The sequence below is a fragment of the Lissotriton vulgaris genome, chromosome 4_2, assembly GCF_964263255.1.
Source record: "Lissotriton vulgaris chromosome 4_2, aLisVul1.2, whole genome shotgun sequence".
NCBI classification, from domain to species: Eukaryota; Metazoa; Chordata; class Amphibia; order Caudata; family Salamandridae; genus Lissotriton; species Lissotriton vulgaris.
In genome coordinates, this window is record NC_141692.1 from 14,204,596 (window position 1) to 14,348,774 (window position 144,179).

The window sequence follows — 144,179 nt, forward strand, 5'->3', positions numbered from 1 at the left end:
TCTTTTCCAAGAGCTAGGGACCCTCCCCTCCCTCAGGGAGGCATTGAGGATGGGGTTGACCAGCGGGTTCACCACCGTCGCCATCCCGGCCAAGAATTTGGCAGGGCAGGGGTCAAGTGGCGAGCCAGATTTAGGATTGGCCAGCAGCAACCTGGACGCGTCGCTGGAAACAGTTGGAAAGTCAGACAACACGGCCACAGGCGTGCACGGTGGTCCGCATCCCGCCCCGGGGGCGCCGCTTCCCTCCTCCGGCCTCTCCGCGAAGGAGGCCTGAATCGCCTTGATCTTGTTGGTAAAAAAGCTAGCGAGATCTCATGCCCACATGCATCCGACGATACTGGCGGGGGTGAGTGGGAGCTGGGGTCGTGAACTCCTTCACGATGGTGAAGATCTCCTTACAGGAGTTAGCAGATGCCTCAATCCTCCTAGCCAGGTATTCCTTTTTCGCTCCCAGGATGTCCCGGTGGTAGGCCTTCACAGCCGCCCTATAGGCAAGTTTGGCCTCCCCGTCATACAGAAGGCGCCAAGCCCGCTCAGCCACCTTACATTGGCTGTGAGCCACACGCAGCGCCTCCGTGAACCACGGCGCAGATTGCCGTATCGCCGTGGACCGGGGGGCTGCCCTAGGGGCAAGATCGTTCAGCCTGTCAGTCAGCCACAGCTGCAGAGCCTCGGTGTCTCTATCCACATCACCCGAAAGGTGGCATGGGTGGTCCACAAGTGCCTGCTCCAACATATCGGGCGTCACTCTATGCAACGCTCTCGAGGCTGGTCTAGGCAGCATAGGGGCACTATTGTCCAGCCGCCCGTTCTCCAGCACAGAGAATCTGATCAGCCTATGATCCGTCCAGAGCACCGGCAAGGTATCGACCTCAGCAAGCGGGACTGACAAAAACACCTGATCCAGGGTATGCCCTTTCTCATGTGTTGGACCTGACACATACGGTACAAGGCCCAGCGGAGATGTGATGTCCATCAGCTAAGTAGCGTCCGGGTCGTCCGTCACGTCGAGGTGGAGATTAAAGTCACCTGTGTAGACAGCGCCAACTCAGAGATAACTGTCTGCAGGTCCTCCAAGAAGGAACCCACAGAGCCTGGCAGCCTGTATACCAGCAGCCCCTTCAGAACTTGGCTCGGGGACAGTCTAAGCGTAAAGGCAAGCGACTCTGAGCTCCCAATGGAGTTCAGGGGAAGCACTGAGCAGGAAGCGCTCTTCTTCACCACTACCGCAACTCCCCCTCCCCTTCCCATGTAGCTTAAAAGAGAAGATAGATACAGGCTCCCAGAACCAAAACATTGTGTGAAAACAGAGAGAGTGCCTCAAGGACGTAACTCCCGAGGGGGTTCCTGGTTAGCAATGCCCAGCATACCCACTTCTCATCATCGTTCACTCTCTCTGTACGTGGTGTAAAAAAATAACCAACAAATGACAACAACCTAGTGTAGATAATAACAGTGGTATGTAAAGAAGATAGCCAATACAAAAATGCACCTGTGTAAATAGAATACCAGTGCACATATGACCCCAATACAAACAAAATGTGTGAATATATATAAAGTGTAACCAAAAATAGGTTTAAAAAGTTTATGGTAAGGGTTGCTAGCTCTCAATCTTTTATTCTGGTGATGCAAGCCTTCCAAAGTAAAAATGGTCAGGTTCAGTTGTATTTAACAAAAAGACCACCACATCGTTTCCATTGATAAAGGTAGAGTAGAAGCGGGGTGATGTTATTCAAGGTACACGCAATGCAGTAAATGACCTGGTGTGATCCTATTGGCCATTGAAATAAAAGTATAGCCACGATTACAAACCGCGTCCTCCACGTCGCATGACGCAATGCGCCAGCGGCGACTGCAGCGGCTATTTTGAGTCAGGTAAAGTTTTATCTAATACAATGACCACCACATCATTTCCATCAATAAAACAAATTGCTGTTACCAAAATGAAATAAAAGGGGGGTTGAAGTTAATAAAAATACCAGGAGTTTTATAGATGACCTGTTGTGACACCGTGGGCCCATTACAATCTGTATATAACCTCCAAATTGGGTCACAGGGGTTTATGGCACAAACATAAAACTCTCGCCCGAATCCTTAACAACACTGCAAAATCAGAGAGTGCTCAGTTAAATCAAGAATAGGATCTATACCAAAATCATGTATCCTATATAATGAGCTGTTGTGGAAAAGGAATGTGGTAGATGTAATTACCTCCTACTCACTTTATTCCACTTGATGTTTTCGTTCAGCCCTACCTGATCAGCTCTTTCTGAAAAAATCCACTTCGCCTCTTTGGATGCCAGGATGAGATCTAGATTGTGCGTGTCACCCACTACTTTCTCTAGAACAGTCCATGACATATCTTTTTGGTCATGTCCCTTCTCAAGAAAGTGTTGTACTGAACGAGTGGTCAACTTTTTAGCTCTTATTGTGCTCAACTGCTCTTGTATACAGATCTTAACTTTGCGGGAGGTCAGGCCAATGTAGTGTAACCCACAACTGCAAGTCAGTCTGTAAATCACATATGATGTATTAAAGTTGCTGAAGCGGTTAAGGAACCATGTCCTCCCACTCTGTAGAACAACATTTTTGGTAGCTGTGGTGGAACTGCAGACAGAGCAACTGCTGTATGGATAATGTCCATTAGGACAACGAGTGTGAACCAACTTGTCCCGTAGGTTAGAAGCTCTTTTAAAAGCCAACCTAGGTGTCGGCATCTTGCTCGTTGGGGTGTCTAAGATGGACCAGTGCTTTCTGATAATTTGTCTCATCTTAGTGGACAATGGGTCAAAGGTGGTAACCACTGGAAGACAGACCTGTTTCTCTTTGACATTCCTTTCCAACAACGCCTCCCGTGGGGTGTTTATAGCCCTCTTTCTTGCGTGTTTTATAACCTTTGCCGGGAACGCTCTGTTCTGGAGTTTGATGGCAAGCTCCTTCAATTGACTTATGAAGGTCTCAGTAGTGGAACAGTTATGTTGATATCTCAAGAACTGCCCCACTGGGAGGTTGTCCCTGAGTGCTCGAGGATGGAAAGATCGATAATGGAGGAGGGAGTTCCTATCAGTGCTCTTGTGATGTACACTAGTGATCAGTTTGTGGTCAGACACAGTGATGTCCACATCAAGATATACTGCAGACCTGTTGCTGATGGTCCTAGTGAACCTCAGACTGGTATCCGCTTGATTGAGCCACTGCAAGAATAATTGAAGTTGGTCCTCTGCACCTGTCCAGATGCAGAGGACGTCATCGATATATATTTTCCATACTGCAATATTGGCTACGTATGGGTTAGATGGATGGTATACCACATTCTCCTCGAACTGGCCCACATATATGCAGGCCAGGTTGGGGGCAAATGTAGCCCCCATTGAGGTTCCAGATGTCTGCAGGTATAGCTGGCCTTGATATTCAAAGAAATTCCTAGTGAGGGCCAACTCTATACATTGGAAGACAAACGTTTGCGGTGTGTCATAAATCCATTCCATATCCCCTAGGGCCCTCGCTGCTGCAACCAGCGTGGCATCCTGGGGGATACTGATATACAACGACTCAATATCGATGGTGACAAGTTTTTGAGTCTCAGGGTCAAAAACGATATCAATGATGATGTTTAAGATATCGGTCATGTCCTGTACATATGATTTTTGGTTGATTACTGCTTCCCTCAAAAAAAAGTCGGAAAACTGGATAGGGGTTCGAATACAGATTGTATCCCGAGACGATGGGGCGACCGGGGGGAGGACGTTGGGGTTTGTGGATTTTGGGCAGTATGTAAAAAGCCTGTACCCGAGGTTAGTATTGATGATGAAGTCAGCTTATTTAGGGGTGATCCACATTTTGGTTACTGCATCAGCCACCATGTGTTTGATCGTATCTAAAAGTTCGGGGGTAGGGTCACACGTGAGAGGATGGTAATTGGCGCTGACCCCTAGCAGTTTCAATATTTCTGCTTCGTAGTCCGCGGTGTTAAGCACCACCACCACCCCGCCCTTATCGGCTGGCTTAATCGTAATAGCGGTGTTCTGCTGTAGGCATTTCACCGCTGACCATTCATCCCTACTCATATTCTGCCCCTGGTGGTATACCTGGCTCTCTTCCAGCACTTCTATTTCTTGCAAAATGCCTAGTTCAAATCCTGCGACTTCGGGACCCAGTAGGGAGTTAGGAGGACAGAAAGTGGAGGGACGATGTTGATTGGTATAAAAAAGGGATAAGGGTGACTTATCTTTATCAGAAAATAATTTGTGCACTTTAATCTTATGCATCATTTCAGATATCTCCGTCCTACACAGGAAGGCATCATGTTTGGGAGTTGGGACAAAGCCCAACCCTTGTTAAATACCCTGCGCTCAATGAGGGACAATTCATATGATGACAAATTAACAACTATGTCATTGCAGTCTGGTGCTGGAGGTTCACTTATAAGCCCTAATTCTGAAATGATCTGCCCCTGCTCCGTGTGACCCGGGGTGAGTGCGTCTGCCATGTCGATTGCCCTCTGCCCCTGCCTTGACCCCGTTGGGTCTGCGCACCGCCTCCGCGGGCGCCTCTCGGCGTTTGCCCTAGAAAAGCTCTCAATAGAACCCCCAAATCCTTGTCAGATCTGTTCTCTGGAACGAAATTCACCCTGTTACTGGTGGATGCAGGATATGTCTCTTTGGCCTCACTGCTGGTGTTGTCAAAGCGCCAATTGTTAGGTGTGTGCCTATTACCTCCTTGTCCCCCTCTCTGAAATTGTTGACCCTGTCTCTGAAAGTTTGACCCACGTGGTGAAATCAATGGTTGGTCATAGTACTCATCTTCAGTGTATGGAAATGCCCAAGTATGTGTAAAGCGATCTAAATTATTTTTAAGGCCTTTGATCTTCTGATTGACCATGTAGGTCTTGTAATCTAACTTGGCCTCATTGTGAAGCTACTTTGCCATCAGGGCCTCCTTTTCGGGAGTCAGCGTCTTCCAGGGCCTTGCCTATATTAAACTCAAAGGGCACATGCTCCCCCTTGCCCACTCGACTTGTTCTGACAAGTGATTTGTATAAGGCCTTGAAGAGGGGGAGAGGTGTGGTGTAACTGACAGGGTGGATGACTCCGGACCGCGGGGCTCAAAGTTCGTTCCCTAGCACTGGAGGCAGCTCAGCTCATTATCACATGATTCTGGTCAATCGCTCACTTAATCTCCCTGATGGCCCCTAGCACTATGAGACCCCTACAGGTGATTAATTTGTGCTTTACAAATACCAAGATATAGGTAGTAGTCTATAAAGTAATTTGATTGGCTCAGGTAATATCTACACATCTGATACTAGTAGTGTACAGAGTGCTTATGATTATGTCATTGGTTCTTACAATAAACACAAGTAAATCAATCAATGTTATGTTGAGGTCATAATCCAATCATTCTACCATTTTATAGCTATCAAAAACCCTCTGGGAAAACTGATCAATTAATCTGTGTTGAGTAGTGCTGAGCATTGAAAATTTGACACTTTGACAAACAAAATAGTGAGCCATTATTTCAATAAAATGTTATCTGGAGATATCTGCTCAATGTATTGTGTTTGAAGTTTGTCAAGCTAGCTCTAACTTTATCAATGACCTGTTAACATCTTCAAAGATTAGTCCAATACCTTTTAAGAAACATAAATTCATCAAATACGCTTGTTTGAGTGCATGTTCTGACCTTCACCTCACAATAACATTTTTAGTTGAGACATGAATGAGATTATGAAGCTTTGGAACAAAACAATCCTTAATAGGAGTAATTTCTAGCACAATGCTTGGGAGGACTTGTGTAACTTTCTTTCATATGGTTTCAAAAACTACACAAGTGCTTCACCTGAGCAGTGTGGAATTTCCAGCTGCAGCACAGGGCTGTGCATTGCAGTGTCAAATCTTGGGAGGTAATCACCTTTAACAATTTTTGATTATTTTTTATCTTAGAATATGTATTTAATTAATGTAATAAATTATTCTACATAAGAAAATCTGAAGAGGAAATAGAATATATGAAATGTACCATATAAATGTGATAAAAGCCTCTTCTTAGGTATCAGAATTACGGTGGTAGAATTCCAATTTGCACATTTAAATAAAACTGAATCTGCAGCATAAATTGCAGGAGCCACAACAATCAGTAGAATGGAGAGGAGGTATTTCCTGCACAAAATAATAACCAAGAAAAGATATCCAGAGTGAGGTATTTTCTGGGTTGGTGAAATACCTCTTATTCCTGGTTATGGCCCTGGTAGTGTGGTGACATATACTGATGCAGTGTTGAGCAGCCCAAATTCCTCCTGTTTGCTTCTTTTGGCATTTTTCTTGCAAAATTGTCAGAGGCGCAATATTTAAATACTCCACCCGTGATAAATATCTCTAAGGAGAAATTGTATTAATCATAGTTATGATTCCTGCCGATGTGTACATGTGTTTGTTTGATTGGAATTGAGCCCTGCACTTATAATTATGGCCTCCGTACGAGTTTACTTTTGTTCAATAAATCTGCCTCACATCATGTCATACAGTTTATTTTAATGCACTTCTCAGGGATGATGTCAGCAACCAGAGAACTGCACCCAGTCACAATCAAAGGGTTCAGCCACATACTGTGTACAGAGATCAGGTATCATGCACCCCCCTCCCCCCTTCTGAGACACTATAAAATGCATGCCCTGAGCATGAGATGCGCAGAAGACCTAGGCAAGTGATCCAGGTCACATAATCATTAACCCTACCCCATGAGGGCCATCCTTGTAGCAGTGGCCATTGTCCAAGCACTGATAAGTGGAGGTAAGATGAGCATGCCCTTTTACAGTCTTAATTATTTTGAGTTCACTTAAATGTGCACATAGATAACAAGAAAGAAATGATCAGGACAGAGCTTACTTTTCTCGAGGAATTAGCTGTAAGATTAAATGTCCCCAGCCGACTCCATCTACTATCATATGACTGCCCTTTCCCCTTTCTTCCTGTTGTTACCTGTATGTTCCATTGTTTATCTTAGTTTTATTCAACTTGTAATTCCAAGGGAATCCCCACCCACAAACTGAATATCTGGAGCTGTTGTAGGCACACCCCCTATGGTTTGCTCTAGGTTGGCTATATGTTGAATTATTTGCAGTAACTTGAATTAAATTGAAAAACCTCTGTAAATTCTTACATCTGGCACCAGAAGACTGCCGTAAATCTGTAGTCCATGCCACTGAAGACATGACTGTTTACCAATAACTACGTCTGTTTCCAGCTTTTAAATCACCCTGCATGTGCTGCTTGAGCGCCGGGACACCTCTGTCGTTGAAGTAGCTGTTTGCGCTTTATAAACCTGAGTATTATTATTATTATTATTATCATTTAGAGGGTGCCTAACTTTACCTGGCACCTGTCTGAGGCTCTGCTTGGCTGGACCTTGTAAGTGTTTGAGTCCTGTACCCTGAGACATGTCTCCCTGTGACAATGCAGTCAATTATGGTTTCAAACATTGAAACAGGTGCAGGATTGAGGGTAATCACTTTCAGAGCACTGTTGTCACAGTTTCTATAAGTTGATCACCAAAATATATTTTCCTGAAAGTGTGGAGAAGCAAGTGGCTAGTTCAACCATGTTGTATAGGCCGTCTATGCTTGCAGTGTCAAGACACAGGTGGAAACAAATGTTTCTCAGTCTTCTTTCACAGTCCTCTCTCAGGCAGTTATTCATTCTTAACTTCTTCCTCCTTGTCAGGTGATTTGGTGCTGGGATTGTGTCAGGTTTGAAGTGGTAGAACCATTCAGCCGTTGCTTATAATACAGAATGAAGAACTATAATTGTCCAGTGCTTCCTCCAGGAAGTTAAGTCAATGTGACCCAACTTCTAAGGATTTCCTGGGATAGAATCTATCCTATTGTCTCATTAAGCCAAGTGGAGAAATTATAAAAAAAAATTCCTGTGTTGGATTCCTCATAACAAACCTCCTTGTTATGATGGCTGTTACTGTCATGAAAAAGGGAACAAAATCTGTACCAACACGTCTAATGTGTTCCTTGACTTAAACTCCACCAAACATGAGACTTGTGTCCCACTCCCAACTCAAGTTCATAGTGTAAAAAAAAGGTTATTCAAAGGGAGATGCAATATGGAGGCCCTGAGTTTAGCGTCTTTATCTTTGTGTGCTATTACTTGAAAACCAGATAAGCTAAGAATGTGAAATCTTTATAGCTGCATAATAATTGAGCTCTGGCTTTTATGTTTGAAAAAGACTTTCAACCTATAGGGAAACACAATCTTGTTTGCTCAACCCATTCCATAGAGGATTACATGTGTACTGCAATTTGATTTTTTTATAGAACTTCTAACCAAAAGTTAGCAATTTAGGGCCACATTCATTAAGCTAAGGAATAGTGATTAAATAATAGCTACCAGTAAAATGCCTGATGCATGTGCCCCTTAAAGTCTTAATGAAGATATTATGTTGAAAACAGTTTAGCCATCCTTTCTACTGAACGCACACTCATCTAAAAGCAAGTTTCATTTAGGTGTAAATGAGGAACGTTTTAACTTCACTCCAGTAGTTTACCTAGGAAATTGACAGGTATGATCACATTAGCTTTATTTAGTTTATTTTTTAAGCCCAACATTTATGACTAAGGCATGGTCAGCAAGTTTGAATCACAGAAAAGGTCAGAAGTTCCTTTAGTAAAAAATGGGGGAACCCAACTATAGAAAATGTGCTTTTGCTGAGTGGTCTCTCTAGATTATTCACATATCAAGGATACCTATTTTTCTGCTATTATGACTATGTGGACTGTGCATCAATGCCACAATGTGTCTTCTGTCTTAAAACTGTGATGCAAAATGGCTTGATATCATTGACCCTATAGTAAGTAAGTTGACCCATAAAGAGCACCATTGCCATTGAACTTAAATGTCATATGTAGGTTGCAGTATTTATTACATGACATGACACTAATTTTCAATTCATGAAGCTTTATTTGGTACAAAAGAATTGACCATAAAAGCACATATAAAAAGTACATGTACATAAATCATTGAGGTTTAAAAATAGGTTTCAATACAATACAGACCAATATGCTAATCTATCATGCTTTTACGTACACTGATAGATTTGATTAAAAACGTGGCAGTGTAAAAACAGATATCAGCAGATTTCATGTTAAAAATGAGACTCATTGCCTCATCCTCTGTACGTACCCCATATTTAACAAATAAAGGCTTAAGGTACAAAATTCGATAGTTCAGGTACAATTTGCATATAAGTAAAAAGTGCAGGGTGCTCTGTTTTGATATACCATCACACTGACATGGTTCTTTAGGATGTTGCTTTATGTTAGGCCAAAACACCAACTCATGAACAATTCTGAACCTAAGTCTGGTTAGGACGAACTTATGCGAAGACCTCGTTACTAGCACAAGGTACGGTGGAAAGCCTTCAGTGAGGGAGTATTTACACATCATATAATTGTCCTCCGACACAGTTTTTCTTTCCTTCAACCATTTCCATCGTTACTTCTGCATTTAAATCTACAGCACTTTGTTATGTGTAACATCTTTCATCTATGTCTAACCATCGACATTGTGTACAGGAAGGGTAGCTCTCCAGTATAAAATCCCTGCAAGACATCACACACTGCTTTGCACTATGGTGCAAGTGAGTGTGCATGGCACTAGGTAGCCAGAAGTGCTCCAGCACAGGCAGAGAGGTAAATAGCACAATAGCTATGTAGATATTGTGCTGGTCTGCTCTCTGCCTTTCGATGCAACACAGATCATCCGCTTTCGTTGCTGCTCTGTTTTGTCAAGTCAAGTCAAGTCAAATGATTTGTATAACGCGCTACATACCCAGAGGGTCTCAAGGCGCTTGAAGAAGGGTGGGGAATTACTTGTCGAATATCCAGGTTTTAAGTTGCTTTCTGAATGTTAGGTGGTTCTGAGTGAGGCGAAGGTGAGTGGGAAGTGAGTTCCAGGTTTTAGCTGCCAGGTAGGAGAAGGATCTGCCTCCCATGGTGGTTTTGTTGATGCTAGGTACAGTTGCAAGGGCTTGGTTGGAGGATCGTAGCTGGCGGGAGGGGGTGTAGAAGGAAAGTCGTGAGTTGAGGCATTCGGGTCCAAGTTCGTAGAGTGCTTTGTGTGCGTGGGTTAGGAGGCGGAAAGTAATCCTCTTGTTAACGGGGAGCCAGTGGAGGTTTTTCAGGTGTCCAGAGATGTGGTCTTTACGCGGGATGTTTAGTATGAGTCTGGCTGAGGCGTTCTGGATGCGTTGGAGTTTTGCGGTGGTACCGGCGTATAGGGTGTTTCCGTAGTCCAGGCGGCTCGTGACCAGTGCGTGGGTGACCGTTTTTCTAGTTTCGATGGGGATCCAGCGAAATGTTTTTTTGAGCATGCGAAGAATATTGAAGAAAGATGATGAGACAGCGTTGACTTGTCTGTTCATAGAGAGTGAGGAGTCCAGGATGACACCTAAGTTCCGTGCGTGGTCCGTCGGGATGGGTGCTTTTCCAAGGGCCTCTGGCCACCAAGAGTCATCACAGGCGGAGGGGGAGGTACCTAGGATAAGGACTTCTGTTTTGTCTGAGTTCAGTTTTAGACGGCTGTGCTTCATCCACTCGGCTACTTCTTTCATTCCTTCATGTAGGTTGGTTTTGGCGGTGTTAGGGTCTTTGGTGAGTGATAGTATCAGTTGAGTGTCATCAGCGTAGGAGATGATGTTGAGGTTGTGTTGGCGTGCGATGGCCGCGAGGGGGCTCATGTATACGTTGAAGAGGGTGGGGCTGAGTGAGGATCCTTGTGGCATGCCGCAGATGACTTCGGTAGCTTCTGATTTGAATGGTGGAAGGCGGACTCTCTGAGTTCTTCCGGCAAGGAACGAGGTGACCCATTCCAGTGCTTTTCCTTGGATTCCGATGTTTCTGAGGCGTTGTATTAAGGTGCTATGACAAACTGTGTCAAAGGCTGCGGAGAGGTTGAGGAGGATGAGGGCGACTGTGTCTCCGTTGTCTAGCAGAGTTCGAATGTCGTCTGTTGCTGCGATTAGTGCGGTCGCAGTGTTGTGTTTGGCTCGGAAGCCGGACTGTGAGGAGTCGAGGGATTTGTTGGTTTCGAGGAAGGCGGCAAGCTGGTTGTTGACAGCTTTCTCGATGACTTTGGCCGGGAATGGAAGGAGCGAGATGGGGCGGTAGTTTTTGAGTTCGGTGGGGTCAGCTGTGGGTTTCTTCAAAAGGGCGCTGAGTTCGGCATGTTTCCAGCTTTCCGGGAAGGTGGCGGAGTTGAGGGAGCAGTTGATGACGTCTCGGAGGTGCGGTGCTATAATGAAGTCTGCTTTGTTAAAGATGTGGTGAGGGCATGGGTCTGTGGGGGATCCTGAGTGGATGAGAGTTCATCAGGCGGATGGTGTCCTCAGTGGAGATTGGGTTCCAGTCATTGAGGATGTTCAAGGGGGGTGGGGGTCCTGCAGAGGGTTGGGTGGGTTGGTCTTCGGGTCGGTTGTCGAAGCTGTTGTGGATGTCTGCGATCTTGTTGTGGAATAATGAGGCTAGGGAGTTGCAGAGGGCTTGAGAGGGCGTGATGTCGTTGGAGTTGGCTGAGGGGTTGGTAAATTCCTTGACGATGTTGAATAATTCCTTGCTGTTGTAGGCATTGTTATCTAGTCGGTCCTTGAAAGCGGCTTTCTTGGCGTTCCGGATCAGTTGGTGGTGTATACGGGTGGCGTTTTTGAAGGCGTCCTTGGTGCTGGTGTTTGGGTCTTTTTTTCAGGCCTTCTCAAGGGAGCGACAGAGTTTCTTAGCTTTCTTAAGATCATCGTTGAACCAGGAGGTCTTCTTGCTGCCTAGTTTTATTTGACGTCTTTTCAACGGTGCTAGGATGTCGGCGCTGTTGGATAGCCATTGGGTGAGGTTAATGGCTGCTTGGTCGGGGTTTGAGGAGATGAAGAGATCTGGTCAATGGTGATTTTGTTCCAGTTTCTTCGCAGAGTGGGTTGAGGATGGTTGTTGGTTGTGGTCTTATTGTAGGTAAAGTGAACGCAGCTGTGGTCCGTCCAAAGGAGAGCTGTGGTGTGGCTGAAGGAGACATGTTTGCTGGAGGGGAAGATAGGGTCGAGTGTGTGGCCTGCGGTGTGGGTGGGGGTAGTGACAAGTTGTTTGAGTCCGAGGTTGCCGAGATTGTCCAGAAGGGTGGTGGCGTTGCGGTTTTTGTTCTTTTCCAGGTGAAAGTTGAGGTCTCCCAAAAGAATGTAATCCTCGGAGGGGAGGGCGTGTGGGGTGATAAAGTCTGTGATGTCCTCACTGAATTGTGCACGGGGTTCTGGTGGCCTGTAAAGGAGGGTGCCTCTGAGTGTGGTCTTGGGGTCGATGTGGATCTGGAAGTGAAGGTGTTCAGCGTTAGCGAGATTGATGTCTGAGCTGGTTGAGATGCGGATGGATTTCTTATGGACGATAGCGATGCCTCCTCCTGTTTGGTCGGTACGGTCCTTACGGATGATCTTGTAGCCTTCCGGGATGGCAATGGTGATGTCTGGGGCTGATGTGGCGTTCATCCATGTTTCTGTTAGGAAGGCGACGTCTGGAGAGATGGTGTCAAGTAGATACCAGAGGTCGATGGCGTGCCTGTGGACCGAGCGGGTGTTGAGCAGGATGCATTTTAGGTGGTTTGTGTCAGAGAACTGTTTTGTGTCCGAGGGTGAAGAGTTGGTCTTGGTGCGGTCGAACTTGCAGGATTTGCAAGAGAAGGGTCCATGGATGTGTCCAGGAGCGGCTTGGATGCAGTTGGAGAGACGGCCGGGGTTAAGGGCTAAGAGGGTGGAGGCGTCGTATGTGATGCGGGTGGGGTGGGTGGGACGGGGGCCAGGGGGTCTGGCGCAGGGCGCGGGCTTGGTGCGGACGGGCGTAGACGGGCTTACCTTTGGCGCACCTTCGGCGCGGCCGCAGCGCGTGGACGCTGCGCGTTGGGGCATCTGTCATAAATGGATGGTGGGGGGGGCGGAGCGTGGGAGGGGCGGCTGGGAGGCGGGAGCGAGCTGGAGGAAGGGCCAGTGACCACAAACAAAATGGCAGCAACAACAACAAACGCTGCTTGAGGCACAGGCAGTGGGAGTAATGGGGCGCTAGGAGGGCTATGTCTGGTCAGGATCATGCAGCAATTGAAGCAGAATAGAAGCGCAGGGTCAGAGCGCTGTGAAAGTATGCTAGTAACATACAACACGCACACCGCCAGATAAATGCTCAGTAGTGCGCGCTAGCGCTACGAGATAACAATCAGAGGTCAAGCGCTGTGATAGTAATGAGGAATGTGCAGTAAAGCGCTATTATGTAAATATCCAATGCCGAGTAAGCGCTACAAGACCACGGGTAATAGGAGAGGAGTCAAAGAAAAGTCCACAAGTGCGCGCAAGTGAAATAAAATGCTAATCAGAGTTGGGCGCTACGATGTTAATAGGGAGTATGCAGACAAGCGCTACGTTCTGAATATCCAAATCAAAGTAAATTCAGGCGCTACGATACCACCAATATCCGGAGAGGAGGAGGCGAGGGGAGCGACCGTTCGTGTCCAGTTCGTGTTCGTGTTCGTGTTCGTGTCTGCCCCTCTATATTTAATTAAATCTTCTTATCTCTGTTTGCCCTTTTCTATATTTGCTGTCCTTCTCTGTCTACCCATGTCTGTGTTTATGGTATTCTCTTTCCGTCACAGTCTGTTACAATACTATTGTACCTCAACTTTTGCCCATCTCTCCCCAATTGCTGTTTTTTTATTTTTCTTTACTTGTCTACTCCTCAAACAGCAAGAATTATCTGCTACATTTTTATGTTTTTCATTATATTTTGCACAATTGATGACCAGGTGCCATATCACACAAATGCCTCTGGGGTGCAAAAAGAGTTTGTGCCCATTGTGTGTGCTCCTGGGCCCTTTGGTATTACAGAAGGGGCCTCGGACGCAAATGAGGGAATGTCTCTGCCTCTGTGCCTGTCAACACAGGCACAGAGGCAGAGACATTCCCTCATTTGTATCAGAGATGTCAGAGGCAGAAAAGCAGTCCGGAGGTGCACTAAAACGTTGCACACTGTCAGTGCGTCTCAGGCGGGTGCAGTCCCTCACTTCACCTACCTGCAAGGGGATTAATAATCTTCCTTAAAAGTGCCGGCAGGCAGCCACCTGCACTGTGAAACATGGAGCAGCTTCAAATCAGATGCTCGGATTTTCATATGAATGTGCAGCCCCCAATATAACTTGATTTTGCTGCTGCCCTGGGGCCAGGGCATTCATCCTAATACAGCACATTTTCCTTGTTAGCACCCAGTGTACCTTTTTAAGGTGTGCCTGTCGCAAGCAAGGACAATTCACCATATGTATGATACAGCCACAGAGGTTTCTTGGCTTCTCCCTATTCCTAAATCATTTTAATGCAAATAGTGGATGGGCCCCACTCTAAGGTTAACACATCTATACTTGTTTTTTACATGCATTTCTCCCTCTTTGAAATGAAAGTACAATTATACTCAGATCTCTAGAATTCATTTCTTTGTCCAGCAGATTGTCTACTTTGTGAGCATTGTCTTTCCACCGGCACCAGCCAATGCTCTGGTATCTACAAGCAATGCTCTCCTGACGTCACTCACTGCATCAAAGGACTGGAGAACAACACATTGGGTGAGTGCCACATGCCACATATCTGTAACCTGACTGGATCATCAACATGCTGGCCAGTGCTTAATTTGTACCATGCCCAAAGATATTTCTTAAGAGGCTATTGCAGCTTGCACCACTGGTCACTTCTGACAGCGCTGCGAGATACAAGTATCAACAACACCTACATACCATTACAGTCCTAAAAGTACAACAATTTAGAGCCAAAGCTGTAGGAAGCTTTGCTTGTGTGCTTTTTTAAAATATAGAGTGACAGAGCAACCATGTGATGGGTTGTCATAATATACATGTGCCTCTGATATGAAAAATGTGCGGGTGCCAAGCACCCTTCAAATTGGCTTCCATTACATCCACATGGCAGCAATATGTGGTTTCTTAATGTGTGCTTTCTGGTATAAATTCCTCAATCTTGCCAGCAGCAGTTCTCTTGCTTGCAGGTTTTCAAAGTACTCATTTTTAAACAGTCTCTGGCAGAAAATATTGGAGATTAGAAGTGTGTTAAAAGTATTAAAGGCATGAGAGTGACACCAGTGACAGAATTCCATTAAGTAAGCATTGTTGAGGGAGGTGTGAGATGTGACAGCCCATTCAAAAATGTGCAGGAGGGATTTTTCCCCACCATAAAATTGACATTTGCTAACAAATATTCTATAAGTTACTTTGACACACCAAACCCTTGCTTTTTCATGGGGCAGTGGTTTCATCCATACTACTCTGCTCTGCTCTGAAACTCACACTATGCATTTGTTCCAACAGGGACTGATGTTATTCTAACGGCGTTCAAGGACTGTCTGGATCCTTCCCAAAAATTAACCTGTGGAAGAAAGTCCTCCGGTAAAAACTCAGTTTCTTCTTTAAGAATTAGAAGAACTTGCTGCGACTCTGACTTCTGCAATGGAGGAGATATACTAGGTATGTACGTTCATGACTCTGACATCCGTTACACAGATAACATGCATAATACATTCAGTTGGTGACTCTGACATAAGAAACTGAGGATATTTGCAGGGTCAATCAATCAATCCGTCATGTGTTAAGCGCACTACATACCCGCGAGGGTCTCAAGGTGCTGGGGGGAGGTGGGGGCCGCTACTGATCGAACAGCCAGGTCTTTAGTGTCCTCCTGAAGGTCAGCAGGTCTCGGTTCTATCATAGGCTCAGTGGGAGGGTGTTTTATGTCTTTGCGGCGAGGTGGGAGAAGGATCTCCTGCCGGTGGATCTTAGGATGCGCTGGACGGTGGCAAGTGAGAGACGGCGGAGCGTAGCTGGCGGTTGGGGGTGTAGAAGGAGAGCCGTCTGTTGAGGTAGGCTGGGCCGGTCTTGTGGAGTGCCTTGTGTGCGCGGATGAGGAGCTTGAAGGATATCCTCTTGTTGATGGGAGCCAGTGCAGGAGATATACAAGGTATGTACGTTAATGACTGACATCCGTTACACAGATAATATGCATAATACATTCAGTTGGTGACTCTGACATAAGAAACTGAGGATCAGTCGTGCTTAGGCGTTTGGGATAGGTAGTAGTCGATTGATGAGCTTGGTCAGGGCTCCCGCGTAGAGGGAGTTTCCGTAGTTGAGTCTGCTGCTGGCGAGTCATCCCAGGCTGACGAGTTGGAGCCTAGGATGAGGACCTCCTCCTTGTTCGAGTTCAGCTTCGGATGGCTGATCTTCATCCAGTCGGCGACGGCCTTCAGTCCTTCATGGGGTTTATTTTGGTGGTGATGGGGTCCTTGGTGAGAGAGAGGATCAGTTGAGTGTCGTCAGCGTAGGAGATTACGTTGATGTTGTGCTGTCAGGCAACGTGTGCAAGCGGGGCCATGTAAATGTTGAACAGTGTTGGGCCGAGGGAGGATCCTTGGGGTACGCCGCAGTTGATCTCGGAGGCTTCCGAATGGAACAGGGGGAGGCAGACGCTCTGGGTTCTGCCGGAGAGGAAGGAGGTGGCCCATTCCAGAGCCCTTTCTCTGATCCCTGCGGCGTGGAGGCGTGCTTGTAGTGTGCGGTTGCAGACGGTGTGGAAGGTGGTGGAGAAGTATAGGAGGATGAGTGCTGCAGTCTCCCCGTTGTCTAGCAGGGTCCTGATGTCGTCGGTGGCGGTGATGAGGGCGGTCTCAATGCTGTGGTTGCTGCAGAACCCTGACTGTGAAGGGTCCAGGGTTCTGTTCTCTTCCAGGTATCGGGTTAGCTGTATGGTAACGATTTTCTCGATGACCTTGGCCGTAAAGGGGAGTAGAGAGATGGGTGGGAAGTTCTTGAGGTCTCTTGGGTCTGCCTTGGGTTTTTGATTAGGGCGTTGATCTCTGCGTGTTTCCAGCTCTCTGGGAAGGTCGCGTCTCAAGGGAGAGATTGATGACATTGCGTAGGTGGTGTGCGATGGAGCTGCTTGCTTTATTGAAGATGTGGTACGAATTGGGTCTGGAGTGGATTGTGCTCATGGTCTTGATTGTGTCATCGACGCTCACACTGGTCCAGGCTAGCAAGGGGATGTGGTTGATGGTGTGTGGAGGGTCTATTGTGTTGCTGTCTGTTGGGGCTGTCTGGGTGTTGAATACACAGGGTAAATACAGTCTGTGATTCCTACGTCTCGAACTGAGGAATAGTGGACAGTACTTGCAGTCAGTGACACCAACATCTTTAACAGAGAGTAGCTATAGGGTACGTATAGTTTGTGACTCTGACATTTGTAACCGAGGGGATGCCTGCATTAGCTACTCACTAAGAGACAGATATAATTTAAGGCTCTGTGCACTGCCCACAGGTTAACATATGAATCTGGTTCTCATGTACAACAACATCTTATCACTCCATATACTGCCTCAGGAGCACTAAGATCTAACGATCTGGCCTTCCTTGCCGTCCCCAAAATCAAGAGATCGAGGGGAGGAGGATGCTCATTTGCTTACCAAATTATGGAATACTCTTCCTGTACAGCTCAGTTATAATAACATTCTGTCACGTTTTAGAAAGCAATTTAAATGCATCTTTTTTAGATACACCTCAAGTCTCATTCTTTGGACACATATGTCATTTATTCTCTTGACAGCACCAGGAAGCTTGATTCTGGCAGATGTTTTTGTTTTATAAAAAGTTTTAACACTACATGATGTAACATCAAATACAAACAGAGGTGAAGTGCAGGGTACATGCAGTCTGTGACTCCACAATCTGTGACAGTGGAAATGTACAGGATACTTACAGTTTGTGACTCCAACATCTGTAACAGATGGGATGTTAAGGGTATGTTCTGTCTGGGACTGTTATACTTAAGAGGGGGGTGTGCATGGTACATGCAGCTTATGGCAGGCATCTGTAACTAAGGGGATGTGCAGGATGCATATAATGTGTGACTATGACATTTACAACTGAGGAGATGTGCAAGAAAAATACTATGTGTGACTGTGACATCTGTGACACTGGGGATATAGTATGTACGTATAGTGTGTGGCTTCAATTTTTATAATGGATGGGATGTGCAATGTTTGTATACTTTGAGTTCCTGACTAATGTAACTGAGAGGCTGTGGACCATATTTGCATGAGCTGTCTGTAAGTCATGGAGCTTGTGTAATACATGGAGCTTGATTTAGCTAGTGTCATGACTTCTCGCAAATATTCTTCCTTACTCTACATCACTCTTCCTTGCCCCAGCTCTTAACGCCAAGAGCATACATACCTCTGACGGTTGCATAGCACAACACGGAGGCCACTAATATACATCTTCATATAGATTGACTTCACAAACTCAGCAACCAATGTTTTGTCAAGGTAATCATGTAATGGGAATTAAACATGCCTCCTCAAATAATTCTCATTGGTATCAAATATGTTCTCACAGGTATGGAACAGAGACACAGATTTTAAACATCTAGGGCCAGATGTAGGTAATCCCAGATTACCGATTCTTAAATACTGAATCATACCGATTCGGTATTTAAGAACAGGCAAATGGGATGTAGGTAATTTTTCCCCCAAAATTACTGAATCTGTAAGTTTTGTAATTACCAAATCAGTATTTACCGATTCGGTAATTGACACTCATTCCTATGGGCCTCCAGGCCCATAGGAATGAATGTCAATTACCGAATCGGTAAATACCTATTCGGTAAATGGGGCAAACATTGAAGGGTGGCAGGGTGTCACTTTGACACCCTGTTGCACCCCTCAAATGTGTATGGGTGCACATGTTGCAGACATACATGCCTTAAGTGCAACATGGCACTGTTTGAAAAGCAACAAAAATGCTTTTTCTAACGTTTTCATTATTTACCACCAACTTCTAGTTGGTGGTAAATAACGAATCCTAAAATGGGAAAAGCACTCATTTGAGTGCTCCCTACATTTCAGATCCGGTAATTTACCGAATTCTTAAATACCGATTCAGTAAATTACTGAGTCTGAAATGAAGCCACCTACTTATGAAAATTCTAAGTCCGGTCGGTAATGGCTGAAATTCGGTAATTTCGGCCGTTACTGACCGGAATTACGCTACCTACATCTGGCCCTTAGAGTTTTCTTTAGGTGAGTCAGACATCACGTGTTTTCACAGCTCTTCCATGTTCCCTAATAAAAGTAAACATTGAGGGAGGGTACTGGTTTCCATATTAAATTCATGTAGGAAGGTCTCTTAGTAGGAAGCAGGAAACAGAAATAAAGTAAGCTGGTCAACAACTTGGCTAAGGAGGAAAGGAGATGCAAGCTTCAGCTCTAATCCCCAGCAATGATCATTGGACCAGTTATTTCAGTCCTCCAAAGAATCCTTTTAGATATGGAGCTGTAACTACTCATCAATAGGTGCGTCGGGTGCTGACATGCGTCCAGTCAGCCACCTCATACTGCCCCTCACTTCTGGTCAAACTGTTCTTCATTTCATTTTGTTGTGTTATTGATAACACAACATGGTTCAGCCTTATTGGCATTTCCAGGATCCTGATTATATGAGGAGGAGGGAGAAGCTGTTTCACAATCCATCTAATGAATTTTGTTTAGGAATATCTCAGTGTGTGAGCAGATGTCTTGACTGCGAATGTATGGGGGGATTCCTACTAGGTACAATTCATTTTATGGAGTGGGTGTACCTTGGAAACCCCAGTGACTGCAGTATTTCAGCATAAATGGGCCTGTCAGGGCACTCAGCAGTGCCTTCCTTAGTCTAATGAGGAGTGACACAGAGCAGCAGGGGCTGGATCCCAAACCGTCTCCTAAGGTTTAATAATATTAAATACAGTACTAGTAGAAACTGGGAACAGCTTGATATGTGTCTTCTATGGGTATCTTCTGCCCTGCATGTTTCCTGATTTGAATCCTGATGGTGCAATGAGCTAGGGACTCACCTCTGAGTATACCCTTCCACGCTTATGGTGGACAAAAATGATTCAGAAAAGGGGGGTGGTGATGAACAGAGTGTCTGAATTAAGCAGACCACTCTTACCCCGTCCAAAGATCAGGGCTTGATCCATCACCGTTTTTCAGCTCACTGCACATCCCAGCTCAGAACTTGGCTATATGCAAATTAGTCTGACCCTGGCCCAGTGCATCATGGGAACAGGGCAGACCAAACTACCAAGCCAATTCTTATACTGGTAAGGAAACAAGCTACCGGGGACCGGTTTCTGGCATTTCAGCCGTCTTCGGCCCAGCTTGCTTGAATCCTGATGGTGCAATGAGCTAGGGACTCACATCTGAGTATACCCTTCCACGCTTATGGTGGACACAAATGATTCAGAAAAGGGGGGTGGTGATGAACAGAGTGTCTGAATTAAGCAGACCACTCTTACCCAGTCCAAAGATCAGGGCTTGATCCATCACCGTTTTTCAGCTCACTGCACCATCCCAGCTTAGAACTTGGCTATATGCAAATTAGTCTGACTCTGGCCCAGTGCATCATGGGAACAGGGCAGACCAAACTACAAAGCCAATTCTTATACTGGGAAGGAAACAAGCTACCGGGGACCGGTTTCTGGCATTTGAGCCGTCTTCGGCCCGGCTTGCTTGAATCCTGATGGTGCAATGAGCTAGGGACTCACATCTGAGTATACCCTTCCACGCTTATGGTGGACAAAAATGATTCAGAAAAGGGGGGTGGTGATGAACAGAGTGTCTGAATTAAGCAGACCACTCTTACCCAGTCCAAAGATCAGGGCTTGATCCATCACCGTTTTTCAGCTCACTGCACCATCCCAGCTTAGAACTTGGCTATATGCAAATTAGTCTGACCCTGGCCCAGTGCATCATGGGAACAGGGCAGACCAAACTACCAAGCCAATTCTTATACTGGGAAGGAAACAAGCTACCGGGGACCGGTTTCTGGCATTTCAGCCGTCTTCGGCCCGGCTTGCTTGAATCCTGATGGTGCAATGAGCTAGGGACTCACATCTGAGTATACCCTTCCACGCTTATGGTGGACAAAAATGATTCAGAAAAGGGGGGTGGTGATGAACAGAGTGTCTGAATTAAGCAGACCACTCTTACCCAGTCCAAAGATCAGGGCTTGATCCATCACCGTTTTTCAGCTCACTGCACCATCCCAGCTCAGAACTTGGCTATATGCAAATTAGTCTGACCCTGGCCCAGTGCATCATGGGAACAGGGCAGACCAAACTACCAAGCCAATTCTTATACTGGGAAGGAAACAAGGTACCGATGACCGGTTTCTGGCATTTCAGCCGTCTTCGGCCCGGCTTGCTTGAATCCTGATGGTGCAATGAGCTAGGGACTCACATCTGAGTATACCCTTCCACGCTTATGGTGGACAAAAATGATTCAGAAAAGGGGGGTGGTGATGAACAGAGTGTCTGAATTAAGCAGACCACTCTTACCCAGTCCAAAGATCAGGGCTTGATCCATCACCGTTTTTCAGCTCACTGCACCATCCCAGCTTAGAACTTGGCTATATGCAAATTAGTCTGACCCTGGCCCAGTGCATCATGGGAACAGGGCAGACCAAACTACCAAGCCAATTCTTATACAGGGAAGGAAACAAGCTACCGGGGACCGGTTTCTGGCATTTCAGCCATCTTCGGCCCGGCTTGCTTGAATACTGATGGTGCAATGAGCTAGGGACTCACATCTGAGTATACCCTTCCACGCTTATGGTGGACAAAAATGATTCAGAAAAGGGGGGTGGTGATGAACAGAGTGTCTGAATTAAGCAGACCACTCTTACCCAGTCCAAAGATCAGGGCTTGATCCATCACCATTTTTCAGCTCACTGCACCATCCCAGCTCAGAACTTGACTATATGCAAATTAGTCTGACCCTGGCCCAGTGCATCATGGGAACAGGGCAGACCAAACTACCAAGCCAATTCTTATACTGGGAAGGAAACAAGCTACCGGGGACCAGTTTCTGGCATTTCAGCCGTCTTCGGCCCGGCTTGCTTGAATCCTGATGGTGCAATGAGCTAGGGACTCACATCTGAGTATACCCTTCCACGCTTATGGTGGACAAAAATGATTCAGAAAAGGGGGGTGGTGATGAACAGAGTGTCTGAATTAAGCAGACCACTCTTACCCAGTCCAAAGATCAGGGCTTGATCCATCACCGTTTTTCAGCTCACTGCACCATCCCAGCTCAGAACTTGGCTATATGCAAATTAGTCTGACCCTGGCCCAGTGCATCATGGGAACAGGGCAGACCAAACTACCAAGCCAATTCTTATACTGGGAAGGAAACAAGCTACCGGGGACCGGTTTCTGGCATTTCAGCCGTCTTCGGCCCGGCTTGCTTGAATCCTGATGGTGCAATGAGCTAGGGACTCACATCTGAGTATACCCTTCCACGCTTATGGTGGACAAAAATGATTCAGAAAAGGGGGGTGGTGATGAACAGAGGGTCTGAATTAAGCAGACCACTCTTACCCAGTCCAAAGATCAGGGCTTGATCCATCACCGTTTTTCAGCTCACTGCACCATCCCAGCTCAGAACTTGGCTATATGCAAATTAGTCTGACCCTGGGCCAGTGCATCATGGGAACAGGGCAGACCAAACTACCAAGCCAATTCTTATACTGGGAAGGAAACAAGCTACCGGGGACCGGTTTCTGGCATTTCAGCCGTCTTCGGCCCGGCTTGCTTGAATCCTGATGGTGCAATGAGCTAGGGACTCACATCTGAGTATACCCTTCCACGCTTATGGTGGACAAAAATGATTCAGAAAAGGGGGGTGGTGATGAACAGAGTGTCTGAATTAAGCAGACCACTCTTACCCAGTCCAAAGATCAGGGCTTGATCCATCACCGTTTTTCAGCTCACTGCACCATCCCAGCTCAGAACTTGGCTAAATGCAAATTAGTCTGACCCTGGCCCAGTGCATCATGGGAACAGGGCAGACCAAACTACCAAGCCAATTCTTATACTGGGAAGGAAACAAGCTACCGGGGACCGGTTTCTGGCATTTCAGCCGTCTTCGGCCCGGCTTGCTTGAATCCTGATGGTGCAATGAGCTAGGGACTCACATCTGAGTATACCCTTCCACGCTTATGGTGGACAAAAATGATTCAGAAAAGGGGGGTGGTGATGAACAGAGTGTCTGAATTAAGCAGACCACTCTTACCCAGTCCAAAGATCAGGGCTTGATCCATCACCGTTTTTCAGCTCACTGCACCATCCCAGCTCAGAACTTGGCTATATGCAAATTAGTCTGACCCTGGCCCAGTGCATCATGGGAACAGGGCAGACCAAACTACCAAGCCAATTCTTATACTGGGAAGGAAACAAGCTACCGGGGACCGGTTTCTGGCATTTCAGCCGTCTTCGGCCCGGCTTGCTTGAATCCTGATGGTGCAATGAGCTAGGGACTCACATCTGAGTATACCCTTCCACGCTTATGGTGGACAAAAATGATTCAGAAAAGGGGGGTGGTGATGAACAGAGTGTCTGAATTAAGCAGACCACTCTTACCCAGTCCAAAGATCAGGGCTTGATCCATCACCGTTTTTCAGCTCACTGCACCATCCCAGCTTAGAACTTGGCTATATGCAAATTAGTCTGACCCTGGCCCAGTGCATCATGGGAACAGGGCAGACCAAACTACCAAGCCAATTCTTATACTGGGAAGGAAACAAGCTACCGGGGACCGGTTTCTGGCATTTGAGCCGTCTTCGGCCCGGCTTGCTTGAATCCTGATGGTGCAATGAGCTAGGGACTCACATCTGAGTATACCCTTCCACGCTTATGGTGGACAAAAATGATTCAGAAAAGGGGGGTGGTGATGAACAGAGTGTCTGAATTAAGCAGACCACTCTTACCCAGTCCAAAGATCAGGGCTTGATCCATCACCGTTTTTCAGCTCACTGCACCATCCCAGCTCAGAACTTGACTATATGCAAATTAGTCTGACCCTGGCCCAGTGCATCATGGGAACAGGGCAGACCAAACTACCAAGCCAATTCTTATACTGGGAAGGAAACAAGGTACCGGGGACCGGTTTCTGGCATTTCAGGCGTCTTCGGCCCGGCTTGCTTGAATCCTGATGGTGCAATGAGCTAGGGACTCACATCTGAGTATACCCTTCCACGCTTATGGTGGACAAAAATGATTCAGAAAAGGGGGGTGGTGATGAACAGAGTGTCTGAATTAAGCAGACCACTCTTACCCAGTCCAAAGATCAGGGCTTGATCCATCACCGTTTTTCAGCTCACTGCACCATCCCAGCTTAGAACTTGGCTATATGCAAATTAGTCTGACCCTGGCCCAGTGCATCATGGGAACAGGGCAGACCAAACTACCAAGCCAATTCTTATACAGGGAAGGAAACAAGCTACCGGGGACCGGTTTCTGGCATTTCAGCCGTCTTCGGCCCGGCTTGCTTGAATCCTGATGGTGCAATGAGCTAGGGACTCACATCTGAGTATACCCTTCCACGCTTATGGTGGACAAAAATGATTCAGAAAAGGGGGGTGGTGATGAACAGAGGGTCTGAATTAAGCAGACCACTCTTACCCAGTCCAAAGATCAGGGCTTGATCCATCACAGTTTTTCAGCTCACTGCACCATCCCAGCTCAGAACTTGGCTATATGCAAATTAGTCTGACCCTGGCCCAGTGCATCATGGGAACAGGGCAGACCAAACTACCAAGCCAATTCTTATACTGGGAAGGAAACAAGCTACCGGGGACCGGTTTCTGGCATTTCAGACGTCTTCGGCCCGGCTTGCTTGAATCCTGATGGTGCAATGAGCTAGGGACTCACATCTGAGTATACCCTTCCACGCTTATGGTGGACAAAAATGATTCAGAAAAGGGGGGTGGTGATGAACAGAGTGTCTGAATTAAGCAGACCACTCTTACCCAGTCCAAAGATCAGGGCTTGATCCATCACCGTTTTTCAGCTCACTGCACCATCCCAGCTCAGAACTTGGCTATATGCAAATTAGTCTGACCCTGGCCCAGTGCATCATGGGAACAGGGCAGACCAAACTACCAAGCCAATTCTTATACTGGGAAGGAAACAAGGTACCGGGGACCGTTTTCTGGCATTTCAGCCGTCTTCGGCCCGGCTTGCTTGAATCCTGATGGTGCAATGAGCTAGGGACTCACATCTGAGTATACCCTTCCACGCTTATGGTGGACAAAAATGATTCAGAAAAGGGGGGTGGTGATGAACAGAGTGTCTGAATTAAGCAGACCACTCTTACCCAGTCCAAAGATCAGGGCTTGATCCATCACCGTTTTTCAGCTCACTGCACCAGCCCAGCTTAGAACTTGGCTATATGCAAATTAGTCTGACCCTGGCCCAGTGCATCATGGGAACAGGGCAGACCAAACTACCAAGCCAATTCTTATACAGGGAAGGAAACAAGCTACCGGGGACCGGTTTCTGGCATTTCAGCCATCTTCGGCCCGGCTTGCTTGAATACTGATGGTGCAATGAGCTAGGGACTCACATCTGAGTATACCCTTCCACGCTTATGGTGGACAAAAATGATTCAGAAAAGGGGGGTGGTGATGAACAGAGTGTCTGAATTAAGCAGACCACTCTTACCCAGTCCAAAGATCAGGGCTTGATCCATCACCATTTTTCAGCTCACTGCACCATCCCAGCTCAGAACTTGACTATATGCAAATTAGTCTGACCCTGGCCCAGTGCATCATGGGAACAGGGCAGACCAAACTACCAAGCCAATTCTTATACTGGGAAGGAAACAAGCTACCGGGGACCGGTTTCTGGCATTTCAGCCGTCTTCGGCCCGGCTTGCTTGAAACCTGATGGTGCAATGAGCTAGGGACTCACATCTGAGTATACCCTTCCACGCTTATGGTGGACAAAAATGATTCAGAAAAGGGGGGTGGTGATGAACAGAGTGTCTGAATTAAGCAGACCACTCTTACCCAGTCCAAAGATCAGGGCTTGATCCATCACCGTTTTTCAGCTCACTGCACCATCCCAGCTCAGAACTTGGCTATATGCAAATTAGTCTGACCCTGGCCCAGTGCATCATGGGAACAGGGCAGACCAAACTACCAAGCCAATTCTTATACTGGGAAGGAAACAAGCTACCGGGGACCGGTTTCTGGCATTTCAGCCGTCTTCAGCCCGGCTTGCTTGAATCCTGATGGTGCAATGAGCTAGGGACTCACATCTGAGTATACCCTTCCACGCTTATGGTGGACAAAAATGATTCAGAAAAGGGGGGTGGTGATGAACAGAGTGTCTGAATTAAGCAGACCACTCTTACCCAGTCCAAAGATCAGGGCTTGATCCATCACCGTTTTTCAGCTCACTGCACCATCCCAGCTCAGAACTTGGCTATATGCAAATTAGTCTGACCCTGGCCCAGTGCATCATGGGAACAGGGCAGACCAAACTACCAAGCCAATTCTTATACTGGGAAGGAAACAAGCTACCGGGGACCGGTTTCTGGCATTTCAGCCGTCTTCGGCCCGGCTTGCTTGAATCCTGATGGTGCAATGAGCTAGGGACTCACATCTGAGTATACCCTTCCACGCTTATGGTGGACAAAAATGATTCAGAAAAGGGGGGTGGTGATGAACAGAGTGTCTGAATTAAGCAGACCACTCTTACCCAGTCCAAAGATCAGGGCTTGATCCATCACCGTTTTTCAGCTCACGCCACCATCCCAGCTCAGAACTTGGCTATATGCAAATTAGTCTGACCCTGGCCCAGTGCATCATGGGAACAGGGCAGACCAAACTACCAAGCCAATTCTTATACTGGGAAGGAAACAAGGTACCGGGGACCAGTTTCTGGCATTTCAGCCGTCTTCGGCCCGGCTTGCTTGAAACCTGATGGTGCAATGAGCTAGGGACTCACATCTGAGTATACCCTTCCACGCTTATGGTGGACAAAAATGATTCAGAAAAGGGGGGTGGTGATGAACAGAGTGTCTGAATTAAGCAGACCACTCTTACCCAGTCCAAAGATCAGGGCTTGATCCATCACCGTTTTTCAGCTCACTGCACCATCCCAGCTCAGAACTTGGCTATATGCAAATTAGTCTGACCCTGGGCCAGTGCATCATGGGAACAGGGCAGACCAAACTACCAAGCCAATTCTTATACTGGGAAGGAAACAAGCTACCGGGGACCGGTTTCTGGCATTTCAGCCGTCTTCGGCCCGGCTTGCTTGAATCCTGATGGTGCAATGAGCTAGGGACTCACATCTGAGTACACCCTTCCACGCTTATGGTGGACAAAAATGATTCAGAAAAGGGGGGTGGTGATGAACAGAGTGTCTGAATTAAGCAGACCACTCTTACCCAGTCCAAAGATCAGGGCTTGATCCATCACCGTTTTTCAGCTCACTGCACCATCCCAGCTCAGAACTTGGCTATATGCAAATTAGTCTGACCCTGGCCCAGTGCATCATGGGAACAGGGCAGACCAAACTACCAAGCCAATTCTTATACTGGGAAGGAAACAAGCTACCGGGGACCGGTTTCTGGCATTTCAGCCGTCTTCGGCCCGGCTTGCTTGAATCCTGATGGTGCAATGAGCTAGGGACTCACATCTGAGTATACCCTTCCACGCTTATGGTGGACAAAAATGATTCAGAAAAGGGGGGTGGTGATGAACAGAGTGTCTGAATTAAGCAGACCACTCTTACCCAGTCCAAAGATCAGGGCTTGATCCATCACCGTTTTTCAGCTCACTGCACCATCCCAGCTCAGAACTTGGCTATATGCAAATTAGTCTGACCCTGGCCCAGTGCATCATGGGAACAGGGCAGACCAAACTACCAAGCCAATTCTTATACTGGGAAGGAAACAAGCTACCGGGGACCAGTTTCTGGCATTTCAGCCGTCTTCGGCCCGGCTTGCTTGAATCCTGATGGTGCAATGAGCTAGGGACTCACATCTGAGTATACCCTTCCACGCTTATGGTGGACAAAAATGATTCAGAAAAGGGGGGTGGTGATGAACAGAGTGTCTGAATTAAGCAGACCACTCTTACCCAGTCCAAAGATCAGGGCTTGATCCATCACCGTTTTTCAGCTCACTGCACCATCCCAGCTTAGAACTTGGCTATATGCAAATTAGTCTGACCCTGGCCCAGTGCATCATGGGAACAGGGCAGACCAAACTACCAAGCCAATTCTTATACTGGGAAGGAAACAAGCTACCGGGGACCGGTTTCTGGCATTTGAGCCGTCTTCGGCCCGGCTTGCTTGAATCCTGATGGTGCAATGAGCTAGGGACTCACATCTGAGTATACCCTTCCACGCTTATGGTGGACAAAAATGATTCAGAAAAGGGGGGTGGTGATGAACAGAGTGTCTGAATTAGGCAGACCACTCTTACCCAGTCCAAAGATCAGGGCTTGATCCATCACCGTTTTTCAGCTCACTGCACCATCCCAGCTCAGAACTTGACTATATGCAAATTAGTCTGACCCTGGCCCAGTGCATCATGGGAACAGGGCAGACCAAACTACCAAGCCAATTCTTATACTGGGAAGGAAACAAGGTACCGGGGACCGGTTTCTGGCATTTCAGGCGTCTTCGGCCTGGCTTGCTTGAATCCTGATGGTGCAATGAGCTAGGGACTCACATCTGAGTATACCCTTCCACGCTTATGGTGGACAAAAATGATTCAGAAAAGGGGGGTGGTGATGAACAGAGTGTCTGAATTAAGCAGACCACTCTTACCCAGTCCAAAGATCAGGGCTTGATCCATCACCGTTTTTCAGCTCACTGCACCATCCCAGCTTAGAACTTGGCTATATGCAAATTAGTCTGACCCTGGCCCAGTGCATCATGGGAACAGGGCAGACCAAACTACCAAGCCAATTCTTATACAGGGAAGGAAACAAGCTACCGGGGACCGGTTTCTGGCATTTCAGCCATCTTCGGCCCGGCTTGCTTGAATACTGATGGTGCAATGTGCTAGGGACTCACATCTGAGTATACCCTTCCACGCTTATGGTGGACAAAAATGATTCAGAAAAGGGGGGTGGTGATGAACAGAGTGTCTGAATTAAGCAGACCACTCTTACCCAGTCCAAAGATCAGGGCTTGATCCATCACCATTTTTCAGCTCACTGCACCATCCCAGCTCAGAACTTGGCTATATGCAAATTAGTCTGACCCTGGCCCAGTGCATCATGGGAACAGGGCAGACCAAACTACCAAGCCAATTCTTATACTGGGAAGGAAACAAGGTACCGGGGACCGTTTTCTGGCATTTCAGCCGTCTTCGGCCCGGCTTGCTTGAATCTGATGGTGCAATGAGCTAGGGACTCACATCTGAGTATACCCTTCCACGCTTATGGTGGACAAAAATGATTCAGAAAAGGGGGGTGGTGATGAACAGAGTGTCTGAATTAAGCAGACCACTCTTACCCAGTCCAAAGATCAGGGCTTGATCCATCACCGTTTTTCAGCTCACTGCACCAGCCCAGCTTAGAACTTGGCTATATGCAAATTAGTCTGACCCTGGCCCAGTGCATCATGGGAACAGGGCAGACCAAACTACCAAGCCAATTCTTATACAGGGAAGGAAACAAGCTACCGGGGACCGGTTTCTGGCATTTCAGCCATCTTCGGCCCGGCTTGCTTGAATACTGATGGTGCAATGAGCTAGGGACTCACATCTGAGTATACCCTTCCACGCTTATGGTGGACAAAAATGATTCAGAAAAGGGGGGTGGTGATGAACAGAGTGTCTGAATTAAGCAGACCACTCTTACCCAGTCCAAAGATCAGGGCTTGATCCATCACCATTTTTCAGCTCACTGCACCATCCCAGCTCAGAACTTGACTATATGCAAATTAGTCTGACCCTGGCCCAGTGCATCATGGGAACAGGGCAGACCAAACTACCAAGCCAATTCTTATACTGGGAAGGAAAAAAGCTACCGGGGACCGGTTTCTGGCATTTCAGCCGTCTTCGGCCCGGCTTGCTTGAATCCTGATGGTGCAATGAGCTAGGGACTCACATCTGAGTATACCCTTCCACGCTTATGGTGGACAAAAATGATTCATAAAAGGGGGGTGGTGATGAACAGAGTGTCTGAATTAAGCAGACCACTCTTACCCAGTCCAAAGATCAGGGCTTGATCCATCACCGTTTTTCAGCTCACTGCACCATCCCAGCTCATAACTTGGCTATATGCAAATTAGTCTGACCCTGGCCCAGTGCATCATGGGAACAGGGCAGACCAAACTACCAAGCCAATTCTTATACTGGGAAGGAAACAAGCTACCGGGGACCGGTTTCTGGCATTTCAGCCGTCTTCGGCCCGGCTTGCTTGAATCCTGATGGTGCAATGAGCTAGGGACTCACATCTGAGTATACCCTTCCACGCTTATGGTGGACAAAAATGATTCAGAAAAGGGGGGTGGTGATGAACAGAGTGTCTGAATTAAGCAGACCACTCTTACCCAGTCCAAAGATCAGGGCTTGATCCATCACCGTTTTTCAGCTCACTGCACCATCCCAGCTCAGAACTTGGCTATATGCAAATTAGTCTGACCCTGGCCCAGTGCATCATGGGAACAGGGCAGACCAAACTACCAAGCCAATTCTTATACTGGGAAGGAAACAAGGTACCGGGGACCGGTTTCTGGCATTTCAGCAGTCTTCGGCCCGGCTTGCTTGAAACCTGATGGTGCAATGAGCTAGGGACTCACATCTGAGTATACCCTTCCACGCTTATGGTGGACAAAAATGATTCAGAAAAGGGGGGTGGTGATGAACAGAGTGTCTGAATTAAGCAGACCACTCTTACCCAGTCCAAAGATCAGGGCTTGATCCATCACCGTTTTTCAGCTCACTGCACCATCCCAGCTCAGAACTTGGCTATATGCAAATTAGTCTGACCCTGGCCCAGTGCATCATGGGAACAGGGCAGACCAAACTACCAAGCCAATTCTTATACTGGGAAGGAAACAAGGTACCGGGGACCGGTTTCTGGCATTTCAGCCGTCTTCGGCCCGGCTTGCTTGAAACCTGATGGTGCAATGAGCTAGGGACTCACATCTGAGTATACCCTTCCACGCTTATGGTGGACAAAAATGATTCAGAAAAGGGGGGTGGTGATGAACAGAGTGTCTGAATTAAGCAGACCACTCTTACCCAGTCCAAAGATCAGGGCTTGATCCATCACCGTTTTTCAGCTCACTGCACCATCCCAGCTCAGAACTTGGCTATATGCAAATTAGTCTGACCCTGGGCCAGTGCATCATGGGAACAGGGCAGACCAAACTACCAAGCCAATTCTTATACTGGGAAGGAAACAAGCTACCAGGGACCGGTTTCTGGCATTTCAGCCGTCTTCGGCCCGGCTTGCTTGAATCCTGATGGTGCAATGAGCTAGGGACTCACATCTGAGTATACCCTTCCACGCTTATGGTGGACAAAAATGATTCAGAAAAGGGGGGTGGTGATGAACAGAGTGTCTGAATTAAGCAGACCACTCTTACCCAGTCCAAAGATCAGGGCTTGATCCATCACCGTTTTTCAGCTCACTGCACCATCCCAGCTCAGAACTTGGCTATATGCAAATTAGTCTGACCCTGGCCCAGTGCATCATGGGAACAGGGCAGACCAAACTACCAAGCCAATTCTTATACTGGGAAGGAAACAAGCTACCGGGGACCAGTTTCTGGCATTTCAGCCGTCTTCGGCCCGGCTTGCTTGAATCCTGATGGTGCAATGAGCTAGGGACTCACATCTGAGTATACCCTTCCACGCTTATGGTGGACAAAAATGATTCAGAAAAGGGGGGTGGTGATGAACAGAGTGTCTGAATTAAGCAGACCACTCTTACCCAGTCCAAAGATCAGGGCTTGATCCATCACCGTTTTTCAGCTCACTGCACCATCCCAGCTCAGAACTTGGCTATATGCAAATTAGTCTGACCCTGGCCCAGTGCATCATGGGAACAGGGCAGACCAAACTACCAAGCCAATTCTTATACTGGGAAGGAAACAAGCTACCGGGGACCGGTTTCTGGCATTTCAGCCGTCTTCGGCCCGGCTTGCTTGAATCCTGATGGTGCAATGAGCTAGGGACTCACATCTGAGTATACCCTTCCACGCTTATGGTGGACAAAAATGATTCAGAAAAGGGGGGTGGTGATGAACAGAGTGTCTGAATTAAGCAGACCACTCTTACCCAGTCCAAAGATCAGGGCTTGATCCATCACCGTTTTTCAGCTCACTGCACCATCCCAGCTTAGAACTTGGCTATATGCAAATTAGTCTGACCCTGGCCCAGTGCATCATGGGAACAGGGCAGACCAAACTACCAAGCCAATTCTTATACTGGGAAGGAAACAAGCTACCGGGGACCGGTTTCTGGCATTTCAGCCGTCTTCGGCCCGGCTTGCTTGAATCCTGATGGTGCAATGAGCTAGGGACTCACATCTGAGTATACCCTTCCACGCTTATGGTGGACAAAAATGATTCAGAAAAGGGGGGTGGTGATGAACAGAGTGTCTGAATTAAGCAGACCACTCTTACCCAGTCCAAAGATCAGGGCTTGATCCATCACCGTTTTTCAGCTCACTGCACCATCCCAGCTCAGAACTTGGCTATATGCAAATTAGTCTGACCCTGGCCCAGTGCATCATGGGAACAGGGCAGACCAAACTACCAAGCCAATTCTTATACTGGTAAGGAAACAAGCTACCGGGGACCGGTTTCTGGCATTTCAGCCGTCTTCGGCCCAGCTTGCTTGAATCCTGATGGTGCAATGAGCTAGGGACTCACATCTGAGTATACCCTTCCACGCTTATGGTGGACACAAATGATTCAGAAAAGGGGGGTGGTGATGAACAGAGTGTCTGAATTAAGCAGACCACTCTTACCCAGTCCAAAGATCAGGGCTTGATCCATCACCGTTTTTCAGCTCACTGCACCATCCCAGCTTAGAACTTGGCTATATGCAAATTAGTCTGACTCTGGCCCAGTGCATCATGGGAACAGGGCAGACCAAACTACAAAGCCAATTCTTATACTGGGAAGGAAACAAGCTACCGGGGACCGGTTTCTGGCATTTGAGCCGTCTTCGGCCCGGCTTGCTTGAATCCTGATGGTGCAATGAGCTAGGGACTCACATCTGAGTATACCCTTCCACGCTTATGGTGGACAAAAATGATTCAGAAAAGGGGGGTGGTGATGAACAGAGTGTCTGAATTAAGCAGACCACTCTTACCCAGTCCAAAGATCAGGGCTTGATCCATCACCGTTTTTCAGCTCACTGCACCATCCCAGCTTAGAACTTGGCTATATGCAAATTAGTCTGACCCTGGCCCAGTGCATCATGGGAACAGGGCAGACCAAACTACCAAGCCAATTCTTATACAGGGAAGGAAACAAGCTACCGGGGACCGGTTTCTGGCATTTCAGCCATCTTCGGCCCGGCTTGCTTGAATACTGATGGTGCAATGTGCTAGGGACTCACATCTGAGTATACCCTTCCACGCTTATGGTGGACAAAAATGATTCAGAAAAGGGGGGTGGTGATGAACAGAGTGTCTGAATTAAGCAGACCACTCTTACCCAGTCCAAAGATCAGGGCTTGATCCATCACCATTTTTCAGCTCACTGCACCATCCCAGCTCAGAACTTGACTATATGCAAATTAGTCTGACCCTGGCCCAGTGCATCATGGGAACAGGGCAGACCAAACTACCAAGCCAATTCTTATACTGGGAAGGAAACAAGCTACCGGGGACCGGTTTCTGGCATTTCAGCCGTCTTCGGCCCGGCTTGCTTGAATCCTGATGGTGCAATGAGCTAGGGACTCACATCTGAGTATACCCTTCCACGCTTATGGTGGACAAAAATGATTCAGAAAAGGGGGGTGGTGATGAACAGAGTGTCTGAATTAAGCAGACCACTCTTACCCAGTCCAAAGATCAGGGCTTGATCCATCACCGTTTTTCAGCTCACTGCACCATCCCAGCTCAGAACTTGGCTATATGCAAATTAGTCTGACTCTGGCCCAGTGCATCAAGGGAACAGGGCTGACCAAACTACCAAGCCAATTCTTATACTGGGAAGGAAACAAGCTACCGGGGACCGGTTTCTGGCATTTCAGCCGTCTTCGGCCCGGCTTGCTTGAATCCTGATGGTGCAATGAGCTAGGGACTCACATCTGAGTATACCCTTCCACGCTTATGGTGGACAAAAATGATTCAGAAAAGGGGGGTGGTGATGAACAGAGTGTCTGAATTAAGCAGACCACTCTTACCCAGTCCAAAGATCAGGGCTTGATCCATCACCGTTTTTCAGCTCACTGCACCATCCCAGCTCAGAACTTGGCTATATGCAAATTAGTCTGACCCTGGCCCAGTGCATCATGGGAACAGGGCAGACCAAACTACCAAGCCAATTCTTATACTGGGAAGGAAACAAGGTACCGGTGACCGGTTTCTGGCATTTCAGCCGTCTTCGGCCCGGCTTGCTTGAATCCTGATGGTGCAATGAGCTAGGGACTCACATCTGAGTATACCCTTCCACGCTTATGGTGGACAAAAATGATTCAGAAAAGGGGGGTGGTGATGAACAGAGTGTCTGAATTAAGCAGACCACTCTAACCCAGTCCAAAGATCAGGGCTTGATCCATCACCGTTTTTCAGCTCACTGCACCATCCCAGCTTAGAACTTGGCTATATGCAAATTAGTCTGACCCTGGCCCAGTGCATCATGGGAACAGGGCAGACCAAACTACCAAGCCAATTCTTATACAGGGAAGGAAACAAGCTACCGGGGACCGGTTTCTGGCATTTCAGCCATCTTCGGCCCGGCTTGCTTGAATACTGATGGTGCAATGAGCTAGGGACTCACATCTGAGTATACCCTTCCACGCTTATGGTGGACAAAAATGATTCAGAAAAGGGGGGTGGTGATGAACAGAGTGTCTGAATTAAGCAGACCACTCTTACCCAGTCCAAAGATCAGGGCTTGATCCATCACCATTTTTCAGCTCACTGCACCATCCCAGCTCAGAACTTGACTATATGCAAATTAGTCTGACCCTGGCCCAGTGCATCATGGGAACAGGGCAGACCAAACTACCAAGCCAATTCTTATACTGGGAAGGAAACAAGCTACCGGGGACCAGTTTCTGGCATTTCAGCCGTCTTCGGCCCGGCTTGCTTGAATCCTGATGGTGCAATGAGCTAGGGACTCACATCTGAGTATACCCTTCCACGCTTATGGTGGACAAAAATGATTCAGAAAAGGGGGGTGGTGATGAACAGAGTGTCTGAATTAAGCAGACCACTCTTACCCAGTCCAAAGATCAGGGCTTGATCCATCACCGTTTTTCAGCTCACTGCACCATCCCAGCTCAGAACTTGGCTATATGCAAATTAGTCTGACCCTGGCCCAGTGCATCATGGGAACAGGGCAGACCAAACTACCAAGCCAATTCTTATACTGGGAAGGAAACAAGCTACCGGGGACCGGTTTCTGGCATTTCAGCCGTCTTCGGCCCGGCTTGCTTGAATCCTGATGGTGCAATGAGCTAGGGACTCACATCTGAGTATACCCTTCCACGCTTATGGTGGACAAAAATGATTCAGAAAAGGGGGGTGGTGATGAACAGAGGGTCTGAATTAAGCAGACCACTCTTACCCAGTCCAAAGATCAGGGCTTGATCCATCACCGTTTTTCAGCTCACTGCACCATCCCAGCTCAGAACTTGGCTATATGCAAATTAGTCTGACCCTGGCCCAGTGCATCATGGGAACAGGGCAGACCAAACTACCAAGCCAATTCTTATACTGGGAAGGAAACAAGGTACCGGGGACCGGTTTCTGGCATTTCAGCCGTCTACGGCCCGGCTTGCTTGAAACCTGATGGTGCAATGAGCTAGGGACTCACATCTGAGTATACCCTTCCACGCTTATGGTGGACAAAAATGATTCAGAAAAGGGGGGTGGTGATGAACAGAGTGTCTGAATTAAGCAGACCACTCTTACCCAGTCCAAAGATCAGGGCTTGATCCATCACCGTTTTTCAGCTCACTGCACCATCCCAGCTCAGAACTTGGCTATATGCAAATTAGTCTGACCCTGGGCCAGTGCATCATGGGAACAGGGCAGACCAAACTACCAAGCCAATTCTTATACTGGGAAGGAAACAAGCTACCGGGGACCGGTTTCTGGCATTTCAGCCGTCTTCGGCCCGGCTTGCTTGAATCCTGATGGTGCAATGAGCTAGGGACTCACATCTGAGTATACCCTTCCACGCTTATGGTGGACAAAAATGATTCAGAAAAGGGGGGTGGTGATGAACAGAGTGTCTGAATTAAGCAGACCTCTCTTACCCAGTCCAAAGATCAGGGCTTGATCCATCACCGTTTTTCAGCTCACTGCACCATCCCAGCTTAGAACTTGGCTATATGCAAATTAGTCTGACCCTGGCCCAGTGCATCATGGGAACAGGGCAGACTAAACTACCAAGCCAATTCTTATACTGGGAAGGAAACAAGCTACCGTGGACCGGTTTCTGGCATTTCAGCCATCTTCGGCCCGGCTTGCTTGAATACTGATGGTGCAATGAGCTAGGGACTCACATCTGAGTATACCCTTCCACGCTTATGGTGGACAAAAATGATTCAGAAAAGGGGGGTGGTGATGAACAGAGTGTCTGAATTAAGCAGACCACTCTTACCCAGTCAAAAATCAGGGCTTGATCCATCACCGTTTTTCAGCTCACTGCACCATCCCAGCTCAGAACTTGGCTATATGCAAATTAGTCTGACCCTGGCCCAGTGCATCATGGGAACAGGGCAGACCAAACTACCAAGCCAATTCTTATACTGGGAAGGAAACAAGCTACCGGGGACCGGTTTCTGGCATTTCAGCCGTCTTCGGCCCGGCTTGCTTGAATCCTGATGGTGCAATGAGCTAGGGACTCACATCTGAGTATACCCTTCCACGCTTATGGTGGACAAAAATGATTCAGAAAATGGGGGTGGTGATGAACAGAGTGTCTGAATTAAGCAGACCACTCTTACCCAGTCCAAAGATCAGGGCTTGATCCATCACCGTTTTTCAGCTCACTGCACCATCCCAGCTCAGAACTTGGCTATATGCAAATTAGTCTGACCCTGGCCCAGTGTATCATGGGAACAGGGCAGACCAAACTACCAAGCCAATTCTTATACTGGGAAGTAAACAAGCTACCGGGGACCGGTTTCTGGCATTTCAGCCGTCTTCGGCCCGGCTTGCTTGAATCCTGATGGTGCAATGAGCTAGGGACTCACATCTGAGTATACCCTTCCACGCTTATGGTGGACAAAAATGATTCAGAAAAGGGGGGTGGTGATGAACAGAGTGTCTGAATTAAGCAGACCACTCTTACCCAGTCCAAAGATCAGGGCTTGATCCATCACCGTTTTTCAGCTCACTGCACCATCCCAGCTTAGAACTTGGCTATATGCACATTAGTCTGACCCTGGCCCAGTGCATCATGGGAACAGGGCAGACCAAACTACCAAGCCAATTCTTATACTGGGAAGGAAACAAGCTACCGGGGACCGGTTTCTGGCATTTGAGCCGTCTTCGGCCCGGCTTGCTTGAATCCTGATGGTGCAATGAGCTAGGGACTCACATCTGAGTATACCCTTCCACGCTTATGGTGGACAAAAATGATTCAGAAAAGGGGGGTGGTGATGAACAGAGTGTCTGAATTAAGCAGACCACTCTTACCCAGTCCAAAGATCAGGGCTTGATCCATCACCATTTTTCAGCTCACTGCACCATCCCAGCTCAGAACTTGACTATATGCAAATTAGTCTGACCCTGGCCCAGTGCATCATGGGAACAGGGCAGACCAAACTACCAAGCCAATTCTTATACTGGGAAGGAAACAAGCTACCGGGGACCGGTTTCTGGCATTTCAGCCATCTTCGGCCCGGCTTGCTTGAATCCTGATGGTGCAATGAGCTAGGGACTCACATCTGAGTATACCCTTCCACGCTTATGGTGGACAAAAATGATTCAGAAAAGGGGGGTGGTGATGAACAGAGTGTCTGAATTAAGCAGACCACTCCTACCCAGTCCAAAGATCAGGGCTTGATCCATCACCGTTTTTCAGCTCACTGCACCATCCCAGCTCAGAACTTGGCTATATGCAAATTAGTCTGACCCTGGCCCAGTGCATCATGGGAACAGGGCAGACCAAACTACCAAGCCAATTCTTATACTGGGAAGGAAACAAGCTACCGGGGACCGGTTTCTGGCATTTCAGCCGTCTTCGGCCCGGCTTGCTTGAATCCTGATGGTGCAATGAGCTAGGGACTCACATCTGAGTATACCCTTCCACACTTATGGTGGACAAAAATGATTCAGAAAAGGGGGGTGGTGATGAACAGAGTGTCTGAATTAAGCAGACCACTCTTACCCAGTCCAAAGATCGGGGCTTGATCCATCACCATTTTTCAGCTCACTGCACCATCCCAGCTCAGAACTTGACTATATGCAAATTAGTCTGACCCTGGCCCAGTGCATCATGGGAACAGGGCAGACCAAACTACCAAGCCAATTCTTATACTGGGAAGGAAACAAGCTACCGGGGACCAGTTTCTGGCATTTCAGCCGTCTTCGGCCCGGCTTGCTTGAATCCTGATGGTGCAATGAGCTAGGGACTCACATCTGAGTATACCCTTCCACGCTTATGGTGGACAAAAATGATTCAGAAAAGGGGGGTGGTGATGAACAGAGTGTCTGAATTAAGCAGACCACTCTTACCCAGTCCAAAGATCAGGGCTTGATCCATCACCGTTTTTCAGCTCACTGCACCATCCCAGCTCAGAACTTGGCTATATGCAAATTAGTCTGACCCTGGCCCAGTGCATCATGGGAACAGGGCAGACCAAACTACCAAGCCAATTCTTATACTGGGAAGGAAACAAGCTACCGGGGACCGGTTTCTGGCATTTCAGCCGTCTTCGGCCCGGCTTGCTTGAATCCTGATGGTGCAATGAGCTAGGGACTCACATCTGAGTATACCCTTCCACGCTTATGGTGGACAAAAATGATTCAGAAAAGGGGGGTGGTGATGAACAGAGGGTCTGAATTAAGCAGACCACTCTTACCCAGTCCAAAGATCAGGGCTTGATCCATCACCGTTTTTCAGCTCACTGCACCATCCCAGCTCAGAACTTGGCTATATGCAAATTAGTCTGACCCTGGCCCAGTGCATCATGGGAACAGGGCAGACCAAACTACCAAGCCAATTCTTATACTGGGAAGGAAACAAGGTACCGGGGACCGGTTTCTGGCATTTCAGCCGTCTACGGCCCGGCTTGCTTGAATCCTGATGGTGCAATGAGCTAGGGACTCACATCTGAGTATACCCTTCCACGCTTATGGTGGACAAAAATGATTCAGAAAAGGGGGGTGGTGATGAACAGAGTGTCTGAATTAAGCAGACCACTCTTACCCAGTCCAAAGATCAGGGCTTGATCCATCACCGTTTTTCAGCTCACTGCACCATCCCAGCTCAGAACTTGGCTATATGCAAATTAGTCTGACCCTGGGCCAGTGCATCATGGGAACAGGGCAGACCAAACTACCAAGCCAATTCTTATACTGGGAAGGAAACAAGCTACCGGGGACCGGTTTCTGGCATTTCAGCCGTCTTCGGCCCGGCTTGCTTGAATCCTGATGGTGCAATGAGCTAGGGACTCACATCTGAGTATACCCTTCCACGCTTATGGTGGACAAAAATGATTCAGAAAAGGGGGGTGGTGATGAACAGAGTGTCTGAATTAAGCAGACCTCTCTTACCCAGTCCAAAGATCAGGGCTTGATCCATCACCGTTTTTCAGCTCACTGCACCATCCCAGCTTAGAACTTGGCTATATGCAAATTAGTCTGACCCTGGCCCAGTGCATCATGGGAACAGGGCAGACTAAACTACCAAGCCAATTCTTATACTGGGAAGGAAACAAGCTACCGGGGACCGGTTTCTGGCATTTCAGCCATCTTCGGCCCGGCTTGCTTGAATACTGATGGTGCAATGAGCTAGGGACTCACATCTGAGTATACCCTTCCACGCTTATGGTGGACAAAAATGATTCAGAAAAGGGGGGTGGTGATGAACAGAGTGTCTGAATTAAGCAGACCACTCTTACCCAGTCCAAAGATCAGGGCTTGATCCATCACCATTTTTCAGCTCATTGCACCATCCCAGCTCAGAACTTGACTATATGCAAATTAGTCTGACCCTGGCCCAGTGCATCATGGGAACAGGGCAGACCAAACTACCAAGCCAATTCTTATACTGGGAAGGAAACAAGCTACCGGGGACCGGTTTCTGGCATTTCAGCCGTCTTCGGCCCAGCTTGCTTGAATCCTGATGGTGCAATGAGCTAGGGACTCACATCTGAGTATACCCTTCCACGCTTATGGTGGACAAAAATGATTCAGAAAATGGGGGTGGTGATGAACAGAGTGTCTGAATTAAGCAGACCACTCTTACCCAGTCCAAAGATCAGGGCTTGATCCATCACCGTTTTTCAGCTCACTGCACCTTCCCAGCTCGGAACTTGGCTATATGCAAATTAGTCTGACCCTGGCCCAGTGCATCATGGGAACAGGGCAGACCAAACTACCAAGCCAATTCTTATACTGGGAAGGAAACAAGTTACCGGGGACCGGTTTCTGGCATTTCAGCCGTCTTCGGCCCGGCTTGCTTGAATCCTGATGGTGCAATGAGCTAGGGACTCACATCTGAGTATACCCTTCCACGCTTATGGTGGACAAAAATGATTCAGAAAAGGGGGGTGGTGATGAACAGAGTGTCTGAATTAAGCAGACCACTCTTACCCAGTCCAAAGATCAGGGCTTGATCCATCACCGTTTTTCAGCTCACTGCACCATCCCAGCTTAGAACTTGGCTATATGCACATTAGTCTGACCCTGGCCCAGTGCATCATGGGAACAGGGCAGACCAAACTACCAAGCCAATTTTTATACTGGGAAGGAAACAAGCTACCGGGGACCGGTTTCTGGCATTTCAGCCGACTTCGGCCCGGCTTGCTTGAATCCTGATGGTGCAATGAGCTAGGGACTCACATCTGAGTATACCCTTCCACGCTTATGGTGGACAAAAATGATTCAGAAAAGGGGGGTGGTGATGAACAGAGTGTCTGAATTAAGCAGACCACTCTTACCCAGTCCAAAGATCAGGGCTTGATCCATCACCGTTTTTCAGCTCACTGCACCATCCCAGCTCAGAACTTGGCTATATGCAAATTAGTCTGACCCTGGCCCAGTGCATCATGGGAACAGGGCAGACCAAACTACCAAGCCAATTCTTATACTGGAAAGGAAACAAGGTACCGGGGACCGGTTTCTGGCCTTTCAGCCGTCTTCGGCCCGGCTTGCTTGAATCCTGATGGTGCAATGAGCTAGGGACTCACATCTGAGTATACCCTTCCACGCTTATGGTGGACAAAAATGATTCAGAAAAGGGGGGTGGTGATGAACAGAGTGTCTGAATTAAGCAGACCCCTCTTACCCAGTCCAAAGATCAGGGCTTGATCCTTCACCGTTTTTCAGCTCACTGCACCATCCCAGCTCAGAACTTGGCTATATGCAAATTAGTCTGACCCTGGCCCAGTGCATCATGGGAACAGGGCAGACCAAACTACCAAGCCAATTCTTATACTGGGAAGGAAACAAGCTACCGGGGACCGGTTTCTGGCATTTCAGCCGTCTTCGGCCCGGCTTGCTTGAATCCTGATTGTGCAATGAGCTAGGGACTCACATCTGAGTATACCCTTCCACGCTTATGGTGGACAAAAATGATTCAGAAAAGGGGGGTGGTGATGAACAGAGTGTTTGAATTAAGCAGACCACTCTTACCCAGTCCAAAGATCAGGGCTTGATCCATCACCGTTTTTCAGCTCACTGCACCATCCCAGCTCAGAACTTGGCTATATGCAAATTAGTCTGACCCTGGCCCAGTGCATCATGGGAACAGGGCAGACCAAACTACCAAGCCAATTCTTATACTGGGAAGGAAACAAGCTACCGGGGACCGGTTTCTGGCATTTCAGCCGTCTTCGGCCCGGCTTGCTTGAATCCTGATGGTGCAATGAGCTAGGGACTCACATCTGAGTATACCCTTCCACGCTTATGGTGGACAAAAATGATTCAGAAAAGGGGGGTGGTGATGAACAGAGTGTCTGAATTAAGCAGACCACTCTTACCCAGTCCAAAGATCAGGGCTTGATCCATCACCGTTTTTCAGCTCACTGCACCATCCCAGCTCAGAACTTGGCTATATGCAAATTAGTCTGACCCTGGCCCAGTGCATCATGGGAACAGGGCAGACCAAACTACCAAGCCAATTCTTATACTGGAAGGAAATCAGCTACCGGGGACCGGTTTCTGGCATTTCAGCCGTCTTCCGCCCGGCTTGCTTGAATCCTGATGGTGCAATGAGCTAGGGACTCACATCTGAGTATACCCTTCCACGCTTATGGTTGACAAAAATGATTCAGAAAAGGGGGGTGGTGATGAACAGAGTGTCTGAATTAAGCAGACCACTCTTACCCAGTCCAAAGATCAGGGCTTGATCCATCACCGTTTTTCAGCTCACTGCACCATACCAGCTCAGAACTTGGCCATATGCAAATTAGTCTGACCCTGGCCCAGTGCATCATGGGAACAGGGCAGACCAAACTACCAAGCCAATTCTTATACTGGGAAGGAAACAAGCTACCGGGGACCGGTTTCTGGCATTTCAGCCGTCTTCGGCCCGGCTTGCTTGAATCCTAATGGTGCAATGAGCTAGGGACTCACATCTGAGTATACCCTTCCACGCTTGTGGTGGACAAAAATGATTCAGAAAAGGGGGGTGTGATGAACAGAGTGTCTGAATTAAGCAGACCACTCTTACCCAGTCCAAAGATCAGGGCTTGATCCATCACCGTTTTTCAGCTCACTGCACCATCCCAGCTCAGAACTTGGCTATATGCAAATTAGTCTGACCCTGGCCCAGTGCATCATGGGAACAGGGCAGACCAAACTACCAAGCCAATTCTTATACTGGGAAGGAAACAAGCTACCGGGGACCGGTTTCTGGCATTTCAGCCGTCTTCGGCCCGGCTTGCTTGAATCCTAATGGTGCAATGAGCTAGGGACTCACATCTGAGTATACCCTTCCACGCTTGTGGTGGACAAAAATGATTCAGAAAAGGGGGGTGTGATGAACAGAGTGTCTGAATTAAGCAGATTACTCTTACCCAGTCCAAAGATCAGGGCTTGATCCATCACCGTTTTTCAGCTCACTGCACCATCCCAGCTCAGAACTTGGCTATATGCAAATTAGTCTGACCCTGGCCCAGTGCATCATGGGAACAGGGCAGACCAAACTACCAAGCCAATTCTTATACTGGGAAGGAAACAAGCTACCGGGGACCGGTTTCTGGCATTTCAGCCGTCTTCGGCCCGGCTTGCTTGAATCCTGATGGTGCAATGAGCTAGGGACTCACATCTGAGTATACCCTTCCACGCTTATGGTGGACAAAAATGATTCAGAAAAGGGGGGTGGTGATGAACAGAGTTTCTGAATTAAGCAGACCACTCTTACCCAGTCCAAAGATCAGGGCTTGATCCATCACCGTTTTTCAGCTCACTGCACCATACCAGCTCAGAACTTGGCCATATGCAAATTAGTCTGACCCTGGCCCAGTGCATCATGGGAACAGGGCAGACCAAACTACCAAGCCAATTCTTATACTGGGAAGGAAACAAGCTACCGGGGACCGGTTTCTGGCATTTCAGCCGTCTTCGGCCCGGCTTGCTTGAATCCTAATGGTGCAATGAGCTAGGGACTCACATCTGAGTATACCCTTCCACGCTTGTGGTGGACAAAAATGATTCAGAAAAGGGGGGTGTGATGAACAGAGTGTCTGAATTAAGCAGACCACTCTTACCCAGTCCAAAGATCAGGGCTTGATCCATCACCGTTTTTCAGCTCACTGCACCATCCCAGCTCAGAACTTGGCTATATGCAAATTAGTCTGACCCTGGCCCAGTGCATCATGGGAACAGGGCAGACCAAACTACCAAGCCAATTCTTATACTGGGAAGGAAACAAGCTACCGGGGACCGGTTTCTGGCATTTCAGCCGTCTTCGGCCCGGCTTGCTTGAATCCTAATGGTGCAATGAGCTAGGGACTCACATCTGAGTATACCCTTCCACCCTTGTGGTGGACAAAAATGATTCAGAAAAGGGGGGTGTGATGAACAGAGTGTCTGAATTAAGCAGATTACTCTTACCCAGTCCAAAGATCAGGGCTTGATCCATCACCGTTTTTCAGCTCACTGCACCATCCCAGCTCAGAACTTGGCTATATGCAAATTAGTCTGACCCTGGCCCAGTGCATCATGGGAACAGGGCAGACCAAACTACCAAGCCAATTCTTATACTGGGAAGGAAACAAGCTACCGGGGACCGGTTTCTGGCATTTCAGCCGTCTTCGGCCCGGCTTGCTTGAATCCTGATGGTGCAATGAGCTAGGGACTCACATCTGAGTATACCCTTCCACGCTTATGGTGGACAAAAATGATTCAGAAAAGGGGGGTGGTGATGAACAGAGTTTCTGAATTAAGCAGACCACTCTTACCCAGTCCAAAGATCAGGGCTTGATCCATCACCGTTTTTCAGCTCACTGCACCATCCCAGCTCAGAACTTGGCTATATGCAAATTAGTCTGACCCTGGCCCAGTGCTTCATGGGAACAGGGCAGACCAAACTACAAGCCAATTCTTATACTGGGAAGGAAAGAAGCTACCGGGGACCGGTTTCTGGCATTTCAGCCGGCTTGCTTGAATCCTGATGGTGCAATGAGCTAGGGACTCACATCTGAGTATACCCTTCCGCGCTTATGGTGGACAAAAATGATTCAGAAAAGGGGGGTGGTGATGAACAGAGTGTCTGAATTAAGCAGACCACTCTTACCCAGTCCAAAGATCAGGGCTTGATCCATCACCGTTTTTCAGCTCACTGCACCATCCCAGCTCAGAACTTGGCTATATGCAAATTAGTCTGACCCTGGCCCAGTGCATCATGGGAACAGGGCAGACCAAACTACCAAGCCAATTCTTATACTGGGAAGGAAACAAGCTACCGGGGACCGGTTTCTGGCATTTCAGCCATCTTCGGCCCGGCTTGCTTGAATACTGATGGTGCAATGAGCTAGGGACTCACATCTGAGTATACCCTTCCACGCTTATGGTGGACAAAAATGATTCAGAAAAGGGGGGTGGTGATGAACAGAGTGTTTGAATTAAGCAGACCACTCTTACCCAGTCCAAAGATCAGGGCTTGATCCATCACCATTTTTCAGCTCACTGCACCATCCCAGCTCAGAACTTGACTATATGCAAATTAGTCTGACCCTGGCCCAGTGCATCATGGGAACAGGGCAGACCAAACTACCAAGCCAATTCTTATACTGGGAAGGAAACAAGCTACCGGGGACCGGTTTCTGGCATTTCAGCCGTCTTCGGCCCGGCTTGCTTGAATCCTGATGGTGCAATGAGCTAGGGACTCACATCTGAGTATACCCTTCCACGCTTATGGTGGACAAAAATGATTCAGAAAAGGGGGGTGGTGATGAACAGAGTGTCTGAATTAAGCAGACCACTCTTACCCAGTCCAAAGATCAGGGCTTGATCCATCACCGTTTTTCAGCTCACTGCACCATCCCAGCTCAGAACTTGGCTATATGCAAATTAGTCTGACCCTGGCCCAGTGCATCATGGGAACAGGGCAGACCAAACTACCAAGCCAATTCTTATACTGGGAAGGAAACAAGTAACCGGGGACCGGTTTCTGGCATTTCAGCCGTCTTCGACCCTGCTTGCTTGAATCCTGATGGTGCAATGAGCTAGGGACTCACACCTGAGTATACCCTTCCACGCTTATGGTGGACAAAAATGATTCAGAAAAGGGGGGTGGTGATGAACAGAGTGTCTGAATTAAGCAGACCACTCTTACCCAGTCCAAAGATCAGGGCTTGATCCATCACCGTTTTTCAGCTCACTGCACCATCCCAGCTCAGAACTTGGCTATATGCAAATTAGTCTGACCCTGGCCCAGTGCATCATGGGAACAGGGCAGACCAAACTACCAAGCCAATTCTTATACTGGGAAGGAAACAAGGTACCGGGGACCGGTTTCTGGCATTTAAACCGTCTTCGGCCCGGCTTGCTTGAATCCTGATGGTGCAATGAGCTAGGGACTCACATCTGAGTATACCCTTCCACGCTTATGGTGGACAAAAATGATTCAGAAAAGGGGGGTGGTGATGAACAGAGTGTCTGAATTAAGCAGACCACTCTTACCCAGTCCAAAGATCAGGGCTTGATCCTTCACCGTTTTTCAGCTCACTGCACCATCCCAGCTCAGAACTTGGCTATATGCAAATTAGTCTGACCCTGGCCCAGTGCATCATGGGAACAGGGCAGACCAAACTACCAAGCCAATTCTTATACTGGGAAGGAAACAAGCTACCGGGGACCGGTTTCTGGCATTTCAGCCATCTTCGGCCCGGCTTGCTTGAATACTGATGGTGCAATGAGCTAGGGACTCACATCTGAGTATACCCTTCCACGCTTATGGTGGACAAAAATGATTCAGAAAAGGGGGGTGGTGATGAACAGAGTGTTTGAATTAAGCAGACCACTCTTACCCAGTCCAAAGATCAGGGCTTGATCCATCACCATTTTTCAGCTCACTGCACCATCCCAGCTCAGAACTTGACTATATGCAAATTAGTCTGACCCTGGCCCAGTGCATCATGGGAACAGGGCAGACCAAACTACCAAGCCAATTCTTATACTGGGAAGGAAACAAGCTACCGGGGACCGGTTTCTGGCATTTCAGCCGTCTTCGGCCCGGCTTGCTTGAATCCTGATGGTGCAATGAGCTAGGGACTCACATCTGAGTATACCCTTCCACGCTTATGGTGGACAAAAATGATTCAGAAAAGGGGGGTGGTGATGAACAGAGTGTCTGAATTAAGCAGACCACTCTTACCCAGTCCAAAGATCAGGGCTTGATCCATCACCGTTTTTCAGCTCACTGCACCATCCCAGCTCAGAACTTGGCTATATGCAAATTAGTCTGACCCTGGCCCAGTGCATCATGGGAACAGGGCAGACCAAACTACCAAGCCAATTCTTATACTGGGAAGGAAACAAGTAACCGGGGACCGGTTTCTGGCATTTCAGCCGTCTTCGACCCTGCTTGCTTGAATCCTGATGGTGCAATGAGCTAGGGACTCACACCTGAGTATACCCTTCCACGCTTATGGTGGACAAAAATGATTCAGAAAAGGGGGGTGGTGATGAACAGAGTGTCTGAATTAAGCAGACCACTCTTACCCAGTCCAAAGATCAGGGCTTGATCCATCACCGTTTTTCAGCTCACTGCACCATCCCAGCTCAGAACTTGGCTATATGCAAATTAGTCTGACCCTGGCCCAGTGCATCATGGGAACAGGGCAGACCAAACTACCAAGCCAATTCTTATACTGGGAAGGAAACAAGGTACCGGGGACCGGTTTCTGGCATTTAAACCGTCTTCGGCCCGGCTTGCTTGAATCCTGATGGTGCAATGAGCTAGGGACTCACATCTGAGTATACCCTTCCACGCTTATGGTGGACAAAAATGATTCAGAAAAGGGGGGTGGTGATGAACAGAGTGTCTGAATTAAGCAGACCACTCTTACCCAGTCCAAAGATCAGGGCTTGATCCTTCACCGTTTTTCAGCTCACTGCACCATCCCAGCTCAGAACTTGGCTATATGCAAATTAGTCTGACCCTGGCCCAGTGCATCATGGGAACAGGGCAGACCAAACTACCAAGCCAATTCTTATACTGGGAAGGAAACAAGCTACCGGGGACCGGTTTCTGGCATTTCAGCCGTCTTCGGCCCGGCTTGCTTGAATCCTGATGGTGCAATGAGCTAGGGACTCACATCTGAGTATACCCTTCCACGCTTATGGTGGACAAAAATGATTCAGAAAAGGGGGGTGGTGATGAACAGAGTGTCTGAATTAAGCAGACCACTCTTACCCAGTCCAAAGATCAGGGCTTGATCCATCACCGTTTTTCAGCTCACTGCACCATCCCAGCTCAGAACTTGGCTATATGCAAATTAGTCTGACCCTGGCCCAGTGCATCATGGGAACAGGGCAGACCAAACTACCAAGCCAATTCTTATACTGGGAAGGAAACAAGCTACCGGGGACCGGTTTCTGGCATTTCAGCCGTCTTGGGCCCGGCTTGCTTGAATCCTGATGGTGCAATGAGCTAGGGACTCACATCTGAGTATACCCTTCCACGCTTATGGTGGACAAAAATGATTCAGAAAAGGGGGGTGGTGATGAACAGAGTGTCTGAATTAAGCAGACCACTCTTACCCAGTCCAAAGATCAGGGCTTGATCCTTCACCGTTTTTCAGCTCACTGCACCATCCCAGCTCAGAACTTGGCTATATGCAAATTAGTCTGACCCTGGCCCAGTGCATCATGGGAACAGGGCAGACCAAACTACCAAGCCAATTCTTATACTGGGAAGGAAACAAGCTACCGGGGACCGGTTTCTGGCATTTCAGCCGTCTTCGGCCCGGCTTGCTTGAATCCTGATGGTGCACCGAGCTAGGGACTCACATCTGAGTATACCCTTCCACGCTTATGGTGGACAAAAATGATTCAGAAAAGGGGGGTGGTGATGAACAGAGTGTCTGAATTAAGCAGACGACTCTTACCCAGTCCAAAGATCAGGGCTTGATCCATCACCGTTTTTCAGCTCACTGCACCATCCCAGCTCAGAACTTGGCTATATGCAAATTAGTCTGACCCTGGCCCAGTGCATCATGGGAACAGGGCAGACCAAACTACCAAGCCAATTCTTATACTGGGAAGGAAACAAGCTACCGGGGACCGGTTTCTGGCATTTCAGCCGTCTTCGGCCCGGCTTGCTTGAATCCTGATGGTGCAATGAGCTAGGGACTCACATCTGAGTATACCCTTCCACGCTTATGGTGGACAAAAATGATTCAGAAAAGGGGGGTGGTGATGAACAGAGTGTCTGAATTAAGCAGACCTCTCTTACCCAGTCCAAAGATCAGGGCTTGATCCATCACCGTTTTTCAGCTCACTGCACCATCCCAGCTTAGAACTTGGCTATATGCAAATTAGTCTGACCCTGGCCCAGTGCATCATGGGAACAGGGCAGACTAAACTACCAAGCCAATTCTTATACTGGGAAGGAAACAAGCTACCGGGGACCGGTTTCTGGCATTTCAGCCATCTTCGGCCCGGCTTGCTTGAATACTGATGGTGCAATGAGCTAGGGACTCACATCTGAGTATACCCTTCCACGCTTATGGTGGACAAAAATGATTCAGAAAAGGGGGGTGGTGATGAACAGAGTGTCTGAATTAAGCAGACCACTCTTACCCAGTCCAAAGATCAGGGCTTGATCCATCACCGTTTTTCAGCTCACTGCACCATCCCAGCTCAGAACTTGGCTATATGCAAATTAGTCTGACCCTGGCCCAGTGCATCATGGGAACAGGGCAGACCAAACTACCAAGCCAATTCTTATACTGGGAAGGAAACAAGCTACCGGGGACCGGTTTCTGGCATTTCAGCCGTCTTCGGCCCGGCTTGCTTGAATCCTGATGGTGCAATGAGCTAGGGACTCACATCTGAGTATACCCTTCCACGCTTATGGTGGACAAAAATGATTCAGAAAAGGGGGGTGGTGATGAACAGAGTGTCTGAATTAAGCAGACCACTCTTACCCAGTCCAAAGATCAGGGCTTGATCCTTCACCGTTTTTCAGCTCACTGCACCATCCCAGCTCAGAACTTGGCTATATGCAAATTAGTCTGACCCTGGCCCAGTGCATCATGGGAACAGGGCAGACCAAACTACCAAGCCAATTCTTATACTGGGAAGGAAACAAGCTACCGGGGACCGGTTTCTGGCATTTCAGCCGTCTTCGGCCCGGCTTGCTTGAATCCTGATGGTGCACCGAGCTAGGGACTCACATCTGAGTATACCCTTCCACGCTTATGGTGGACAAAAATGATTCAGAAAAGGGGGGTGGTGATGAACAGAGTGTCTGAATTAAGCAGACGACTCTTACCCAGTCCAAAGATCAGGGCTTGATCCATCACCGTTTTTCAGCTCACTGCACCATCCCAGCTCAGAACTTGGCTATATGCAAATTAGTCTGACCCTGGCCCAGTGCATCATGGGAACAGGGCAGACCAAACTACCAAGCCAATTCTTATACTGGGAAGGAAACAAGCTACCGGGGACCGGTTTCTGGCATTTCAGCCGTCTTCGGCCCGGCTTGCTTGAATCCTGATGGTGCAATGAGCTAGGGACTCACATCTGAGTATACCCTTCCACGCTTATGGTGGACAAAAATGATTCAGAAAAGGGGGGTGGTGATGAACAGAGTGTCTGAATTAAGCAGACCTCTCTTACCCAGTCCAAAGATCAGGGCTTGATCCATCACCGTTTTTCAGCTCACTGCACCATCCCAGCTTAGAACTTGGCTATATGCAAATTAGTCTGACCCTGGCCCAGTGCATCATGGGAACAGGGCAGACTAAACTACCAAGCCAATTCTTATACTGGGAAGGAAACAAGCTACCGGGGACCGGTTTCTGGCATTTCAGCCATCTTCGGCCCGGCTTGCTTGAATACTGATGGTGCAATGAGCTAGGGACTCACATCTGAGTATACCCTTCCACGCTTATGGTGGACAAAAATGATTCAGAAAAGGGGGGTGGTGATGAACAGAGTGTCTGAATTAAGCAGACCACTCTTACCCAGTCCAAAGATCAGGGCTTGATCCATCACCATTTTTCAGCTCATTGCACCATCCCAGCTCAGAACTTGACTATATGCAAATTAGTCTGACCCTGGCCCAGTGCATCATGGGAACAGGGCAGACCAAACTACCAAGCCAATTCTTATACTGGGAAGGAAACAAGCTACCGGGGACCGGTTTCTGGCATTTCAGCCGTCTTCGGCCCAGCTTGCTTGAATCCTGATGGTGCAATGAGCTAGGGACTCACATCTGAGTATACCCTTCCACGCTTATGGTGGACAAAAATGATTCAGAAAAGGGGGGTGGTGATGAACAGAGTGTCTGAATTAAGCAGACCACTCTTACCCAGTCCAAAGATCAGGGCTTGATCCATCACCGTTTTTCAGCTCACTGCACCATCCCAGCTCGGAACTTGGCTATATGCAAATTAGTCTGACCCTGGCCCAGTGCATCATGGGAACAGGGCAGACCAAACTACCAAGCCAATTCTTATACTGGGAAGGAAACAAGTTACCGGGGACCGGTTTCTGGCATTTCAGCCGTCTTCGGCCCGGCTTGCTTGAATCCTGATGGTGCAATGAGCTAGGGACTCACATCTGAGTATACCCTTCCACGCTTATGGTGGACAAAAATGATTCAGAAAAGGGGGGTGGTGATGAACAGAGTGTCTGAATTAAGCAGACCACTCTTACCCAGTCCAAAGATCAGGGCTTGATCCATCACCGTTTTTCAGCTCACTGCACCATCCCAGCTCAGAACTTGGCTATATGCAAATTAGTCTGACCCTGGCCCAGTGCAACATGGGAACAGGGCAGACCAAACTACCAAGCCAATTCTTATACTGGGAAGGAAACAAGCTACCGGGGACCGGTTTCTGGCATTTCAGCCGACTTCGGCCCGGCTTGCTTGAATCCTGATGGTGCAATGAGCTAGGGACTCACATCTGAGTATACCCTTCCACGCTTATGGTGGACAAAAATGATTCAGAAAAGGGGGGTGGTGATGAACAGAGTGTCTGAATTAAGCAGACCACTCTTACCCAGTCCAAAGATCAGGACTTGATCCATCACCGTTTTTCAGCTCACTGCACCATCCCAGCTCAGAACTTGGCTATATGCAAATTAGTCTGACCCTGGCCCAGTGCATCATGGGAACAGGGCAGACCAAACTACCAAGCCAATTCTTATACTGGAAAGGAAACAAGGTACCGGGGACCGGTTTCTGGCCTTTCAGCCGTCTTCGGCCCGGCTTGCTTGAATCCTGATGGTGCAATGAGCTAGGGACTCACATCTGAGTATACCCTTCCACGCTTATGGTGGACAAAAAGGATTCAGAAAAGGGGGGTGGTGATGAACAGAGTGTCTGAATTAAGCAGACCCCTCTTACCCAGTCCAAAGATCAGGGCTTGATCCTTCACCGTTTTTCAGCTCACTGCACCATCCCAGCTCAGAACTTGGCTATATGCAAATTAGTCTGACCCTGGCCCAGTGCATCATGGGAACAGGGCAGACCAAACTACCAAGCCAATTCTTATACTGGGAAGGAAACAAGCTACCGGGGACCGGTTTCTGGCATTTCAGCCGTCTTCGGCCCGGCTTGCTTGAATCCTGATTGTGCAATGAGCTAGGGACTCACATCTGAGTATACCCTTCCACGCTTATGGTGGACAAAAATGATTCAGAAAAGGGGGGTGGTGATGAACAGAGTGTTTGAATTAAGCAGACCACTCTTACCCAGTCCAAAGATCAGGGCTTGATCCATCACCGTTTTTCAGCTCACTGCACCATCCCAGCTCAGAACTTGGCTATATGCAAATTAGTCTGACCCTGGCCCAGTGCATCATGGGAACAGGGCAGACCAAACTACCAAGCCAATTCTTATACTGGGAAGGAAACAAGCTACCGGGGACCGGTTTCTGGCATTTCAGCCGTCTTCGGCCCGGCTTGCTTGAATCCTGATGGTGCAATGAGCTAGGGACTCACATCTGAGTATACCCTTCCACGCTTATGGTGGACAAAAATGATTCAGAAAAGGGGGGTGGTGATGAACAGAGTGTCTGAATTAAGCAGACCACTCTTACCCAGTCCAAAGATCAGGGCTTGATCCATCACCGTTTTTCAGCTCACTGCACCATCCCAGCTCAGAACTTGGCTATATGCAAATTAGTCTGACCCTGGCCCAGTGCATCATGGGAACAGGGCAGACCAAACTACCAAGCCAATTCTTATACTGGAAGGAAATCAGCTACCGGGGACCGGTTTCTGGCATTTCAGCCGTCTTCCGCCCGGCTTGCTTGAATCCTGATGGTGCAATGAGCTAGGGACTCACATCTGAGTATACCCTTCCACGCTTATGGTTGACAAAAATGATTCAGAAAAGGGGGGTGGTGATGAACAGAGTGTCTGAATTAAGCAGACCACTCTTACCCAGTCCAAAGATCAGGGCTTGATCCATCACCGTTTTTCAGCTCACTGCACCATACCAGCTCCGAACTTGGCCATATGCAAATTAGTCTGACCCTGGCCCAGTGCATCATGGGAACAGGGCAGACCAAACTACCAAGCCAATTCTTATACTGGGAAGGAAACAAGCTACCGGGGACCAGTTTCTGGCATTTCAGCCGTCTTCGGCCCGGCTTGCTTGAATCCTAATGGTGCAATGAGCTAGGGACTCACATCTGAGTATACCCTTCCACGCTTGTGGTGGACAAAAATGATTCAGAAAAGGGGGGTGTGATGAACAGAGTGTCTGAATTAAGCAGACCACTCTTACCCAGTCCAAAGATCAGGGCTTGATCCATCACCGTTTTTCAGCTCACTGCACCATCCCAGCTCAGAACTTGGCTATATGCAAATTAGTCTGACCCTGGCCCAGTGCATCATGGGAACAGGGCAGACCAAACTACCAAGCCAATTCTTATACTGGGAAGGAAACAAGCTACCGGGGACCGGTTTCTGGCATTTCAGCCGTCTTCGGCCCGGCTTGCTTGAATCCTAATGGTGCAATGAGCTAGGGACTCACATCTGAGTATACCCTTCCACGCTTGTGGTGGACAAAAATGATTCAGAAAAGGGGGGTGTGATGAACAGAGTGTCTGAATTAAGCAGACCACTCTTACCCAGTCCAAAGATCAGGGCTTGATCCATCACCGTTTTTCAGCTCACTGCACCATCCCAGCTCAGAACTTGGCTATATGCAAATTAGTCTGACCCTGGCCCAGTGCATCATGGGAACAGGGCAGACCAAACTACCAAGCCAATTCTTATACTGGGAAGGAAACAAGCTACCGGGGACCGGTTTCTGGCATTTCAGCCGTCTTCGGCCCGGCTTGCTTGAATCCTGATGGTGCAATGAGCTAGGGACTCACATCTGAGTATACCCTTCCACGCTTATGGTGGACAAAAATGATTCAGAAAAGGGGGGTGGTGATGAACAGAGTTTCTGAATTAAGCAGACCACTCTTACCCAGTCCAAAGATCAGGGCTTGATCCATCACCGTTTTTCAGCTCACTGCACCATCCCAGCTCAGAACTTGGCTATATGCAAATTAGTCTGACCCTGGCCCAGTGCTTCATGGGAACAGGGCAGACCAAACTACAAGCCAATTCTTATACTGGGAAGGAAAGAAGCTACCGGGGACCGGTTTCTGGCATTTCAGCCGGCTTGCTTGAATCCTGATGGTGCAATGAGCTAGGGACTCACATCTGAGTATACCCTTCCACGCTTATGGTGGACAAAAATGATTCAGAAAAGGGGGGTGGTGATGAACAGAGTGTCTGAATTAAGCAGACCACTCTTACCCAGTCCAAAGATCAGGGCTTGATCCATCACCGTTTTTCAGCTCACTGCACCATCCCAGCTCAGAACTTGGCTATATGCAAATTAGTCTGACCCTGGCCCAGTGCATCATGGGAACAGGGCAGACCAAACTACCAAGCCAATTCTTATACTGGGAAGGAAACAAGCTACCGGGGACCGGTTTCTGGCATTTCAGCCATCTTCGGCCCGGCTTGCTTGAATACTGATGGTGCAATGAGCTAGGGACTCACATCTGAGTATACCCTTCCACGCTTATGGTGGACAAAAATGATTCAGAAAAGGGGGGTGGTGATGAACAGAGTGTTTGAATTAAGCAGACCACTCTTACCCAGTCCCAAGATCAGGGCTTGATCCATCACCATTTTTCAGCTCACTGCACCATCCCAGCTCAGAACTTGACTATATGCAAATTAGTCTGACCCTGGCCCAGTGCATCATGGGAACAGGGCAGACCAAACTACCAAGCCAATTCTTATACTGGGAAGGAAACAAGCTACCGGGGACCGGTTTCTGGCATTTCAGCCGTCTTCGGCCCGGCTTGCTTGAATCCTGATGGTGCAATGAGCTAGGGACTCACATCTGAGTATACCCTTCCACGCTTATGGTGGACAAAAATGATTCAGAAAAGGGGGGTGGTGATGAACAGAGTGTCTGAATTAAGCAGACCACTCTTACCCAGTCCAAAGATCAGGGCTTGATCCATCACCGTTTTTCAGCTCACTGCACCATCCCAGCTCAGAACTTGGCTATATGCAAATTAGTCTGACCCTGGCCCAGTGCATCATGGGAACAGGGCAGACCAAACTACCAAGCCAATTCTTATACTGGGAAGGAAACAAGCTACCGGGGACCGGTTTCTGGCATTTCAGCCGTCTTCGGCCCGGCTTGCTTGAATCCTGATGGTGCAATGAGCTAGGGACTCACATCTGAGTATACCCTTCCACACTTATGGTGGACAAAAATGATTCAGAAAAGGGGGGTGGTGATGAACAGAGTGTCTGAATTAAGCAGACCACTCTTACTCAGTCCAAAGATCAGGGCTTGATCCATCACCGTTTTTCAGCTCACTGCATCATCCCAGCTCAGAACTTGGCTATATGCAAATTAGTCTGACCCTGGCCCAGTGCATCATGGGAACAGGGCAGACCAAACTACCAAGCCAATTCTTATACTGGGAAGGAAACAAGCTACCGGGGACCGGTTTCTGGCATTTCAGCCGTCTTCGACCCGGCTTGCTTGAATCCTGATGGTGCAATGAGCTAGGGACTCACATCTGAGTATACCCTTCCACGCTTATGGTGGACAAAAATGATTCAGAAAAGGGGGGTGGTGATGAACAGAGTGTCTGAATTAAGCAGACCACTCTTACCCAGTCCAAAGATCAGGGCTTGATCCATCACCGTTTTTCAGCTCACTGCACCATCCCAGCTCAGAACTTGGCTATATGCAAATTAGTCTGACCCTGGCCCAGTGCATCATGGGAACAGGGCAGACCAAACTACCAAGCCAATTCTTATACTGGGAAGGAAACAAGGTACCGGGGACCGGTTTCTGGCATTTCAACCGTCTTCGGCCCGGCTTGCTTGAATCCTGATGGTGCAATGAGCTAGGGACTCACATCTGAGTATACCCTTCCACGCTTATGGTGGACAAAAATGATTCAGAAAAGGGGGGTGGTGATGAACAGAGTGTCTGAATTAAGCAGACCACTCTTACCCAGTCCAAAGATCAGGGCTTGATCCTTCACCGTTTTTCAGCTCACTGCACCATCCCAGCTCAGAACTTGGCTATATGCAAATTAGTCTGACCCTGGCCCAGTGCATCATGGGAACAGGGCAGACCAAACTACCAAGCCAATTCTTATACTGGGAAGGAAACAAGCTACCGGGGACCGGTTTCTGGCATTTCAGCCGTCTTCGGCCCGGCTTGCTTGAATCCTGATGGTGCAATGAGCTAGGGACTCACATCTGAGTATACCCTTCCACGCTTATGGTGGACAAAAATGATTCAGAAAAGGGGGGTGGTGATGAACAGAGTGTCTGAATTAAGCAGACCACTCTTACCCAGTCCAAAGATCAGGGCTTGATCCATCACCGTTTTTCAGCTCACTGCACCATCCCAGCTCAGAACTTGGCTATATGCAAATTAGTCTGACCCTGGCCCAGTGCATCATGGGAACAGGGCAGACCAAACTACCAAGCCAATTCTTATACTGGGAAGGAAACAAGCTACCGGGGACCGGTTTCTGGCAATTTAGCCGTCTTCGGCCCGGCTTGCTTGAATCCTGATGGTGCAATGAGCTAGGGACTCACATCTGAGTATACCCTTCCACGCTTATGGTGGACAAAAATGACTCAGAAAAGGGGGGTGGTGATGAACAGAGTGTCTGAATTAAGCAGACCACTCTTACCCAGTCCAAAGATCAGGGCTTGATCCTTCACCGTTTTTCAGCTCACTGCACCATCCCAGCTCAGAACTTGGCTATATGCAAATTAGTCTGACCCTGGCCCAGTGCATCATGGGAACAGGGCAGACCAAACTACCAAGCCAATTCTTATACTGGGAAGGAAACAAGCTACCGGGGACCGGTTTCTGGCATTTCAGCCGTCTTCGGCCCGGCTTGCTTGAATCCTGATGGTGCAATGAGCTAGGGACTCACATCTGAGTATACCCTTCCACGCTTATGGTGGACAAAAATGATTCAGAAAAGGGGGGTGGTGATGAACAGAGTGTCTGAATTAAGCAGACGACTCTTACCCAGTCCAAAGATCAGGGCTTGATCCATCACCGTTTTTCAGCTCACTGCACCATCCCAGCTCAGAACTTGGCTATATGCAAATTAGTCTGACCCTGGCCCAGTGCATCATGGGAACAGGGCAGACCAAACTACCAAGCCAATTCTTATACTGGGAAGGAAACAAGCTACCGGGGACCGGTTTCTGGCATTTCAGCCGTCTTCGGCCCGGCTTGCTTGAATCCTGATGGTGCAATGAGCTAGGGACTCACATCTGAGTATACCCTTCCACGCTTATGGTGGACAAAAATGATTCAGAAAAGGGGGGTGGTGATGAACAGAGTGTCTGAATTAAGCAGACCACTCTTACCCAGTCCAAAGATCAGGGCTTGATCCATCACCGTTTTTCAGCTCACTGCACCATCCCAGCTTAGAACTTGGCTATATGCAAATTAGTCTGACCCTGGCCCAGTGCATCATGGGAACAGGGCAGACCAAACTACCAAGCCAATTCTTATACTGGGAAGGAAACAAGCTACCGGGGACCGGTTTCTGGCATTTCAGCCATCTTCGGCCCGGCTTGCTTGAATACTGATGGTGCAATGAGCTAGGGACTCACATCTGAGTATACCCTTCCACGCTTATGGTGGACAAAAATGATTCAGAAAAGGGGGGTGGTGATGAACAGAGTGTCTGAATTAAGCAGACCACTCTTACCCAGTCCAAAGATCAGGGCTTGATCCATCACCGTTTTTCAGCTCACTGCACCATCCCAGCTCAGAACTTGGCTATATGCAAATTAGTCTGACCCTGGCCCAGTGCATCATGGGAACAGGGCAGACCAAACAACCAAGCCAATTCTTATACTGGAAAGGAAACAAGGTACCGGGGACCGGTTTCTGGCATTTCAGCCGTCTTCGGCCCGGCTTGCTTGAATCCTGATGGTGCAATGAGCTAGGGACTCACATCTGAGTATACCCTTCCACGCTTATGGTGGACAAAAATGATTCAGAAAAGGGGGGTGGTGATGAACAGAGTGTCTGAATTAAGCAGACCACTCTTACCCAGTCCAAAGATCAGGGCTTGATCCTTCACCGTTTTTCAGCTCACTGCACCATCCCAGCTCAGAACTTGGCTATATGCAAATTAGTCTGACCCTGGCCCAGTGCATCATGGGGACAGGGCAGACCAAACTACCAAGCCAATTCTTATACTGGGAAGGAAACAAGCTACCGGGGACCAGTTTCTGGCATTTCAGCCGTCTTCCGCCCGGCTTGCTTGAATCCTGATGGTGCAATGAGCTAGGGACTCACATCTGAGTATACCCTTCCACGCTTATGGTGGACAAAAATGATTCAGAAAAGGGGGGTGGTGATGAACAGAGTGTCTGAATTAAGCAGACGACTCTTACCCAGTCCAAAGATCAGGGCTTGATCCATCACCGTTTTTCAGCTCACTGCACCATCCCAGCTCAGAACTTGGCTATATGCAAATTAGTCTGACCCTGGCCCAGTGCATCATGGGAACAGGGCAGACCAAACTACCAAGCCAATTCTTATACTGGGAAGGAAACAAGCTACCGGGGACCGGTTTCTGGCATTTCAGCAGTCTTCGGCCCGACTTGCTTGAATCCTGATGGTGCAATGAGCTAGGGACTCACATCTGAGTATACCCTTCCACGCTTATGGTGGACAAAAATGATTCAGAAAAGGGGGGTGGTGATGAACAGAGTGTCTGAATTAAGCAGACCACTCTTACCCAGTCCAAAGATCAGGGCTTGATCCATCACCGTTTTTCAGCTCACTGCACCATCCCAGCTTAGAACTTGGCTATATGCAAATTAGTCTGACCCTGGCCCAGTGCATCATGGGAACAGGGCAGACCAAACTACCAAGCCAATTCTTATACAGGGAAGGAAACAAGCTACCGGGGACCGGTTTCTGGCATTTCAGCCATCTTCGGCCCGGCTTGCTTGAATACTGATGGTGCAATGAGCTAGGGACTCACATCTGAGTATACCCTTCCACGCTTATGGTGGACAAAAATGATTCAGAAAAGGGGGGTGGTGATGAACAGAGTGTCTGAATTAAGCAGACCACTCTTACCCAGTCCAAAGATCAGGGCTTGATCCATCACCATTTTTCAGCTCACTGCACCATCCCAGCTCAGAACTTGACTATATGCAAATTAGTCTGACCCTGGCCCAGTGCATCATGGGAACAGGGCAGACCAAACTACCAAGCCAATTCTTATACTGGGAAGGAAACAAGCTACCGGGGACCGGTTTCTGGCATTTCAGCCGTCTTCGGCCCGGCTTGCTTGAATCCTGATGGTGCAATGAGCTAGGGACTCACATCTGAGTATACCCTTCCACACTTATGGTGGACAAAAATGATTCAGAAAAGGGGGGTGGTGATGAACAGAGTGTCTGAATTAAGCAGACCACTCTTACTCAGTCCAAAGATCAGGGCTTGATCCATCACCGTTTTTCAGCTCACTGCATCATCCCAGCTCAGAACTTGGCTATATGCAAATTAGTCTGACCCTGGCCCAGTGCATCATGGGAACAGGGCAGACCAAACTACCAAGCCAATTCTTATACTGGGAAGGAAACAAGCTACCGGGGACCGGTTTCTGGCATTTCAGCCGTCTTCGACCCGGCTTGCTTGAATCCTGATGGTGCAATGAGCTAGGGACTCACATCTGAGTATACCCTTCCACGCTTATGGTGGACAAAAATGATTCAGAAAAGGGGGGTGGTGATGAACAGAGTGTCTGAATTAAGCAGACCACTCTTACCCAGTCCAAAGATCAGGGCTTGATCCATCACCGTTTTTCAGCTCACTGCACCATCCCAGCTCAGAACTTGGCTATATGCAAATTAGTCTGACCCTGGCCCAGTGCATCATGGGAACAGGGCAGACCAAACTACCAAGCCAATTCTTATACTGGGAAGGAAACAAGGTACCGGGGACCGGTTTCTGGCATTTCAACGGTCTTCGGCCCGGCTTGCTTGAATCCTGATGGTGCAATGAGCTAGGGACTCACATCTGAGTATACCCTTCCACGCTTATGGTGGACAAAAATGATTCAGAAAAGGGGGGTGGTGATGAACAGAGTGTCTGAATTAAGCAGACCACTCTTACCCAGTCCAAAGATCAGGGCTTGATCCTTCACCGTTTTTCAGCTCACTGCACCATCCCAGCTCAGAACTTGGCTATATGCAAATTAGTCTGACCCTGGCCCAGTGCATCATGAGAACAGGGCAGACCAAACTACCAAGCCAATTCTTATACTGGGAAGGAAACAAGCTACCGGGGACCGGTTTCTGGCATTTCAGCCGTCTTCGGCCCGGCTTGTTTGAATCCTGATGGTGCAATGAGCTAGGGACTCACATCTGAGTATACCCTTCCACGCTTATGGTGGACAAAAATGATTCAGAAAAGGGGGGTGGTGATGAACAGAGTGTCTGAATTAAGCAGACCACTCTTACCCAGTCCAAAGATCAGGGCTTGATCCATCACCGTTTTTCAGCTCACTGCACCATCCCAGCTCAGAACTTGGCTATATGCAAATTAGTCTGACCCTGGCCCAGTGCATCATGGGAACAGGGCAGACCAAACTACCAAGCCAATTCTTATACTGGGAAGGAAACAAGCTACCGGGGACCGGTTTCTGGCATTTCAGCCGTCTTCGGCCCGGCTTGCTTGAATCCTGATGGTGCAATGAGCTAGGGACTCACATCTGAGTATACCCTTCCACGCTTATGGTGGACAAAAATGATTCAGAAAAGGGGGGTGGTGATGAACAGAGTGTCTGAATTAAGCAGACGACTCTTACCCAGTCCAAAGATCAGGGCTTGATCCATCACCGTTTTTCAGCTCACTGCACCATCCCAGCTCAGAACTTGGCTATATGCAAATTAGTCTGACCCTGGCCCAGTGCATCATGGGAACAGGGCAGACCAAACTACCAAGCCAATTCTTATACTGGGAAGGAAACAAGCTACCGGGGACCGGTTTCTGGCATTTCAGCAGTCTTCGGCCCGACTTGCTTGAATCCTGATGGTGCAATGAGCTAGGGACTCACATCTGAGTATACCCTTCCACGCTTATGGTGGACAAAAATGATTCAGAAAAGGGGGGTGGTGATGAACAGAGTGTCTGAATTAAGCAGACCACTCTTACCCAGTCCAAAGATCAGGGCTTGATCCATCACCGTTTTTCAGCTCACTGCACCATCCCAGCTTAGAACTTGGCTATATGCAAATTAGTCTGACCCTGGCCCAGTGCATCATGGGAACAGGGCAGACCAAACTACCAAGCCAATTCTTATACAGGGAAGGAAACAAGCTACCGGGGACCGGTTTCTGGCATTTCAGCCATCTTCGGCCCGGCTTGCTTGAATACTGATGGTGCAATGAGCTAGGGACTCACATCTGAGTATACCCTTCCACGCTTATGGTGGACAAAAATGATTCAGAAAAGGGGGGTGGTGATGAACAGAGTGTCTGAATTAAGCAGACCACTCTTACCCAGTCCAAAGATCAGGGCTTGATCCATCACCATTTTTCAGCTCACTGCACCATCCCAGCTCAGAACTTGACTATATGCAAATTAGTCTGACCCTGGCCCAGTGCATCATGGGAACAGGGCAGACCAAACTACCAAGCCAATTCTTATACTGGGAAGGAAACAAGCTACCGGGGACCGGTTTCTGGCATTTCAGCCGTCTTCGGCCCGGCTTGCTTGAATCCTGATGGTGCAATGAGCTAGGGACTCACATCTGAGTATACCCTTCCACACTTATGGTGGACAAAAATGATTCAGAAAAGGGGGGTGGTGATGAACAGAGTGTCTGAATTAAGCAGACCACTCTTACTCAGTCCAAAGATCAGGGCTTGATCCATCACCGTTTTTCAGCTCACTGCATCATCCCAGCTCAGAACTTGGCTATATGCAAATTAGTCTGACCCTGGCCCAGTGCATCATGGGAACAGGGCAGACCAAACTACCAAGCCAATTCTTATACTGGGAAGGAAACAAGCTACCGGGGACCGGTTTCTGGCATTTCAGCCGTCTTCGACCCGGCTTGCTTGAATCCTGATGGTGCAATGAGCTAGGGACTCACATCTGAGTATACCCTTCCACGCTTATGGTGGACAAAAATGATTCAGAAAAGGGGGGTGGTGATGAACAGAGTGTCTGAATTAAGCAGACCACTCTTACCCAGTCCAAAGATCAGGGCTTGATCCATCACCGTTTTTCAGCTCACTGCACCATCCCAGCTCAGAACTTGGCTATATGCAAATTAGTCTGACCCTGGCCCAGTGCATCATGGGAACAGGGCAGACCAAACTACCAAGCCAATTCTTATACTGGGAAGGAAACAAGGTACCGGGGACCGGTTTCTGGCATTTCAACCGTCTTCGGCCCGGCTTGCTTGAATCCTGATGGTGCAATGAGCTAGGGACTCACATCTGAGTATACCCTTCCACGCTTATGGTGGACAAAAATGATTCAGAAAAGGGGGGTGGTGATGAACAGAGTGTCTGAATTAAGCAGACCACTCTTACCCAGTCCAAAGATCAGGGCTTGATCCTTCACCGTTTTTCAGCTCACTGCACCATCCCAGCTCAGAACTTGGCTATATGCAAATTAGTCTGACCCTGGCCCAGTGCATCATGGGAACAGGGCAGACCAAACTACCAAGCCAATTCTTATACTGGGAAGGAAACAAGCTACCGGGGACCGGTTTCTGGCATTTCAGCCGTCTTCGGCCCGGCTTGTTTGAATCCTGATGGTGCAATGAGCTAGGGACTCACATCTGAGTATACCCTTCCACGCTTATGGTGGACAAAAATGATTCAGAAAAGGGGGGTGGTGATGAACAGAGTGTCTGAATTAAGCAGACCACTCTTACCCAGTCCAAAGATCAGGGCTTGATCCATCACCGTTTTTCAGCTCACTGCACCATCCCAGCTCAGAACTTGGCTATATGCAAATTAGTCTGACCCTGGCCCAGTGCATCATGGGAACAGGGCAGACCAAACTACCAAGCCAATTCTTATACTGGGAAGGAAACAAGCTACCGGAGACCGGTTTCTGGCATTTCAGCCGTCTTCGGCCCGGCTTGCTTGAATCCTGATGGTGCAATGAGCTAGGGACTCACATCTGAGTATACCCTTCCACGCTTATGGTGGACAAAAATGACTCAGAAAAGGGGGGTGGTGATGAACAGAGTGTCTGAATTAAGCAGACCACTCTTACCCAGTCCAAAGATCAGGGCTTGATCCTTCACCGTTTTTCAGCTCACTGCACCATCCCAGCTCAGAACTTGGCTATATGCAAATTAGTCTGACCCTGGCCCAGTGCATCATGGGAACAGGGCAGACCAAACTACCAAGCCAATTCTTATACTGGGAAGGAAACAAGCTACCGGGGACCGGTTTCTGGCATTTCAGCCGTCTTCGGCCCGGCTTGCTTGAATCCTGATGGCGCAATGAGCTAGGGACTCACATCTGAGTATACCCTTCCACGCTTATGGTGGACAAAAATGATTCAGAAAAGGGGGGTGGTGATGAACAGAGTGTCTGAATTAAGCAGACGACTCTTACCCAGTCCAAAGATCAGGGCTTGATCCATCACCGTTTTTCAGCTCACTGCACCATCCCAGCTCAGAACTTGGCTATATGCAAATTAGTCTGACCCTGGCCCAGTGCATCATGGGAACAGGGCAGACCAAACTACCAAGCCAATTCTTATACTGGGAAGGAAACAAGCTACCGGGGACCGGTTTCTGGCATTTCAGCCGTCTTCGGCCCGGCTTGCTTGAATCCTGATGGTGCAATGAGCTAGGGACTCACATCTGAGTATACCCTTCCACGCTTATGGTGGACAAAAATGATTCAGAAAAGGGGGGTGGTGATGAACAGAGTGTCTGAATTAAGCAGACCACTCTTACCCAGTCCAAAGATCAGGGCTTGATCCATCACCGTTTTTCAGCTCACTGCACCATCCCAGCTTAGAACTTGGCTATATGCAAATTAGTCTGACCCTGGCCCAGTGCATCATGGGAACAGGGCAGACCAAACTACCAAGCCAATTCTTATACTGGGAAGGAAACAAGCTACCGGGGACCGGTTTCTGGCATTTCAGCCATCTTCGGCCCGGCTTGCTTGAATACTGATGGTGCAATGAGCTAGGGACTCACATCTGAGTATACCCTTCCACGCTTATGGTGGACAAAAATGATTCAGAAAAGGGGGGTGGTGATGAACAGAGTGTCTGAATTAAGCAGACCACTCTTACCCAGTCCAAAGATCAGGGCTTGATCCATCACCGTTTTTCAGCTCACTGCACCATCCCAGCTCAGAACTTGGCTATATGCAAATTAGTCTGACCCTGGCCCAGTGCATCATGGGAACAGGGCAGACCAAACAACCAAGCCAATTCTTATACTGGAAAGGAAACAAGGTACCGGGGACCGGTTTCTGGCATTTCAGCCGTCTTCGGCCCGGCTTGCTTGAATCCTGATGGTGCAATGAGCTAGGGACTCACATCTGAGTATACCCTTCCACGCTTATGGTGGACAAAAATGATTCAGAAAAGGGGGGTGGTGATGAACAGAGTGTCTGAATTAAGCAGACCACTCTTACCCAGTCCAAAGATCAGGGCTTGATCCTTCACCGTTTTTCAGCTCACTGCACCATCCCAGCTCAGAACTTGGCTATATGCAAATTAGTCTGACCCTGGCCCAGTGCATCATGGGAACAGGGCAGACCAAACTACCAAGCCAATTCCTATACTGGGAAGGAAACAAGCTACCGGGGACCAGTTTCTGGCATTTCAGCCGTCTTCCGCCCGGCTTGCTTGAATCCTGATGGTGCAATGAGCTAGGGACTCACATCTGAGTATACCCTTCCACGCTTATGGTGGACAAAAATGATTCAGAAAAGGGGGGTGGTGATGAACAGAGTGTCTGAATTAAGCAGACGACTCTTACCCAGTCCAAAGATCAGGGCTTGATCCATCACCGTTTTTCAGCTCACTGCACCATCCCAGCTCAGAACTTGGCTATATGCAAATTAGTCTGACCCTGGCCCAGTGCATCATGGGAACAGGGCAGACCAAACTACCAAGCCAATTCTTATACTGGGAAGGAAACAAGCTACCGGGGACCGGTTTCTGGCATTTCAGCCGTCTTCGGCCCGACTTGCTTGAATCCTGATGGTGCAATGAGCTAGGGACTCACATCTGAGTATACCCTTCCACGCTTATGGTGGACAAAAATGATTCAGAAAAGGGGGGTGGTGATGAACAGAGTGTCTGAATTAAGCAGACCACTCTTACCCAGTCCAAAGATCAGGGCTTGATCCATCACCATTTTTCAGCTCACTGCACCATCCCAGCTTAGAACTTGGCTATATGCAAATTAGTCTGACCCTGGCCCAGTGCATCATGGGAACAGGGCAGACCAAACTACCAAGCCAATTCTTATACAGGGAAGGAAACAAGCTACCGGGGACCGGTTTCTGGCATTTCAGCCATCTTCGGCCCGGCTTGCTTGAATACTGATGGTGCAATGAGCTAGGGACTCACATCTGAGTATACCCTTCCACGCTTATGGTGGACAAAAATGATTCAGAAAAGGGGGGTGGTGATGAACAGAGTGTCTGAATTAAGCAGACCACTCTTACCCAGTCCAAAGATCAGGGCTTGATCCATCACCATTTTTCAGCTCACTGCACCATCCCAGCTCAGAACTTGACTATATGCAAATTAGTCTGACCCTGGCCCAGTGCATCATGGGAACAGGGCAGACCAAACTACCAAGCCAATTCTTATACTGGGAAGGAAACAAGCTACCGGGGACCGGTTTCTGGCATTTCAGCCGTCTTCGGCCCGGCTTGCTTGAATCCTGATGGTGCAATGAGCTAGGGACTCACATCTGAGTATACCCTTCCACACTTATGGTGGACAAAAATGATTCAGAAAAGGGGGGTGGTGATGAACAGAGTGTCTGAATTAAGCAGACCACTCTTACTCAGTCCAAAGATCAGGGCTTGATCCATCACCGTTTTTCAGCTCACTGCATCATCCCAGCTCAGAACTTGGCTATATGCAAATTAGTCTGACCCTGGCCCAGTGCATCATGGGAACAGGGCAGACCAAACTACCAAGCCAATTCTTATACTGGGAAGGAAACAAGCTACCGGGGACCGGTTTCTGGCATTTCAGCCGTCTTCGACCCGGCTTGCTTGAATCCTGATGGTGCAATGAGCTAGGGACTCACATCTGAGTATACCCTTCCACGCTTATGGTGGACAAAAATGATTCAGAAAAAGGGGGTGGTGATGAACAGAGTGTCTGAATTAGGCAGACCACTCTTACCCAGTCCAAAGATCAGGGCTTGATCCATCACCGTTTTTCAGCTCACTGCACCATCCCAGCTCAGAACTTGGCTATATGCAAATTAGTCTGACCCTGGCCCAGTGCATCATGGGAACAGGGCAGACCAAACTACCAAGCCAATTCTTATACTGGGAAGGAAACAAGGTACCGGGGACCGGTTTCTGGCATTTCAACCGTCTTCGGCCCGGCTTGCTTGAATCCTGATGGTGCAATGAGCTAGGGACTCACATCTGAGTATACCCTTCCACGCTTATGGTGGACAAAAATGATTCAGAAAAGGGGGGTGGTGATGAACAGAGTGTCTGAATTAAGCAGACCACTCTTACCCAGTCCAAAGATCAGGGCTTGATCCTTCACCGTTTTTCAGCTCACTGCACCATCCCAGCTCAGAACTTGGCTATATGCAAATTAGTCTGACCCTGGCCCAGTGCATCATGGGAACAGGGCAGACCAAACTACCAAGCCAATTCTTATACTGGGAAGGAAACAAGCTACCGGGGACCGGTTTCTGGCATTTCAGCCGTCTTCGGCCCGGCTTGCTTGAATCCTGATGGTGCAATGAGCTAGGGACTCACATCTGAGTATACCCTTCCACGCTTATGGTGGACAAAAATGATTCAGAAAAGGGGGGTGGTGATGAACAGAGTGTCTGAATTAAGCAGACCACTCTTACCCAGTCCAAAGATCAGGGCTTGATCCATCACCGTTTTTCAGCTCACTGCACCATCCCAGCTCAGAACTTGGCTATATGCAAATTAGTCTGACCCTGGCCCAGTGCATCATGGGAACAGGGCAGACCAAACTACCAAGCCAATTCTTATACTGGGAAGGAAACAAGCTACCGGGGACCGGTTTCTGGCATTTCAGCCGTCTTCGGCCCGGCTTGCTTGAATCCTGATGGTGCAATGAGCTAGGGACTCACATCTGAGTATACCCTTCCACGCTTATGGTGGACAAAAATGACTCAGAAAAGGGGGGTGGTGATGAACAGAGTGTCTGAATTAAGCAGACCACTCTTACCCAGTCCAAAGATCAGGGCTTAATCCTTCACCGTTTTTCAGCTCACTGCACCATCCCAGCTCAGAACTTGGCTATATGCAAATTAGTCTGACCCTGGCCCAGTGCATCATGGGAACAGGGCAGACCAAACTACCAAGCCAATTCTTATACTGGGAAGGAAACAAGCTACCGGGGACCGGTTTCTGGCATTTCAGCCGTCTTCGGCCCGGCTTGCTTGAATCCTGATGGCGCAATGAGCTAGGGACTCACATCTGAGTATACCCTTCCACGCTTATGGTGGACAAAAATGATTCAGAAAAGGGGGGTGGTGATGAACAGAGTGTCTGAATTAAGCAGACGACTCTTACCCAGTCCAAAGATCAGGGCTTGATCCATCACCGTTTTTCAGCTCACTGCACCATCCCAGCTCAGAACTTGGCTATATGCAAATTAGTCTGACCCTGGCCCAGTGCATCATGGGAACAGGGCAGACCAAACTACCAAGCCAATTCTTATACTGGGAAGGAAACAAGCTACCGGGGACCGGTTTCTGGCATTTCAGCCGTCTTCGGCCCGGCTTGCTTGAATCCTGATGGTGCAATGAGCTAGGGACTCACATCTGAGTATACCCTTCCACGCTTATGGTGGACAAAAATGATTCAGAAAAGGGGGGTGGTGATGAACAGAGTGTCTGAATTAAGCAGACCACTCTTACCCAGTCCAAAGATCAGGGCTTGATCCATCACCGTTTTTCAGCTCACTGCACCATCCCAGCTTAGAACTTGGCTATATGCAAATTAGTCTGACCCTGGCCCAGTGCATCATGGGAACAGGGCAGACCAAACTACCAAGCCAATTCTTATACTGGGAAGGAAACAAGCTACCGGGGACCGGTTTCTGGCATTTCAGCCATCTTCGGCCCGGCTTGCTTGAATACTGATGGTGCAATGAGCTAGGGACTCACATCTGAGTATACCCTTCCACGCTTATGGTGGACAAAAATGATTCAGAAAAGGGGGGTGGTGATGAACAGAGTGTCTGAATTAAGCAGACCACTCTTACCCAGTCCAAAGATCAGGGCTTGATCCATCACCGTTTTTCAGCTCACTGCACCATCCCAGCTCAGAACTTGGCTATATGCAAATTAGTCTGACCCTGGCCCAGTGCATCATGGGAACAGGGCAGACCAAACAACCAAGCCAATTCTTATACTGGAAAGGAAACAAGGTACCGGGGACCGGTTTCTGGCATTTCAGCCGTCTTCGGCCCGGCTTGCTTGAATCCTGATGGTGCAATGAGCTAGGGACTCACATCTGAGTATACCCTTCCACGCTTATGGTGGACAAAAATGATTCAGAAAAGGGGGGTGGTGATGAACAGAGTGTCTGAATTAAGCAGACCACTCTTACCCAGTCCAAAGATCAGGGCTTGATCCTTCACCGTTTTTCAGCTCACTGCACCATCCCAGCTCAGAACTTGGCTATATGCAAATTAGTCTGACCCTGGCCCAGTGCATCATGGGAACAGGGCAGACCAAACTACCAAGCCAATTCTTATACTGGGAAGGAAACAAGCTACCGGGGACCAGTTTCTGGCATTTCAGCCGTCTTCCGCCCGGCTTGCTTGAATCCTGATGGTGCAATGAGCTAGGGACTCACATCTGAGTATACCCTTCCACGCTTATGGTGGACAAAAATGATTCAGAAAAGGGGGGTGGTGATGAACAGAGTGTCTGAATTAAGCAGACGACTCTTACCCAGTCCAAAGATCAGGGCTTGATCCATCACCGTTTTTCAGCTCACTGCACCATCCCAGCTCAGAACTTGGCTATATGCAAATTAGTCTGACCCTGGCCCAGTGCATCATGGGAACAGGGCAGACCAAACTACCAAGCCAATTCTTATAGTGGGAAGGAAACAAGCTACCGGGGACCGGTTTCTGGCATTTCAGCCGTCTTCGGCCCGGCTTGCTTGAATCCTGATGGTGCAATGAGCTAGGGACTCACATCTGAGTATACCCTTCCACGCTTATGGTGGACAAAAATGATTCAGAAAAGGGGGGTGGTGATGAACAGAGTGTCTGAATTAAGCAGACCACTCTTACCCAGTCCAAAGATCAGGGCTTGATCCATCACCGTTTTTCAGCTCACTGCACCATCCCAGCTCAGAACTTGGCTATATGCAAATTAGTCTGACCCTGGCCCAGTGCATCATGGGAACAGGGCAGACCAAACTACCAAGCCAATTCTTATACTGGAAGGAAACAAGCTACCGGGGACCGGTTTCTGGCATTTCAGCCGTCTTCCGCCCGGCTTGCTTGAATCCTGATGGTGCAATGAGCTAGGGACTCACATCTGAGTATACCCTTCCACGCTTATGGTGGACAAAAATGATTCAGAAAAGGGGGGTGGTGATGAACAGAGTGTCTGAATTAAGCAGACCACTCTTACCCAGTCCAAAGATCAGGGCTTGATCCATCACCGTTTTTCAGCTCACTGCACCATCCCAGCTCAGAACTTGGCTATATGCAAATTAGTCTGACCCTGGCCCAGTGCATCATGGGAACAGGGCAGACCAAACTACCAAGCCAATTCTTATACTGGGAAGGAAACAAGCTACCCGGGACCGGTTTCTGGCATTTCAGCCGTCTTCGGCCCGGCTTGCTTGACTCCTGATGGTGCAATGAGCTAGGGACTCACACCTGAGTATACCCTTCCACGCTTATGGTTGACAAAAATGATTCAGAAAAGGGGGGTGGTGATGAACAGAGTGTCTGAATTAAGCAGACCACTCTTACCCAGTCCAAAGATCAGGGCTTGATCCATCAGCGTTTTTCAGCTCACTGCACCATACCAGCTCAGAACTTGGCTATATGCAAATTAGTCTGACCCTGGTCCAGTGCATCATGGGAACAGGGCAGACCAAACTACCAAGCCAATTCTTATACTGGGAAGGAAACAAGCTACCGGGGACCGGTTTCTGGCATTTCAGCCGTCTTCGGCCCGGCTTGCTCGAATCCTAATGGTGCAATGAGCTAGGGACTCACATCTGAGTATACCCTTCCACGCTTGTGGTGGACAAAAATGATTCAGAAAAGGGGGGTGGTGATGAACAGAGTGTCTGAATTAAGCAGACCACTCTTACCCAGTCCAAAGATCAGGGCTTGATCCATCACCGTTTTTCAGCTCACTGCACCATCCCAGCTCAGAACTTGGCTATATGCAAATTAGTCTGACCCTGGCCCAGTGCATCATGGGAACAGGGCAGACCAAACTACCAAGCCAATTCTTATACTGGGAAGGAAACAAGCTACCGGGGACCGGTTTCTGGCATTTCAGCCGTCTTCGGCCCGGCTTGCTTGAATCCTGATGGTGCAATGAGCTAGGGACTCACATCTGAGTATACCCTTCCACGCTTATGGTGGACAAAAATGATTCAGAAAAGGGGGGTGGTGATGAACAGAGTGTCTGAATTAAGCAGACCACTCTTACCCAGTCCAAAGATCAGGGCTTGATCCATCACCGTTTTTCAGCTCACTGCACCATCCCAGCTCAGAACTTGGCTATATGCAAATTAGTCTGACCCTGGCCCAGTGCATCATGGGAACAGGGCAGACCAAACTACAAGCCAATTCTTATACTGGGAAGGAAACAAGCTACCGGGGACCGGTTTCTGGCATTTCAGCCGGCTTGCTTGAATCCTGATGGTGCAATGAGCTAGGGACTCACATCTGAGTATACCCTTCCACGCTTATGGTGGACAAAAATGATTCAGAAAAGGGGGGTGGTGATGAACAGAGTGTCTGAATTAAGCAGACCACTCTTACCCAGTCCAAAGATCAGGGCTTGATCCATCACCGTTTTTCAGCTCACTGCACCATCCCAGCTCAGAACTTGGCTATATGCAAATTAGTCTGACCCTGGCCCAGTGCATCATGGGAACAGGGCAGACCAAACAACCAAGCCAATTCTTATACTGGAAAGGAAACAAGGTACCGGGGACCGGTTTCTGGCATTTCAGCCGTCTTCGGCCCGGCTTGCTTGAATCCTGATGGTGCAATGAGCTAGGGACTCACATCTGAGTATACCCTTCCACGCTTATGGTGGACAAAAATGATTCAGAAAAGGGGGGTGGTGATGAACAGAGTGTCTGAATTAAGCAGACCACTCTTACCCAGTCCAAAGATCAGGGCTTGATCCTTCACCGTTTTTCAGCTCACTGCACCATCCCAGCTCAGAACTTGGCTATATGCAAATTAGTCTGACCCTGGCCCAGTGCATCATGGGAACAGGGCAGACCAAACTACCAAGCCAATTCTTATACTGGGAAGGAAACAAGCTACCGGGGACCAGTTTCTGGCATTTCAGCCGTCTTCCGCCCGGCTTGCTTGAATCCTGATGGTGCAATGAGCTAGGGACTCACATCTGAGTATACCCTTCCACGCTTATGGTGGACAAAAATGATTCAGAAAAGGGGGGTGGTGATGAACAGAGTGTCTGAATTAAGCAGACGACTCTTACCCAGTCCAAAGATCAGGGCTTGATCCATCACCGTTTTTCAGCTCACTGCACCATCCCAGCTCAGAACTTGGCTATATGCAAATTAGTCTGACCCTGGCCCAGTGCATCATGGGAACAGGGCAGACCAAACTACCAAGCCAATTCTTATACTGGGAAGGAAACAAGCTACCGGGGACCGGTTTCTGGCATTTCAGCCGTCTTCGGCCCGGCTTGCTTGAATCCTGATGGTGCAATGAGCTAGGGACTCACATCTGAGTATACCCTTCCACGCTTATGGTGGACAAAAATGATTCAGAAAAGGGGGGTGGTGATGAACAGAGTGTCTGAATTAAGCAGACCACTCTTACCCAGTCCAAAGATCAGGGCTTGATCCATCACCGTTTTTCAGCTCACTGCACCATCCCAGCTCAGAACTTGGCTATATGCAAATTAGTCTGACCCTGGCCCAGTGCATCATGGGAACAGGGCAGACCAAACTACAAGCCAATTCTTATACTGGGAAGGAAACAAGCTACCGGGGACCGGTTTCTGGCATTTCAGCCGGCTTGCTTGAATCCTGATGGTGCAATGAGCTAGGGACTCACATCTGAGTATACCCTTCCACGCTTATGGTGGACAAAAATGATTCAGAAAAGGGGGGTGGTGATGAACAGAGTGTCTGAATTAAGCAGACCACTCTTACCCAGTCCAAAGATCAGGGCTTGATCCATCACCGTTTTTCAGCTCACTGCACCATCCCAGCTCAGAACTTGGCTATATGCAAATTAGTCTGACCCTGGCCCAGTGCATCATGGGAACAGGGCAGACCAAACAACCAAGCCAATTCTTATACTGGAAAGGAAACAAGGTACCGGGGACCGGTTTCTGGCATTTCAGCCGTCTTCGGCCCGGCTTGCTTGAATCCTGATGGTGCAATGAGCTAGGGACTCACATCTGAGTATACCCTTCCACGCTTATGGTGGACAAAAATGATTCAGAAAAGGGGGGTGGTGATGAACAGAGTGTCTGAATTAAGCAGACCACTCTTACCCAGTCCAAAGATCAGGGCTTGATCCTTCACCGTTTTTCAGCTCACTGCACCATCCCAGCTCAGAACTTGGCTATATGCAAATTAGTCTGACCCTGGCCCAGTGCATCATGGGAACAGGGCAGACCAAACTACCAAGCCAATTCTTATACTGGGAAGGAAACAAGCTACCGGGGACCAGTTTCTGGCATTTCAGCCGTCTTCCGCCCGGCTTGCTTGAATCCTGATGGTGCAATGAGCTAGGGACTCACATCTGAGTATACCCTTCCACGCTTATGGTGGACAAAAATGATTCAGAAAAGGGGGGTGGTGATGAACAGAGTGTCTGAATTAAGCAGACGACTCTTACCCAGTCCAAAGATCAGGGCTTGATCCATCACCGTTTTTCAGCTCACTGCACCATCCCAGCTCAGAACTTGGCTATATGCAAATTAGTCTGACCCTGGCCCAGTGCATCATGGGAACAGGGCAGACCAAACTACCAAGCCAATTCTTATACTGGGAAGGAAACAAGCTACCGGGGACCGGTTTCTGGCATTTCAGCCGTCTTCGGCCCGGCTTGCTTGAATCCTGATGGTGCAATGAGCTAGGGACTCACATCTGAGTATACCCTTCCACGCTTATGGTGGACAAAAATGATTCAGAAAAGGGGGGTGGTGATGAACAGAGTGTCTGAATTAAGCAGACCACTCTTACCCAGTCCAAAGATCAGGGCTTGATCCATCACCGTTTTTCAGCTCACTGCACCATCCCAGCTCAGAACTTGGCTATATGCAAATTAGTCTGACCCTGGCCCAGTGCATCATGGGAACAGGGCAGACCAAACTACCAAGCCAATTCTTATACTGGAAGGAAACAAGCTACCGGGGACCGGTTTCTGGCATTTCAGCCGTCTTCCGCCCGGCTTGCTTGAATCCTGATGGTGCAATGAGCTAGGGACTCACATCTGAGTATACCCTTCCACGCTTATGGTGGACAAAAATGATTCAGAAAAGGGGGGTGGTGATGAACAGAGTGTCTGAATTAAGCAGACCACTCTTACCCAGTCCAAAGATCAGGGCTTGATCCATCACCGTTTTTCAGCTCACTGCACCATCCCAGCTCAGAACTTGGCTATATGCAAATTAGTCTGACCCTGGCCCAGTGCATCATGGGAACAGGGCAGACCAAACTACCAAGCCAATTCTTATACTGGGAAGGAAACAAGCTACCCGGGACCGGTTTCTGGCATTTCAGCCGTCTTCGGCCCGGCTTGCTTGACTCCTGATGGTGCAATGAGCTAGGGACTCACACCTGAGTATACCCTTCCACGCTTATGGTTGACAAAAATGATTCAGAAAAGGGGGGTGGTGATGAACAGAGTGTCTGAATTAAGCAGACCACTCTTACCCAGTCCAAAGATCAGGGCTTGATCCATCAGCGTTTTTCAGCTCACTGCACCATACCAGCTCAGAACTTGGCTATATGCAAATTAGTCTGACCCTGGTCCAGTGCATCATGGGAACAGGGCAGACCAAACTACCAAGCCAATTCTTATACTGGGAAGGAAACAAGCTACCGGGGACCGGTTTCTGGCATTTCAGCCGTCTTCGGCACGGCTTGCTCGAATCCTAATGGTGCAATGAGCTAGGGACTCACATCTGAGTATACCCTTCCACGCTTGTGGTGGACAAAAATGATTCAGAAAAGGGGGGTGGTGATGAACAGAGTGTCTGAATTAAGCAGACCACTCTTACCCAGTCCAAAGATCAGGGCTTGATCCATCACCGTTTTTCAGCTCACTGCACCATCCCAGCTCAGAACTTGGCTATATGCAAATTAGTCTGACCCTGGCCCAGTGCATCATGGGAACAGGGCAGACCAAACTACCAAGCCAATTCTTATACTGGGAAGGAAACAAGCTACCGGGGACCGGTTTCTGGCATTTCAGCCGTCTTCGGCCCGGCTTGCTAGAATCCTGATGGTGCAATGAGCTAGGGACTCACATCTGAGTATACCCTTCCACGCTTATGGTGGACAAAAATGATTCAGAAAAGGGGGGTGGTGATGAACAGAGTGTCTGAATTAAGCAGACCACTCTTACCCAGTCCAAAGATCAGGGCTTGATCCATCACCGTTTTTCAGCTCACTGCACCATCCCAGCTCAGAACTTGGCTATATGCAAATTAGTCTGACCCTGGCCCAGTGCATCATGGGAACAGGGCAGACCAAACTACAAGCCAATTCTTATACTGGGAAGGAAACAAGCTACCGGGGACCGGTTTCTGGCATTTCAGCCGGCTTGCTTGAATCCTGATGGTGCAATGAGCTAGGGACTCACATCTGAGTATTCCCTTCCACGCTTATGGTGGACAAAAATGATTCAGAAAAGGGGGGTGGTGATGAACAGAGTGTCTGAATTAAGCAGACCACTCTTACCCAGTCCAAAGATCAGGGCTTGATCCATCACCGTTTTTCAGCTCACTGCACCATCCCAGCTCAGAACTTGGCTATATGCAAATTAGTCTGACCCTGGCCCAGTGCATCATGGGAACAGGGCAGACCAAACTACCACGCCAATTCTTATACTGGGAAGGAAACAAGCTACCGGGGACCGGTTTCTGGCATTTCAGCCGTCTTCGGCCCGGCTTGCTTGAATCCTGATGGTGCAATGAGCTAGGGACTCACATCTGAGTATACCCTTCCACGCTTATGGTGGACAAAAATGATTCAGAAAAGGGGGGTGGTGATGAACAGAGTGTCTGAATTAGGCAGACCACTCTTACCCAGTCCAAAGATCAGGGCTTGATCCATCACCGTTTTTCAGCTCACTGCACCATCCCAGCTCAGAACTTGGCTATATGCAAATTAGTCTGACCCTGGCGCAGTGCTTCATGGGAACAGGGCAGACCAAACTACAAGCCAATTCTTATACTGGGAAGGAAACAAGCTACCGGGGACCGGTTTCTGGCATTTCAGCCGGCTTGCTTGAATCCTGATGGTGCAATGAGCTAGGGACTCACATGTGAGTATACCCTTCCACGCTTATGGTGGACAAAAATGATTCAGAAAAGGGGGGTGGTGATGAACAGAGTGTCTGAATTAAGCAGACCACTCTTACCCAGTCCAAAGATCAGGGCTTGATCCATCACCGTTTTTCAGCTCACTGCACCGTCCCAGCTCAGAACTTGGCTATATGCAAATTAGTCTGACCCTGGCCCAGTGCATCATGGGAACAGGGCAGACCAAACTACCAAGCCAATTCTTATACTGGGAAGGAAACAAGCTACCGGGGACCGGTTTCTGGCATTTCAGCCGTCTTCGGCCCGGCTTGCTTGAATCCTGATGGTGCAATGAGCTAGGGACTCACATCTGAGTATACCCTTCCACGCTTTCTCACTGCACCATCAGGATTCAAGCAAGCCGGGCCGAAGACGGCTGAAATGCCAGAAACCGGTCCCCGGTAGCTTGTCTCCTTTCTGGTGAAGAATTGGCTTGGTAATTTAGTCTGCCCTGTTCCCATGATGCACTGGGCCAGGGACAGACTGATTTGCATATAGCCAGGTTCTGAGCTGGGATGGTGCAGTGAGATAAATAACGGTGATGGATCAAGCCCTGATCTTTGGACTGGGTAAGAGTGGTCTGCTTAATTCAGACACTCTGTTCATCACCACCCCCTTTTCTGAATCGTTTTTGGCCACTATAGGTGTGGCAGGGTATACTCAGACATGAATCCCTTTCTCACTGCACCATCAGGATTCAAGCAAGCCGGGCCGAAGACGGCTGAAATGCCAGAAATCGGTCCCGGTAGCTTGTCTCCTTTCTGGTGAAGAATTGGCTTGGTAGTTTAGTCTGCCCTGTTCCCATGATGCACTGGGCCAGGGACAGACTGATTTGCATATAGCCAGGTTCTGAGCTGGGATGGTGCAGTGAGATAAATAACGGTGATGGATCAAGCCCTGATCTTTGGACTGGATAAGAGTGGTCTGCTTAATTCAGACACTCTGTTCATCACCACCCCCTTTTCTGAATCGTTTTTGGCCACTATAGGTGTGGCAGGGTATACTCAGACATGAGTCCCTTTCTCACTGCACCATCAGGATTCAAGCAAGCCAGGCCGAAGACGGCTGAAATGCCAGAAACCGGTCCCCGGTAGCTTGTCTCCTTTCTGGTGAAGAATTGGCTTGGTAGTTTAGTCTGCCCTGTTCCCAGGATGCACTGGGCCAGGGACAGATTGATTTGCATATAGCCAGGTTCTGAGCTGGGATGGTGCAGTGAGATAAATAACGGTGATGGATCAAGCCCTGATCTTTGGACTGGGTAAGCGTGGTCTGCTTAATTCAGACACTCTGTTCATCACCACCCCCTTTTCTGAATCGTTTTTGGCCACTATAGGTGTGGCAGGGTATACTCAGACAGGAGTCCCTTTCTCACTGCACCATCAGGATTCAAGCAAGCCGGGCCGAAGACGGCTGAAATGCCAGAAACCGGTCCCCGTTAGCTTGTCTCCTTTCTGGTGAAGAATTGGCTTCGTAGTTTAGTCTGCCCTGTTCCCATGATGCACTGGGCCAGGGACAGACTGATATGCATATAGCCAGGTTCTGAGCTGGGATGGTGCAGTGAGATAAATAACGGTGATGGATCAAGCCCTGATCTTTGGACTGGGTAAGAGTGGTCTGCTTAATTCAGACACTCTGTTCATCACCACCCCCTTTTCGGAATCGTTTTTGGCCACTATAGGTGTGACAGGGTATACTCAGACATGAGTCCCTTTCTCACTGCACCATCAGGATTCAAGCAAGCCGGGCCGAAGATGGCTGAAATGCCAGAAACCGGTCCCCGGTAGCTTGTCTCCTTTCTGGTGAAGAATTGGCTTGGTAGTTTAGTCTGCCCTGTTCCCATGATGCACTGGGCCAGGGACAGACTGATTTGCATATAGCCAGGTTCTGAGCTGGGATGGTGCAGTGAGATCAATAACGGTGATGGATCAAGCCCTGATCTTTGGACTGGGTAAGAGTGGTCTGCTTAATTCAGACACTCTGTTCATCACCACCCCCTTTTCTGAATCGTTTTTGGCCACTATAGGTGTGGCAGGGTATACTCAGACATGAGTCCCTTTCTCACTGCACCATCAGGATTCAAGCAAGCCGGGCCGAAGACGGCTGAAATGCCAGAAACCGGTCCCTGGTAGCTTGTCTCCTTTCTGGTGAAGAATTGGCTTGGTAGTTTAGTCTGCCCTGTTCCCATGTTGCACTGGGCCAGGGACAGACTGATTTGCATATAGCCAGGTTCTGAGCTGGGATGGTGCAGTGAGATAAATAACAGTGATGGATCAAGCCCTGATCTTTGGACTGGGTAAGAGTGGTCTGCTTAATTCAGACACTCTGTTCATCACCACCCCCTTTTCTGAATCGTTTTTGGCCACTATAGGTGTGGCAGGGTATACTCAGACATGAGTCCCTTTCTCACTGTACCATCAGGATTCAAGCAAGCCGGGCCGAAGACGGCTGAAATGCCAGAAACCGGTCCCCGCTAGCTTGTCTCCTTTCTGGTGAAGAATTGGCTTGGTAGTTTAGTCTGCCCTGTTCCCATGATGCACTGGGCCAGGGACAGACTGATTTGCATATAGCCAGGTTCTGAGCTGGGATGGTGCAGTGAGATAAATAACGGTGATGGATCAAGCCCTGATCTTTGGACTGGGTAAGAGTGGTCTGCTTAATTCAGACACTCTGTTCATCACCACCCCCTTTTTTGAATCGTTTTTGGCCACTATAGGTGTGGCAGGGTATACTCAGACATGAGTCCCTTTCTCACTGCACCATCAGGATTCAAGCAAGCCGGGCCGAAGACGGCTGAAATGCCAGAAACCGGTCCCCGGTAGCTTGTCTCCTTTCTGGTGAAGAATTGGCTTGGTAGTTTAGTCTGCCCTGTTCCCATGATGCACTGGGCCAGGGACAGACTGATTTGCATATAGCCAGGTTCTGAGCTGGGAGTGTGCAGTGAGATAAATAACGGTGATGGATCAAGCCCTGATCTTTGGACTGGGTAAGAGTGGTCTGCTTAATTCAGACACTCTGTTCATCACCACCCCTTTTCTGAATCGTTTTTGGCCACTATAGGTGTGGCAGGGTATACTCAGACATGAGTCCCTTTCTCACTGCACCATCAGGATTCAAGCAAGCCGGGCCGAAGACGGCTGAAATGCCAGAAACCGGTCCCCTGTAGCTTGTCTCCTTTCTGGTGAAGAATTGGCTTGGTAGTTTAGTCTGCCCTGTTCCCATGATGCACTGGGCCAGGGACAGACTGATTTGCATATAGCCAGGTTCTGAGCTGGGATGGTGCAGTGAGATAAATAACGGTGATGGATCAAGCCCTGATCTTTGGACTGGGTAAGAGTGATCTGCTTAATTCAGACACTCTGTTCATCACCACCCCCTTTTCTGAATCGTTTTTGGCCACTATAGGTGTGGCAGGGTATACTCAGACATGAGTCCCTTTCTCACTGCACCATCAGGATTCAAGCAAGCCGGGCCGAAGATGGCTGAAATGCCAGAAACCGGTCCCCGGTAGCTTGTCTCCTTTCTGGTGAAGAATTGGCTTGGTAGTTTAGTCTGCCCTGTTCCCATGATGCACCGGGCCAGGGACAGACTGATTTGCATATAGCCAGGTTCTGAGCTGGGATGGGGCAGTGAGATAAATAACGGTGATGGATCAAGCCCTGATCTTTGGACTGGGTAAGAGTGGTCTGCTTAATTCAGACACTCTGTTCATCACCACCCCCTTTTCTGAATCGTTTTTGGCCACTATAGGTGTAGCAGGGTATACTCAGACATGAGTCCCTTTCTCACTGCACCATCAGGATTCAAGCAAGCCGGGCCGAAGACGGCTGAAATGCCAGAAACCGGTCCCCGGTAGCTTGTCTCCTTTCTGGTGAAGAATTGGCTTGGTAGTTTAGTCTGCCCTGTTCCCATGATGCACTGGGCCAGGGACAGACTGATTTGCATATAGCCAGGTTCTGAGCTGGGATGGTGCAGTGAGATAAATAACGGTGATGGATCAAGCCCTGATCTTTGGACTGGGTAAGAGTGGTCTGCTTAATTCAAACACTCTGTTCATCACCACCCCCTTTTCTGAATCGTTTTTGGCCACTATAGGTGTGGCAGGGTATACTCAGACATGAGTCCCTTTCTCACTGCACCATCAGGATTCAAGCAAGCCGGGACGAAGACGGCTGAAATGCCAGAAACCGGTCCCCGGTAGCTTGTCTCCTTTCTGGTGAAGAATTGGCTTGGTAGTTTAGTCTGCCCTGTTCCCATGATGCACTGGGCCAGGGACAGACTGATTTGCATATAGCCAGGTTCTGAGCTGGGATGGTGCAGTGAGATAAATAACGGTGATGGATCAAGCCCTGATCTTTGGACTGGGTAAGAGTGGTCTGCTTAATTCAGACACTCTGTTCATCACCACTCCCTTTTCTGAATCGTTTTTGGCCACTATAGGTGTGGCAGGGTATACTCAGACATGAGTCCCTTTCTCACTGCACCATCAGGATTCAAGCAAGCCGGGCCGAAGACGGCTGAAATGCCAGAAACCGGTCCCCGGTAGCTTGTCTCCTTTCTGGTGAAGAATTGGCTTGGTAGTTTAGTCTGTCCTGTTCCCATGATGCACTGGGCCAGGGACAGACTGATTTGCATATAGCCAGGTTCTGAGCTGGGATGGTGCAGTGAGATGAATAATGGTGATGGATCAAGCCCTGATCTTTGGACTGGGTAAGAGTGGTCTGCTTAATTCAGACACTCTGTTCATCACCACCCCCTTTTCTGAATCGTTTTTGGCCACTATAGGTGTGGCAGGGTATACTCAGACATGAGTCCCTTTCTCACTGCACCATCAGGATTCAAGCAAGCCGGGCCGAAGACGGCTGAAATGCCAGAAACCGGTCCCCGGTAGCTTGTCTCCTTCCTGGTGAAGAATTGGCTTGGTAGTTTAGTCTGCCCTGTTCCCATGATGCACTGGGCCAGGGACAGACTGATTTGCATATAGCCAGGTTCTGAGCTGGGATGGTGCAGTGAGATAAATAACGGTGATGGATCAAGCCCTGATCTTTGGACTGGGTAAGAGTGATCTGCTTAATTCAGACACTCTGTTCATCACCACCCCCTTTTCTGAATCGTTTTTGGCCACTATAGGTGTGGCAGGGTATACTCAGACATGAGTCCCTTTCTCACTGCACCATCAGGATTCAAGCAAGCCGGGCCGAAGATGGCTGAAATGCCAGAAACCGGTCCCCGGTAGCTTGTCTCCTTTCTGGTGAAGAATTGGCTTGGTAGTTTAGTCTGCCCTGTTCCCATGATGCACCGGGCCAGGGACAGACTGATTTGCATATAGCCAGGTTCTGACCTGGGATGGGGCAGTGAGATAAATAACAGTGATGGATCAAGCCCTGATCTATGGACTGGGTAAGAGTGGTCTGCTTAATTCAGACACTCTGTTCATCACCACCCCCTTTTCTGAATCGTTTTTGGCCACTATAGGTGTAGCAGGGTATACTCAGACATGAGTCCCTTTCTCACTGCACCATCAGGATTCAAGCAAGCCAGGCCGAAGACGGCTGAAATGCCAGAAACCGGTCCCCGGTAGCTTGTCTCCTTTCTGGTGAAGAATTGGCTTGGTAGTTTAGTCTGCCCTGTTCCCATGATGCACTGGGCCAGGGACAGACTGATTTGCATATAGCCAGGTTCTGAGCTGGGATGGTGCAGTGAGATAAATAACGGTGATGGATCAAGCCCTGATCTTTGGACTGGGTAAGAGTGGTCTGCTTAATTCAAACACTCTGTTCATCACCACCCCCTTTTCTGAATCGTTTTTGGCCACTATAGGTGTGGCAGGGTATACTCAGACATGAGTCCCTTTCTCACTGCACCATCAGGATTCAAGCAAGCCGGGCCGAAGACGGCTGAAATGCCAGAAACCGGTCCCCGGTAGCTTGTCTCCTTTCTGGTGAAGAATTGGCTTGGTAGTTTAGTTTGCCCTGTTCCCATGATGCACTGGGCCAGGGACAGACTGATTTGCATATAGCCAGGTTCTGAGCTGGGATGGTGCAGTGAGATAAATAACGGTGATGGATCAAGCCCTGATCTTTGGACTGGGTAAGAGTGGTCTGCTTAATTCAGACACTCTGTTCATCACCACTCCCTTTTCTGAATCGTTTTTGGCCACTATAGGTGTGGCAGGGTATACTCAGACATGAGTCCCTTTCTCACTGCACCATCAGGATTCAAGCAAGCCGGGCCGAAGACGGCTGAAATGCCAGAAACCGGTCCCCGGTAGCTTGTCTCCTTTCTGGTGAAGAATTGGCTTGGTAGTTTAGTCTGCCCTGTTCCCATGATGCACTGGGCCAGGGACAGACTGATTTGCATATAGCCAGGTTCTGAGCTGGGATGGTGCAGTGAGATAAATAACGGTGATGGATCAAGCCCTGATCTTTGGACTGGGTAAGAGTGGTCTGCTTAATTCAGACACTCTGTTCATCACCACCCCCTTTTCTGAATCGTTTTTGGCCACTATAGGTGTGGCAGGGTATACTCAGACATGAGTCCCTTTCTCACTGCACCATCAGGATTCAAGCAAGCCGGGCCGAAGACGGCTGAAATGCCAGAAACCGGTCCCCGGTAGCTTGTCTCCTTTCTGGTGAAGAATTGGCTTGGTAGTTTAGTCTGCCCTGTTCCCATGATGCACTGGGCCAGGGACAGACTGATTTGCATATAGCCAGGTTCTGAGCTGGGATGGTGCAGTGAGATAAATAACGGTGATGGATCAAGCCCTGATCTTTGGACTGGGTAAGAGTGGTCTGCTTAATTCAGACACTCTGTTCATCACCACCCCCTTTTCTGAATTGGAGAATGAGAAACAGCAAACTTGTGTATGAGGTAAGTGTGTAGTAGTGAGTGTGTTGGAAAGTGTAACTGTGTTTATGTGTGAATAAATGTGAGTAGAAATCACTGAGTAAATGAGATTCAATATGATTGATAATGAGTCTTTATGTGAGTGTGTTTGTGTTTGTGAGTAAGAGTAAGAGTGATTGTAACTGAGAATTAGTGATCCCCTTGCCTCTCAGCTGTTGAACGCCTCAATGGATGTATGGCGAGGCTCAACGCTGGTCCTCCATCCCACCTCCGTCCACTACCTATACTGATGTCATCATTTCATCACACCTGCTATAGCAATGCTAAAGATGCATAAATCATTGTAAAGCTTGAAAGTTAATTTTAATTTGATCTTGATTCCAGAATCTAGTGCCTGCAAATAATTAATAATTTAATGCATGCTGAACATCTGTAAAAGGCAATTATTGCATGTGGGGCCAAGTCACACCAGGACACATTTTGAGTTACTGGATTTAGCTATACAGGTCACTTTTAAAGCAACATCCACAGCTCCCTGAGAACTCCATGGCGACAAGCAATGCTTCCATCAGCAAAAACATCTCACATATACCAAGCACGTGTTACAGCTCAGGATCAGCTACTGACCTTCCCACCCATTGGAAAGACACAAGGGCATATTAACAAGGGATTAATCTCTGCTTTTTTGGCTTTAAAAGCCAAAAAAAATGAGATAAATCTATCGCCCTATTCACAAGAGGGTGCTAAAATGCATAATCGCATGTTAGCACCCTTTTTCCCAATGCCTCCCTTTGCATCTCTAAAGAGATGCAAAGTGGGCATCACTGGGCAGTACTGCCTTGCAAATATCGCTGATGTGCACATTGCAATAATTACAAGGCTGCCCAAGCATTTTAGCATACGTTTGTTTTTGGAGAAAACTGCTGTTTTCTAAAAATAAAAAAAAACGACTGCTAAATTCCTGACTTACCCATCCCTAACATAGGGGGTTGATTGTGCTGCTACGACCGCAGGTTCGTATCAGCAAGGTTATCGCCCTTTTGCAGGGAACATCATTGGAAAATCAGCGATGTTCCCTGCAAAATGGTGATTTACCCCACTATCTCTTAAGACTTTCGGTATGCACAGAAGGCATTTACGAGACCTAAAGTTAGGAGTCCTAACTTTACTACTCCTAAACTTAGAAAAATCCTAACTTTAAGACTTTTGGTATTCACAGAAGGCATTCAGGAGTCCTAAAGTTAGGACTCCTAATTGTAGGACTCCTAAATGACTTCTGTGAATACCGAAATGAGTAAGTACCTTCAGTGAATACCAAAATGAGTAAGTGCCTTCCGTGAATACCAAAATGTTACTAAGTTATGGATTTTGTCTTAAGTAAGTTCTGTGAATCGGGCCCTATGATATGTTTTGGTTTGATCATAAATACTACCTTCTACAAATTTGTAAGCAGATATTCTAGGCTGCATCTAACTTTTGCAGTCTCAGCAAAACAACATATATTTGCTTAAATAATCAAAAGATTTTAACTAAAGCGCAACTTGTCACCTATGAAAAGCATGCCAATCGAACTACGCTTTTGAATCTTCACATGTAGAACATTTATATCCACTTCTTCTGAAACAATATCCTCCTCAAAGATCATATCAACATGAAATGTGAGTGTTCTACGGCCTTGTCAGGGTTATGAATCCCAATAAACATCAGGTGATATAATACAATATATTCCCCACCTGTTCATTGCTTGCAGCATAAACAATTAGGTCAAAAGGCAAAGGAGCAAAGCCTCTTCAAATAAGCCCGGGCCTTTGTGAGTGAATGGAAGAAATCAACCCAGATACAAAGAACTACAGAGGACAGTGGATGTGGACTGCTTAAATAAGGAGGTTTGAATGAGACCAAAAAAGTTTGGGCGTATGGTTTATAAACCTTTATGTAGCATGTGGTTTAAGTCATTATAATATTTCTGTGGGAAATTCTCCTAGGAATTTTGCAGAGTGGAAAAATGGCCGGTCTGGATCCTCTGTCGTCTCCCAAAAATCAGGTGTGTGATTATATGCCTTGAAGATATTATGGAGCAATACCAAAGGGGATGATGGACAGAGCATTGGAACAAATCAAACACTCACCCCCAGTCAACTAATATGGGTTTAATCCATCATCATTCTTTAGCTCACTCCACCACCCTCTTCCAGACATGGCCATATGCAAATCAGTCTGACCCTGTGCCTCATGGGAACAGTCCAGCCCGAACTGCCAAGCCATGTCTTCCCTGGACCAGAAACAAGCATCCTGGGACTGGTTTCTGGCTAATCAGCCGTCATCTGCCAGGCTAGCTTGAATCCAGTGACAAAGTGAGCAAGGGACCACATCTGGGCAGACCCTGCCAACTTAGGGCGAGCAAAGCGATGCTAAAGGGGATGATGGACGGAGCATTGGAGCAAATCAAACACACAGCCCCAGTCAACTAATCTGGGTTTAATCCATCATCATTTTTTAGCTCACTCCACCACTCCAGTTCAGACATTGCCATATGCAAATCAGTCTGACCCTGTGCCTCATGGAAACAGTCCAGCCCGAACTGCCAAAGCATGTCTTCCCTGGACCGGAAATAAGCATCCTGGGACTGGTTTCTGGCTAATCACCCGTCATCAGCCAGGCTAGCTTGAATCCAGTGAGAAAGTGAGCAAGGGACCCACATCTGGGCAGACCCTGCCAACTTAGCACAAACAAAGCAAAACCAAAGGGGATGATGGACGGCATGGCATGGAATGGCATGGTGTGCAAAAAAAAGATGGATTTCGGCCCTGATCTCTGTACTGGGATGAATGTATGACATTGTTCTTCATTCTTTCCATCAACTGTTGTTTTTGCATTTGCCACCCCGAGTGGGACGGGTATGCTCAGACGTGAGGCCCGAGGTCTCCATGCCACTGAAATTAAGCTATCCTGGCTGATGAGGGCTGAAAGCCCTAAACCGGTCCTAGGATGCTTGTTTCCAGTAGAGGGAGGACCTGGCTTAGAAGTTCAGTCTGGACTGTTCCCATGGGGCACAGGGTCAAGACTGATTTGCATATTGCTGGGTTCAAACTGGAATGTCATGGTGAGCAAAAAAACGATGGATGTAGGCCCAGATCTCTGTACTGAGGTGAATCTATGGCATTTTTCTGCATTCTGTTCATGAACTGTTTTTTTTGGCTTTAAACATATTATGGGACTAGACAGTTCTTCAACAGTGCCACTAATTGGTCTATAGAAAACATTACCCTGAGCAAAGGCATATAAGAATGACTGTCTTCTTCACTTACTCAGCTCTTTCAGGTGATGTCCATCTTCCCAGCATTGATAGTGCGGTAGTGACATTCTTTAAGCTGATCAAGATAAACTTTCAAAAAACATCAACACAATCATGGTAACATTTCACTGATTCTCTTCCTGGACTACTTTTAGACTTCAAAGGTTCCAAATTAGCTGATGAATTTGATAAGCATCATAGTTCATGCATTAAGTGAGACGTTAAGGCCAAAATATGTTCATGACAAAGACCTTTATAGATAAGGTAATTTATATGTGCTCTAACACCATATTGTCATTCCCTGGGGCTTTTCTCTTACATCTAAATATAAAAATCCTGTCTCCCACAGGATAGGCTGCTGTTGCTGTCAATAGGGCCTGTAGGAAATGAAATGATAAAATAGTCTTTGTCGATTGGAAATCAAAGTAGTCTAGCATGCCGTCCACATGCACAGACACTGTCCCTGTCAGCATAAATGTGTTTTTCATTCTGCCTCTATAGGCATAAAGTTGCTGTCTTCATCCTGGTGATTGTTCTCAGGGTGAACCTGAAGAAGAGAAAAATGCTAGATCTACAACCTCCTCTGATATCAGCTTCTTGACAGCTTCTGAATGTTTTTGAGCAGCTGCCAGTATGGACAATGTGGGTTTCAGATGCTGCCTTGAAACAGAGGCTAGAGAAGAAGTGAAAGCACAACCTGCTGCACATCCTCTTGCCACTTTGTCTCTTTTCCATGATACACCTGTCTCTCCAAGGGCAGGTGGGCTTTTCACGAAGATACAGGCTCATAGTCTCAAAGATGTCAACAGGAAAGTTGACATTCCAAAACAATTGGCACACTTACCTGGAACATTATTACTTTTGAAGATAAAATCAAGACTCCTACTGTTCGTCCATTGCGGTGCCTGCAATGATGTGCTGCCTAAAATCTGGAGCCCACTTCTCCCTTCCTTTAAAACATCTCTGTATGCTGGAGCATGTACTAACTGGTAAGTTCAAAATATATTCAAGATATTGGCATTGCTACTTTTTAATTAGACCTCAAGGGTGCATTGCACCCTGGTGCACGGGTAATATGTAGATGGGGTGTTGCCCTCACATCTCTCAGGTCTAGGGACTTACTCTAATCACACAATTGGAAAATAACTGTTATTCTGGGCTAGCATAAAGTCACACAATCTGTGCCTCATGAGATAAACATAACATTTGTGTTATTGTATTTTTATACAATTAGGGTTGTTTAATGTTTTTGCTGTTAGGTTGGGAGAATTTAGCCTTGACTTGGCACACCTTATATAAACAAAATTATTCTCCTCAACTTCAGTTCTGTCTTATCATAGTGCCTGCTCTAGATGAGACCCCCAATGGATATACGTGTGAGGATTGTTTCACTACCCAGTCTGCGGACACCTGCACAGCTGCTGCAAGAGTTCAGTGCACTGGGGAGCACAACACCTGTGCCAGCTTCACTGGAACTGGCTCCAGACCTGGTGAGCAACATATTTTTGTAGTTATGAGTTATATATCCAACTGCACTAATCTTCTTGGTTTTTGGTTCTTTCCTTCAATCTAAGTGGCTGATTATAAGGTCTGTGGTACCGACACTTATTTGAAGTCGGTGTCGATCTCACTGTCATCTCTAACTGCTGTCAGATTGCTGCATTAGGATGTGTCTGGATATTCTGCCTGGGGTATCGGCTATGCCGTACTCACATCGTCAAAGCTGCCCGTGGCTCCGATGAACAAGGAGTGTTTGCCAAACGCCAGTTTATGTATCGAGTTAGTTCTGCAATCAGTGTTCGTGTGGACGCTAGAAAGCTAACCCCAAAGATGGCCGCCTACCTAGGGGATGACTAACTTCCTGGTCCAACAGGAGCTTAGACCTTGTAGCTAGATTGCTGAATTCACACAATGGCTGTCTAGATATGGCACAACTTCCTGGTTGGCTTGTTTTTTACATGTTTTTTATAAATAGGATTTTGCAGATGCACTTAGACAGGTCTGGTAAGACCAACTCTGAGGGTAATGAAAATTAGATTATGTGGCAAAACTATTTAACAAAAATAGCAATTGATCATTATTATATTTAAATAAACGAGTGCCATGCAGAGCCACTTGACGTTAAGGGAAGGATACCTTTAGTCATGTTTTCGCTAATGATGCCCAAATTCCTAATTTGAAAAGAGCCCGGGCTGTGCTGCTAGAATGCTGATTTAACAAAATGGCCGCCACGATAAGGCTGAGCTTCCTGTTTGGTTGTTGTTCACAAGTATGAGTTCGCGGATGCGCTCAGATAATTCTGCTATAACCAAAATCAGTGGGAAATGAAAATTGAAAATTGTTGATAGTAATCGCATGAGATCAGTATTACATTCAGAATATGGCTCTCAGGAGCAGCCATTTGATGTTCATAAAAGGATGCATTCTACTGATTGTACAGAAACTACTAGATATGCCCCCAATGGAATATCATCATTCATACCTTTGGTTCATGGTGTAAGGGAACTTGCATTGACTCTAGGCTGCCACAAATATGCCAGCCCATGGGAAAGGACAGAAATGCACTGTTTTACCTTAAACACAGCACCTTCCTGCCCTTATCCTGTTACGCAGTGCAGCGCAGGAGGTGACTTGCTGTGCTGTACTGGATTACAAACTCATGCGTATTAGGAGGCCCGCTGGAATTGGAAGTCAATTAAGCTACTCTGGGGCAGATTTACAAGGTCTTTACCTCAGCTTTTTTGGCTTAAAAAGCCAAAAAAGTGGAGATAAAACTATCACCCTATTTACAAGAGGGTGCTAACATGTATAATCACATTTTAGCACACTTTTTCCCAACGCCTCCCTTTACATCTCTAATGAGATGCAAAGTGAGCGTCACTGGTCGTACCCGGATTTACAACCTTGCAAATATCGCTCATGTTCACGTCATGATATTTACAAGGCTGCCCCAGCATTTTAGCACACGTTAGATTTTGGAGAAAACTTCTGTTTTCTCCAAAAACTAACGTCTGCTAAAATGCAGACTTACCCATCCCTAACATTGGGGTGGATTATGATGAAATGAACCTGTTGGTCGTATCAGCAAGGTTATCACCGTTTTGCAGGGAACATTGCTCCCTGCAAAACGGTGATAACCTCACTATCTCTGGAATTGTATTCACCCTGGAGTAACGCGTTGTTAATAACGCGCTAGCTGGGTGATAAATTACAGAGATAGCCTGCGATAATAAAATTATCGCTAAGCACGGCCATCGATAATTATCGCTGGCCATTGATAATATGCCCCTCTGGTCGTAGCCTATGAAGTGGGCAGGGTCTCACTCTTGGCCCGTTTGATTTTCTACCCCGATATTTCCAATAAATCTGTGATAAGGGATGGCAGGGCTGGAAGGAAGATATCCAGGTTGGTGATCATCTTCATTTGGAATGAATCCCACCTGGGAATGATGGATCAGGGTGGAGATAACCTGTGTGAGGTGGGTAGTATGATTCTTGCAAGTATCTGGATGTCAGAGTTCAGGATGGAGATCAGACAATACCTGCTATAAAGCAAAAGGGTCCTTATCCGGTAATCACTGCACTTTTGGAAATCAGCAAGAGACACCTAGTGCTATTAGCCTTTCGAGTAGGCCATACGGAGGCAGGCACCGTTTCCACTTTGAGACACAAATATAATACTTCCCAGGAAAAACATCCCCTCCCGGTACCTTCTTATATATGATGGCTTGCAGGCTTTCCTCCTGGCGCTCTCACCCTCTTGGCCCCCATCATTAAGGCAATGTAGTGCCAGAGAGTCATGAAAGGTGTGTGCCCTGTTGTCATTGTTAATGAATTCAGAGATGTACAGTTTTCTATAGCAGATCCTGAAGGTATTGAGAATATTCTGTGGTGCATGGGTAAAGTTATGCGTTTACTCTGATTGCCAGGGTGGGACTGCGGCTTACCGCTGTCCAAGTAAGGCAGCTCAGAGCCTCCCTGCTTTCTCCCCTTACTCCTAATGGAGGTTGTTCAGTTTATAGAACATGTCCTCTAACTAAGATGAACATATGGATTTAAGTTCTATTCTGGCATTCTTTAGCAAACGCCTATGACCCACGTATGGACCGTGGAGGTGGATGTCACGCTCAAGAGACTCCCATCACTGCTCCCTAAGTTTGTCCATGAGGGCAGCATCTCTCATTAGTTGACCCTACTACTTGCCTACAGTAGTTATACCAACTCCTGATTATCTGCAAGGTAAGTGGTCATATGAGATTTTAGGTGGGTCTTATCCTGGCAACCTTTGAAGCATTGGAGGTTGAGACACCGGGGTTTACATCTGGGTTTCCGGAGGTTCCAAACAATATTTTGGCAAACAGGTGCACAAATTCTCATAACAATGTTTTTTATGTTACATGTAGCAGGGTAGTCAGAGCACTACAATAAGATCTGGAATTCCATTTACACCCTTTACATACTGATTTTGTAATGTTATGAGCTGGCTATTTTAACATTCAGGCTTGCCTTTAAAGCCAACACATGTATATGGATAAACTAATCAGGGTGGGATGGGCTTTGTGAATTTTTGCTTTAATGAATATGGAGATGCCTTGAATTTCTTTACTTCAATGCATGATTTACATTTATTAAAGTGTGGACCAGACATTAATGGGAAGGAGATTCCTTTGTTTACTGGAAGAAACGCCACCACAGTCATCTATCATGTATATACTTCTGACACTCTAGTTAGTTTGTGTGGCATCCCTAGCATTGTTCTAGTCTGTTTTAAGTGACCATGGCCCTGTTATATTACCTTTTCTTTTCTGGGGTAAGACATGTTAATGGCCTAATGGTGTCCAAAATAAGTGGGCAGGTTGTGATCCGAACCACTTACTACAACAAATAGTAACAGACAATTCCATCTACATTTAATAACTATGTATAGGATGATGTGACTCCTAATTTGCTGATGGATAGCTTTAATCATATTAGCAGTTATCTTAAGTTACTTCTGACCCCTTCAAATTTGGTAATGGAGGAAGTAATAGGGGATTGTCCTGTCATGCTTGTACCCAGCCCTCCCAGTGTCTGTACACAAGCTCCAAGAATTTCACCCCTGGTATTATGGTTATTTAAGTCTTTTTTCTTACAGTACAAACATGCTCTTTCCTAAAATAATAAAACACTCCTGACGTGGTGTGGTTAAAACTAAGCTTAGCTTCAGAAACTAGCAATAATACATTATTTTGAGATACGTTCAATGCTCCGTTTAAAAATATATATATTAATCCTGAGGTCTGATCTTTTGTTTCCTGTGAGGCCAGGGTAGCACATATTTCTGCAATGTGTAAACAGATTAATCTAGACAATGGTTTAGAAGGTCGAGAGGTTATATATAGATTGGGACAAGGTCCTTTTGGCCTGCATGCCAATGCTGGAGGGCAGTAGATGCTTTTAAATCTCCTGCTAAATTATGGGGTCCTATTCTTCCAAGAGTATTTATTGTAGCTCCTGTCAACATGAGCCCAACCTCCTGGGGTACTTCTATTATAGTACCAATGAAATATTCAGGCCCTAAAAACTAGTGTCCTATTTCCCTCCTGGACACTTTGGTAAAAATGTTGAACAGGATCCTACTGAAGAGGCTGCAGGAATGCTCACAGAAATATTCTATGTTATCACCAGCCCATCTTTGCTCCAGAAAAGGCCTAGGAACTATTGGGTAATGTGTCAATATGAACCTATTGATACGGCATGTACCAAGGTGAAGCGTGCACCTTTGTTTTGCCGATTTAGGGGGCATATTATCAAGAGCGGCTTTAAAATTATCACCACTTTAGTGGCAGGAAACTGCTGCTAAAGCAGCGATAATTGGCTTGATAGTATGCCCTTGTACATTGTGAACATGGGCTTTTATGGGAATTCACAAGTGCATATTATCAAGCCTATTATTGCCTCTTTAGCGAGAGTTTCCTGCTGCTAAAGCAGCAATAATTTTAACGCTGTTCTTGATAATATGCCCCTTAGCAATACATTTGATGTAGTTCACCATACCATCCTTTGGTAATTGTTGATCTCCCTTGGCGCTTCTAGGCCAAATATAGGTTTCTTTACAAGTCTTCTTCTGAAAGTATCCAGAAAAGTCCAGTTTGGCTCTCAGGGTGACTACTCGCTCACTTTCACAGTGGGGCAGAGCATTCGTCAAGGCGGTGTTTTGGCCTATTTTGCAAGCTGATTCCCCTTATGTGGCTGGGCGTCCTATACCAGTGTTGTTATATGCTGATGATGCTGTCTTGCTATCATGGACTCCGGTTGGTCTGCAGAAATTGATGAGTGCCTCTGGAGAGTTTATGTCTTCTAAAAATATGGTGCTCAACAAATATGAAACTTGCACAATGATCTGTTAAAACCCAAACAATATAGATAATTTTTACTGATAATATCCCAACTGTTATCATACATTATTTTTGCTGCGTGGAGGTCCTATTTACAGGTAATGACTCTTGGACACAACAGATATTAAATTCCAAAGACATAATGAGCAGAAACTCTAATGTGATTTTTAGGTTCTCATCTAAGCTAGGGAGCCGACACATTAGAGAAATGATGGAGAAATATAATGCTAGAAGGATGGCTCCTGCTTCCTATGCCACTGGCCTATGGCTTTGCTTCCAGTACAGCACTGTAAGTTGAGGAAATAGTTTTTTTAAAACTATTATTATTCCTCCATGTGATCGAACATCAGGGGATTGATCTACCCTCAAGACATACTCTTGTCAAGGCCTTTGTTATTACGGTTTTCTATGTGTGCAAAAGAGGAAACCAGTTTTCCGAATCTATTAGCCTTGACTGCTTAAATCAGGATAATGTATCACATATCCCTCGGCTAGCATATATTAATTCTACTTTTAGTTTGTTGTTTAAATTGCCTATATTGTCAGACCCCACTCAAGTAGTGTCACCAACTAATAAGACTATCAAAGGATAATTTTGTCAACATAGACAGGGATGGAGAATGGGCACTCAAATTATGAAATCTATGGTTGTTGTTTTTTTATGTCACTTGATTTAGAAGAGGGTTACAAAATATATTTATCCTGCGTTACCGAAATGCAGTGCCATTTTCTTTTGGCTAGGCCTGGGCGGTGAACGTCCCTGTGTTCATCTAGTTAGTAGACGTTTCTGGATTCTGCGCTTTGTTGATTAGACAGAGTTGTGAAAAACTGCACTCTGACAAGTTGACGAGCAAGTAATGTCCAACGCTGGACCACTGCAGGCAGCCAAAGATGGTCACAACTGCTGACGTTCAGAAACCATCCGCGTTGAGGAAGCAGCGCAGAAAGAAGCAGGGTCCTCTTGAGCTGTGCATTATGCCGTTTGTGCTGGGAGAAGCACCAGGTGCTAAAAATCAGTGCAAATGGCACAAACTAATGCACTCCACCCTTAGCAGGACTTTGCATAGTGCAGCAGAATTTGTAGACACTTTCCAGTTCTGAGCAGCAGAAATCTGCGAACTATGACCAGCCCATTTTTGACAAAACTCCTCAGGTTTGGTCAAGTGCATCACTTGCTGGTTTCTTCCTAACATGAAGTCCTACCCTTCGGATATAATCTTTTGCCCATGTGTTAGTCAGAGTAAACAGAGAACTTTGCCTTTTTTGCTCTTTTGCAACTCTTTCTAAGCTATAGGCATTTTTATCTTAAGCCCCAAATTGTTGCCAAGAACATTAGATCTTATATTGTCACTATGAAGCATTACATTACCCTTCAGTGTGTTTTACTGTTGCTCTTTTTATCCTAAAGCCCATTTCTTTTTGGGAAAATTGTTATGTATTAGCAAATCCCTTGATTTTTATTAGATATGTTAAAACATTGTATACAGCGTTTAGCATATTCTTTATGCAATTTTATGGCTGTTATTGTACTAGCTGAATAAAGTTAATGAATTGAATAAAATTGTATAGTACACCTATAGTAGACAGTGCTGGAGGCAAACGGCCCAGACCCTCGGAGTGCAACTCGCAGAACACCTCACGGCATTGTTGATGAGCCCTGGAGACAGTAGTCGTGTCTGCCACAATCAGCAGTATGTCATCTCATTGGGTGGCTGTAGAAGTTTCTCACTTAGGGGTTTAATGGAATTATCAGTTAGTCAGTGACAGTGTTACCCATAGCGTTTTTATTTCACGCTAACAGTCTTAAACAGGTTGTATAAGTCAGAGAGATCAGTTAGAGATCAAACAAGACCTATAGTCCTCGGTGGACCATCTAAAATCTGACCTCACTGAGAAGCTCACCACCCTCCGGCAGGATGTGGATGCGGTGGGAACCTGAGTACAGGCGGTGGAGGAACAAATGCAAGACGGCACGATTCGCTTCAGCAAGTAATTCTCAAGGCAGAAGACTTGGAGAACAGAACTCGAAGGGAGTACATTCAAATCCAGGATTTGGAGGAAGGAGTGGAGGGGCCCAAACTGGAGGCATTTGCAATAGGATTCTTTGCAGAATTTGTCTACCCACAACTGAAAATCAAGCTGGACAGGGCCCATCTTGTGGGCACATTACAGAAGGGTAACCGTAAGCGTCCGAGGGATGTTTTGGTCAAACTCCACTCTTTCAAAGTGAAGGAAGCCATCTTGTCTGCTGCCAGGAAAAAGAAATATGTGTCCTTTCAAGACCACAGATGCTTTCTTCATCAAGATCTAGCCCCCCCAACCTTTGCCCACTGGCAAACACTGAGACTGATCACCACCAAACTGCAGGATGACAACATTCGCTTTCGGTGGACATTTCCCTTTGGTACCGATATGTTGGCAGGTTATGCCCAGACGTGGGTCCCTTGCTCACTTTGCCACTGGATTCAAGATAGCCTGGCTGATGAGGGTTATGAACCTGGAACCGGTCCCGGGATGATTGTTTCTGGTCCAGGGAAGAAATGGCTTGGCAGTTCGAGCTGGACTGTTCCCATTAGGCACTGAGTCAGACTGATTTGCATATGGCCATGTCTGAACTGGGGTGGTGGAGTGAACTAAAGAATGATGATGGATTAAACCCAGGTCCTTTGACTAGGGGTGAGTATTTGATTTGCTCAAACGCTCCTTCCATCATCCCCGTTGGTATCGCTTTTTCGTTCTAAGTTGGCACGGTATGCCCAGACGTGGGTCCCGTGCTCACTTTGCCACTGGATTCAAGATAGCCTGGCTGCTGAGGGTTATGAACACGAAACCAGTCCCATGGTGCTTGTTTCGGGTCCAGGGAAGACATGGCTTGGCAGTTTGAGCTGTACTTTTGCAATGACATCCACCACCACTAAACACAATGGAGTCGCCTATTCTACCATAGCACAAAAAAATTTCAGCCCCAAGCTGTCGAAACAGATCGGGAAGGGAAACTATTAATACGTAAGGGGCGAATGAAAGGCCCGCTTTCACATTCATCTCAATATACGCCCCTAACTCAGGTCAGTCTACATTTCTCTCCAATGTTCTTGACCAGATGGGGGTGATTTGTGGAAGGACCCATTATACTTTTGGGAGATTTCAACTTAACTTGGCATGGGGCCTTCGACAGTACCAATGCTAACAGGGCGGCTATCAAAACCTTTTCTAACGGGGTTAGACGGAAAATACTTGCTCTTGGCCTATGCGATGCCTGGCGTTCCATTCACCCTACCACAAATGATTATATACACTTCTCACACATCCATCTGCCTCAGCCAATCCCTGCTGGGGGTACTCCAGGCAGCACAGATACTCCTGATATGCATTTCAGATCACAGCCTGATCACCTTGGGCCTTATCTGGAACAGTCCTACTAAGGGACGTCCTAGGTGGTATTTCCCAACAGCACTTACACAGGATGTGGTTTCCAGGGAAAGGATAAGGGCTGCTATTGTTGACTTCTGTGCCCACAACAATCCGCAGGACACATCCCCACAGAACAACTGGGACACCTTCAAGGCAGTCCTGAGAGGGAAATGCATTCAACTCAATTTGATCCTGAACAAACTGAGGGAAAGGGAAGCTCTTGAGGGGGAATTAGAGATAGCCGAACAGGCACACAAAGCCAGGCCAACACGCGCCCTATAGGGACAACTCACCGCACTCCGGGGTAATCTTTGATCCATTTATGCAAATCGAGTGGAGTATGCATTGTTAAAACTGCATCAATCATCCTTTGCACAGGGCGACAATCTGGGCTCACATTTGCCATGTCAACTTAGAGTAAAGAGGGAACTGGAAATTATTGGGGGGATACTGGATCAACAGGGACAACTCACACACTCCGATACCATTAAGGCTAACATCTTCGGGGATTTTTATGGTCAGCTAAATCAAGGCACTATTTCCAATACGACATTACAACAACAATTTCTAGATTTCTGTGCTCCCACAGCTTTCCCGCTCATCGGCCGATGCATTAGATTCCCATTTAACTAAGGAAGATGTTTGAGACACTATCTCCATGCTCAAACTTCATAAAGCTCCCGTACCCGACGACCTTACGGCACAATTTTTTAAATGTTGTGCCACTGAGGTAGTCCCTCATCTCGCAACTCTAATCCAGGCAATAGCATCAGACGCACGATTTTTGGGCACTATGGCTGAAGCTGTGATCACTGTAATCCCCAAACCTGGAAAGGACCTGCATCTCTGCGGCTCATGTAGACCCATAGCGCTTCAAAACCTTGACGCAAATTTATATTCAGCAATCCTAGCAGCGAGGCTTGAAAACCTGATGCCAAATCTGATACATCCTGACCAATCATGGTTTATAAAAGGCTGACAAACGCATGACTACATCAGATGCACCATCCATTTGATCGAGAAGGCCTCCAAGTTCAAAATTCCTGCAGTATTGGTGGGTTCGAATGTGGAGAAAGCCTTTGACAGGGTGGACTGGTCTTTCCTCTTTTTTATTATGCGTAAGTTTGGGTTTGGAGCTTCATTCCTCAATATGGTGAAGGCCAATTACCACCTCTCAACTTCTCGAGTCATGGTCAACGATTATCCTTCTTCCCCCTTTGCCCTGAGCAGAGGCACCCGACAGGGGTTCCCACTATCCCCCATTTTAATTGCCCTCAGTATTGAACCCCTGGCAGACAGGCTTCGATCCAACGATGAAATCTGAGGCGTTCCCTTTAGCGTGTGTGAGCACAAGGCAACTTTCTTTGCCGATGACATACTGCTTACAAGCGAACAGATTGAGACACCAGACAGCCTTTTAATGGGCCAAACACTCTTTTCTTTATTTGGGAGTACAGCTTCCGGCCAAGATAGGTGATCTATACTAAACTAATTACCGGGCTTTGGTGGCACAGCTTCGGCTAAACCTTAAGCACTGGTCTCCCCTTTACATTTTGTGGCTTGGGAAATTTGGGCAGTTAAAATGACAGTACTGCCCCAATTTTTATACCTGTTCCAAACCCTACCCATCGACGTTGAGTGAACTATAAAGCTGCATCTTCGCTCGTTGATCACTAACTTTATTTGGCAGGGAGGGCGGGTGCGCCTGCCCCACCATGTGCTCAGACATCGAAGGGATAGGGGAGGACTGGCTTTACCCGATTTCACTTTATACTATCAGGCCGTACAACTAAGGGTGGCAACAGAATTGTGGGCGAGGGAGTCAGATAAGCACTGGCTTCATATGGACTGCTCTGTAGTGGGAAGATCTATATGGGATGTCCTCTGAAAGCCGAGGGGAGATCGGCTCCTCAATGCGTACCTTGGACCTAATTTCCATCCCCTCATACACCCAACCATTTGAACCCGGCATTACCTCTGGCACTACGCGAGGGTCCTTTCGACTGCTGGAAAGAGGGAAGGTGCCTCAAACTGTCTGAGATGTTCCATAACGATGAGGACGTAACTTTTGACAGTTGTAAGAGGTTATTTGCAATCCCGCAGAGTGATTATTACCACTATCTTCAGCTTAAACACTGGGTTACGACCCCACAAGTTAGAGAGGTGACTGCTAGAGACCTTGCACCCGTGGAGACGTTGGTGATCTACAATGTCACGTACCATGAAAGGCACCATTTCAGCACTCTATGACATGCTATTGAATACCTTACATTCTCCGCAGGCTCGATACATGATCTTCTGGGACCGAGTCCTGGCAGGGATGTAACTGAGATAGAATGGAAACACATCTGGAGAGACATTATCAAACACAACAAGTCTATTGCCCTAAGGGAAGCGCACTACAATACATTGCACAATTGGTATATGTACCCTACTAAGATCCAACAAATCTTCCTTGATACCTCGGATCTCTGCTGGCGGGGATGCGGGCTTCAGGGGAATTTCAGGCACATATGGTGGGATTGCTCACGGATTCTGCCTTTTTGGGATTAGACATATCTCACATCAAAGACATTCTTGGGTACCCCGTTCCTACCACCATTAACTTCGCTCTTCTGGGTGTAAGGGATCCAACTTTAGAACACCAAACTAAAGCAGAGAAGGCGATCATGTGGACATGCCAAGGGGCTGCCAAGCTCATTATAGCATCTGCTTGTAAGAAAACAGTGGCATCATTGTGGCACGCCCGGTTGTGGAGGATTCTATCTATGGATCGCCTGGCAGACATCTTTAGTGATAACTATAAGGGTATCAAACTCAGCTGGGGTCTGTTGGTAGCCTTTCTGTCCCAGGGACTGCCCTCTGCAATCTGTCCTCCCTATGTGCTGGCTATGCACATTTTTCAAATGCAAGTTGCCCCTAGATCAGTTTGAAATAATGCGGCCCTTAGTATACAACCTGAGGGGGCCGCACTCTACTCATTCTACGCTGAGACAATGCTGTAATACTTCAAGTTTTTTTAATACTCAATATAATTACCACCGGGATGGGGGGTCATTTTGGCGGGAGGGTCAGAGGGTGTTTGGAGGACAGGTTCTAGGCTGAAGAACCTCCTCAGGGTTATGTTCTCTCAAAATCAGCATCACTCATTTTTTTCGGGGGTGTGATATGACGAGGGGCTGTATGAAGCTGAACCCAATTTAGCAGACTGTTTTCAACCTTGGAGCCTGTGCGCCTTTGGGTATATCTAATGTCAATATTTTTGTTTTTCTTGATGCATAATAAAAAATAAATTTTGACAAAAGAAAAGGCTGCACAATTATTCTAAAAAGCAATACAAAAATAAGAAGATTCCTTAGATAATCTCCATAACATAATGTGGGTGATTGCCATTTATTTCTGGCAGTGTAAAGATTAAATTATAACGTTTGAGTCAGGCCAGTAGAAATCCCAGGCCCTGGAGTCTTGTCTAGATTGTATTTAACAATCAGCAGAGTCTCTATTAGTTAATAATCTCCGATGTTGACTACTTTGGAACTGGGATGGGCATGCAATCTTTCCTAAGTAAAGAAAACATTCTATGTAACATCATCACTAATGACTGATTATTGTCTGTTTGTTTTTTCTACAGGTGAAGCCGTGGCACAGTATACTGTGAGAGGATGCTTTTCAAAAGATTACTGTCAATTATTCTCCCTGGTCAGGACTCAAGCCTTCATTTATGATTTACAGTGCTCGCCTGCCAAGAAGCTGTGAGGCATTTGTCACACCTCTAACGCAGTAATACCCCAGCTTAGTTGTTGTCAGCAGTTGTTACAAGTACCTGGCATGCAGAGTCTGGACTTGTGAAGTGTAACACAGTAAAAAAGAAGCAGATGAACTCATGTCAGCCTCCCTGGGAGTACATGTGGGCAATGTGCTTAGTGCAGTTTGGGCTGTTTACAGACCACCAACCATCATATTACGCCATCTTTGGTTCCATGAGATGGTTTCATCTGCTTGATGCATTGAGTGATCCAAGCCCAGGCCCTTCAACCACCCAGAGATATTGGCTCATGATCAGAGAAGGTGCTCCTCGCGATGAACTAATAATGCCGATTTCATTTGTAAGCATGGAGGAAACTGACAACTTGTGTCACCTCCCTATTTTAAATAACATCACCCAAAGTATTATCGTACAGTCAATGTATATCCTGCCAATAAATATAAATGCAGATTACATAACAAGTCCCTGTGTTGACATGTGATACAAAAAGAGTGTAACAAACTTCAGCATGCTAAAAAACTGACTGACATAGAATTTGTGACTCCTTCAGTTTTATCACTTCCTTTCCACCACCAAGGGCTATTTAATTATGAACACATCTGTGCCTGAACCAGAGAAACACCTCCCATCTGAGATGCAGCTGGACATTTTGGATCAGCCATTAGAACCTGGCCTTGAGTGAGCACTCTCAGGAGTGTCCCAACTATCTAACTAGCTTCTGTCAGTGAGACCTTACCAGGTGCTCCGAGCCATTCCTGCCTTGGGTCCGTTTATTGGTCTTGGAGGTGAACAGCTCTTTAAATAAAGTAATGTGCTTATATCCACAATTTGTAACATGCTCTATAATCACAAAATTAGTCTGCTTTCTGCTGTAACAAAACCCATATCATAAATATTATATAAACTTGCTTTATAAGTTACATTGACACAATAAATACGCTTTAGTTTACACAGCTTCATCTACTATGGGTCTGTGTTTTTTATGTATGGCAATTGGTTGAGCGTTTAATGGGAGAGGTCAATTACAAGGAATAATGGTAAACAGACATCCATATTGGAATGAAGTCCCAGAGCCTTATACACAAGGCCTCTGATGGAACCCTCAGTGACATAGAACCATTGCCGATGTCATGACTGCCATCACTGTGAACCTCAATGGAGGAGGGATTAAACCAAAGTGAAGTTCAAGATTGTATCTCAAGCACATTTTGGAAGTCTGGGTGTACTGTTAGTTGCTTAGGCCTTAACATTTTAGAGCTGCTACCCAGAATTAAGAATTTAAAACACACTTTAAAGCTCTTTATCGTGATTGGGGATAACGCAAGAATTTACCAGGTCTGATGCTGACCAATAACAAAAAAAAAACTTCCTTGCAGAAAAAGAGGCACCTTATGTAGAGAGGTCTTGCCCACCTGTGGGACACATTGGTTATAGTGGAGAATCAGAAAGCAAATGAAGAGGAACAAAGTCATATTTCCTTTGCTTTCGTAAAATGATCACAATAATTTCTCCCCAGACCAGGAATCCAATGACCTGGAAGACTTAAGGTGCTCTTTTCAATTTTAAATTAGCATTGCTTTGGGATTTGTAGGAGGTGAGGGTGCTGCTGCTGCTTGCTTCTGTGTTGCCCCGAACACAAAAGTACTTGCAGTGCTCCTATCCCCCTTGCACCACTATAAAAGCACATTTTTATATAACACTGCAGAAGATTCTGGGATGCCCCTATGCTCTCAGGTCTATTGTAAGAAAGTGTATTATTAACTGGGGTGGACAGTCGCCCTCCGTAAGGAATAATAACATCAACTGCCAGGGTGTCCTGCAAGAGTCACTAAATTAACTTGAGCTCAAGCCCCAGGTAGCAATGACACAGAGCAGACAGGCTTAATCTAGGGAAATTCATATATTATTTATGCAGTACTGAAACAGTAATGAAGCTAAAATACTGAACAATATAAAACCCAAATAGAATTAAAACCAAAAGTACATTTTTAAAAGGAAAATGTCAACAAAATGACCAAAATCAAAGAAGGAGAACCAGAGGAATGAAACTTTAAAAGCTTAAGGACAATTTAGTGCCAATACTATTCTAGGGTACACCAGGACATAAGCACACTTTCTCACTCACCAAAATGGAGATCGAAGTTCAGTACACAATGGAAGTCACAATCTCCCAGCGGGGCAAGGCATCAGACTTTATCAGGAAATGTCTCACTGTAGTTGGAGAGGCATCGTGAAAAGTCATAATAAAGTTGGTGATTGTATATGTAAAAGCTCTAATTAGGAAAAATGTAAACTTTACATTTAGAGGATCAAAAGAGGGTCTCCAGAGGCTACTGGATGAACTGTTACCCTACACGACAAGGAATTGCCTAGAACTGAACCTGTCAAAAGCAAAACAATATATTTTGGGAAGCAAGGTCAATAGAAAGGTGGCATTTCAATGACAGCAAGCTAGAATCAACAGTTATAAATCATTGGGCATCTTTCTTGATACAAGAGGCACATTTACCAAGCATAAAGAAGCATTTTCAATGCCTTGTGGTTTGTCCTTCACCACCCCCTTTTGTACCACTTTGTTCGCCATAAGTTGGCAGGGTATGCTCAGATGTGAGTCCCTTGCTCACTTTGCCACTGGATTCAAGCAAGCCTGGCTGAAGACGGCTGAAATGCCAGAAACCTGTCCTAGGAAGCTTGTTTCTGGTACAGGAAAGGCATGGCTTGGCAGTTCGGGCTGGACTATTCCCATGAGGGTTGGACTGATTTGCATATGGCCATATCTAAACTGTGGTGGCAGAGTGGGCTAAGGAACGGTGATGGATTAAACCCAGATCTGTTGACTGGGTGTGAGTGTTTGATTGGTTCAGATGCTCCGTCCATCACCAACCCCCTTTTGTACCGCTTTGTTGTTAGATGCGGCTGCTGCAAAATTAGCAAAACAGCTATTAGGTCCTAGCCTAACTCCCATGCTGAAAGTGATGAAGGCTAAGGTAATTAACTGCTTGACGTATGGTCACGAGATCACTAAGGGCACAACCAGTATATTAATAAACAAACTAACAACTACAATTTTTAAAATAGTTTCTCGGTGTCAAGATCTGCCTTGCCAGCCCAAGTGAGACTTGACCTGGGACTACAACATCACCATGGAGTGGAGGCAGGCGCATTTATTAAACTATGTCATAGACTGCGCCGTGCCCGGGAGGGTTCCTTGGAGGCCCGACTATGGCAGGAAATACAGAAAAATCTGATCAGCCATATGAATCTACAAATCCTGGATTACAGTTTACAGTTATTAGGAGTAAAAGGCCTGTTGGAAACAAACCCCACCACCATTAAAAAAAGTGACAGATTGTGGTCCTTTCACTCGGACAGGGCAATACTGTCAAAAAGGAAACACGCTTGGGCTGTAATCTCCAATTTTGAAGTGGGTGTTCAGCCGCTATACCTATCAAGCACATACTCACTTTATTTGAAACAGACGTTTTCAGCACTGAGGATGAGTGACTGGCCCTTTCTGAAGAACCTTCCCGGCCAGGTAGCAGTACTGAATGTAGGTAGTGTGGCTATCATTATGAAACAATGGAACACATCGTCTGTGCATGCCCTGTTTTGCTCCTGGCCAGGCGGTCATTCTTGTGAGGCCAATGTATCATGTTGGGAGTTCGATCTTGCCTCCAAGCAATAATTGCTGTTCTAAACCCTGACAACACCAAACTAAACATTGGGCTTACGAAATTCGTCCACAAAACATCAAAACTACTGGAATCCATAACCACAATCAAACCCTCCCCATCTTAGCATGGTGGCCGAGTTAAGAGATTCAACAATCAAATTTGAGACTGCAATATGAGAAACCAGAGCGATGTCTTCCAGCAGAGCATTTTTAGCCCATAATGGTCCCCCTAATTTTTAGTAGTTTAAAATGCACTGTTTTTAACATTTATTATTGTCATTTTTATCGTTCGATTCAGTCATGTTTTAAATTGAAAATATTCTTTTAAACCAATCAATAAAGCGTGTTTGCTATCCATATGGCAGGCACTGCATGGTGCCTGCCCCGTAGTTCAGGGATATGCAACATGTAATTTTTTTGTACTGTGTTGGGTGCTGCAGACTGCAGGACCCGCCACAATACAATGAATAGGCTATGCAACCGCCTTTGTGGTGGTCGCATCATGATGCAGCATATAGGACCGCCGCCTTGTAGGCGGGCTGTCACCTTTCCGAATGAATGGCAGTCATCCTAATGAGGCCCTCTTCTATAAGTTATGAAATATATTTTTATATTTGAGATACATTTGAAATAAAATAGGGATAATGTTTATTTTATAATTTTTTTAAATTGCTATATATTACATTTTGTGTTTACATTTGTTGTTTAAGTTATCTGCATCTAAAAATAAAAAATAAACAAATTATCTATATGTTTTACAAACTATGGCTTGTTTTATTTTGTTTTATTTAAGTTATGCTGTGTGTACATTTAGAAAAATAATGTTTTGATGTAATTTTAATATTTTAACTTGGTTTTATATTGTGGGGGTAAAATAGTTATTTTATTTATAATGGTTAGCAATTTTTATGGCTTGATTTATGTTTCTAGTTTAGTGTTTTGTATTTAATTAAATTGTATTATTTTGGAGTTGGATTAATACATTATGGGCCAGATGTAGGAGCCCTAATACCGGCCGACCGGTATTAGGGTTTCCAGATGTAGGGGGCCTATATTTTACCGATTCTGTAAAGTTACCGAATCGGTAAATTTACAGAATCTGTAAAATACAGAATCGGTATATTTGCCGATTCGGAAAAACCACATGTAGGTGGCACTCCTAAGAGTGCCACAGGCCCTTGAAAATCGGTATTTTACCACCCAATCCTATTGGGTGGTAAAATACCGAATTCAGGTGTGCATGCACATCTGTGCATGCACACCTATGCAATGTGACACACAGACATGCCCTTAGTGCTAGAGGGTGTCAAAGTGACACCCCCTGCACCCTTCCAGGATTCGGTATTTACCGATTCTGTAAATACCGAATCTGTATTATCCATTGATTCCTATGGGCTTCAAGGCCCATAAGAATCAATGGGAAATACAGATGCGGTATTTACAGAATCGGTAAATACCGACTCTTACAGATTTGGTAATTTTTTTCCTACATCTGCCTCCTTCCAATTTACCGACTCTTAAATACCGAATCGGTATGAGTCGGTATTTAAGAGTCGGTAAATCGGAATTACCTACATCTGGCCCTATGTGTTTTCTTTTCAATTCATGTGCCTAAATTGTGTCATTTTGTAGTGGGAATAGTAAATTAAGTATTTTAGTGTTCAGCACCTTCTCTTACTCTTAAGATATATTGGAGTGGAAATAGTAAATTATGTATGTTTAGTTTCCAGCACCTTCCCTGACTTAAGGAATATAGACATGGTTATAATACTTTATGTATTTTTAGTGTCCACCTCCGTCCCTGACTTAAGCTATATTGGATGTCAGTCCACTCTACACCGTTGTGGATTGGAACAGCCCAGCTCTAGGCCGGTGGTTTCAACCGACTGATTTGCATGCGGCCTCCAATAGGGCTGGCAGAAACAACTGTTCTAAAATAGAATCTTGTGCAGCAGGGAGAATTGGCCCGCAGCACAAGCTTCCAATAAAGAATGGAGGATTGCAAATGTTTCTGCACCGTGTGGCAAGCACCATGGCCTGGCACATGGTGAAGGGATTTTGAGGGGGCACTACAGGTGCCCCACAAGGCCTGATTATGGAGGACCAGGAGGGAAGAGGGCCCTGATAGGGGCCCCAAAGACACTTTCTGACAGCCTTTTCATGTTGGAAAGACAAAAAGAAATTACTGTCGGAAACACCCATCGTAATCCCAACAGCCGAGCCTGGAACTGCTGTCATTAGGAGATAATGGTGTGTTCCAACAACGGAAGTGTTGTAGACAGTTACTCCTTCCAATGCCTCAACCCGCTGCATCTATGCGGCATGCAGCCTGCATGTAGAGATGTTGGTCTGATCGCAAACAATAGGCAGTAGGTTGTGATCTGAATGACATAGTAATCAGCCCATAATTGAGAAAGTACATTTTATTACACACATATAAAAATTTAATGCAGGTTTTTGTAATATGCAAATGAATTTTATTAAAAAAGAAAATATTTCTTTATTAAAACATAAAGGCCCTCATTACGATGTAGGTCGGAGTTGCCTATGACACTATTTCAGTTAGGGAACTGCGCACCATAGGTCAGTGGTCCCTCACACCTGATTTCAATGCAACTGCAAATGGTGTGGGAGCAAACTCTCACTTTTATAAGGGATCTTTTGTGGCAGACAGAAATCTCCTGCCTTACAAGCCTGCCACACGGTGCAAGGATGTTCATCATATGTGTTCCACACGCTCCTAAACGGAGGGCCAGGCTGAAACGGGGCCCTGCTAGGGGGCCCTAATGTCGCTTTCTGACTGCCTTTCCATGTCTGAGAGCCTTGACATGGAAAGGCTGTTGTAAACTGACATCATGATCCCGGCGGAGGAGCTTAGCCTGGCTCCACTGTCATTGAAGGAATTATTATTCCACTACTGTGAAGGGCTGACAGAGCCCATTCGAAGAGGAGCGGAATCCCTTTGCAGTTTTTGCCAACGACCACTGTAATCAAAATACAGTGATCAGAGGGTAAGCTCAGGAGGCTATCTGATAGACATCCAAATTGTGCCCATAATACATAGAAAAAGTGTTTGATTTAATTCCACAGCTTTATTTTTATTTATTTTTAAATTATTAACAAAAAATTACAATTGTACATTTTTTATGTAAAGAATATAGAAGTGCAGTTTTGAAAAAAAAACATTTATTATTTTCAAAAAGTAAATATTTTACAATAATATTTATTAAATGATATTACATTCAATAATATTTTTAAGTAACATTTAGTGAATTAGATTTAATATGTTTTAAATAATATTATATTAAATAATAGTTTTCAAATAACATTTTGTGAATGACATAGTTTATTTGTATATAATCATATATTTTTTCTATTGAGAAAAACATATTTTTGAAGATTTTGTATATTTTACATTTTAATTACATTTTAACATGTTTTATCATTTCTATGTTTTGTAGTTCTTTTGGAACAATATTTTTAACATTTATTTCATAATTTATAGATTATATTTAATATTAAATATGTATTTTAGAAACAGTTAAATAAATTGTAATACATGTATTTGTATGTGTCACATTTGTTATGTTTTTTAAATAATCATATATTTGTATACTATGATTTAATTATACATTTTAGTCTAAATCTTATTAATAAAAACATAAATTTCAAGTGTTTGTTATTGATATATTGCTGAATTTATAATATAGAGTAAAACATATTACATATATTATAACATTTTTTAAATAATTTAAACACGTACATTTTTATAAAAGTTTTATTTTACATTGAGTTCAAAGGGAAATAGTTTTATTGTTGTTTAACTAGACATTTTTAAATGGATTTTGTATTTGATAATTAGGGTTAATTGAGTATGTGTTGCGATCATGAATAAACCTTTCTTCTATGGATTTGAGAAGATCCCCCTAGAATCTAACATTACAGAAGAACAATGGCTCTCCCACTTTGAATCTATCTGCTAGCCCAGAATACAGAAGAAACCCGCCAGAACTGGTTGTTAATGTGGAGGAAGTAGAACAGACTATTAAGCAAATGACCAGTAATAAGACCCCTGGTCAAGACGGAGTTCCGGCTGACTCATACAAACAATATCCTATGTTTTGGGCCAAGATTTTGACAAACATTTATAACGTTTCAAGCCAACAGGGTTTCCCTTCATCGTGGTCTTTATCTATTTTTATACAGGTTTTCACAAAAGGCCAGAGAGATGACCCAAGGTGCTATAGGCTTACCTCTTTAATTGACACTGCTGTAAAAATACTAAAATAATGGACTGGCTAGATGAGAACGGTGTTTTATGATCCTCCAATATGGTTTTAGACAAGGAATGGGTACAAATGATCAGTGTTTAAATTTACAAAAACTGGGACACTTCACCTTGCCTTTATGACCTCTCCTCTGCTTTTGATCTAGTAAATAGATCAAAGCTATGATCCATTTTGATGGAGATGGACTTAGATCAACACTAGATTCACTTCTTGGCTGACCTATATAGGGATCTCACCCCCAGGGTGAGACTAAACCAAGAAGGGAACTGCACAATGCACTTTAGGTACGGAGGAGTCAGTCAGTGCTGTATTACTCTCTAAGCCGTCTAAGAAAAACTACAATCATAGAAATGCCGTCCCTTTTACTTCGTATAGTTTGACACTGAATGAGATTGGAACAGAAGACTGCTAGGAGATGTCACACTTTAAGTGCATCCTGCTGAACACCCTCTCGGCCCACAGACACGCCACTGAACTCTGGGACCTACTCGACACTGAATCGCCGGACGTCGCCTTCCTTACAGAAACCTGGATGAACGCCTGATCAGCACCCGACATCGTCATAGCCATCCCGGACACTTACAAGATCATCCGAAAAGACCGCACCAACCAAACAGGAGGAGGCATCGCCATCGTCCATAAGAATACCATCAGAATCATGACCAGCTCCGACGATAACCTCGCGACCGCCGAACACCTTCACTTCCAGATCCACACCGACCCCAGGACCACACTTAGAGGCACCCTCATCTACAGACCACCAGGAACCCGCACACAATTCAACAATGACATCACTGACTTCATCAGCCCACATGCCCTCATCTCTGAGAACTACATTCTACTGGGAGACCTCAACTTCCACCTGGAAAAGAAAAACGACAGCAACACCACCACCCTTCTGGACAACCTGGCCAATCTCGGACTCAAACAACTTGTTGACACCCCCACCCACCTTGCCGGACACACGCTCGACCCTATCGTCACCTCCAGCAAACACATCTCCTTCGATCACACCACAGCTCTCCATTGGACGGACCATAACTGCGTTCACTTTAACTACAAAAAGACCACGACCCACAACCCCCCACAACCTATTCCTCGAAGAAACTGGAACAAAATCACCATCGACCAACTCTTCACATCGCTTAACCAAAACCCTCCTACCATATCAGCGGACCCAAACCAAGCTGCCACCAAACTCACACAATGGATCACCCACAGCGCTGACGAATTAGCACCCTTGAAAAACCACCAGATCAAACAAGGTAGCAAAAAGGCCCCCTGGTTCAACGATGACCTTAAAAAATCCAAGACGTTATGTCGTACCCTCGAGAAAACCTGGAGAAAAAACCCAAACACTGACAACCAGACCTCCTTCAAGGACGCCACCCAGAAACACCACCAAGTGATCCGATCCACCAAGAAATCTGCATTCAAGGAACGACTCGACAACAAAGCCCACAACAGCAAGGAACTATTCAACATCCTTAAAGAATTCACCAACCCCACCGCCGGCACCAACGACATCACTCCCTCTCAAGACCTCTGCGACTCTTTATCCTCTTTATTCCACAACAAAATCGCCAACATACATAACAGCTTTGAAAACCAGTCCGATGCACAGCCCACTCCACCTGCCTCCGAACCAAAGCAGCACTCTCACAACCTTTTCGCCTGGAACCCAATCACCACTGAAGACACCATCCGCCTGATGAACTCCATTCACTCAGGATCGCCAACCGACCCATGTCCCCACCATATCTTCAACAAAGCAGACTCCATCATCGCACCCCATCTCCGCGATGTCATCAACTGTTCCTTCAAATCCGCTACCTTCCCGGAAAGCTGGAAACATGCCGAACTCAGCGCCCTTCTGAAGAAACCCACAGCAGACCCCTCTGAACTTAAGAACTACCGCCCCATCTCACTCCTCCCATTCCCTGCCAAAGTCATTGAGAAAGCCGTCAATAATCAGCTCGCCGCCTTCCTTGAATCCAACAATTCCCTCGACCCTTCACAGTCCGGTTTCCGAGCCAAACACATCACCGAAACCGCCCTCATCGCAGCTACAGACGACATCCGAACGCTGCTGGACAACGGAGAAGCAGTTGCCCTCATCCTACTCGACCTCTCCGCCTCAACAACGTCGGATTACAAGGAAAAGCTTTGGACTGGATCATCTCGTTCCTCGCCGGAAGAACCCAGGGAGTCCGCCTCCCCCCATTCAAATCAGAAGCCACCGAAGTCATCTGTGGTGTACCACAAGGATCCTCACTCAGCCCCACCCTCTTCAACGTATACATGAGTCCCCTAGCATCCATCGCGCGCCAACACAACCTCAACATCATCTCCTTCAAAGACGACACCCAGCTGATCCTCTCCCTCACCAAAGACCCAAACACCGCCAAAACCAATCTACACGAAGAAATGAAAGAAGTAGCCGAATGGATGAAGAACAGCCGTTTAAAACTAAACTCGAACAAAACGGAAGTCCTCATCTTATGATCATCCCCCTCTGCCTGGGACGACTCATGGTGGCCACCGGCCCTGGGTACAGCACCCATACCAACAGATCACGCATGTAACATGGGCTTCATACTAGACTCCTCCCTCTCGATGACTACGCATGTTCAAAAAAATCTTCGCTGGATCCCCACCGAATCAAGAAAGACAGTCACCCACGCACTGGTCACCAGCCGACTGGATTATGGAAATACCCTTTACGCTGAGACCACAGCCAAACCACAGAAAAAACTCCAACACATCCAAAACGCCTCAGCCAGACTCATACTGGACATTCCCCGTCATGCTCACATTTCCGGTCACCTGCAGGATCTCGACTGGCTCCCCGTCAACAAGAGAATAACGTTCTGTCTCCTCACCCATGCACACAAGGCCCTCTATGACCTAGGACCCGAATGCCTCAACACACGACTGTCCTTCTACACACCCACCCGCCAACTACGATCATCCAATAAAGCCCTCGCCGCAATTCCGCGCATCCACAGATCCACCATGGGAGGAAGATCCTTCTCCTACTTAGCGGCCAAAACCTGGAACTCTCCCCCCACTCACCTTCGACTTACACAGAACCACCTCTCCTTCAGAAAGCAACTAAAAACCTGGCTATTCGATAAATAACGCACCCACCCTGCCTCAAGCGTCTTGAGACCCTCTGGGTGAGTAGTGCGCTATACAAATTCCTGAACTTGAACTTGAACTTATCTCCTGACATCTGAGCTCCATAAAAGTGAGTTATTACGATACATGAACAGTTTTTCTTAGACGGCTTTCTGCCTACAGATACATGATGACTGGATACACCAGCTATTATTATACACAACTTTTGTCCTACTGTGAGAAACATAGTCCCTGAATTGGAATAGGTGAGTCCTCAATTGCAGTAGCCTTTCTCTGATTTGAAGTCATGGAATAGACTGCATGCTCTACACTTTAGGGGGCACTTTAGCTGAGTTGGCAATGGAGATGGTAGCTTTGAACACGAACTTCCACGAGTATCGTGGAAAGCACATGTGATCCAGTGCTTTTTTAAATCTTACTTCTCACTTTGTCAGAGCTTAATTAGGCTTAATTTCTGGTGGCGTTTTTCTATTCTGTACACACATAAGACGCTTTTCCTTTTGATGGTTGTGTCACCTTATTTCACTTTTAAGTAGGCATTGAGACTTCTTCTTTGCCTATGAGTGTCGATTCACTTCCAAAATTACTCGGGTGTCAGGTTTGTATTTGGTGGTTTCTCCTTGATTGGATTATACTTCAGACTAGTGTTCAGGTTTTGATGTAATAACGGTTTGTATTATGATATTCTAGCCCTGAGGAAGTCTGAGGTTGACACCATGAAAGACGAAACTCGTGTTTCCTAGGATCAAGTTGGGAAAGAACCTGTGTCAAATAAATGAAGAATTACAGAAGATCGCCTTTTTTGCTTTGATTTAACAAGGACACTTAAAACTGTGGAATCAAGCTCAGGATATTTTTGTGTATTTAGCTAGCCATTACATTGCATGCTTTGTAAAAGCGCATGCAATGTAATGGTATGCACAGTTTTAACTACGCGTTGTAACATCGCATGCGTTGTAACGCATGCCATGTAATATACAGGTGTAAAAAAGGTTGCGCTGTGATGGCTGTTCCCCAGTTTTTTTATATGTATATATATCTATAGCATTGTGGGTTTAGTGTGTAAATGAAATCTGACTTTGTTTTGCTTATTATGTCACCCATATTTTTTTAATGAAATGTATTTAATTGTTTTTTATTGTGCAATTTACTATGTCATATGAGTTGTACTTTTCTGGTATTTAGTAACTAAAAAAGGGTTTTGACTGACTGAGTCGTGTTTTAAAGTCAAATATAGTATGTAAAGTATATGTGTATGCTGGTGGGAAAATGTTTTCTTTTTTTTTCTTTTACATGTGGTTTTCTTCCTATAATATTTATTTTACATTTCTTTCATTTTTCAGAATTCATGGAGAGTTTCTTTTTTTAAATCTATTTTTCGCGATTTTAATGGTACTACTCCACAGAGGATTATGGTGGGCTATTTATTTTTGGACAGTTGTATTTTGCGGGTGGGGTTCATTTAAAAAAAATGTATTTCAAAGGATTAATATCCTGTTACTGCTCTTTGGATAAAGGTTCTCAGCTACAAAACAGTAAGTCATTTTAGTTTATTTAAAGTGAGTGGGACATTTTCTATATGTATTTGTGTTTATTATAAGGATATTTATTTAGTATTTTTTTCAAGTTACAAATAATAAAAGACATCTTAAATACCTTTTTTGACATAATATTAATATAGTTGTTTTGACTTATTTCTTAGCTGAAGGTTTAATTTATATTATGGATGTGGAGTTCATGTTGGATTCTGTTCCCAGATATGTGTAATTTTCCTACCCAGATGTCCTCAAAATAGTCAAGTAGGTATGTTATTTTATTTTGTTGGCCTGATTGTAGGGTCTTTCAATTAAAATGTTATAGTGATTTGATACTTGGATAAAGCTAATCATCCTTTCATTTTATATAGAAAGTGGTTATTTGTTGGATATTAAACACAAAGGGCCTCAATACGATGTTGGTCGGACTGCACCCGACGGGCCAAAGTTGCTGTTCGACTGACATTTGCTCCTTTAATCTAACGGACCGATTACGATGCGGTGATCGGAGACAGCAGGCAGAGGGAAGGATGGCTGCTGTTTCCAGAGTCCGGTGGTCCAGCGGTCGGAATGTATTCCCTACCATAACACCAGTGCCTGCTCAGGCACCGTTGTAGGGATTAGGATGTCTCTTTGGTCTGTCTTTCTATAGCAGTCCAACCAACTTTGGGGGCCCCTAGCAGGGCCTATATCCCGCTGCGGCTTCAACTGCAACACAGTGAAGGGATGTTTAAAAAGTGCAGGATTAGAATTGCTGCTTGTGCTGCTTCCAGCAGCACAAGTTGCAGTAGTAAGTGTACAATTTATGACCGCCATGAAGGAGGTTGCCTCATAATTTGGAATGCCGACCTACAGTTCCTTGTTAGGCAGTCCTGTTTCCAACACAAATCGTAATAAGGCACTAAGGGCCTCGTTATGATGTTGGTTGGAACACAACCCACCTGCTGGTGGTTGCAATTCGACTGACATCTGCTGCTGCAGCCCGACTGACGCGGCATAGGCCCACCGGGCGGAATGTATTCTCTACATTAAGGGCATTGTAATCCCTATGGTGCAGGCATCGCCATAGGGATTACAATGTCCTTTTCTTGTCTCTGTTTCTATGATAGTCCGACTGCCATAGGAAGGCAAACAGAAACAGACCCTGGGGCCCCTACTGTGGCTCTCATCCCTCCCCAGCCTCCACTATGAGGCCTAGGGACACCTAAGGTACCCCACTAAACATCCCTGCACTGTGTGATCAAAACCATGTGGTGCCTACCACACAGTGCCAGAATGTTCAAAAAGTGCATTTCCGCTATTGCTGCCTATGCTGCTACCCACAGCACATGCTGCAATAGTAATACCACTGTGAAGGCGGATTGGATTTGGAATGTGGCATTGCTGACTGCATGTCAGGTGGTTCTGTTTCTGCCACAATGCTGTTCTGACACTCATCCAACCGGCATCGTAATAGGGCCCTTAGGGTAGATTTTTAGAGGTGTCTCAATATGCTTTGGTTAAAATGGCAACAGCACTATTGTATGACTGTGTGGTGAAGATTATAAAGGTAGCTTGTATCTTTGATTGTTCAAAGTCAGCAATAATTTTAGGTGGATAATAATGGTTAGTTTTATTTGGATTAGGATTTCTATATGGTAGGGTGTTGATATATCGATTACAAAAACATAGTTGACATAAATATAGTTGTAAAAATATCGTTTACAAAAATATCGACACCCTATACTTAAACAGGTAAGTACATAAATATCTACTCAAAAATATCGTTGTAATAAATATAGATGTAAAAAATATCGACTTTTTAAATTAATTAAAATTACATTAAATAATAAATAAATATAAGTACTATTAACAAAATACATTACATTACTTTTATTTTTAAACTATTGAAATCAAATTAACTACACTTTTTCATTATAAACTTAATAAATGTGTACATATACATATATTTAACACATTACTTTATATAACAACAATAATACATACATATAATTAAAATATACAATATATTATTAGTTAAAACATTTGATAGCATAGGTGTAAAAATTTACTATTCCCACTCCAGAGGGTGCAACAGTAGGGAAAGCGTTGGATAGCGTAGGGGTAAAAATTACTATTCCCACTCCAGAGGGTGCAACAGTAGGGAAAGCGTTGGATAGCGTAGGGGTAAAAATGACTATTCCCACTCCAGAGGGTGCAACAGTAAGGAAAGCGTTGGATAGCGTAGGGGTAAAAATTACTATTCCCACTCCAGAGGGTGCAACAGTAGGGAAAACGTTGGATAGCGTAGGAGTAAAAATTACTATTCCCACTCCAGAGAGTGCAACAGTAGGGAAAGCGTTGGATAGCGTAGGGGTAAAAATTACTATTCCCACTCCAGAGGGTGCAACAGTAGGGAAAGCGTTGGATAGCGTAGGGGTAAAAATTACTATTCCCACTCCAGAGGGTGCAACAGTAGGGAAAGCGTTGGATAGCGTAGGGGTAAAAATTACTATTCCCACTCCAGAGGGTGCAACAGTAGGGAAAGCGTTGGATAGCGTAGGGGTACAAATTACTATTCCCACTCCAGAGGGTGCAACAGTAGGGAAAGCATTGGATAGTGTAGGGGTAAAAATTACTATTCCCACTCCAGAAGGTGCAACAGTAGGGAAAGCGTTGGATAGCTAGGTGTAAAAATTACTAAATGTATTTACTCATTTATAAAATAACAAATCTTTATTTAATTAATCATTAATTAAATAATTATTCAATTAAAATGTATTTAATTCACTACATTTTCACTAAAAAATTCCAGTACGCACACCTAAAATTAATTAAACAATTAACATAATTAATTACATGATTATTATTCAATTAACTAATTGAAATTAATTAACTATTATTTATTACACTATTTATATTCATTTAAAACATTAATTAATCTATTATTTTATTATATTTAAATTACTTTCCACCCTACTCCCCTATAAACCCACAACCCGCTACAGAACTATTAACACTAAATTCAACAAAAAATACATTATTAACTAATAAAATACTACAAAAAATACTACTTTGACAACAAATACTCATTAAAAACACTACATTACATATAATTATTTAAAAAACGATATTTTTGTAAACTATGTTTTTGTAAACGATATTTATTACAACTATATTAATGTTATCGATATTACTTACCTGTCTGTCGATATTCTGGTCAAACTATATTTTTGTCATCGATATTTATTCCTGTAGATATTTTTGCGACGATATTCCCGCTCTGTTCATAGATGAAAGGTATGTTACTCTTGTGCTATTCCCCATGGAAGGTATACAGTTGGAAAAAATGGTGTTTGAATGGTATACTTAAAGTGTTATGTTTTTGGGGCAAGTGGGGTATGAGCTGAGGCCTTTATGGCTCTGTTAATTAATTGTGTCAATGTTAGAATGGCATCATGTGGCTGGTAACTGAACAGCCACATGCTGAAATGTCTTCAGTTGTGGGTTTCTGGTAGCTTGGATTTGCTTTCTTAATATTTTCCAATATATCTGATTTCAATTTTAGTCACATTAGGAGGCAGTTATGACCCTTAACATGTATAACTTTTGTTTCGATAGTTGTTGACCTCCCATAACCGAATTTGAATAATATTTTGTGCATTTCCAATTGATGTGGTGAGCAGTAGATATTTCTTGGCTATATGTGTACCCCACCTAGTACAGCAACAGTTTCACTTTTTTGTGAAGTGATACATTTTGCATCTTCTGTCATTTTCTAAATTGTACTGTAATGTAGTATGTATGTTGAAAATGTTAAATATATACTATTCAAATATTTTAATAAGCTTACATATCTGGCAGCGTTTATGTTTTGTTCCGAGTTTTGAAAATAATTCTGTTCTTTTTTTCTTGTTTTCAGGGTTTGCATTTTCCTGTTGATGTAAAACAAACGTTTAACTATTTTGTTTGAAAGTAGTATGTTGTTTAAAAAGGGAAAAAGAGTGTGGGAAGGGTTGTTTTTTTATTGTAACTTGTGGATTAGTTGTTTGCACAATATACACATGATAGTAGGTTTGCTCTAATTATCTTTGCAGTTATTTTGAAGTTAGATTGTAGAGAAGATAAAATGCAGTTATATGTAATTTATAGTTTTTAAATGAAGTAGGCAGTATACTTAATTTGCAACATTGGTGTTTGAAAGGTATATTTAAGTGTTTTGTTCTGGTAGACATCAAGCAGAGTTTCGTTCTTCTTGAGTGTTAGCAGTTTTAATAATAGTTTGTTCATAATTTCTTCAGTCTTTTATAGTATTTATTTAATTGGTGGGAGATGTTAACTTTTGGTTGTTATTTGTATTTTAGTTTTATTGGTTACTATAGTGTTCATTTAATTGTTTCGATAATTATGTGCTTATTTAGAAAACACAAATTAGGTTTATTTAAAGGTACATTTTATTTTACATGTTGATTGAATAACATAAAAGTATTTATTGTATGTGGAAATACTTTAATTAATGTATGACATATGTGAATGTATTACTTGTGGTGTTTATGCATAATAGTTATTTTTTTGATAAATAATGCAATTTAAATAAATGTATAGTGGTGTTTTAGAAACGTAGAAATATGGTTTATATAGAGATAATATATTTGTTTATATGTGAAAATTATCTTTTTATATTGGTAATATGTGTTTTTTATGATATTCATGTACCCAATATGTTTTATTTAGATTTTTTGTTATATGCTAAATTTATTTAATGTTGATTGTATATTTTAGTTTCACTGTTTGTATGTTTGATACTAGTTTGTTTGCTATTTTTATGACAATGTTTTGACATTGATATTTGGGTGTTTATTTAAATAATTATAGGAAGGGGATATTTTTGCTGTTGATATTTGTGTGACGATAATTGTGTAGGTTGATATTTGTAGTGTCAATATTATGTATGTGAACACTAGAAAACCTTTCATGATGCTTTGCTTGTAGCATCCAACCCTTTTTTCCATTATTTTGCATTTTTACGCGCCTGTTTCTGATATGTACACTCGCCAAGCCCACTTAAAGGCTGAAATATACATTTACCAACAGCTCAGAGGGGATAGTAAATGTATGCATTAAACCTTAAGGACTTGTTGTCAATTTGGTAATTCTGGTTTCACATTGTAATTCACAAATCTCTGGTGTTTAACTTATGTTTGTACAATTATCAAGTGGATTACCCCATGGGAATTTTGACATTTGCATACCAGTTTAATGCCATAATAGTATAATGTAACTCATAATTAGCTCCTATGACAAGTCTCGACATGCAAGGAATTCTGTCATGTATTCGAGACCAAACAAAAGACCTGTATGAACCCACAGTATCGTACTTCAATGTGAAACAATGAACTCATAAATAACAATGAAATCTGAGGTTGAACAAGATGCCTCATTATCCACACTATTGTTTAATCTTACTAAGGACATTGAACTGTGTGAGCTTCCAGAAATAGCAAGAGCTTCATATTTGGGTCTGGTTGACAAAAAAAACTCACTGCTCTGCTGGAAGTAATGGTATTGTTGGTTGACTGGGGTGAGAGCCTCATTCAAGCAGCAACCACAAATCTTGTACGGGTAATGCACAACCCAGTCCCAAATTAACCTCTGCTCACCCTCTTGGTAGTGTGGCACACAGCAGTAAGGCTTAACTTAGATGCAATGTGGAAAGCATTTATGTAACATTTAAGCCAGTAAGACTTTGACAACACACCAGAAATGGAACACACAGCAGATTTAGAAATATAGAGTAGGTCTTTAACGAATAAAACAAGACCAAAATAGCAAAAATCCTATTAGAACAGGACTCAGGCTAATTTGTAAAAGGCTGAATCCAAACTGAGTTAGCATTGTGGGCGAACTAACGATGGGCTGGGATGCAGCCCAAGTAATCACCAGTGGCTGAGATTAATTCAAGGTTTCCACCCGTCACTTTTTGTTTAATTTAAATAGTAAATGGCAGTGTGTTAGCCAAAGTGAACGTCACAGGGTTTGTGTGGATAAGATGGAATTTCTTCAATTGCTGGCTCTTCTAACATGTAACATATTTTGACTAGTTGCATCTCTAAACTTTACCCATATATTGATGAATACCAAATATCACCATTCATCATTCTCTTTGGTAGACTGTGCTTGATACCTTATATGCTCATCCTCACTTCATTACCATATTATTCTTCCATTAACCAGAGCCTGACCTTGCACTGTTACCGCAGAAGCATGTGCTTTAAGTTGTATTTAAAAAGATCCTTTAAAATAGACTTTACAGAGGAATCTAATATTGCAATTGATGCCTGATGGTCAGTCAGTATCCTCACCATAAACCTTCTATTCAGTCATCCCTTGGGGCACAATACATGGTGATAATCCTATCTTATTTAAGGACAGGAAAACAGAACAAGGTCTACATGGTTCACCTAGGAATTAATTATTTCTTTTCACAAAAATTAACATATGAGTTGGTGATATTGTTGGATTCATTGAATGTGCTTTTGTGGGTGCAGGTAACAGTGACAGCGGAAAAAGACTGGGCAATTCCCATAGTGGAGACCCCAAACAGAAAAAACTCGCTTATGAACATTACAAGAAGGTGGGATGGCTGTACAGTCCATCTGAAATGGAGGCCGGAGCAACTGGTTCTACAGAATCAGGACAACTGACCGGGATGGTTGAGATCATGGGAGAACTCTGTGCAGGTTTCAACACCATAGATGCCTGATACGATACACTCACCAGAAGGATGACTACATGGGTCCATGATTGGATTGACAGAACGTTAGATTGGACAATGCAGAAGGGCATTTATTTGGTCTAGAAAATGGCACCATGACCACAGCCAAGCAGTTGGAAATATTGGGACACCTCAAATCAGTGGCAGTCAAGAATGAGCCTTTTGAGGCAAAATGCCACAGCAATAATATCCACATTATTGGTAACACAGAATCCACTAATGTGGGAAGACAAAACTAGTTTGTGGAATTGCTATTCACCGAACTCATTGACCACAAAAGCTTCACACCTACATTGGCCAAAGAAAGGGTGTATTGATCCACTGTCCATGCCTACAGCCAGGCATCCCACCATGTCCTGTCAGTGCTCTCCACCTGACTTTCGATACTGGGACATGGTCCTTCACCTGGAATGTTAAAAAGCCCCAATGCAGTACCAGGGTTCTGCCACATCATTTTTCCCTGATCACACCATGTCGATATAGGATGCAAGATGCAACTTTGCTGATGTCAAAGCCCAATTTTGGAAGCATGGATTAACATACCAAATGCTATACCATGTGCGCCTCCGATTCTATCAATATAAAAGTCACATTTGTGCACACCCATGTCTACCATGTCAGCTAACATGAACCTCCTCTCATATGATGCAGCTACAAGTCATGCTGTGCACCCGGAAATAGACTGCTTTGGTTACTTCTCTGTCCACTCCTGCACTTCTTACTGGAACTTAACCTATGCTCATTTGTCTGAATAAAATCCTCTTGCATCAACTTCATGCCCAAGGCAAAGTTATCTCTTCTATAGTTGCTTCAACATTGGAGTTGGCTAGCCGAAGCATTGCCCACCTTCCGATTTGGAAACTGTTGGGGTTATTATTTTCTTTGATTTTACATGTGGGTAGAATGATACCTAGTATGGGTCGGGGGATGGATTTGGATAGTGTTGCATTGTTTGTTTATATTCACTGATCTTGTTATGCTGAGAAGAGCTTGATTCACAGATTTGCATGTATACATATACATACAACCACCATTAGATGACAGTTTCTCTATTGGGGAGGGACCTTGTTGCTAAACTCACATTCTTATCCTAGAATGTAAGAAGCCTTAATATCCCTCACAAAGGTAGGAAGTGCTGCTTTGCCTGACCAGCATGATATATAGATTGCATTCCTTCAGGAGACACCATTGTTACCGGGATCTTCTCCCACATTTGCATCGACTTAGAGTCCTAACATATACTTCTCCAGTTACAGTACTTCTCATGGGGTCTGCACACTCATACACAAAAGCATCCTTTTCTACCACAGTTAGCATTTTAGACGAGGAAAGCAAATACATTAGTAGCAGGCACCCTGACTGGCCATCGCATGCTTCTGGAAAACGTGTATGCCCCAAATGTAAATATCATGGACTTCTTCCAAGCGCTAACATTTGTACTGGGCTATGCAGATGATCATCCGTAATGGGCCATGCAGATGCTGACATCATACTCCTGAGGGGGACCTTAGCATGATAAAAGACCCCAGCTCGACTCCACTGCCATAAAAGCCACACTCTCAGTGGGTCCTCAGGGATATCACTAACACCTATCGCCAGAAAGACTATTGGTGTCTGATGTAGGCTACCAGCCCTGGATGCAGATTGTATTCTGTACCCCAATATGTATGGATGTATGGACATGCATCTACTCCTGGTTCATTTTGGGGCAGGCCTCATCTTCATCGCACAATGTAAGATAACTCGCCAGTGCTCTTTGTCCTGGAGCTACCATTCGGGGGGTGTTGTCTGGAGCTCTACTGGTGATTCCCAGAAACTGCCTTGGATGATGAGGTGTTCCGGTCTGAGCTTTGATCAACTAGTGGAGTACTTAAATATTGGTACCTTGGCACACAAGGCTATGCTATGGGATGCCGTTAAGGCATACATACGAGGTGTCTGCATCACCCAAAACTCTGGGGTGCTGCAGGATATTCATAATCACCTAGCCCGCATTGAGTCTGACAGCATGATATGGACCACCCAGACACACGGCCAATATGGGCCTCAGTTACTTCACTGCACTGTATGGTACTCCTTTGCCCCTCAATGATGGAAACTCTGTTAACCTACTAATGAAGCAGGTAAAAACCCACAACACTGCACATCTTACTGCCCCCTTCGTTTATTCAATTTTGACAACAAAATACTGTGACTCAGTTGACATTACTGATGGACCAGATTATTTTGCCGAAACTGGGCGTGTTTCTCATTGCTCTAAGATACGGTTACGGTACGGTTTCCCATCCCATCCTTATCAATGCCCTCAGATCATCTGGGATCATCGGCACAGCTCTCAACTGGTTTGTTAGCTTTCTTTCAGATCGCACCTTTCAAGTTTTCTCCTCATCCTCTGCTTCTCAAACCTTCACATCGGCGTACGGGGTGCCGCAGGGTTCCATCTTGAGCCCCTTGCTATTCAATTTGTACGTCAGACCTTTGGCTACTATTGCTGAGCAATCTGGGCTCACTATTTACTCGTACGCCGATGATACCCAGGTTATCTACTCCCTTTCCTCTGACTCTCACTCCCCCTCCTCTTCCCTCTGTACAGGACTGAGCAACATCGCAGCCTGGATGTTGGACAATAAACTGCAACTAAACGGGGGAAAAACAGAGGTTCTTCTGTTCGGTCACAACACCACCTTATGGGGACCTCGGCAATGGCCTGTTCAAATGGGCCCTTTACCTACCCCATCCAAAACAGCTCGCAACCTCGGTGTCATTTTTGACGATCAACTATCTATGAAGAACCATGTGGTCAAAACTTCATCCACTTGCATCACTATCATCAAATGGTTGCGAAAAATCATTTGGATGCTTCCATTGGACACTCAGAAAACTGTGGTCCAGGCCCTTATCACCTCGAGACTGGACTACGGGAACATCCTTCTTCTGGGAGCCAGTAAAGAGGTGACGCGTAAATTACAGACAGTCCAGAACATGGCTGTGCGACTCCTCTGCAAATTACCTAACATTTCCTCAACCTCCAATGCCCTTCGCTCCCTGCACTGGCTCCGAATTGAAAATCGGACAAAATTTAAGGCCCTTTGCATCATTCACAGAATAAATTCTGGTCTAGCTCCACCTTATCTCAACCCCTTGGCACAACTATACCATCCCCCTCGCAATTTACGATCTTCTAACCAACACTTACTTTCAGTTCCTAGAATTAAAAAAGCCAGAATGGGTGGCCGATCTTTTGCCTGGCTGGCCCCCTCACTCTGGAACTCTCTCCCCCATCAGACACGAACTGAATCCAACTACCTTAGGTTCCGCAGACAGGTAAAAACCTGGCTATTCAACATCTAATAGTTCTCTTCTGACTTTCCCCCCTCACCTTTTGGTTTTAGCGCCGGGAAACCTACGGGTAGCTGAGCGCTTTAGAAACTTAATTATAATAATAATAATAATAAGTCCTTGAATCGGCACATGGTATTCTCAGCATTGAATCTTGAAAAGTGTCCATGAGGCAGATAGCTTATTGGATGCCCAGAAGGCATTTGACTCTTTGGAGTGGCCCTTCCTACATGCAACACTATGCACACTGGGCCTCCCAATCATTGCACTAATTATGCTGTTATACTCCAATCCAGTTGCCAAGCTATGTGTTACCAGATCTCTTTCAGAAACCTTCACCATAACCAGGGATTTTAGACAAGGTTGCCCCCTGTGGCAAATTCTAGTCATCATAGCCATGGAACCTTTATTTCATCATCTACAAGAGAGATACCTGCATCCCATCCTGCGATTTTCCCCTGGCACCTTATTGCTCTCTTTCTATGCAGACAATATGTCGCTGTTCATATGACACCCGACTGAGAACTTAGGGCCATATTATCAAACAAGAGCAATACATTATCACCGCTTTTGTCGGCAGGAAACTGCCGCTAAAGCGGCGATAATGGGCTAGATAATATGACCTTCCCATAGAAGCCCAAGTTAACACCAGAACCTGGGCTTCTATGGGAATTCACAAGGGCATATTATCAAGCCCATTATTGCAGCTTTAGCTGTAGTTTCCTGCCGATAAAAGCGGCGATAATGTATCGCCCTTGCTTGATAATATGGCCCTTAATCCCTATTGTACAGAAGATTGTCCACTTTGGCAGGTACTCTGGACTTCATATCAATAGGTCTAAGTCTGAGTTGTTACCCCTCACGGATTCCACCACTACAGTGGCCTGTAAATATCATCTTACTAGTTGCGATGCACAGCGATAAGTAACATGTGAACTATGGAACGGCCATAGAGAAGCTGACCACACAAGCTGACCCCTGTCTGCGGTATAATGACAATGGTAGTACCCCCTCGATTTCTGTACTATTTCTTGACCATACCCATCCCCCTTACCAATAGCCTTTTCAATACCCTATATAGCCTCTAGTTGTAATTGGTTTGGACCGGCTACAGGACCCAAGTACAATTGAGAAAGCTAGTAGGGTCCGATGACATAGGGGTCTTTGGAGTGCCTGATTTTCAGCTGTATTTTGATGCTGCTCAGTTGCCTATCATTGGTTCCATGCTGACCCACTCTGCCCTCAAAAGCCAGGGTGGACTTTGCACATCTAACATGTTCTGTATTCACATAGGGGAATATTGGCTGGAAGGTTTTTCCAGGTTCAGTAATTATAGAGGTTGAAATTTCACCCAAACCCTTCATGTCTTTGTTGTGATATGGGCATGAAATGCCAAAAAGGGTCCACAGATTCACTTCTATAGCACAGCTGCTGGGGCAACATGAAAATACACTACTCTGTAAAACCAATACAGGATGGCCTAAAGACATTGAGAAACAATGTAAACGCTACTTGTTTTCCCTGGAGACTCTAGGATTAGATTGAACTGCAGGAACGTGCCCGCCTCATCCTATTACGATGTACTGGATTCCACCAGCTGTATGAATGATCCCCTATGTTGTGCATTGTACTTAGATAGCAGGGGTCAACCCCTTCATGTTTTAATGTTTCTCATGGCTGTCTTTCTATGATGCATGTTTATGAATAGTCTTCTCTGGTATTGAATAAAATATATTTACCATAGGGGGAAGTTACTGTATATGTTTGTATGAATGTAAGATACAAAATGATAAAAAAAAAAGGTTAATAAAAAAAAGCAGCACAATCTCTGTATAGGTGTAATAAGGTGGTGAAGACAATTAACCCATCCCCAGCTCTGCGTGAGGAGTGATTTGTGTAAAGTACATCATGAGGATGTAATTTTGCTTGAGTGCAACATTTAGTTGTGATGCGCAGCCACCAGATGAGCCTTCCACTATCTTAGGGCCCCAGCCCGGTTGTCAGTCTTTGTTAATAAGTGGTAGCATTGAAGGGTGTATCCTGTGTCTGCAACTCATCAGTTTTGTTCTGAGTTTAGTATACTCCCCAGACTATGTGAAGACCTTAGTGTACAATGGGTGCTGTTTACACAATCTTGATTCTTTGTGACCCTTTGCCTCTGTAGGTCTCCTCTGTCCCTAAGTGATTATCTGCCACCTCGGACGATCAGGTGGTATAAAAGTTTGTAAACCAGGCCCATGCCTCCTGTGGAGTATCAAAGAAGTACAACTTCGAATCATGAAGTACTGGCAGCAGTGCGAGATAGAGGCGCATATAGGTTTATGTTCCATGGTCGTGGGCAGCAGTTGATGTTTAGACTCTATGCATTCCTCACAAATACCGAAGGCCCTGCACGGACACGACCTTTCCGCGTCCCACAGTAGTCACATTCATTGCGCTATAGAATTGAAGGTAGGCAATGGCCACTGGCACCCTCCTCAATTTTTCCCTTACTTTTAAAATTACAAACTTTTAAACTAGTCGGCATTCTCCTTTTTGCACCTTACATCAAACTTGTTAGCTCTCAGCCTGTCCTTTGACATTGTGATGGTACACTAGGTGCCCACTAATCAATTCACAAGGATGAGATGTACCCGGACATTAGTCCAGAAGCACTTTGAGGCAATCATGCACTATTATAAAGGCAACATATTATATCACCTGGCCTTGGGGGCATGAAGCCCTCTAAAGAATCACCAGAGAGCCTTTTATTTGCACCTAGAAGAACAGTTGTGATAGATGTCCTTGCATGAGAAAATAATATTACCTCTTTGTAAATAATATTTCTTCTTAAAATATCCTGTCCTCAGCCATTTATTTGCAAATAGATCTTTTTAAAGCACCCATTGTTGATTCATCCCAACGCAGTGCCCATTATTTAACCTTTCAGCAATGACTCAGGGGATCGATCCAAGAGACCTTCTCTGAGAGTTAGAGTAGTGAATGTAGGTACAAAGACAGTCTGTGCAATCTGTGATTGCAAAAATCCTGCTCTGATACTCCCATCTGTACAATGTATCGTTATCAACCTTGCTGAGTAGTGTACAAGGGAAGTCCACACTACATGCTGTTGGGACAGTAATGTGCTCTGTGCCGTACATGGTAAATTGTGATACTCTCCCTCTCGGACAAGAACCCCAACATAAGACACAAAATCCCCACCTACATGTAGCAAGTTTCCAGCTGAATGAAAGCCAACTGTCTGAATCTGAACACATATAATAGAGAAGCAGAGAATTTTGGTAAGAGCACCTAACTATAGAACTCAAACTGGAGGCCATATAAACTTGGTTCCACACCCAGAACCCACTCCAGGAATCTCATTATAACTATGTGCACCAAATGGATATGACAGAAAAAGTCAACACTATCACTGTATCCTGCTTTCACAACCTGTACATTCTGAGGAAGATCTTCAAATGACTCACAAGGAGTAGTACAAAAAATTCTCTCATGCACTAGTCACCAGCAAATCTGTCTATGGGAACACTGTCTATGTCAGGATTATCACCCAACTCACTCGAAGACTACAAACCATCCAGAACTCAGCAATCACACTCCTCTTTAATTTTCCACCCAGCACTCACATCACACCACACCTCAGGGTACTAGACTGGCTTTCGATGCATAATAAAAACACTCGTTTCCTCTCATTTACATTCAATGCACTTCACTCCTCAACTCAACTCAAGCCCCACCTACCTGAACGTTCAGCAAGACATTGAAGACCTGGCTATTCAATTGACCAACCAATGATATGCAGGTGTAGGCACACACATCTGCTCAGCACCAGCATACCTTTGCTGGTGATAGTGCACTTTACAGATACACATGCCATAAGATAGCAAAACACCACAGTATGCAAATATGTTCCAGCCCTGCGGCTCCAACCACACATGGAATACTGCTATACCTTTCGTTTTTACATTTCAAGGTGTGCTTGAGGAGATGGAGAGTAACAGAGCTCTGGTGCCTGGAGATGAGCATCTCCCTATTGAACCTAAACTGAGCATCAAGTACACCCAGTAGGACTTTAGAAAGAGGCTAGCAAAGTCAAGCAGTTCAAGGCATATTCAAGGTGGGTGTTTGGGTTAAAAACTCTGCAACAGAACAATAACACCTAATACAATAAAGCCCAGGTGTGTTTTCACTTTTCAAAAGTAATTGTACTTTTATTCACACACAACTAAATTGTAAACAGAAATGTTTGTGAGGACAATGTAAAACCCCTACCTATGGTATTTAGCACCCTATGCAAAGTCTCTTCCTATTTATTTGCCACACCGCCTAATCTTTTTTAACACTATCATCATACGTGATGACCAGTGTCTGACATTCAAATAATTGAAATGATATACTGTATGTTTTGGTCTCACCTACAAGGCACACCACTGCCTTGGCTACTTCAAAGACTGACTAGAAAGGGCCCTTCGCTCTCTCTCGTTCCACTAAGGACCTGGTAATCCCCACTCACATATTGGCCACATGGTGGGAGCATTAGCCTCTGTATGACTCAAAAGTGGAATTGCATTCCCCTTAAGCTAAAAACAGCCACCTCCCTATTCAGTTTCAGGCAAGGGTTAAACCCCTGGCTTTTCAGTCAATACTAGTAATAGCTTCAATTTCTGGTTCTAGAACAAGTATTGGATTGTGAGGAAATACAACTGTTTTCAAAGGGCTTGAATGGTTGTACTGCCTCTTAACCAGATTTTAATCAAATGCATATTGTTGATTTTAAATTTATCCGGAGGTTAAGACTGAAAAATATGTTTGCACTTACCCCTGATGAAAATGGCTACTCGTTTGCAACAAGAACTATGCATAGATCATTTGGATATGGAGGACTTGCAGTTGCTTTTGTCCTTAGAGACAGAAGACACAGCAACACCGTCTATGTCACAGATTTCGAGTAACCTTAATATTCAAACAGATGAAAGTATAGATAGTGGCCTCAAAACAAAGTCAACCTTTTTGCCCAAAAGACATAGGGGCAGTGCCATTGAATTGTTCTATCAAATAGTCACCAGTGAGCAATATTCAGGGGAAGATACCTTCAAACTGCACATTTTCTATATGAAGAACAATCTAACGGCAGATGAGAGACAGGCAAGTAAACTAACTATCCGCTATCCAATTTCATTGTCAACGAGGCAGAAAAAGGGGGTAATTTGGTCCTGATGAACACCTCTGATTATATAGCGGAGATTGATATTCAACTATTAGAAAGGGTGGCCTATGAAAAACTGACCCACAATCCAATGACAAACATCACAGATTTACTGGAGATTTAACTTAGACAGTGGAGGGCGCGTGGCCTAATTAACAATCTAGAATTCAATTACAAGTTCAAACTGTTAAGAAAAAAATAGGCCAAAAAGAAATAGAACCAGTAAGTGGCATGTAATCGTCTGCGATGTAGTAGGAGTGCACACTGCTGAAAACCAATTTTAAAAATGGGATTCCTTGCTAGCTGAGACTTGCGCCAAAGCGAGGCAGAAACCACCACTCTAGTCAGGATAAGGGAGTTACACTTCTAAAATAACCCCTGCTCACACCATTGTTAGCTTGGCACGAGCAGCTAGGCTTATCTTAGAGGCTAATTTTTATATATTTAAGACAATACCAAATACGAAAAAACTCCACAATACTATACTCAAAAGTTCACAGTTCCAAAAATACACTGATTAAAAAGAGTTCCTTGTGTGGATAGCTCTGTCCGGGCTACCACAGCGCCATGAACAACAAATCCAACCGTTCTTGCTGGTCGCGGGGTCACGAGCCAGCTACTGTGTCGGGAAGACCCGCAAACAGTACCTGTGAGAAATGAAGGGTGCTGAGACCCTTAAAGTCACTCAGGTTGAAGGTAAAGCCTGGCAGGTGTCGGGTGATGCGGTATGAAGTGCAATGGTACAGTGTGCGGTGCCCCAATGTCGCGCTATGAGCAGCGGCTTGGTGCCGGCATCAGATGGCATCACCGGTAAGACCAGGGTCGGGTGCGAAATGAAGGCGGTGCTCACCACAGTGCTAGCAGGCCAAGGTGCAAGCAGCGTCGTCCTCGTTGCTGAAGCGCTGATGAACTGGAGTTGATGACGCCGTCGTCGGTAGGTCATTACTGCGGTGCGGGATGAAGGTGGTGCATCGTGTGACTTACGAACAGTGCTCTCAGCAGGCCAATGCGTCCTTGTACAGCAAGGCGGTACAGAATTTGGTGCCCACAGGTTGAGGTGCAAGCAGCGGCTTGCTGGCAACATCAACAAGCGTCGTCGTTGAGACCAGGTTCGGGGTGGGGCATTGTGGCGTTGTTCTCTGCAGTACCAACGCTTTGGCGTGAAGTGAGGCGGTGCGGAGTGCGTTGCCCACAGGTCCTGGTAAGAGCAGAGGCTCGGTGGCGGCGTCAATAGGCGTCATCGGTGAGACCAAGGCTGCAGTGTGGCATTGCAGCGCTGCTCTCTGTGGTGCCAAAGCTTCGGCGTGAAGCAAGGCGGTGCCCACAGGTTGTGATGTGAGCAGCGGCTCGTTGGCGGCATCAACAGGTGTCATCTGTGAGATCAAGTTTGCGGTGCTGCATTGCTCCAAAGCCGCGGTGCAAGCAGCGGTTCAGTGGCGAGGTATACAGGAATCGTCGGTGGGACCAAGGTTGCGGTGCCGCGTTGCCCTTTGTAGTGCCTTCAGGACACAGAGTCCACAGCAGCACCGTAAACATCGTTGAGTTGCTTTTCCTCTGTTTGCAGCACAAAATACATAGTCCCCAGTGCTGCGGGCAGAAGAGCTTGAAGTCTGTGTTGTTACTGAGATTTCGTGAACAGGGGCAAGCTCTACCTCAAATATTGGAGAAACTTACAAATTGGATTGCAGAAAGTCCAGTCCAGGCCTTTCACTGCCCAAGACAGAAGCTGCAACTATAGGTCAGCCCAGCAAAGCACATAGCAAAGTAATCCGACCTTTTAGCAGCTTCTACGGTGCCTCTTCAATGCAGGTCAGGGATCTGGGCACAGTATTTGTAGGAACTGGGGTCACCAGTTCCCCGGGGGGTAGCATGGCTCGAGCAGGTAGGCAACCTGGGGCTTACGTGTAAAGTAGCTACACAACACACTCATCCACTGAGACAATAAGTGTGCGCAATAATGGAGACCACACCAGTACTTTCGATTAAAATCAATAGCTTTTATATAGGATTAGGATCAGGGCAATCAATTCATCAGCATTTCCTAGAGTATTTCACTAAAGCATTTTCATCATAGGAGCAAGGGTAGCAATTCAGAAAATAACATAGCCTGTCGCAATACCCTTTTCATCACATACAGTGGATACTTCCATTAATCATGAACCAGCATTTCAGGTAGTAAGGATGAGCATTACCCCCTATCAGAATAAACAGTTCAATAAAGGTAAATCAGTACAGTGAGGCTAACAACTCCCTTGCGCAGGGCTAATCCACTGCTGGATAAATGAACATATCATCAGGCATCAACAGTTAATTGAGTACAAGCCTGTCCCCCAGGCATAAACAGCTAATTGGCCCGAGTAATCTAGATGTTTTACAGGGCCTCTCAGTCACTAGAAGCTCCTTGGGGCCAACCGGGCCCAGTCACAGTTTTCCCCGGGGAAGGGGCGAACTCAGGGCCTTTTCCGGCCTTCCGCCCTCCTCCCCTGGGGTTACCTTATGTCTTCGGCCGTCCGGGGCTCTTGCGATGGCACTTGGGATTGGGGAGGGGCTCTGGCCCTCCCGGGGGCCTCACTCAGCCCAGCGCTGCGATGGAGACAGATGCGGGGCACCGGCGCCCGTGGAGGGGCAGGCCCAGAGTGTGGGGCAGATTGGAGGGGGCTCTCGGGCTCCACGGCCCCCCACCGTGACGAGTCTGGGCTTCCCCGGGTGCCGGGCCTCGCTGTGAGGGCCCGATTCATGTGGCCAATGGCTGCGCAGCTCGGGCGGGGGCTCGGCCAATGACACAGCAGCGCTCCCCGTCATGTGATGTGGGTGAGGATGACTTCAGGCCTAACGCAGCCTGGTGCGCTTAGTGCGGCGGCCCTCTCCTGTCACACGGGGGCCGCCGAGGGCGGGTACGATGACGGCGCTGGCTCCGCTGGGAGCGCTGGGAACAGCGCGAAAGGCGGGCAGCGGCACAGGCAGTCCGGAAGCGCCTCTGGGGTGTTGTGCGTGTGACACTGGAGCCGCGATCACAGAGGAGTTTCCTTAGGCGCCTCAGGAGGGCGCGAACAGCTCCGGGCCGTGGCGGTGAGTCAGCCGGACAACAACTCAGTCCTCCGAGCGCTGCAAGGTCAGTCTCGGTAACCGCTTCGCACGGGGCATAAATGTGGGGCGATCTAGCGCTCGGGGCACATTACAGCGCTCGGGTGAGGCATGCCATGGGGGAACACCTGGCCATTTTGACAGGAAAGGCAGTCTATGTCACAGCGCTTATCAAGACTGCAGGTCACAGCGCTTCTCAGCCAATTCGGCCAGGGGATGCAGGCAGGACAGGATTCAAAGCAATACAGTCAGGGGGGAGACAGGCAGGACAGCATAGGCCCAGGTGGAGGCAGGGAGTGTGCAGGGGCAGCACAGTCCAGTACCTGGTCGATCCCCCAGTAGTCTCTGGTTGTAGGGCAAGTAGTCTTCTCGGCGCTTAGTTGGTTCTGCGCCCTTAGGCGCCTTGACACCCATCGGGCTTAGTTGTGCTATAGAAATCGACTTTCAGTCATTAATTTCATTCATACTTGAAGAGGGGGGCTTGAGTTGGAGGCTTGGCAAGTTTCCTCAGGCCACTGAAGATGGTCCCTGGGTTCCCCTACCGCCGGGCCAGATCAGTGGGCTAGCCTAGGATACCGCACTCAACTTAAGAGGCAGCACCTAAGTCCTGTCACTCCCAGTGGCATAAGTCCCTGACTAGGCCCTACCGCCTAAATCTCCTGCGTGGGTCCCCCAGGTCAGTGATGCCCCAACTGACTGAAAAAGGTTCCCTCCCTTGCTTATATATGCCCAGGTCAGGTGACCACTCTCTAAGGCGGCAAAAATAGGCTCCTTCTTTCATCTGGAAGGTTCCAGGAGCTTCCCCACTCTACCTCTGGGCAGGCGATGGCAGGCTGGCATTGCAACAATGGATGGGGACCCAGGCAGCTCCTGGCAACTAGGGTGCTACACTAAAAGACCATGCTGCAGTAGCAGGGGCCAGTGGCAGCCATGTTTGGAGTAGAGAGCACCTGCACCTTAACATGGATAAGCCATGGAAAGGTGCCCGGAGACCTAAGGGCCAACAAAAAGAAGGTGGGAAAAATGAGGTAAGGGCGAAAAAAAATAGGGAAATACCACCCTAGGGCTGACAGGTCTAACATGCTGTTACAGAATACACTGGAACAAAAATTGATTTAAGTCTTTAATCCAAGTTGTGGCACAGCAACAAACAGCATCAGACTGGCAGACAGGAACAGTACAACTGACCTGGTGCCTAGCAGCAGTGGAGGTTCTAAGTAGAACCAAAGAAGTACTGAATGATGCACAGGGTTTAAAGGGACATTAACAAAGTAAATATGAACAAAGAGAATGTAACACATGCGTTACCCCCAGCCGAAAGAGGGTTGAGCTACCCAACCTCTAGGGAGTTCTCGTCACTAAGGCGGAAAAAACCGGGAGAGACCATCAGCATTGGCGTGGTCAACTCCGGGCCGATGTTCCACCCTAAAGTCCATCCCATGTAGGGAAATGGACCACATTAGCAACTTGGGATTTTCGCCTCTCATCTGCATGAGCCAGCGAAGGGGAATGTGGTCGGTTTGAATTAGAAAGTGAGAGCCAAAAAGGTATGGCCTCAGCTTCTTCAAGGCCCAGACCACAGCGAAGGCTTCTCGCTCGATGGTACTCCATCGCCGTTCCCGAGGGAGGAGTCTTCTGGAGATGAAGGCCACAGGTTGATCTAGGCCATTGTCATTGAGTTGCGATAGCACGGCACCTACGCCATGCTCTGATGCATCCGTCTGCACGATGAATTCTTTCTGGGAGTCCGGAGTGGCCAGCACCGGAGCGGTGCACATCGCACGCTTCAATGTGTCAAATGCCTCCTGGCAAGCAGCCGTCCAGATCACCTTGCGTGGATGCTTTTTGGACATCAACTTGGTCAAGGGGGCCACGATGGTGCCATATCCCTTGACGACCCTGCGATAGTACCCAGTGAGACGAGGAAGGCTCGGACCTCAGTTTGGTTCTTCGGGGGGATCCCAGGCCATGATGGTCTCAATTTTGGCCTGGAGGGGTTGCACCTTACCCCCACCCACCGGGTGTCCCAGGTAGACGACAGATCCCTGTCCAATCTGGCACTTGCTAGCCTTGATGGTGAGGCCAGCACGTTGCAAAGCCTGCTGCACCTCCTGGAGATGCTGCAGATGGTCCTCCCAGGTGCTACTGGAGACAGCTATGTCATCCAGGTACGCCACGGAGAAGGACTCCAGGCCAGATAGCACCTTGTTCACCAACCGCTGGAAAGTGGCGGGAGCATTCTTGAGCCCGGAGGGCATCACTCGGAATTGGAAGTGGCCCTCGGCGGTGGAGAACGCTGTCTTCTCCTTGGCTCCATCGGCCATGGCAATCTGCCAGTACCCTGATGTCAAGTCGATGGTGCTGAGGTACTTGGCGGCTCCCAGCCGGTCAATCAGCTCATCTGCCTGTGGGATCGGGTGTTTTGGTGACAGTGTTCAACCCCCGATAGTCCACACAGAACCGAAGTTCTGGTGTGGTGCCCGGTGGGGCCGCTTTCGGCACCAGCACGACCGGACTAGCCCACGGGCTGCTGGAGGATTCGATCACCCCCAGCTCCAGCATTTTGGCCACCTCACCCTGGATGCTGTTCTTCACTTTCTCGGACAGCCGGTAAGACTTGGTTTTTACTGGCTGACTGTCCCCTGTGTCCACATCATGGGTACACAAATGTGTAATTCCAGGCGTGAGGGAGAACAACGAGACGTGCTGCGCCAATACCTCCGTTGCTCTGGGGTCTAGGATGGGGATAGGAAACTCCCTCCACTGAACCATCCTTCTCCTGGGCCGCCAGAAGGTCAGGAAGAGGCTCACTCTACTCCACCTCGCTCCCATCCGTCACCATGAGGAGAGCAAGCTCCGATCGCTCATGGTGAGGCTTCAGGCGGTTGACGTGGAGCACCCAATGGGGCTGATGGGGGGTCTTCAAGTCAACGACGTAGGTGGTCTGGCCTCGACACTCCACAATCTCGTACGGACCAGTCCACCGGTCCTGGAGGGCACTAAGCTCCCCAGGCTCCATGACCCACAACTTCTGTCCAGCGTCCAACTCTACCGTCCGACCGTTGCGGTCATACAACTCCTTCATGATGGCTTGGCTAGCCTCTAAGTTGTCTGAGGCTTCCTTCCACAGCTTCGCCATCTGGCTGCGGAACGCCAGCATATAGCTGACAACATCACGGGGAAGCTTCTTCGAAGTCTTCTCCCATCCCTCCTTGACAAGGCTGAGGGGTCCCCTAACGGGATGGCCATAGAGCAGTTCGAAGGGGCTGAACCCGACTCCCTTCTGTGGTACCTCGTGGTACGAAAACAGCAGGCAAGGGAGGAGGATGTCCCATTTCCACCTTAAGTCCTCTGGCAGGCTCCGGATCATCCCCTTCAAGGTCTTATTGAAGCGCTCCACAAGCCCGTTAGTCTGGGGTGGTAAGGAGTGGAGAACCGATAGGTCACTCCGCACTCCTTCCACATGGCCTGCATGTAGGCCGACATGAATTTTGTGCCCTTGTCCAACACAACGACCTTGGGGAATCCCACTCGGGTAAATATCCCCATCAGGGCCTGCGCCACCACAGGTGCAGTGACGGTCCTCAGAGGAATAGCCTCCGGGTACCGAGTGGCGTGGTCCACTAACACCAAGATGAACCGGTGTCCCGCAGAGGTCGGAGGGTCCAACGGCCCAACGATGTCGATTTCGACCCGCTCAAAATGGGTCCCGACCACCAGAAGCGGTTCCTAAGGGGCCTTCACTTTGGTACCCGTCTTCTCACTTGCCTGGCAAGTCTTGCAGGCTTGCAATAGGTGTCAGAGGCAACTCTCATCCTGGGCCAATAAAAATGGGGGACTAGCCTCGCAAAGGTCTTGTCCTGGCCCAGGTGCCTAGCCAAGGGGACCTCAATAAGAAGGCCCGGTAGCATTGGGGCACCACTAAGGCCCTCGAGGACCCATGCACTTAAACCTTACGCTCACTGTAAAGGAGGCCATCCTCCCAGTACACATGAAAACTGCCAGTCTCCTGATCAGTTGCTTGGGCCTCGGCCTGTCGCCACATGCCTTCAAGCATGGGGCACTCCCTCTGTGCCCGACAGAATTCCTCCTGGATAGGCCCTCCTTCCACATGCCACTCGGCAAGGGTCCGCAAGTCCCCCACGGGAATGACATCCACCTCCATGGACTCCGGGGGTACCTCTGCGGGCTCCACATCCATCGCACGGGGTGTGTCTTCCACAGCACTCTCCTCTCCATGACCAGCATTGGGTTGGGCTGTTGTCTCAGGCTCCAACCCGGGTTGTGCTCCTTGCCAGGCAGCCATTGACCGCGTGACCACGTACGTCCACCCTGGTAACTGCAGCATCTCAGTGTGGGCCTTAAACTCCACTTCCTTCCAGGCGGTACGTTCCAGGTCATTACCTAGCAGACAGTCCACAGGAAAGGTAGGGCTTATCGCAACTCTCAACGGGCCTCAAACTCCTCTCCACTCAAAGGGAACCTGAGCCAAGGAATAGTAGCTCATCTGCCGTCAGCCAACACGGCCGAATGGAACGCATCAGGTACTACCAGCTCAGGGGACACCAGCCACCTAACTACGGTGGTCATGCTGGCACCTGTGTCCCTCAGAGCGTCCACCTCCTCTCCATTGACCTTCACCCTCTGCTGGTACTTAGCAGTATTCGACGGTAGGGGCGTCACTGGGACCATTTCTCTATCCCCAAGTGAAACCAGGGTCAAGCCTGTCCACTCCCCTTTCCTATCTAGGGGCAGCTCCATCCCCAGCGCTACACTAGCCACCCCGGGACTCTTGCCACCAGTGGTGGCTGGGGGTCGTTTGCGACACTGGGCATCTCCACACTCATATCACCGGACCACTTTTGGCTGCTGACTCTTGTCAGGGTAAGTGGGTTTTGGGGAACGGGACTGAGGTGGGGTACTTACTCCTCTCCCAAACTGTCTAGTTTGTGGGCTTCGTGAGAACTTCGTCTTTTTATCTCCACCCTCTTTCTTCTGGGGGGCGCCCTATCCACCTGTTAGGCCATCTCCCCCGGGGCCCTTGTGTGACACCCGGGTGCTGACCCAGGTATCCGCCTCCTCCGCAAGCTCACGGGGATCAGTAAGTAACACCAGATGTTGGCACAGCTCCGTAAAACACTTATCCAAGAGGTACTCTCTCAAACAAAGATTGCACAGGCCCTCGTAATCATGCACCTCGCTGCCACGCACCCAACCATCCAGAGACTTACGGGCATAGTAAAAAAAATCCACCCAATTCTCAGTGGACAGCTTATGGCTGCCATGGAACTTCCGGCGATACCTTTCGGGGTTGAGGCCAAACTTTTTAATAAGCGCCTCCTTCATGGGGGAATACCTGAACTGGTCTGCCTTCTCCAAGTACAGGAGGGTGTCCCTGACGTCAGGAGGTATATAACCGTATATGCCACCTCCCAACCTTTCTCGGGCACCCCATGGGCGGTCAAGGACGCTTGATACGCCTCCAACCACCTAGCAATGTCATCCCCCATTGGTGTAGCTCGCTAACACCTCCTTAGGTAACCAGAATCTGGGCTCCTCCTGAGCCCCAATTACGCTGCCACCATTGGGACTCGTTGCCGTACTCAATTGTAAAGCTCTCAGCTCCAACTCCTTTAGCTGAAGCTCGTGCGCCAACTTCCTTTGATCCAAAGCTAATCTCTCACTCTCCCTCTCGTGCTCTAACTTGGCAAGCTCCCACTTCAACTGCCACTCCTACCTCCTGTCCTCATACTCCTGCGACGACACACTCCCCCTGGATATACTACTCCCTGCCCGGAACGTCTTCCTGGCAACACATTGTCAGACATATCAATGTTGAGCAGGCCTGGGTCTTCTGGAGTGCCTGCCTCCTTGGGTGTACTCTGCCCCTCCTGTCCCCCATCCCCTCTCCCCTCTGAGTGAGCCCTTACCCATGCCCTCAAGGCGGTGCGGAGTTCTTCCTTTACGGCTCTCGGCCCAACCGGCACCCCCATCCCCTGGCAAAATTCCTTTAACTGCACTACTATGTACTCATCAAGGTCAGCCAGCTGGAACTCCATTTTGTTAGGTGGGGACCCAGGTAACTTGAAGGAAAGATACTAGGACATAGGTAACAGAACTAGATCACAAACAGGTTCCTATGCACTCAGGTTTAGACAGTGGGTGGTCAATTTATGAAGCTTGTAGGCACGATAGATGTCCCACTGTAATTGCAGCTCACTCCGTCCCACTGGAGGGTGCTGGGTAGCTACAGGTCCTGAATCTCACTGCTCGCCACCAATGTAGGTACTGGGGTCACCAGTTCCCCGGGGGGGGTAGCTTGGCTCGAGCAGGTAGGCAACCAGGTGCTTACGTGTAAAGTAGCTACACAACACACTCATCCACTGAGACGATAAGTGCGTGCAATAATGGAGACCACACCAGTACTTTTGATTAAATTCAATAGCTTTTATATAGGATTAGGATCAGGGGAATCAATTCATCAGCATTTCCTAGAGTATTTCACTAAAGCATTTTCATCATGGGAGCAAGGGTAGCAATTCAGAAAATAACATAGCCTGTCGCAATACCCTTTTCATCACATACAGTGGATATTTCCATTAATCATAAACCAGCATTTCAGGTGGTAAGGATGAGCATTACCCCCTATCAGAATAAACAGTTCAATAAAGGTAAATCAGTACAGTGAGGCTAACAACTCCCTTGTGCAGGGCTAATCCACTGCTGGATAAATCAACATATCATCAGGCATCAACAATTAATTGAGTACAAGCCTGTCCCCAGGCATAAACAGTTAATTGGCCCGAGTAACCTAGATAAATGTGGGGCAATCTAGCGTTCGGGGCACATTACAGCGCTCGGGAGAGGCATGACATGGGGCACACCTGGCCATTTTGACAGGAAAGGCAGTCTATGTCACAGCGCTTATCAGGACAGCAGGTCACAGTGCTTCTCAGCCCATTTTGGCCAGGGGATGCAGGCAGGGCAGGAATCAAAGCAATACAGTCAGGGGGGAGGCAGGCAGGACAGCATAGACCCAGGTAGAGGCAGGGAGTGCGCAGGAGCAGCACAGTCCAGTACCTGGTTGATCCCCCAGTAGTCTCTGGTTATAGGGCAAGTAGTCTTCTCGGCACTTAGTTGGTTCTGCACCCTTATGAGATGGTTTCTTGAAGAGGGGGGGAGGCTTGAGTTGGAGGCTTGGCAAGTTTCCTCAGGTCGCTGAAGATGGTCCCTGGGTTCCCCTACCGCCGGGCCAGATCAGTGGGCTAGCCTAGGATACCTCACTCAACTTAAGAGGCAGCACCTAAGTCCTGTCATTCCCAGTGGCATAAGTCCCTGACTGGCCCTACCGCCTAAATCTCCTGCATGGGTCCCCCAGGTCAGTGATGCCCCAACTGACTAAAAAAGGTTCCCTCCCTTGCTTATACATGCCCAGGTCAGGTGACCACTCTCTAAGGCGGCAAAAATAGGCTCCGCCTTTCTTCTGGAAGGTTCCAGGAGCTTCCCCACTCTCCCTATGGGCAGGCGATGGCAGGCTGGCATTGCAACAATGTATGGGGTCCCAGCCAGCTCCTGGCAACTTGGGTGCTACACTAAAAGACCACGCTGCAGTAGCATGGGCCAGTGGCATCCATGTTTGGAGTAGAGAGCACCTGCACCTTAACATGGATTAGCCATGGAAAGGTGCCCGGAGACCTAAGGGCCAACAAAAAGAAGGTGGGAAAAATGAGGCAAGGGCGAAAAAAATAGGGAAATACCACCCTAGGGCTGACAGGTCTAACAGTATTTATGTCAAAAAATCCTTTGATCTTTCAGGCAGAGGGTGTCTGTGCACAGCCAGAACCAGTTGGGCCTTCTCTGGTGTGAATTCCTGGCAGGAGGTGGAGAATGCATTTGCCAGAGACAGACTAGGCCCTTTGAGGTTCAAGGAAATCTCCTCCCCCTTGCCCCATTGTAGCCCAACTCTATTCAGCCCTTTTCTGACCTACCTAGTCCATCTGGAGCACCTCCAAACACCCAGCCTTCTGTCATCTAAAACCCAGACAGGCAATCGCCATTCCAGAAGAGGCACACGGGATGACTGAGCAATAAAATACCCAATTTCTAAAAGTAGTATTTTCAAAAGCAGAATGTAAATATTACCTTCATAAAAAATGCCTTTTAGATTCTGATTTCAGGCATACTAAATTCTATTTTCTTACCGAATTCCTTGGGCCTGTTATGTTGATAAGATGTTATATACAAACTTCCCATTCTATCCTATGGGGACTGGTAGCCATCCAATAGTGAAAAACAAATTTGGCTGTAATTCACTATTAAGACATTACACACACACCAGGGCATGTCCCACTTTTAACATACATTGCATCCTGCCCACAGATGTAACTTGGGCCTACCTGAGGGATGTCTGACATGTAAGAAAAGAGAAGGTTAGGGTCCAGCCAGTGGGTGAACTGGCCTAGTCGACATGGCAATTACAAACTCCACGCAGACTCTACAATTGCAGGTCTGAGTTACTGTTTTCAGGGCTACTCACGGGAAGGCACAACCAGTGCTGCATACCCCCAGGTAGCATTTGATTCACCAGGCCTGGCACACGCAGTGCACTTTACTAGGGGCTAACAGGTAAATCAAAATATCCAATCATGGAAACACCAACTCCTAACACAATTTACACAGGGAGCAAATGCACTTTAGCACTGATTAGCAGTGGTAAAGTGCCCAGAGTCCTAAATCCAACACACACAGGTCGGGTAACAATAGGGGGAAAAAGCAAAAAGTTTGGCGATAACCCTGCAAAAAAGGTCATTTCCAACATGTTCATAGCACATCGTATTGAACCTTATATTTATACATTGCCAAAAATACACAAACTAGGTATTTTTCTACCAGGTAGATCAATTATCTTGGGAATTGGGTCAACCACCAAGCATATTTCAGATAACATAGATGCCTTTCTCCAGTCTCTGGTATGTAATTTCCCTTTCATTTGTACGAGATACCAAGGACCTCTTAAATTAATTAACACCTTAGCTGCTTTGAACATTCAGCACCCAGTGCTGAACGTTCGAATAACGAGCGCTGGCCCATCGGCCAACGGTCGTGCGCAGCACTGGGGAGGTAGCGCTCGGACGACCGTTGGCCGACGGCAGCGCTTAAGGGGTTAATGGACTTTAACCAGTCAAATGAATGCTGGTTTGTCACCATAGATATTTGTTCCTTGTATAAAACCATTCCCACTACTGTGGAAACTAAAGCAACAAAACATTTCCTTTCTTGTAGGATGCAACTCTATGGGCTCATGAGTCGATGTTAGAAATTATTATCCTATTTCTTGACAACAATGTATTCCTACAGAATGGCACATGGTGCCGCCAACACCAAGGAGTGTGCTACTATGTTTTATGGGTTGGCTGAAAAAGTTCTACATCTGGTCATCCTATCCAGGGGAACTAATCATTCATGTGGTCTATTGCGCCGTTATGTTGATAACATTCTGATGATTTGCATTGATGGGGAAAGCAACTTACAGATTTTCTGCAGCTTTTTGAATCATAATCAGTGCAATATTAGGTTTTAAAATCAGAACCAAATGAAGCAGTTAGGAGATTCACTACTAAAGGATACAGTCCTGTCATTACCAATAGGGCCAGAAAAAGTAATTTTGACTGTCTAGTTACCAAAGTTATAAACTGGTACAAAAACCTAGTTCATGACAAATGTGCATTCGTAATTCCTTGCCATAGAAAGAACAATAGTGCCTATAATTTGGTTCTAGTAATAAAATCTGACTAAATAATTGTTTTATACAAATACGTTGGTCTGAGGTATGATTTTGAGTGTGCGGCATAATTTCCTGCCTGAGTGTGTACAATAAATGTTTCCAGTATCCTCTGATCCAGCCTTACTTCTTGCACACACTACCACAAATAGGGAGTAAGCTATTATCTACTTTTACCTCTGCCTACCTCTGGGGTTCCACTGGACACTGTGCCAACTATACCATACTTTGGAATAGTATATACACTGAGCCTGCTTCCTACAGTGTGCCCATCCAGAACCACGTCCTTGTCTTCACGCATGGCCTGAATCAACTGCTTTACCTCTTCTAACAAAAAGGGGGCCTCAAGGTACATACGGAACGCAAGGTTTAGAGGGAGTATTTGGAGCATTTCAAATAAGGCGTCCAAAGCTAAGTCACTGAAGGGTCAAAAAAGTTAGAGTAGAGCAATGTCATGAGATGACCTATCCCATTAGGATTTGTAGGAGCTGCGTTGATTATCTAGGATTTCTGTCACTCAGTTGCTTGACCAGGATTTATGGTATAGTGGAAAAATATGTTTGAAAATATATATCTGTGAATTATTTGATATATTGAATAATATTTGAATAAAAATAGTATTCAATACACTAAATAACAAATATTGTACAAATATATAAAATACATAATATATAAGTGTGTTTAAAAATAAAATTCATTAAAATGTATTAAAAAGAGTTACTTTTGTGCTTAAAATAATAATTACCATTGCAAGTCAAATTGTTTAAAATGAATAAACTATTAACATATTTACTTTAACATTTCAAGAAAATATGTATGTTAAAAATATTGCTAGTTTCTAATGTGTACATTAAATATATATATAATAAAAACATTCTTAATATTCCAATTCAATATAAAAAATATATATTTAAAAGTAGTGTTAATTTTCTAACATTAGATGTAAATTATATTACAATGTGTAATTCATTTTGAACAACATCAAAACACGTGCATCATATTTTTATTATAAAATGTGTAACCGATAACAATGCTTAAAAGAATAAAAAACATGCACCTCCTTTCTTATTAAAATTTTCCAACACAATAAACATAAAAAACTAATAAACAAGTAAAATTTACTATACTTAACTCCAAAACCAACAAAACTCGGTGAAATTGCTGGATAATAAATCTAATTGAATTACTATTCCAACTTCAGTACAAAATAAACTCAGGGAAAGTTCTAGATAATAAACCTAATTAAATTACTATTCCAAATCCAAATCTAATGAAACTCAGTGAATATTCTGAATAATAAACCTAAATAAATTACTAATCCACATCCAAAACCAACAAAGCTCATGGAAATTGCTTGATAATAAACCTAATTAAATTACTATTCCAACTTCAAAACAAAATAAACTTAGGGAAAGTGCTGGATAATAAAACATAAAGAAATACTATGTCGCTCGTGTTGTAAACGAGACTGCGGATTCTGTTTCTGGCAATACCTGGGATTTCTTCTTTCCCGACGGAGCCCTCCAACAATCCTGCTGAGTAACCTGGGAGCAATCGGCTCGGTTACAAACCCTGAGGGAGAGAGACAAAGGCCACCAGCACAGGGAGCGGGACTGCGAGGACCAGTAGTGCTTGCGCCGTCCATCGCGCGCACCTGGTTCCTCTTCCCGCCCCCTCCTCCCTCTGACCTTCCTGTGGGCTGATAAAACTCCTCGCGGACCCCGCTGGCGCGGGAGCCGCTCGTGTTGTAAACGAGACTGCGGATTCTGTTTCTGGCAATACCTGGGATTTCTTCTTTCCCGACGGAGCCCTCCAACAATCCTGCTGAGTAACCTGGGAGCAATCGGCTCGGTTACAAACCCTGAGGGAGAGAGACAAAGGCCACCAGCACAGGGAGCGGGACTGCGAGGACCAGAAGTGCTTGCGCCGTCCATCGCGCGCACCTGGTTCCTCTTCCCGCCCCCTCCTTTCCCCCTCTATTTTAGCTCCGCCCAGAACGCGGACGCGGGACGCGCGCGGACGGAGAAGCAGGCGAAGACCGGGCTAAGAGCGGGCCGTTTAAGGCCTTTCGAGGACAAAGAGGACTGGCCTGGCCCACCCCCCTTGGCTCGTGTTATCTGGCCTGCCCATTGCTACCAGTAAGCACATTGTCGGTACTGTAATTTAAATATATCATGAGTACACGGGGCAGTCGCAGTTCAACTGCAATGGGGCTGAGAAAGCCCAGCGGGACATTGGATGATTTCCTTGTGAAGACTAACCTGGCAATTGATGCCGAAATTACCAAAATGCAGAAGAGGGTGTCAGTTGAGCTTGACGCTGCACGTAGGCTTTCTCAGACCTTTGCCCATTCTAAAAAATCTTCTCTAGGGAAAATCGCATCTGCTGCATCTCCGCAACACGTTTCTTGCCCTCCCCCACTGATAATTCATGCCGATGTTCACCATGTTCCCCCATCTCTTTCCCTTCCATTAGAGCCCATATCCACCTTAACTACTGTGCCCCCTAAAACTTTTTAGGGAATCATGCCCACTGGACCTGGAACTGCCATTATCTTGCCGGACAGTCCTGACCCCCCTTCCCCTGTAGTAAAAAATAAAAATAAAGATGGCCCAACTCTAAAAAAGAAAAGCAACGCAAGATCTGCCTACGCCCGCAAAAAAGCAAAAATTGCAAGGCTGCAGTTTTTTTAACAATAAGCGAACACTACCCACTACGGGGGAGACCACACAAGTGCCAAACTTGGATAACCACCCAACAGGGGGGGACAGGGAACACAGCAACCTTAACGTGGTCCTTGGCCCTATTTCATGGCCTTTCCCCACATACGGCGAGAAACTCAAAGAGGGAGGGCAAAGTGAGCCAGGGAGGGATAGAGACAAGGGGGGTGATGACGAAGATTTTCTTAAGACAGTCTGGGATACATTAAAACAGTTACTGTCACCTCTGGAACTCAGACTTTCACGTATTGAGAATAATCTTCTCGAGATGGATAAGACCTTAGTCTCCCTGGCCACTCTTAGCCTAAAATAACTGGAAGCAAGTTATCCTCGTATCTCTGAGGGTACTCCCCAGGATGGTGATGATGGTATCCAACCGGCTCCAGAAACTAACGTTATTTCCCCTGCCCCTGAAATGTTGCCCCCGGTCTTGCTCCTACCCCCACCAAAACCGACTCCAATACCCAAGCCAAATGTTCCCGTTCCTCACA

The 144,179-nt window shown here is 46.6% G+C and overlaps 1 protein-coding gene across 1 annotated transcript; it reads left to right on the forward strand.

Annotated features, from left to right (window-relative positions):
• Positions 1–6,736: 6,736 nt before the first annotated feature.
• LOC147718134 (uncharacterized) lies at positions 6,737–100,442 on the forward strand. The gene is made up of 5 exons (XM_086919207.1): positions 6,737–6,788; positions 14,517–14,636; positions 15,390–15,545; positions 87,953–88,102; positions 100,032–100,442. The coding sequence occupies exons 1-5, from the start codon at positions 6,737–6,739 to the stop codon at positions 100,154–100,156; spliced, it is 603 nt and encodes a 200-aa protein (XP_086775333.1). The 3' UTR covers positions 100,157–100,442.
• The last annotated feature ends 43,737 nt before the right edge of the window (positions 100,443–144,179 follow it).

What these genes read in the sequence shown, in the direction of transcription:
- LOC147718134 (XM_086919207.1), top strand. Translation starts at nt 6,737, where the DNA reads ATGAGGGCCATCCTTGTAGCAGTGGCCATTGTCCAAGCACTGATAAGT. An exon ending in ACTGGAGAACAACACATTGG is followed by an intron (nt 14,637 to 15,389) that starts GTGAGTGCCACA and finishes TTGTTCCAACAG; the next exon opens with GGACTGATGTTATTCTAACG. An exon ending in TGGAACTGGCTCCAGACCTG is followed by an intron (nt 88,103 to 100,031) that starts GTGAGCAACATA and finishes TTTTTTCTACAG; the next exon opens with GTGAAGCCGTGGCACAGTAT.